Below are 144179 nucleotides of genomic sequence, written 5' to 3'. Positions count from 1 at the left end.
ACATCATTGGTAAGCTTGTGGATGAAGGAGATGGGGTCATGTCTATCAGAGGTACATTTTCAATTGACTGCAAGCATGATAAACCATCGACATGGTGTATAATGACATCTAGAGAGTGCATTTATTGTTTAATAACGTAGTTTGAGCATTGGCAATAGCTGTGCATGCGCATGTTGGAATTTGTTTGTTATTTTGGTGCCAATCTGGATTGTGTAATGACATGGATCAAGGAAATATACATTCCACAATCGTGTAAAAAGCAGAGAGTCCTTGTTGCGATCTGTACCTGACGAGACAATATTGAGATTGTATACTTCTTAGAGATAGACAAGTTCAGAAGTTCAAGAGTACAGAAAAAACAGGAAGAATGGAGATGATTAAGAATCAACACCAATGGGTAATGATCACAAGATGACATAAGATTGCCAGAGGAACTGGGATTTCATTGCAAATTTGCTAAAAATCATCGATGATGAGAAATCCAAATCAATGAGGCCAGTGATCTCAAATGCTTAACGTTGACCTGGTTGTCAGATTATTTTTTTTTTTTACTTTGTTGGCGCCAGTGTTTGGCCTCCAAGCTTACTGTACATCAGCCCTATGTATGCATATGTGTGAGGCCCAGTTGAACAACTTGCCAACAGATCCGCCTGAAACAAAAAAACACATCTGATGTCCAGGATCTGGAAGGAATTCTGGAATCTGCCTAAGTTGACTGTCATCAAAACCTGCTCCCGTTTCCAAGGTCGAACTGAGACTGATATTCCGGCCAAAGGAGATCATATTGAAATGTAATAATAAAAAAAGATTCAGCTTTCATTTGGCATTGGTCTTATTAAAATCAGATGATTAGTTTAAGAGAAAATCCATTTAAAATATGGTTGTAAATCGTTTAGGTTGCTAAATAAAGTATAAAGATATATTAAATTAGTCTGTGTAGCTAGTATATAAATATTGACAGGTGTATACTGGTGTGTACATAGATTGAAGCCACCTATACAGCAACCCCTTTAGCTCAACTCACGGATTTAATAATACTCTGCATGTACAAATATAGGAAGGAAAGGTGTGGTGAGGATGCTATTTGCAAATATCGCATTGACTATATTTAATAATATGTTGTATACAGATATCATCTCACGAATAAGTTCAGCTATAGAAATAATTATGGGCGTCTAGGAACGTATAATAATAAATAAGGCTATGAAAACTAAAAATAGATCTCTTACGGTAGCTCCGTTAGGACATGTATATATATTATAACAAAATGGCAATATGTACAGAGTGGTCTAAAGAAATTGGAAAAATCTTTAAAGGCTTATAACGAACAAACTAGCTAGATAAGGTAGAATCATTACTGTTTTATTATAACCACCCTGAAGAAGTCCATTACCAAGACAATCACAAAGCTGGATCTGCATGAGATAACCTGGGCCTACCAAAGCTTCCAGCGCCGTGTGGCCGAGATTATCAGGAAGGTGGTGCATTGTTCGGAAGACGGACACTGCACCACCTCAAACCCACAGTCAGCCAGCACTGGGACACCATGAAGAGCGGGGACCAGAACTTCCGCTGTATCCTGGAATCCATCATTGTGGCTCAGGGTGGCTACATTAATGATTAAGAGAGCACGGACACGCATCTATTTATAGGATATAGTTTGTATTAATAAATTATACATTGTTGAAGTTTAAAATTTAAAGTGTTCAGATTTTAATGGACCACTCGGTAGTATTTATTCATCTTAATCTTCCAAATAAATAAAAGGATGATCATTATTATCTAACTCTCTTTTTAATTGTGTTTCCTCTTTCTCACGACTCAGTCAGTAATTGTACAACAAAATTATTTACAATGTACTTCCATAGAATATGTTGAATGAACAAAGAATGATTATTAATCTGAGCTATAAACCAGCTACCAAACGAAAATCATGTAATTAATATTTTTTCAGATATTCGGATTTGTCCATTAAAATCTGAACACTTTGCAGAGTCTTTGGGAGGGCTTGGTTTTTGGATTTTTTCTGAAAAAAAAATCCAGAAATTTCAAAAATCCATTGTTTTTCGCAAAAAAATTAAATGTTTTAGAAAAAAAAAATTAAAAATCAACAGCTCTTCTGTGAACAATTCATTTTTATAGAAAAAAAATGAATAATTAATTTTCAAAAATCCATATACTTACTTGGAAAATTAATTTTTTTCCTAAAAAAATTTAAAAATTACATTTCTAATATTAAGTACAATTTAATTGTCAAAGAATTTCCCTTTCTATCTATTGCTTAGTATCGTCACTCTATGTATTGAACTAAGTAAACGATTGGTGCCTACTTGAATCTTTAGTTCAATATTTTTCATAATAATGCCTTGTTTTTCAAGGACCAATAACATGGACAGGATAACATTATAAATTATTAGCTCGTTGGTCATCTTCATTTTATGTATGTTTTTTTTTTTTTTTTTGCTTTGATTTCGTTGAATAACCTTTACGCTTAATGATGCACATCCGTAACGTAGCAAAATTAAAGTCTATAAGTACGAGGGTACATAAATCATTAGCAGAGGAATGAAGTATATAGGTGAGGCTCTTGAATAATAATTAATTCTAATTAGAGACCTAGATTTTCATAAATAGACTAGCTAGTACTTACTACAAATCATTTTCTTTGAAATTATCCAAATTAGAGATATGCCTCGAGCTGAATTTTGCTACTTCAGAATTTTCGAGTTTCCATAAAAAAAAAAACACTCAAGGAATACGGATCTATTCACATTAGTCCCCCTCACACTTTTTTCTCGCTAACAAACTCGTCAGTCCAAACATCTTATATTCAAAAGAATTATTGAAAAACTCTCTTTTTTTCTTTTCTTTTTTTTGATAATTACCTACACCAACAAAGTTGAACGTAGATTATGTTATGATTTGCCTCTGCTTATTTGTTAGTCATCAATATTACGACATTACGGTTAATTCTATTCATCTAAATTGAATTTAAAACCCTTCTATCTGATTAAGTCTTTATTAAATGTACGTATTAGGTTTGTATGGGTTTTTCCTTCGTTGAGAGATAATGACAACGAATGATCCAAATTCTAAAGACTTGGCCTCAACACCATGTATGATATACGTGCCAGTATGGATCTTATTACGCTCCACATAATTTAAAACAAAAACTTCTAATAAACAAGACTCTCTGATATTATTGACTTTTCAAAAATATTTCATATTTTAGATCGTCTAGTCCAGGATTGTCTAACCTTTTAATATAATGGGCAATTTGCAATTGAAATATCGTAATGGGCCACAGATCTCAAACGTGATATAGGTTAGCACCTTGAAATTTATTAACTAATGAAAAAACACATCTTTGTTCCTTAAAATTCAAAATATCCACATTTAACCTCAATTGTAGCCTCTACACGAAGTCAATAGGCCTTGACCTCAATGACTCCCCCAATCCCATAGTCAAGTGAGTTCAGATCTGGTGAGGAAGAAGGCCACAATGTCCAGGGCCAGAAATTAGCTAAACTATCCCTGCACCCCCATGTTTGAGTCTCCTTTGACTCTGCCACACATAATTACCCTCTGGATAGTTGGCCTCAAGTCAGGGCTTTACAGTGTTCTTCATTACGTTCAAGTACAACTTGGGTACTAATGTTGAGGCCCTGATATAAGAAGAACGGGTGCATTATCTTTCCCTCCAAGGCCACGAGGCCCATCATCATGACAGAGGCAGGATGCTTGGTGGCATTAACAACTTGGGGACATCATCAACGCTGCCATTATCCTAAAATACCTTCCTTATTCTCAAAACAGCGGAACAGAAGGGGTCAAGACTGCTCTTTCCAATAATGTATGCTTCATTGCTTTAAGCTAATTTGTTTGGATGATGCATTTGTTCTCAAAAAAATATGTCAGATTGTTTTAAAAACTAGATGTCAAATACTTCTTTTGAGATGATACATTCTAGGGGCATTGGGGGAACTTTTGATTATTTTTTTTTTCAATTTAATCCCTTTTTCATTTCATAACTATTCCACCACCAAAAAAAATCGCCATTAGTTGGTCAAAAAAGGAGGATAGAGAACTAGAGAATGGTCCATGGTTTAGTGTATTCCATAACCTAACTAATTAGAAGAAATACGTATTATAAAGTACTTTATTTTATCCTTATTAAAATGAAGTACTTTCGTCTATGTATAATATATTCAGGGCCGTACGTCAGTATTGCGCTTTGTCCGCTTCAGCGGACCAAAAAAAAAAAAAAAAAACCTTACTCAACCGTCCACCAATCATATAGGTATGTAAATATAGATGAATTAAGTCATAATTAATTATTAAAATCTATTATATATATGTAACTTATGATCAACTCATAATAGTACTGAGTCATTATAATAAAATTACATATTTGTAGCACGTCCACCCAAAAGGAAGCTAGATAATTTTTCTCAAAATTGAACATGGAATACATTTTCCAACAAATTATAGTTCATTTAAATGAAAAAATGATTCTGATTAATCCTTTAGGGGCACCACAAATTGTACTTCAAGTAGCCAAAATTCACCGGCACATTTATAGAATTAGTAAATTTGTTTTTGGCATTGAACTGTTGAAGACACTCCTCAGACACACATCTAGCTTGTCAGATGAACTTCAAGGCAGAAAGGTTGACCTAACAAAGGCCCGGAAACACGTCAACCTAGTGATTAGGACTCTTGAAGATCTTAAGAATGACAAAATCTTTGAATCAATCTGGAAACTTGCTGAGTTGAAGTCGTCTGAGATGAAATCAGTACTTGACCAGGAGAACTCAATTGATTTGGAATTCAAGGAGGCGAAGATTCCAAGGAGAATAAAGTGGAAAGGAACAACTGAATCCTACTTCCATGAAACACATTTCGATGTTGCAATCAATAAGATTGTATTAGAGCTTGAGAGCAGATTTGCCACCGACGATACAAACATCACAATGGATCTCATTGCAATCGTCAATGACAGTGAAGTGGAGACCTGTGTCATTGAGCGTGTCGCCAATCACTACAGACTTGAACTCGAGCAACTCCAGTCAGACCATGCAATCTTCCAGCAATTCAAGGTTAATATTATAATGTTTCATTTTGCATTATATGTTTAAAATTTATGAAGACATGGTTTCGTCACAAATTGCTGCGGAGTTAATAAGCTCGGGAGTGTTCCGCCTGATGCCGGAATATTATAAGGTGATCGTTATCCCGGCCTCAATGCCCATCAGCAGCTGTGAGGCGGAGCGGTCATTCTCCTGTCTCAGAAGGCTCAAGAACCACATGAGGACCACTATGGACCAGGAGAGGCTCTCCTCCCTCACCTTCTTGAACATGGACAGGGTGATGGTGGACATGGTGCTCCATGAAGACATGGACAGTTTCATTGACACCTTTGCGTCAAGGAAAGAGAGGAAAACTTCTTCTTCTAATCATGATAAAGAACACATGCATTTTTTTCTTCCTTTTTTTCAAACACATCACCACGTATACATGCGAGTTAAGAACATCAAGACTTGTGAACATAATTTATTTTCTGTCGATGTAACCGTTTCATGGTATATTATAATCTCGTTCATTATCTTCATCCGTTATTATTTTAAAAATATTTAAGGAGGTTTAAATTGTTTGACTTAATTGTATAGTTCAAAAATTGTCTCTCATTCTTGCACCGTGCATTTTATACTCCATTATACTCCTTCCTTTATGAATAGGTCGGTATTGACTTTCCGTCTAGAGTTTTTCCTTTTCATTTCATTTTTCCCAATGTTTGCCTGAAGAAAATAATGGTCTGACAGTCCATTGGACGATATTCTTGCAAGATTGAATCTATGCTGTAGCATTTGCCCTGTTTAAATATCCCACGTTCACCACTGAAAATCAACCGTTCACCCTTGTAAAGCGGACCGAAAAATCTTCCTGACATACGGCACTGAATATATTCATCACTCATGTCCAGTTAAACAATGAGCCAAAACAATTATAAGATCGGAATATAAAAATATAATTTATATCCTAATATGTAAATTATAATACATGATATATTATCTAAGCCATGAATAATTTGTACCACACACAAAAAAAAAAAAACAATTAAATATTTACATAGTTCCCAACATATTGCCACCAACAGCCCATTTTCTAAATGTTTGAAACGCAAAGAACTTCCACACACAAAATAATTAAATTAATTGATCTGGGAGCCCTGCAAGTTGTTTGATTTGGAAGGAGGATCCTCGTGTGAACATTGTTTTCATAACCAATAATTATGTACGGAGTGGTCCATTAAAATCTGAACACTTTCAATTTTAAACTTCAACGAAAAATAAAAGTCTGATAACTCCATACATCATCCACAATGGACAATAAATACACTATAAGGTACGCAAGCTATATGTGCCGCCAAAATAATTTTTTCCTTACGCAATGCTTTTCTCTCCAACAAGTAATCAGATTAAAAAATAAAACAAGATTCGGAAAGCTTCATTAATCAATGAAATCACCTCTATCCTCAATTAAAGTCTCAATATCTCTACCAAATCCTAGAATTCCTTCTCCATTCGACTAATAAGTTCGCCTTTGGTGTTGCATGGGGTTCGGTTTATTTGTTCCTTCGATCGCACCCCACACGCAAATATCCATCAGATTCAGATCCGGGGAGTTGGAGGACAAAGTTCGGCAAGATAAAGTTGGCAAAGTTGTATTGGAGTCATTTTAGACTTTTTTCCTATGTGTGGGAGGGAGTGAGTCCTGTTGCCATATATAAGGCCTCCTATTGACAACCGTATCGAACCAGGGGAACGTATCACGGATTCCGAAAGTTCGAGAAATTGTTATGTTGCCGCTCCGGACAATGGATTTAAGGGAGGACTCTGTGCATTCTTCAAATATTTGGGACAACGAATTTGTCAATTGTTTCTATTTTTTTCGAACTGGTGCAGGCTTGAACAAGTTATCAACCTAAGTGCCCGTCCTATCTTACATTCCATGATTAACTGGGCGATTGTCCTTATTTTATCGTGGTTCGAGCTAGCAGCTGAAGCATCCTCATAATGTAATGACTCAATGAATTATTAATTAAAAAATACTTAATGCCATGAACGGGGAACATAATTACATACAGGGGGGGGTCCAGATAAGTTGGGGAAACTATTTAAAGGCTTATAACGAATCAACAAGTTAGATGAGGTAAATCTATATTGTTTTTATTCTTGAAAAGCTACATTTAATGACATTCAATCATTCATAATGAGATCCACCTTTCTTTATAACCTCGCCCACACAGCGCGGGAAGTTTTGGTAGAACAGGGCGACCTTGTGTGGGTACAGCTTTGCCATGTAACTAGTTTTGCCCTTTTAATCTCAATTCCCTGGTTGAACGAGTAGCCCAAGGAAGAAATTGTACCTTTTGGCCTTCAAATAGTGCAGACCTGAGCCCATGCGATTTTTATCTAAGGGAGATGTTCGAATATGAGGCCTGCGTCAAGTTTCACTCGTGCCTGGAGACCCTAAAAAAGTCCATTATCCGTATAACGGCCAAGCTGGACGAGCATGAGATAGCCTGGGCCTCACAATGTTTCCGGTGCCGTGTGGTTGAGATTATTCAGAAAGGCAGATCTTATTATGAATAATTGAATGTTAAATAATGTAGCTTTCAAATAATAAAAAAATTATGGTTCTGTCCTCTAGATAGTTCGTTATAAGCCTCCTTTAAATAGTTTCCCAATTTATTAGCATGAATAGTTCTAAAATAGATTAGTTACTTTTTGGGGCAAAGTGGTCATTCAGCAATATGTCCATTTAGCAAAAATGTTTCCGGCAAAGTGTTCAAATATGGAAAACTAGAATCGTTTTGGAAAGCAAAATTTTCTTGACTGGACGTGCCATTTGTATCTTTTTTGTGCACAATCATCACTCATATCCAGAAATATTATGTGCCAAAACAATTTACAAGTACCTTGTATCTACAATCTACATTCATGAGAAGTGATGGCATGGATATTAATTTACACAATATTCTATACGTATGTATATAGAACAGTTCCAAATCATTTGAGATCTCTTAAAGATAGATAAGAAGTTATAAATACTAATCCTTTATTCGGATCTGCAATCTTACATCAAGTTGACGTGTCTATTAAAGCCTCGAAAAAGAATGTGATGTGATGTATTGTACTTTGAACATGCCCATTTTGAGTGTGTGTGTGTGTAGATTGAATGATGTAATCTTGTCAAATTAGAGAAACGTAATCTCTCATCTCCAATACTAGAGCAACAATCCTTAATCCATGCTCCGATGATTTTTTATCTATGTATATTAGAATGTCACTTACACCGAGTGGTCCATTAAAAACTGAGCACTTTGAATTTTAAACTTCAACAAGATATAATTTAAAATTAACAATAGAATTTCATCAAAATGAATACTATAAATAGATGTGTGTCTGAGTTCTCTTAATCATTAATGTAGCTTTTTTAACGGCATTAATAGACCACTGGGTATACGTTCATTAAATATCACCATTTTGAATAGTCCACTCGACATCCACCCAAAAGGTGTAGTCAAGGGTGTGGGCATCAGAGATGTAGGGGCCCAAAAGTGGCAAAAAAGGGTTCAAAAGACTCTTTTAATAGACTCTTGCAACGGAAGAGATGGGTTTCCTTCATTGCTGCTGTCAAAAGTGACGTCTCCCCCCTCACAAGGCTCTTTATATCCACTTTCTTATAGCTCCTTAGACATTCTGGTGTGAACCCTCGAGATCTCTTGCATAAACCCTAATGGACTTGAGGGAATTAGCCAGAGATGTTTCTTTATGTCCTCCGTGTGCAGTTTGGCCTTTTTGACAGAGCTATTCTTCCTCTCCAACGTTTCAGACTTGTCGACGGAGTAGACGGTGGTCTTGGAGAAGTACAACTGCATGGAGAATGGAAATTTGTCAATCACGTTCAAGGTTCATTTTCTGGACTTGTACGTAAGCTAGAGAGCTCAGTTTTGTTTTGGGTTGTAGCTATTTGCTTATAGTTTAATATATCGAAATATGAGTGAATTTATATCACTCAACCTTCATTCATTATTCATTTAGAAAGTGTTTAGATTTCAATAGACCACCCGGCAGGATATTTATTTCAGAAAAATGGCCATAGGCTCCACTCTACCTAGTGCCCTACATTTTTAGTAAATATTTTTTTTTGTTTTTAAGACCATCTTCCCCCCCAACTCACACACAAACATTTTTAAGAACCAGCCTAACGCATCAAAACACGGATGGTTCCCCTTATAATGAATAGATACGTATTAAAGATAAAAAGAGTTGAAACGATTGATTATATTATTATAATCCATCAATCTTATGCTCGTCTCTATTAAAAAATTTACCATATCCGTTAAATATGGCTTATTTCATCCATAAAATATATAATAATGGGGGTCACAACGTGGGATGGGATTGAAGGAGGGGGGGGGCTATAGTCCTATTTAAGCAAGTCGTTACCTTGATTGTATTATGAATACCATAAATCATCTGGTGGTTAGGCAAATAAGTCAATCAAACAAACTCATATTAATCTCTTAAGAAATCCAAAACTATCATTGCCATATCAAAATGAATTACATACGAGGTTTGATCAAATAATAAGGTGACTTTTCAAATTTAGCGGGCAGGCTATATTTGGTATAATAGATTCTTTTATGTTAGTAAAGTCAAAAGAGAACATATATTCAACGTTCAAATCTAAATAATAGGTTTAGTTTGTTTGTGAGAGGCAAAATGGTAATAAGTATTTTGTCTGTTACGTGATTTTTTGCTATTGAAACACGTGGATCAAAGAATTAACATGACATTTTGTATAAAAACATTAAATTAAGTGCTCCAAAACACTTGAAAGGTTGACTGTGGCATACTATGCTTATAGGTGGTACAAAATCTTCCAAGATGGCCACGAAGATGCAATTGACGAACCTCGCTCTGGACGCCCAATCACGTCAACAACAAATGAAAATGTTGAAGCAGTTAAGAAATTTGTTTTTGAAAACTCTCGAATCACTATTGAGAAGTTGCTTGAGATATTGACATATCGGTCGTCTCTTGCCATGAAATGTTTTCGAATGTTTTGGGCACGAGACAAGAGTCAGAGAAGTTTGTTCCGAAACTGCTTTATTTTGACCAAAAGATTTGTCGCAGAGCATTGCTAATGAGCTGTTGACGGACGTCAATGATGATCCGGATTTGCTCAAAAGGCTTATAACTTGTGAAGAATCTGGGGTATATGGCTATGATATCAAAAGCAAATCCCAATCGCCAAAATGGAAGAACAAAATGTCCTATATAAAAAAATCGCCGAACAGGCAAAATATTTCTACACATTTTGCCTCTCAGAAACAAACTAAACATATTATATGGCTTTCAATAATAAAGACTTATTTTTCTTTCGAATATACTCACATAAAGTAAATAAAAAATCTAGCTTCTTATATATACTTTGCCCGTTTGAATAGTAACCTTACTTTTTGAGCACACGTCGTATATGGGTCGTTTTATGCGAAATAATCACTAGGAAAAGGATTTGACATATTATGATTTGGAAAATTCAAAAGGAACATTGATTTCAACCAAATTGAACAATAACGACGTATGAACCTCATTTATTTATATATTAAGGCGAAATAGCCTTACGGCAAAATGCTCTAAGACGAAATAGTTTAAGGCAAAATGTTTTCAAGCAAAATAATTTGAGGCAAAATTAACGGGGACTGGTTTCTTTTTTATAGGTTGTTCTAACTTGTACGGGGCTTAATGAAAATATGGAGGCCACAATGGAGGATTCGATTGCGGTTTACTTAAACTTGCCCTAGCGACCCCGATTGCATCATATACAAAATTTATCTCCAAAAAGAGAGCCTAATAAAGGAAGGTTTCTACAAGAGGGGTTTACCTCAATATATATAAATATCATTAAATAATCATGTGAAGCCGTTGCATTTTACGACTGAAAAACACATTTTATATCTTTATTTCCTAACAGTTTAGAAAAATGAGGAACTTTCATGAGCGATGGCTTACAAATCCTAAGTCTACTTATAAAGTTTGGTCTTTGATGACAGGCTAAGTGGCCTGTAGTTTAATGGACCGATCCCAAGGACTGATACGATCAGTCCTAAGACTGAACTGGACCGAATAAATAAGGACACTATTAAAATATATAGCTAATAAATATTATTCTTTCCTTGTCCTTAACAATGTATCATTCATTATCAATGTACCTAGTTTCACACATTACGCTAAATATTATTTATGACAAATTTCTAAACATATTTGTTTGTTTCATCCCCCAAGGGAGTACCTTTAAGTATGAGTAACATTATTGCAACACAATTTCCTTGCATTTTTTAAATTCAATCTAAACTTTTAAGAAATGGATCGAGAGTATTGGTAAGGAGGGAGGGAGGAATAATTATCTATGGGCCTCTTAAAATATGGTTGAATACTCTCGCCCCTCAGATTGGCTCGCAGGTAGTGTGGGATTTTTTTTTTTTTTTTAAACCACCAACTCATACCAATTCAGATCCCTCTAATAATAAAAAATAGTTCCAAGCCCCTGAATACCCCTAGATCCTTAAAAACCACTGCCAATTCATCCAGTATTCAAACATCTTCTAAGAGGCACTCAGCTATTTATTCTCACACTTGAAGGCACTCCCTTGGGGGATGGACCAAACAAATATATTTGTTCTAAATAATATTAAGTGAATTTATAACGTGTTATATTATTCATCATGAAGTTTGAACAAAATACGAACAATTTTCTCCTAGGAAAATGTTCTAACCGGCAATTTTCTCCAGAGGAGTTTTTTCTGCGTACAACTTAATATTTAATCCGAGTTATATAAAAAAAGGTAATCGGAGGGTTTTTGTTGGAGCAAATTGGAAAAGTATAACTAAACCTTGTTTAAATTTTACTCTTGAAAAATCTTAATTAATAAAATGTGTACCATTAGATAAGAACAACGCTGACTATTAAAACTATATGACTGAGAAACGCTCTAGATATCAATTGAATAACATATTTAAAGTGGGTAAGTAGGTGCAAATAAATTATTACATCAAATACATCATGCTCTCTTTTCAAATTGACCATGAAACAACTTTCAAATAATTTATGATATTTTGTATGGAGTGAAAGAAATGTGTAAAGTACATTTATATTAATTGACAAATTGATATAGATATGACATGTTATTTTAGTCCCCTATATACGATGATGTGTACATGACGACATGTCGAACAAAAATCAAGAAAAGAAGGATAAATGCCACATCATAATGAATACACAATAATTCGTAGACATATATCAGTCTATTATACTGGTTGGTAGGAAACAAAACAAACCTGAGCTCTCTAGCTATGAGGCTTGAACGTGATACAAGAATTTATATTTGTTCAGCCCAAGCAGTTGGGCGTCTCCAGGACCACCGTCTTCTCCTCGAACAAGTCCAAAATGTGAGAAAGGAAGAGAAGCTCAGTCAAAAAGGCCAAACTAGATTCGGAGGAATTTGAGAAAACAGATTAGGCCAATCCCCTGAAGTCCATGAGGTCCCATGCAAGAGATCTCGGATCTTCACACCACCTGATTGTCCAGAAACCTGTCAAAAAATAGGATGGAAAGAGCCTTGTGAGGGTGGAGATACCACTTTTGACACTAGCAATGAAAGAATCTCCATCTTCTCAGTTTCAAGAAATCTTTAGAATGAGTCTTTTGACACTTTTGCCCCCCCCCCCTAAATCCCTGATCCAACCCCTGAACACATACAATAACAACTTTTTTCTTTTATAATTATTGAAAAGGAATTTTTTTGTGGGTAAGTAAATATTTGATGAGAGGTAAATAATCGAAGACACTTAATTGTGTTATATGTTATGTGGGAAACAAGGATTTTTGTATCAGATTCTGCACCGGAATCGGTATTGATGAATATTTTGGAATCGTTCCATCTCTAGTACCTACATACACTATTTTTCAATGAACGGATTTTCATTCAAAAATGAAGTGGAGCAAAGGAATAAGGATTGAAGATGGATGACAACAAAGGGATTATTTTTTTAATTTTCTTCTTTATTGCATTTTATTTCAATCATATAGAGAATGGTTTTATGTATTTATTTTTTTTGTTCTTAATTTTTTAAATGTTTATTTCATTTTGATCAAGTTTTTCTCAAAATGATTAGATGGAGTGAGCCCATTTTATTGGGGTCCAATGGAGACACTACGTCCTCTAACCTTAGCCTTGGCAAGGGCTTGTTCAGAGATATCAGCACGGCTCTCGGCATCACCCAAGACAGCTTGAGTTTTGCGGAACTTTGCCAAATTCAAAGCAGCGATTTCCTCAGCTTCTTCGATCTGCTTCTTGTAGGACTTGATTCTTCCTTGGAGTTGATCAATCAAAGATTGCATACGTTCGTGGTTCTTGCGATCCTCATCACCGGCAAAGGTGAGCTCCTTGATTCTTCTCTCAGATTTTCTCAAGTTCTTTTGAGAGTCAGCCAAACGGCGATTCTCAGCATCCATTTCGGATTCTAATTCACGGATACGAGTCTCCATCTTATTCATGGCCTTCTTTCCTCCCTTAAGGGCATTGGATTCGGCTTCATCAAGACGGGTTTGCATGTCCTTGGCTTGGGCTTCCAAAAGCTTACGGGATTTTTCAAGGGATTGAGCATGGTCTTGTTCGGATCTAAGTTCATCTGCAAGGCGAGCAGCATCAATCATGGACTTGCTGGCCTTCTCGTCACAAAGTCTAGCTTCGACTGCCATCTCATCAAGATCAGCCTAAAGAAAGAAAGTTAATAATTTAAAAACCGAATTGAGAGTAAGGTTTGAACTACTTACTTGCAAAGTTTGCATTTCAGATTCAAGCTTGCGCTTGGCAGCAGCAATAGCTTGATTTTGGACAGTAGCATCACTTAATGATTCGTTAACATCAGAGAGCTCTTGTTCATTGATTCTTCTATTGCGGTCAGCTTGTTCCAAGAGAGTACGGGCCTCTTCCAAAGCGTTCTGCATGGCATGAGACTTGCGCTCAGAAACGACCAAAGCGTCACGGGCATTCTCCTTAGCTCTTTGTTCATCTTCTAACTTGGATTGGTTTTCACGAATTTGTTGTTGGTACTTCTTAATGGACTTTTGGGTTTCGAGGTTGTTGGCATTGGAGTGCTCAAGAGACATTTCCAATTCCCCAACATCAGACTCAAGCTTCTTCTTCATTCTCAAAGCTTCAGCCTTGCCCTTGCTTTCTTGTTCCAAAGCAGCTTGCATACCTTCAACGGCCTTGCCTTGGTTTTTCTTGATTCCTTGGAATTCTTCTTCCTTCTCAGCGATGCGGCGCTCAATTTCTTGTCTAACTTGAGTCAATTCAAGTTGAGCTCTCAAAACCTTGTTTTCTTCTTGTTCAAGGGCACCTTCAGCTTCTTCCAAAGCAGCTTGGAGCTCAATCTTTTCGGCTTCAAGGCGTTTTCTGATTTTGTCAATCTCGTGGATGGATCTGCCACCTTCACTGATTTGGTCCATGATGTCCTTGATTTCGTTGCTCAAAGTCTTGTTCTCACGTCTGACTTCATCCAATTGAGAGACGGATTCTTCGTAGGCGGATTTCACTCTGAAGAGTTCGGAGGAAGCATTTCTGCATTCCTTTTGAGATACGTCAAGATCCATGCTCAATCCATCAACCTTGCCCTTCCATTCTTGGACAATCTTGTCGAATTGTCTTGCCTTCTTTTCCATTTGGTTGTTGAGGATTTGAGCTTGGTCCAAGCTGATGCTCATTTCTTCAATCTCAAGGTGGAGTTTGCCCTTGCTCTTTTCGACTTGACTCAATTTGCAGTTGAGGTTCTCAATGGTGCTCTCAGCTTCAGTCAAGCGGGCTTGCAACTTCATCTTTGACATTTCCAATTCTTCGGCCTTAGCAACAGCTTCGGATTCGTATTTGGTGCGCCATAGGTTGGCCTCACCCTCACACTTATTGATTTGTCTGTTCAAGTCATCACGAGCAGAAATCTCTTCTTCAAGGTTTTCCCTTAATCCATCCACTTCATGTTCAAGGTTCTTGAACTTTCCAAGAAGCAAGCATCTCTCTCGGGCTTCATCGTCAGCGTTGTGCTTGGCATCTTCCAAAGCAGATTGGAGAGAGAACTTCATCTTTTGTAACATGTTAACGTTGTTGTTGATGTCTCCTGCGATTCTCAACAAGTCACCGTTCTCAGCGGCAAGCTTCCTCTTGTGAGATTCAAAGTCACCCAGTGTCATGTTAGCTTCTTCAACCTTCTTGTTGACATCATTGAGTTGGCAGATCAAGTTCTTGTTAGATTTTTCGGATGAAGCCTTGGCACGGCAGATCTCATCAGTAGCAGCACGGGCATCTGCGATTTCGTGTTGGATCTTGGTCTTGTCTTTTTCGATCTTAGATTTCATCTTGTTCAATTGATCGATTTGTTCCGTCATTTCTTGAATGGCATCTTGGTGTTTTTTCTTCAAGTTGCTAAGGATAGATTCCTGTTGAATGTTGGCCTCTTCAATGTCACGTCTCAATTTGTTGACTTCGTTTTCTCTCTTCTTGTTCAACTCCATTTGAGCAGAGGTAGCACCTCCAGCCTCATCAAGACGCTCACCGAGTTCTTCCAATTCTCTGGCCAAGTCAGATCTTTGTCTTTCAGCCTTGGCTCTGGCCTGTCTTTCAGCTTCAAGTTCCTCTTCGAGCTCTTCGACACGTCCTTGGTTTTCCTTGATTGACTTTTGCAACTTGGAGACAATTGATTGTTCATCCTCGAGTTTATGGTTCAAGGAGCTGGCATCCTTCTCCTTGCGGAGAATGCAGTTCTCAAGTTCCTTTTTGGAATGTTCAAGATCAGAAACAGATTCCTGGCAAATCTTAAGTTCACCCTCAACCTTCCTCCTTGATTTTTCGATTTCAGCACGAGTTCTCTTTTCACGGTCGACAGAAGACTCCAATTCATCAAGAGTGCTCTCCAATTTGGCCTTGATGGAGTTCAAGTGAGACACCTTCTCATCAGCTTGGACCAAATCTTCGGATGCCTTAGATTGGTTGTCAGCAATGTGCTTCTTTTCCTTATTGAGCTTGTTGATCACTTCATCTTGTTCGGCAACTTCTTCATTCAAGGTATGAAGGATGTGGTCACGGTTGGTTTTTTCTTGTTCTACCTTTTGGATGGCAAGTTCCAAGTCTTCAATGTCCTTCTTGACAAGACCAACTTGGCCTTCGAGCTTCTTTCTATCAGCAGTCATTTCAATGCGGTCTTGTTCGGCCTTAGCCAAGTTTTGTTGGGCAACAACCAAGTCAGAATCAGCAGAAACCTTGAGTTTAAGGGCTTTGGTTTGTCTATCCTGGTATTGAGACAAGTTTCCTTGCTCAGATTCAAGTTGTTTGGTGAGTTGTTTTTTCTCTTCGTCAATTTGAATATTGGCAGCCTCCAAATCTTTGGTGACATTAAGGGCTTCTTCATAAGCACCGAAAGCATCATTAGCCTTAGTTTCAAGTAACCGTAATTCTTCTTCAATGTTAACTTGTCCAATGAGAGGACGAGTTTTCTGAATCATAATAAACCATCCCCAGTTTCTGAGGACCTGGTATTTTCTGAAGTTTCTTTGGATGACCTTAAGAAGTTCTCTTTGATCGAATTTCTTCTTGTATTCCTTACGCTTGACGCTACCAAAGATTTCTCCTTGCATCCATCTCACAAGCTTAAGTACGATTTCGTCTCTAGCTTCCTCAAGGGCAGCAAGAGCACCAGCTCTGAAGAAGACTTTCGTGTGACCCAATCTGTACTTTTCACAGTCAAAGCTGATTTTGTTCATAAGAGCGGTAACACCAGTTTTGTTGTCGCTAGCTGTGGCAATTTCAGACGCTCCAAGGATTTGGTATCTCGATTTATATTCAGGGTAGAGCATTCTGTTGGGGAAACCTCTCATACAAATACGAATACCTTCCAATACACCGTTACATGTAAGTTGGTGCATAATAAGTGGAGGTTCAACCTCAATGGGCTTCTTGTGGGTGTTGGGGACAATACAACGGATGAAGTGAGGTTCAGTGCTATGAAGAGTGTGCATGAGCTCACTCAATTGAACAAGGTAGACAGATGAGACAGTTTTGCCACCGCCACCCTTCTTCTTCTTCTTGCCCTTATCATCTGGAGGATTGGATTGTCCAGGATTGTCTCTCCACAAAAAGACGAGCAATTCATTGGATGCTCTCTTCAATACATCAACAACAGTGTCGTTGACGGGATCCTTGTTCTTCTCGAGCCATCCAGTGACGTTGTAGGATACAATACCAGCGTAATGAATGATGGCAAAGTGAGCATTCTTGTCAGTTTTAGATTGGGGCTTGGCAAATGGAGTAGACTTGCCCAAATGCTGAGCCTTCAATTTTTCTTCAAAGGACTTGTCAGTGGCCTTGGGGAAGAGAGATTCTTCTTCAAGAATAGCCCAGATACCCATGGGCTTCTCAAACATAATGATGGCAGCAGCCAAGTCCATACCAAAGTCAACCATAGCCCAGTCAATACCTTCAGTTACATATTCTTCTTGTTCAACAACAAACATGTGATGGTTGAAAAATTGTTGAAGTTTTTCATTGACAAAGTTGATAGAGATTTGTTCAAAGCCGTTGTACTCAAAGATTTCGAAACCAGCAATGTCCAATACAGCAACAAAGTTGGATTTTTTCATGGAGCGATCAATTAGCGTGTCGTTACACTTGAGGATTAGCCACTTGAAGAGACGATCAAAGATAGCTCTGGCAATACCACCGACACCGTTGGTGGCCTGATTACAAGTTTGACCCTTGGTTACCCATTCAGTACCGACCTTAATCTTGGGTTTACAGAAGGACTTCATCAACTCATCAGCATTCACACCCATAAGTTCACCGATCTTGTTGGGGTAGGTCATATCATCAGGCTCAGCTTGGTCATCACGACCCTTTTGTTTGAAGTGAACTTCACCCATGTTCATGACAGCAGAAGTGAGTTGGAAACATTCCCAGGTCTCTTGTTCACCAAAACCAATGATGTCAAATGCAGAGAAGGTATATTCCAATTCTTCATTGTCATCGATGGAAGCGACTGTAACTTTACCTTGGGAGACGTAGCTGTAATCATAAATGTCGTCACCCAAGCAACACTTGCTCTTCATATCAGGAACAAAAGGTTGCAAAAGTTGGTAAAAGATGTGGTATGATCTCTCAACTTCTTGTTGTTGGGTAATACGAGACTTTTCCAAAAGGTAGGACTCGATGTCACAACCAGCCAATTTACCAGAGCTAGTGAAGTGGATTCTGATGAATTTACCGAAACGGGAGGAATTGTCGTTTCTTGAAGTCTTGGCATTACCGTAAGACTCTAGGATGGGGTTAGTGGCAACGATTTGGTCCTCAAGGGAAACCTTCTTAGTTGAGGTTTTCTTTCCAGAAGAGGCAACCATTGCCAAGTAGGAAATTACTTTCTTGGTATTCTCAGTTTTTCCTGCTCCAGACTCACCAGTAATCAACATAGATTGATTCTTGAGATTTTGCAACATGTTACGGTAGGCAGTCTCAGTAATGGCCCAAAGATGGGGAGGAACTTCATTCCTCCTCTTACCCAAGTACATTTTGACGACTCTTGCAGTGTAGATGGGGTACCTTTTGTAGGGGTTGACAACAATACAGAACAAACCAGAGTAGGTATAAATAAGTTTGGCTTGAAAACGGGTCTTCAAGTTGTGGAAAACAGAGGCGTCATTGAGATAAGTCAAGTTAGCCATGTCTTCACACTTTTCGAACTTGGGAGGGTTGACTTGTCCAACCTCTTCAGATTTGAAAGTTTTTTTCTATGGGTAATAAAGTGGAACATTAGGATCTCTATAAAAACTACAACACCACATAACTTGGTACAGATATTATGTCCAACAATAGCCACTGTGTCGCATTATTTGTAACAAAAAAGTGCATGGTGTCCTTTTACTATGTAGAAGGGTTTTTAGTCATATAAAAATTATCACTGAGATAATGTAAACTTGTAAGCTAAATATTTTGCTTATCATAAAAAAAGAGGAAAATCCTATTCAACCATGTTTGACACTTGTGTATTAAAATAGAACACTTAGACTACCAATGAATCTAAGCAGTCAGAAAGAAAAAAGTGGGTTTTTAGTATATATTGAGTTGTTGTAGAGCCAAAAATAAGCTTTAAAGGGGTGAAAAATGATTTTGAGTATGTGTTTTATGATATTTTAAATATTTTGGGCTTGTTTTTCATTTTAGCATGATTTCTCAAAAAAATATTTGCAGTTTCTTTCATAACATTATAGAATTTTATTAAAAACTTTCCTGGATTTTTGTTCATTTGCAAAGTTTTTTTTCTTTTTTTTTTCATTTTAATATTGCATTCCTAAAAAATATTTGCATTTTTTGTGATATAACCATTTATTTAGGTAAAAACTTTTTCTGTTTTTTAAAATGTTTTTTTCTTCTTTATTTTAATGGTCTATTTCTAAAAAGTATTTTTAATTGATTGAAGAAAACATGTTTCTGGATTTTTTTAAACATTTGCAACTTTTGTGATAAAACAATTAATTAAAAAAACAAAAAATATTTTAATATTTTTTCCAATTTCAAAATTACATTTCTGAAAAATTGCAATTTGCGGGAATTGTTTTCATGTCATTATACTAATAATATTGCTGATAAAAGTGTATTTTAATAATTGTTGCTCAACCAAAAATGTCCTTGCAATTATGACATGAAATCTGTGTTTGAGTCCAGCAAACAAAAATGGAACCTCATTTTTCAAAAAGAATGAAAGCACACAGAGAGCAAAATAGAATCTGCACCAAGCACATAATGAATTTCCTCTTTAAATGGCTACGTGCTTAATTACCTCATGACCAAGGGCAACAGTGGTCTTGTCGCCACTACTACTCTCAAGTAAACCCGCAATGTATCCACCCTTGCCATCAGGGACCCAGACAGACTTCTTTGGATCGTAGGGCTTGAGCATGTCCTCTCTCTTCATCTCCATGGAGACGACTAGAAAGGGAGCTGGATCTGGATCCGGCTCACCGGGCTTTCCTAGTTTTACATGACCGGGCATATTGACTTAGAATGCTGAGTTATCGTACATGAAAAAGATATGAATCATTAATAACGTAGATAATTAGATGAACAAAGAAAATTTTACGGAAAAAACAGTTTTTTAACGGATTTAATAAAAATATAACTTTTCAAAATAAGTAATAATTTAATTTAATTTGTCTATGTATTTTAATTTTTCCAAAAGTAAAGTAATAATGGATTAAATAAATCTAATTCTTTGCTCTAGTGTAAGAAATGATTTTGAGTAGAAATATTGATTTACCTTTTTCGTTTGGACACTGAAGTCAACAAAAAGAAGACTGATGCCTGTAATGAAAGGCCAGGGGTTTATATATGTTCAATAAAAAATCAAAGCAGACTATAGGCAAGCTTTTTTTTTTTTTTTAAATCATTTTTTTACTCCACAAAATGGGAAAGAAAGGTCAGTAAGCAGAACTATTATTAGGAATTGACCCGATCGAGAAAGCAACACAAAAAAACAAAGTAAATAAAATTATTGTTTTACAAAATATATCTTTTTTATGTATATGATTAAGAATATACATATTTTAAAATGAAACAATTTTTTTTTTTTAAATATTACACATTATTGATGAATATTTGAACCAATTGAATTTGTCCAAAAGAAATAATATACATGCATTCAATATTTATTTACATATTCCAAGTATAGAGTTTCCATGTTTAAAGCATAATACCGTTGTTTATTGTGAAGGTAGAAAGCAGACCCCCCTATTATTTTTGGATAATTTCTCTCTTATGGGTCAGATTAAGTAATATTATTATATAAATCATTTGAGTTCTTGGTCGCAATGTGCTCTTGTCTTTTAAAAAAATACAAGAGAAGGGTTGCTCAGCGTTGCCTAGGACACTAAGAAATTAAAATTGGTTAGGAACTCTTCTTATAAAACAAAAAATAAGACCGTAAAATTTTACAAATTATTCTCATGTTGGTTTTATGAGTATACGCTCATATATAGGCACTCTTTTTTTACGTAATGAGGAATGCTTTATTATGGGTTAGACGCCAAACTGGCAGTCTCGCAACCGCTTCCCTGAACATCAAAGACACCCTGTAATATCCCAAAATACATTCCGGCTCTCAGGTTGTATAGAAGAAGTTCTAGGCCAAAGTAAAGTTGAAACTATACCTCCGACGTGTTTCTAGGAACCAAGGTACACTTCTAATATTCTATAGTGAACCCCATTGTGTAGATGAACTGCTGGGCACGGGTCAAACTAAATTTTTCCACTGCCCCTTCCCTGAGGATCAAAAAACCCTTCTAATATCCCAAAATAAACCCTGGCTCACAGGTTGTACATGGTGAATTATGGTCTAAAATACAGTTTAAACTCTGCCTTCACCATGCTTCTAGGCAATAAGGGCCCCTTATGAAAAGCTGTAATACACCCCCAGCTCACGAGTTGTGCAGGTGGTTTGCAGGGCCCAAAGCAAGTTAAATTTATCTGCGGCCCCTTCCTTGAGGATCAAAGAACTCTTCTAATATCCCAAAATAAACCCCGGCTCACAGGTTGTGCATTGTGAAGGATGGCCTAAAATACAGTTTAAACTCTATTGTCGTGTTGCTCCTAGGTACCAAGGACCCCTTCTAATAAGCTATAATACATCTCAGCTCACAGGTTGTGTAGGTGAATTGCAGGGTCCAAAGCAAGTTAAATTTTTCTGGTGCTCCTTCCCTGATGCTCAAAGAACCCCTCAAATATTTAAAATACTCTTTCAAAAAAATATAATATACGAAGGTCGTTTGAAAAGTCCATGCAAAAGTCTGAGAGATGTAACTATTGGCGCGTATCAAGGTTTTGTTTAGTTAGTAGCACCTTTTGGAAGAACATACACCAACTTTGAGCCAGATCGGTCAATTTTTTTTCTGTTTTGCATTCGTTTGAATCGAGGAAGTGGAGTGATTTTCAAAAAATGGACAAAAAAGGATTTTTGTGTGTGGATTAAACATTACTTTATGAAAGACACAACGCCTCAGGAGACTAAAAAGAAGCTTGATAAACATTATAAGGACTCTCTACATTCAATTAGAACAGTTTATAAGTGGTTTCATAATTTACGGTTTGGGCAAATAGGCACAAGTGACTCTGAAGGTTCTGGACCCCTTCTGAAATTACTACTCCAGAAATTATTGATAAAATCCATGATATAGTGATGGATGAAAGATGCATGAGATTGTTATTACTGTGAGCATCTCGACTTGGAGCCCTATTTTTATTAATTTACCGACCATAACTATTGAGGTGTAAGCTGGTGCACCGACCATAACTATTGAGGTGTAAGCTGGTGCATTGCCGTGATGGACTTTGAAGAGCTATCGTGGTCGTTTTTCTTGCAGCTCGGTTTTCAAACAGTCCAATAATGATGAATAATATGCCCCTGTTATAGTTTTACACTTTTTCATATAGTCAATAAGGATTATTCCTTGCGAATCCAAAAAAAAGGCCCCATAACCTTTCCGGCTTATTCATTAATTCAAACGAATACCAAACAGACATAAATAAACCGATTTGGCTGAAAGTTAGACTGTATTTTTCCAAGAGATACTACTAACTAATCATAATCTCAGTACGCCCCAGTAATGCCATCTCTCAGACATTGCACGGAATTTTCAAAGGACCCCTGTATATATTTTTTTTTTGTTAGTTTTAGATATTTATTTAATAAAATTATATAAAAGACTGCATTTGGGGTTTTGATCCATAATTTGAATTTAAAGTTCTTGAGGTGAATATATATATTAATCGTTTAACATATATATGTTAGATAAAAAGTGCTTTATATATACGTTCTGAGTATATATTTAAAATTAAAAACGTTTAAAATTCCTTTAAATATTATCATTCATATCTATTAACGAGGAGGCGACAATCGAAATATGTTATAACATATTTTTAAATGCATTTAGTTAATAAGTTTATTGAATGATTTATGTCATATGTATATTTATGACACTTTCAAAGTGAAACCGCGTCAATCTATGCAGAGACGATGATTTTAATATACCTATTAAAAAATTGTATGTTCATGAATTTTTTAATGATTTAAACATGTGGACTATCAAGACAAAAGCAAGATGGAATGATTTTTCTCAAAAGGGAGTCCATGTACATACATGGATCTTCCCTTTCCCAAAGTGGCTGATAAGCAGACGAGGGTACTCCTCCCTGATCCCTGGGGGTTGTTTCTAAAAAAATAAGCATTTTTACATCTTTCTTTTTTTAAATCAGCACACGGGAGAAATTATTCTAATGAACTAAATGTAGATAGGTTCGCGTCCCAGTCGTTCCTAGAGAAGGAAATATACTTAATTTGGTATGTATATGGACTTCAAAGAAGATTCCTATACCAGATGAATAATACTATACTTAATCAGTGAAAATCCATCGGACTAATTAAAGGAATATTTATAATTAAATATAAATACAAAATATGATATTTTGTATTTAAATATATTTGAATACATCAATACAGGGTTAATTTTATCTAGTTCAACACATCTTAATATTTTTAATTCAGAAAAACATTTGTGTAAAATCACGGGAAGGACAAAAAATCATCTTATCTCTGAACAGAGCAAGCTAAAACAGTTTGAAAAAGCAAAGAAGATTCTAAATTTTATCAAAGACAACAAAAATAGGGGCAATGTTTTGCTCTTTTCTGGTGAAATTTTTTTGCACCGTTGATGGCACTGTGAATAAGCAAAACAGTCGCTGAATCACAACCGAACATCCATACAATGTCTCAGTTTCAGTGAAACATGTCTTCAGAGCAAAAAAATTCACACACCAGCACAGGAGAAGTCAGCCCTCCCATTTTTGTGGAGAGGAAGGTGTGGCTCAATGCAGATGCTTACATTGAACTTCTGGACTAGAAATCTGGGGCCAAAGAAAAGTTCTGGGACAGTTTCATTTTCCTGAGAGAGAGACAACTTTCCAGACCTTTAGGGGGTAAAACATATGGGTGACGTCAGACACGGATCCTATGGACTGCTCTAGGCGCGTCTGGAGGAGAGAGTGTGTGCTTCTCATCAACGGAGTGTCCCGTCTCTAGAGGCTTCCATTAAGAAGAAGTTAACCTAGCTTGTGTCTGACTACATGGTCAAGGTCTGCAAAGGATTTAGGCCTTGTATTGAGACCATTATTAGAGCTCAAAGCTCATATCTTTAATAAAGGGAGTGCCAAGGACTATTTCCAGATGATTTAGTTAAATTAATGTCCTCACAAAATATCTGGTTTATATTTTATACTTGAAAAAATGAAAATAATAAAATATTTACCACAAGATAAGATCGACCCTGAATATGTCTAAAAATTATATATAAAAATTAGTCAAAAAGACATCATGAATAAAGGCGTGGAGTAATTATTAGGGTGTTGTGAGTTCATAAGTATAAAAGCAAAGTGTACAGAAATGCCTACAAACATAATATTATGGTGAAAAAATATTAAAAGAAAAGAAAAGTATTAACTACTGGACAAAAGCCAGATATTTGATTCTAACCCCGAATTCCTTTGACCCTTAGTCACTGGATAAAGCATTATTCTAATATGGAGTTATAATAATGGGTAAGAAGGAGGGGGGAATATGAGAAGGGAAAGGCTGAAAGTCTTACAACACACTTTTATACAAAATTATGTATGGGTGATCATAATTATAAATTTTAAAACACGACAAAAAGATATAACAATACATATTGACAAAATATGAAAGGAAATATCAAAACTCAATCAATCACATTATTGTAAATTGAGACTCAACTCTTTAAAGTTTTAAAAGGAGATGATGGCCCATGACATCTCTTTAAAATAAATAACACATTAAGAGTAACATATAAAACAAATTAAATGATAAATTACTTTTAAAACTTGCGACAGACCCCCCAAACAATCTAATAAACTATATAAGTTGTTAAGTTACAATTTGTCCTGTTTTGCATTAGTTATGTTGCAAACTATGTAATGGGTTTTAAGTTTTTAAATCGTTTAGCTACAGTTTGTTTCAATTAGCTGCATGGATAACCTTAGACTCAATTACACTCTGTGTAATAGACGACTCATAATTAAATAGGCATATTCTGATCCGTCAATATAAAAATCCTATCTATAACAAAAAATATCGAAAATAAGAAAAAAATTATTTATAACTTTACATACACTAATTTTTAGAAAAATTCATCCACAGGATGTACAGGGTTGTTCAGTTAAATCCGCACTATCTGTAACTCCATTCTAAGCAATAAGAAAAGCGTTTAACTAGATTATTTCAATTTGAAAGTGAGAGGTAGAGCCTTAGCTTTAAGTTAATTGCAGAACTTTTAATTCAAAACAAGTATTTACGACAGAGGAGACCCGAGGGAAAACCCTCATAGAATTGGTACGTCTACAACCTCTGAAAGGAGGAGGGAACATATAAGAGAAAAGCCCACAAGTCCCAGAATGAAGAAAAACGCGGTCTAGGTTCTTATATCCAATGGAAAATGGCCTGAAACGGTATATCAAGCCATCTCTTCGTACATCAATTAGCATTCTTGCCAAAATAGTTCCAAGTAAGCCGTATTACAGCATTCATGTCCATAGTCCATAAACCCTGACCTGAGAATGAAGTAATATCACCTCTACAAAAAACATATCCTTACGTACAAAATGAAGCCCCCCGGTCTGCCTACAGAGAAAATTGCAGAACGATTTGAAGTCCCATGGTAACCAAATCATCTTTTATTGGGATGAGAAACAATAGACTGATGACAGATACCACAACCTCTAGAACAAGAGATGGTTAGCCACAGAGGGAACTAATGTCCCTCATGTCTTTAAATCCAAGTTTCCGGGCAGTATCATTACCCTTGAGGTCATTGGGAGCAACAGAAGTGTCAAACCTCCCATATTCTTTGAACCAAAAGATAGGGGGATTGGCGACAGGCACTGTGAACTCCTGTCTGACCCAGTGATACCTTGGATGACATACATCTATTTATATTATTAATTTTGTTAAAATTCTATTGTCAATTAATAAATTATATCTTTTTGAAGTATCGGTACTAGGTATAAAAAAATTAATTTTGTCATTTCTCCTTCTATATTAATATATTTTTTTTTAATTCAAGATTACCTTTGCGTTAACTCTATACATACATTAACGGATTAAAGAATCGTAGAATGAGTATTCATTCAACGAACATTTGCTTTGAAAATTTAGCTTCTACCTTTTGCTGTGTCAACATGAAAACAATTTTGAACAAAAAAAAAAGGAAGACCCTCTTGGTGTTTGTTTTTATAACTTCCTATGCACATAAAAAATCTGACCCCTGTGAATTTTAAAATTCAACAAGATTTAATTTATTAATTGACAATAGAATTTCAAAAAAAAATAATACTATAAATAGATGCGTCTCCAAACTCTCCTAATCATTAATCTAACCGCTCTTAGCGGCAACGAAGGCTTCCAGGCGGTTACAGAAGGTCTTGCACACACTACAGATGTAGTCCTCTGTCATGGCGTTCTAGTGCTGGCTTACTGTGGCTTTGAGGGCCTCGGTGTTTGGATGAAGGACACTGAAAGCCTTCTCCTTGACATACATTCAAAAAGTATAGTCCGGGGTGTAGGGGTCCAAAAGGTTCACAAAAGAGTTCAAAAGACTCATTCAAAAGATTCTTGCACAGGAGGAGATGGGTTTCTTTCATTATTGATCTCAAAAGTGGCCTCTCCACACTCAAAATATTCTTTCCACCCCCTTTTTCGATAGCTTTTTGGACAGTTTGGTGTGATCTCTTGCATAGGCCTCATAGACAGAGGGGATTGGCTTTAGCTGTTTTCTTTAGCTCCTCCGGATCTAGTTTGGCCTTTTGGCAGAGTCATTTTCTACTCCCACTTTTCGAATTCAGATATTCAGATTTCAATGGACCACCCGGTACAATCTATGAAAAAGTTCGGTTATATCAAACACACGGCAAGTTATTTTCTTGATTGTTCTTTAAAAATGCAAATGAGTTTTGGAAAAAATAAATTTTACATAATATCAAACATTTAAGGTTTTAAAGTGGCAAAATTGGTTTTTTTTACAAGGGGGTGACAATACCTCCACAACTTTCCAAAGGCTTGTGTTTTACTCATTGATTTTATCAATGAGTAAAACACGTGTCTACATTTGGACAAGGGCGACTTTGGAAAAGTTGATCTATGGTAAGAAAAAAACCTATGGAAGTATCCCATTCCTCTATAACGTCATCTAAAGTTAGCACATCTTGTTCAAAGTTTGAAAGGAGACGCAAGTTATATATTTACTCAATAAATATTAAATACCGCATTAAACGTGATTTTGCATTTATTGTTTATGATAGACATTATTCTAACATATACCGGGTGGTCCATTTAAAGGATGCGTCAATAGTTGACTCACAGCACTATTAAACCTATTGTAACAAAAATCGTGACAACCACCCAATAAATAAATATATTAGAAAGATAAGATATGTTTAACCAGGAGAAGGATTCAATCAATCAATGATTGTGACTCAATGAACAATAAATCAATTGATTGGATCGAAATTGTTGGAACTTCTATCCCCCTGGTCAACTCCTCGTACATACTCCTGCATCTCTAGGCTGCCCCTGTCCATATAACCATCAAGATTTATTTGTCATTGGAGTTGTCAATGAGATAATTACATAGTGTTGTAGCATGAATCATTAGCAAATATATTTATTATTTATTCGGCAATGTGTTCTAGAAACCTAATATTCTCTTTTGAATTACATAAAAATCAATTTCTCAAAATCTTGAGACTTTTTCCGTCATTTGTGTTCGTTAAAGCACCAGACAAAATTGATCTTTTATGGATACCTTCATTCTTTTGTACTTAAGATACATATAAAAGGGTTGAAATAAAGAAATACAAACGTTTTGACCATATACACGCATATATGTGCATATATAGGGTAGTCCAGTTAAATTGGGGAAATCTTGAAAGGCTTATAACGAAAGAGCTAGACCAGGTAGAAACATGATTTTTATATTATTTGAATGCTACATTTAATTATATTTATAATACGATCCGATTATCCTGATAACCTCCACCATACGTCGCCGGAAGCTTTGGAAGGGCTGCGCCACCTCGTGCCAATCCAGCCTGTCCATTATACTGGCCCTGGTTTTGCAGTTTTAATTTACATTCCCTGGATAGAAAACAATTACAACTATGATCGAACAAAACAGTGCTCAAGCTCACAAGGCCAAAAAAGTGCAGGAGGTCTTGGCCACAAAATGTCCTCACTATCGGAGCTAGGATTTTTGGCCTACAAACAGCTCGGATCTGAACCCATGCGATTTATATCCCTGAAGAAGGTCTAGTATGAGGCCTGTGCCAAGTATCATTCGTCTGCGGAGGCCATGAAAAGTCATTACCAATACAATGGTAAGGCTGCACAAAGTAGCCCAGGCCTCCGATAGCTTCCGGCACCTTGTGGCCAAAGTTATCAAGAAAGGAGGATCTCATTATAAAATTTGAATGACATGAAATGTAACTATTAAAAAATAAAAATAAAGTGGTTCTACTATATTTTTTCGTTCGTTATAATCCTTTCAAGACTTTGAATCTAATTTATATGAACCACCCTGTAAATGACTTGATTAATTTGTTTTTTGCACTAAGCGACAAGGTTTGCATGTATGTAGGGACTTACATATGTACAGGTATTTATGTACCTCATTTAATGTCTTCGTGAATCCCTTATATGTATTAAATACAAAAAGCAAAACCTTATTATGAAGGTACTTTTTTTTTAATATGTGTGTCCGGATATCGTTTATGCAAACTAATAAAGTCCCGTGATTCACCCTTATGATGAGAACTTTTATTAGATAGGCTAAATATATTCAAACAACTACTGAAGGCGTAGGGAATGTGAATATTTTGCAAGAGGCAATTTATTTTTCCCCAATATTAGGGCATTTTTATGAGTGTTTTTTTTAATTAGATATTTTTCTATCTAAGATCGAATATTGATAGATTTACCTAAATTAGAGTATCACCACCGGCGCCAAGATGTACTTGCAAGTATTCAACAGTGACGTCATCGGGGGCCCTGAATATTTTTTTAATTTTTTTTTTTTGGAGGGGGTAGTGACGAACTTTTTTGACAATTTCGACAGAATGTTTTTGTTTTTATAAATTCCAAATTTGACAAAAGACTCTATTCTCTGAGACTAAAGTAAAAGTAGATGAATCATTAAGTAGGATCTCAAAAATAATCCAAGACTTTGGGAAAATATCAGGTCTAAAAATAAATCTTAAAAAAACTCGGACACTGACAAATTTAGAATATGAATACTTTAAGAAAAGAATGCAAATGTACCTCAGATTAAGATTCTTGGTTCATTTATACACTATGAAAATGGCAATTTCTAAATACTAAAACAAAATCGAAGATACAATTTTAAAAAAGAAGCTTCAAGATACTCGTATATCGGATGGTCCATTGAAATATGAACACTCACTAATTCTATAATTAATTAAGGTTGATTGATTTGAAATTAATTCATATTTCGATATATTAAAACATACACAATTAGTTACAAAACAAGACATACTTGAGCTCTCTAGCTTACGTACAAGCCGAGAAAATTACACTCGAACATGATTTACGAATTTCCATTCCTAGGCTCAAATCAGTTGATCGTCTCTAGGACACTGTCTACTCAGTCAGCAAGTCCAAACGTTGGCCAGGAGAAAGGGCACTGTCAAAAAGGCCAAACTGGGCCAGAAGGAGTTAAAATAAGCAGCCCAGGTCAATCCCTTCAAGTCCAAGAGGGCCCATGCAAGAGGTCTCGGGATTTTGACGCCAGACTTTCCAGAGGGCTATAATTAAATCGAGTAGAATAAGCCATATGAGGATATAGTGGCCGCTTTTGACACAATCAATGAAAGAACCCCATCTCCTCCTTTGCAAGACTTTTTTGAGTACTTTTTTACTCTCTTTGACACTTTTGGGCCGCTATAGTATGATGCCAACCCCTTCGACTACACCTCTTGGGTGCAATGCAAGCACCTTGAGACCCTCAAAGCCACTATAAGCCAGCAATGGGAGACTATGACAAATGATTAGAGCCGCAGTGGGTGCAAAGCCTTACGACGCTGCCTTTAAAGACATCATTACCTCTAATGGCAGTTAAATTAATGATTAAGAGAGCTCAGACACACATCTATGTATCCTATCAATTTTGTTGAAATTCTATAATTAATAAATTATATTTTGGTGAAGTTTAAAATTCAAAGTGTTCAATTTTGTAGGAATCATTGTAGGACATTAACAAATCATTTTCAATTTCTGTTAATAAAATATTCTGTTTGATCCTTTGTATGAATCCAAATTGCAATAGAAGTTTGCAAAAATTCCCTACCATAATTAAAGAAAAGAAATATGATTATCCAATTTCAAAGGGACCATTTCCTGCCCAAATAAAGTGTCATACATCATGTGAATGTCTTAAACTTTATACATTATTTAGTATTTCCTCTCATCCCAAAAAGAAATCTAAATATACACCCCACAACTGAGGAAATATATTCATGAAATATCCTTTAATATACCGGGCAGTCAGAAAGTCTAGGAACATAATGAACGTTGAACAATTAATCCCACCTTATTGGCCATTGATGTAGCTGGATTGTGTTATTAAAAGTTGGTACAACTTCGTGAGCTTTGAGCTCTAATAATGGTCTCAATACAAGGCCTAAATCAAGATGCAAGATGATTCATCTTGCATTATTTAGACTTTCATAGTTGTTATTAGTGCTTGGTTTCAGTCTGAGACTCTGATGGTTTTTAGGCGACCAAACTAAGTCGGTCCATTAAAGAAGTTCGGTTTGGATCTTTCTTATTTAAAATTTGGTCTAGATGGATTCTAAAAATAAAACTGTTGATGACGTAACCTGTGTTTCAAAATTGTGAATGTCGACCACCAATAGCATAATACAAAATTAAATGTATTGCATAAAGAATATTGGAATAATTCAAAAATAGAATAGAGGAGAAAATTGGTTCATAAATAAATAGGGATGAAAAAACCAGTCCACGATTTGAAAACGATTAAAACTACGTCACCGGTCTGGGATAGCCTTCTGGATCGAAATATTGGTCCAAATTGGTCTATAAAAATCCCTTGAGGCTGAACCGAACCAAAAATTCGGTCTTGGCCGATTCTCAATACTAATATCTACAGCATAATAATAATCTCTATGTACATCCCCATTCATAAGATTTACGCCCTCCTTGATTCAAGAAGAAAAGAAAATAAATCAGTTGTGAAAATTCTACACAAAAAAATTAATTACAACTAGCAGCTTTAAATGAAATTATAGAGATATTTTTTTTTTTTTTTTTAATTGAAACTTGTTTATTACTCAATAGAGAAGATTATTTGTGAATTTGAGCACTTTCGGCCGCAATCACACGCTCCACGCGACCCTGGAATGCTTTGCTCACGTTGACAAAGTAGTGCTTCGACATTGAAGCCACCCTTTCTCAACCGTTTGCTGTAAGGACTCAATACAGCCGTGACGTTGTCTACAGGCCTTGCCTTCAATTTGCACCCACATGATCTAATCAAAGAGATTCAGGTCGGTGCTCTGCAGTGGCTAGATGTCCTTCGGCCAAATCTTCATTTTTTTTTTGCTATCCAATCCTGCAAGATTTTTGCCTTATGTGCAGGAGCCCTGTCCTGTTGAAAGCAATAATTGGGTTTCTTTGATTGCTTTATGAACTTGCAAATCACTTTTGTTTTCAAATCATCAAGTGATCCTTGTTAGTAAATCTGTATCCAACGGGGAACCAAATTAGCATCATTTTGCGACCTTCAGATGCCATTTATCATTAATGAGGCTAGATGTTTGTTGGTGGAAATTCACGAAGGTTGCAGTTGACATATCCAAAAGATACAACCCAATCATTTCGCCTATTGTACTCGGGACAGTGGAGTAAATGTCTTATCGTCCGAAAAGAACAAAATTCGGTTTCCATGATACCTCAGGTCATTTGTAAAGCTTTTTGCATCGAGGAAATCGTTATTATTATTGTTTTTGAGTTAACACGGGTCGTTCAATATATCAGAGAGATTTGCCCATACCTTTTTACGGAATTGGACACCGTGTAACGGCTCACCGACCGCTTCTTCACCAAGTCCGTCATCTTCAGATTTTTCAAATAAGCTTTTTTTATGTTTCCAACTTTAATTTGATCGGTCCTCCACTTCTTTGATACTCCCTGATACTCCAGACTGTGGTTTTACAGACATAAAGGTCGTTACAATATCAGAATTGCTAAATCCTGCGCGTACTAAACGAGCCACTTCTTGGCTTTTTTTGCTGCATTTTCGTTTCAATTAATCATAGAAAATTGGTAAGTACTGTGTTCAAAAATTAAATAATCAGCTGTTCTTTTTTGTCACTGCAACTTTTGCATAAAATTAACAAAAGCCTCTCAAAATGCAATTAAATTAACGTTCCAAAACTTTTTGACGGCCCGGTACATCAATGAATAAAAAAAATAAAGTTTTTTCTTGCTATATATTCAAAAAAAAATAATTTGTGTTGACGAACCACATATACAGTCAGTCCCACAAAGATTATTCGTTACTTCACTCCACCCTTGAAGATATACAAAAAAGTATAAAGTGGAAACTCTGGGGTGGAACAAGTTACTTAGAGACAAGGTATAACATTCGGCAATTTATATACCTCGCCAGACAGACTAAACGTAAAAAAAATAAATAAATTTAGGCATCTTGGTATAGATGGTTTTATGTGTTCCAAACACAATTGAAATGAGAAAAAATAAAATGCCTCCAGAGAGGATCGAACTCTCGACCCCTGGTTTACAAGACCAGTGCTCTGCCACTGAGCTATAGAGGCTTCACATATACCACATAAAAGTTAAAATTATTTCCCCAATGTACTAATAGACCATATCGTTTGGCTGGCATTCCTACTAACACACAATTCAAACCTGAAATGAATATGAAACTATGTATGGAACATAGACAAAGTGGTTACGTTTTTATAATATTTAATATCAGTAACCGCCGAGAGAGAAGAAGAGTACAAAGAATAGCAAAAAAAAAGTAAAAAAGAAATATGAGTTTTAATTGAAATTCCTTTATTCTAATATTTATCAGAAATAAGTTATGTGTTATAACCCTATATATTAATAGATCCCTATTAGAATCAAAACTGAAGCTGCAAAATATATATAAATATATTTTCATTTTTATAAGGTTGAGTGAGGGTTTTATTTTGTTCCGTGATTTATACATATAAATAATAAGTGTATAACTGCGCTTTCAATAAAATATGACTGTATTAATACAGTAGGTAAACTTATTTATAATGTAGGTATATTACAAAATGCCGATTTACAGAGAGGGAAAATCTTACAAGAGGCGTGCGCGGAAGTTTACAAGTGTTTTGGGGAACTCCGTTGAAATACTGGATGTTTATTACTTAAATTGGGGAATCAATTTGACGTCATTTACATTTAATGTAGATAAATTCTTAATCTTTTAACCAGTTTAAATTTTTGTTTCCATACGATACTTTGTTTATTCGCTTCATTTGCTGGAAAATAAGTCATTTGCAAATAGTCTTCAAAATTGCAAATAAAGTATAATAAATCAAATAAAAGTTATAATGGACTTTCACACATTCATTTATTTTGTATCTTGTATAGTTTTACAAAAATTTGTTAATGCGATTGACATGAATTTTAGCCCGACACTAGGAGCTTCAATCTTTATAACTGCGCAATATGAAAGTACTAAATTATTTACCTCTCCTCTTTTTTATATTAACTATCATTAATTATCTGGAGAATTTATCTCGAATTTCATGTTATACAATTCAATTGGATGTATTTAATAATTTCATGTTTTTTACTAGACTGTACTCTGTAATTTATGAAAATTTCATTCAATTATCTTTATGTTTAAAAAAGTTGTGAAATTTCGATGATAAATTGGTCATAACATCCTGAATATTGTAGCTAAAGACATGATTTTGGTATCAAAATGTATTCTTTGCCGTTATCTATTAGGACAAACAGTTTTAAAAGGGAAAAAAATAGTATTTGAAATTTTTTGCAACATACCTAGTTAACGTCTACTAATTCCATTCATATTATTTAGTAACAAAATATGAAGGACCTACGGTTATTACGTATCTGGCTAATATAAGTAACTAAGTGAACACGTTATTCATTATTTAAAAAGAGTGACATTACATGGTCAAGGGTGTTCTGAAAAGTTTCCTACCTCAACGTGAAGATTCCAGTACTCATAAATTAAAGTTAGTCACATCGATTTAGCATCATTTACTCTGTAAATTTTCAGCCATTTTGGATCCGCAGTTGTTACATAACAATCTTTTGAGTGAATATATGTGAGTGTTTTTGTGAAAATGGACAATATCGAGGTTTAAAGCTGTCATAAAATATTTCTTTTAGAATGTGTAACCTTTAAACAGATTCAAACAATACATAGCAGAACTATAAAGGGTCGTTGTGCGTAAATTTGACGCGTCTAAGTCAATTCAGCTTTGAGTAATTGAACCAAAAACAAAAAGTGTGACGTGAACAATTATTATGCAGCGAAAAACCCCTAGTACTATTTGGACAGGTTACAGAGAGGGGAGTATCGCTGGTAGAAGTGTGTAGAACAGGGATGTCCAACCTGTCAACATAATGGGCCGCATTGACACTTGAAATATTGTAGTGAGCCACAGAACCTATTAAATTAAATTGAATGAAAAAAGGCTACATAAAACAAAACAATTAAATACATATACATATCAACTTTAGACCAAATCTAACTTTTCAAGACCAATCTGACAACCCTGTTAGATTCTTTGAAAATAGGAGATGGCGTAAAATAATTTTTAGTGTGTGTATGTATTTGTTGCGTTCCACGTTTTTTGAAGATATTACTACACTACAATTTTGTTAAAAAATACTACTTGAAGCGAGAAGGAGTAGTGGGCCACGGATTGGACATCCCTAGTGTTGAGGAAGGGCGTCCGTTGTAATATATTAGGGGGGGGCTGTCTTGGTTTTTGAAAAATTGGACATTATAGGGGTTACAGCCATTCCAACCCAACCCTTGCGGGCGCCCTATAGAGTTAGAAGGAGACTGTTAAAAATAAATCAAAAATGGGTTGTATCTCGGTCGGAAAGTTTTCAGATCACCCTTGTATTTGTAAAAAGAAGAGAGTAATATGTAGTAATCCACGTGCAAATACTGCGTGGATAATTAATATGTGATATGACTTATGACTCATAAGTTATGAGAATCTTTATGCCTAGTCCTTATTGTTGTTTTTTTTTTTTTTTTTCTTCAAACATCATCACAAGTATGGGGATCATGGTGAAGTTATTTCTAAATATTTTGAAATGTATATATAATTTATTCGGATTATATATACATCAGTAACATCAAACCTTGATAAACAAATGGAATGTGCGTGTTCTTTAATGCAAGGTCATAGAACAAAAGCAACAATGATAAAAAATAAAGGCATTAATTACTATTTTTCGAGAAAATATATATAACTGGGATTACGAATTTCTCTTCCTAATCCAAAACTAGGGTGATCACTAACCAATGGTGTTGAATTGGACTAAAACAAAACTGAAAAGACTGCTGACCTATCACTCCGGCCTTGATAAAATGTGTCAGTCCTTGAACCGGTCTTTATTGGTCTACAACATTGAATATTTGAAATTTGATTTAATTTTTCCAAAATTTAAAAACTATGGACTTAAGAAAATTTTCTCCGAAAAATATAATATTTATAATTTTTTTTTGAAAAATTTTTTAGCTGAAATTTTAAAAAAATTATCTTTTTGTGAACAACTCAAGATTTTTGAGTTTTTTTTTCCAAAAAATTTAATTTTTTGCGAATAGCTCTACATTTTTTTTAAATTTAATTTTCTATGAGCAATTTAATATTTGAATTATATTTTCAAAAAATTTTATATCTGAAATTTAATTTTAGAAACTTTTTTCCAAAAAAAAAATCGTATATTATGAAATTCTCTTGATTTTTTGAAATTTTTTAGAAACACTATGGATTTTTGAATTTTTTTTTTTCTAAAAATAAAATTTTTACCGAATAGTTCTAAATTTTTTTTTAATTTAATTTTCTATGAAAAATTTAATATTTGAATTATTTTTTCAAAAAATTTTATCCAAAATTTAATTTTAGAAATTTTTTTCTATAAAAAAATCATATACTATGAAATTCTCTTGATTTTTGAAATTTTTCAGAAACACTATGGATTTTTGATTTATTTTTTTCAAAAAATATAATTTTTTGTAAATAGCTGTGAATTTTTGAAATTTTTTTCCAAAAAAACACCTCCCCCCCCCCTAAATATATACAATCCTGCGGACACTCCTGAATAGGCTATATGACTCAGAGAAATGAGGACTAATATGTTTACTCATCATGTGATAAGTTGGTAGAATAATGGTACTACTCAATACTACTTAGATAAGGATAAAAACCCTCTGATAATTTTGGACAACAAGTAACTAGTACTTATAAAGATACATAAAAAACAAAAATAAACAGAGTCATAAATAAGCTGTAAAGGATTACTTAAAAAATTCCATGCTTCCCTTATGGACTAAATGTAAAAATGTCTGACATTTAGAGCAGCGACCTTCCATTACCATATACATAAAAAAATATCCCATTATTCTTAACGTCATGTCAAGGAGATCAATTAAAAGTCACTTTGTACAACTGATAGGCATAGACGTAGGATAACAAAGCTTTAAAAACAAAGTACCTCATGATCAATATTTGTAGAAGGTAGTGGCCGTGGTTAAAGGACTCTAGGGAAAAGTGGACACTCAAGTCAAGGAAGACTTCTCAATTCTGATTGGTTTAAAATTAGAAGCTGCTACATGTTCCTCCAGTCACGCAGACAGTTTGAACAGGCTGTCTCCCACCCCTTAGTGAAAAGAGGAGAATAAGAGCGACTACGTCACAACAATAACACGATCTTATAGGTTGGTGTTAGGAACATAGTCTTCCTAGTTTTAACCTCTCTTTCCCAAGAGTCCTTTAGACGCTGTGACATTTTTTCTTGTCCGCTAGGAGTGTTAAATTTATGTTCATGACTTTTAATGTACAAATACGTAATGCATGAAAATAGAGCTTAATATGCAGCTTAAAAAGCAGAAATAAGGCAAAAATGCAAATAAAGCAAGGAATAAAGGGTTTATTTTGGTGCCTCATTCCACTGAATAATCATCTGTCCCCTCAGGTGGTCCTCTGTTGTTAGCCTGTTCCTCTTATTGGTGAGAAGGTCCTTGAAAATGCTAAAGGATCTTTCACAGTCCACGGATGTCATGGGGGTGCAGTAGAAGCTCACCCTGATGTTGGAATTCTCCTTCACGCCAGACACATTCTCACTAGAGAGCAAAGACCAATATTTCTCAGATTCTCAAATACTGGGTTCTTCTTGAGAATCTCTTTGAGCTTGTGAGCAAACCTGGGGATGGTGAGGCTCTCACAGACCTCCTTAATGATGGACAAGAGGCAATCTTTTCTCGAGCAGAGTCATGTTCTCCTTTAGGATCTTGAAGTTTGACTTTATTAAGTGCAAAGTCTTGGGCATGACAGGCAAATGGATTGTAAAAGCATCAATAGGTTTAGTGGAAGATGGAAAGGATAAATGGAGCTGGGGGATCTAAGAGATAGATCCCTCTGATTTGGAAGGGGAAACTTAGAGAGTGTGTAATCAGGACTGTTACTAGTGTTATATCGGTTACATTTAGTTATAAGCCATAATATTATATACTTTGTTCAATACTGTCTCGTCTAAATAAACGGGAAATTTGCATATAGACAAAGCAATGTTATTTTTAATTGTTTGATTTTATGCACTTTTGAAAGGTGTCCTGACTGAAAACAAATCTTGTCAACATGACAAGGCGTTGAGTCTTGAATCCACATGAACCTTGTCTCAGGATTTGCTTTGATGGAGCTCTTGAACCCACCCAGGAAGTGGCCAATCCACTTTTTGGCTTTGTGTGAGCCACATGAGGACTTCAGTCGCTTGCAGACGTCATACAGGTGTGCGTGTCTAAAACTGAACACTCCTTTAAACTTAACGCCATGCACATATTCGTGATTTTATTGAGTTGAAACCAATTTATACTTCGAGGCAAGGGCCTTTACTAGTTATAAACAAAACTCCAGCAAAATCTAAATAGCAACAGTGAAACAACAGCCGCTAATATGGAGAGACGTCGAGTCTCAATTTTGGAACTTTCCGCGCGGGGAAAAACTCCAACTGAAATTGCCAAGGTTCTGAACTGCGTGGTAGCCAAAGGGACTCCTGAGGCGACCACAAGATCTAAGTCAATGTCTCGAAGGTCGGACGAAATGGTTGCTCCCATGAAAAAGTCTGTCGATGAAAAGAGAGGCAAGGTCACCGTCAGCAGCCTCTCCAGGGAGTTCAACGTCAGCAGAAGGACCAGTGACCGGCTAGTAAGAAATATCTTGGCCTTAAGGTCTACAAGAGAACCCCTCGTCAAGCCCTCAAGCCTGTAGACAAGGAAAAACGCCTAAAATTTAAAGGAGTGTTCAGTTTTAGACGTGCACACCTGTATACGGTGCTCTTGGGATATTTTGTTACTTTTATGATTGTCTTAGCACCGATGCCGGTCTCAAACAATTCTGCAATGACTTTACGTTTGTCCTCTTGGTCCTTCATGGGGAAACTGAACAGATTTAGAGCTTAGGAATGTAAACACACTACATTGAAATAAATACAAAAATATAAACATGTCTGCATACTTCTGCCCACCCCTGTATATTCAAATATCAGTGTTTACCATTAGTATTGCAGATGTTGAGTCTTTTTTATTCATAAAACCATATGATAAAGATTTATCAAGATGTATTGGAAGTTTTGTCCATTTTATGTAGTCAGAATATCAACTATGAGCTCCCAAAATGGTGTCACCTTCAATTATAATGGAATTTATTATGTTCGGGAAGATGCTCTATATACAAAAATAGATAATCATCCATTTTGAAAGGTGACTATGGACATCAACAGTGCACTTATTTCGAGTGCATATAAGTATATAAATAATGTTTAAAAAACTGGGTAGGTCTGGGTAATTTATTGTAACATTTGTTCCGTCGTCTTCTTCAAATACCTACATAAACTCGTAGTCACATTTTTTTTTCTTATTACATACATTTGAATCAAATAATCTATAACACTTCTTGTTCTTTTATTAACATTGAGTTATGATGCATTTTGGATGTGATATATTAATGAGTATACTATCTCATGTAACAAGATCCCACATAGTATTTAGTATGTAACTACAGTTCAAAAACTGTTTTTTCGAGCTCAAGGAGACTAGATACAGGGTTAAGTTATAAATCAAAAAGTGACTGACGTCTCAAAAAACACAATACGAATAATAATCTTTTCTAAATAAATTCCATATCAAAAAAGTTATGGGCAAAATAAGAAATTGGTGAAAATGGGACTTTCGATTCGTTTTTTGTTTTGTTTTTAGATACAAAAAAATGGATTTCCAATGGGGGTACTGGATTAAATTATTGTTGATATGGAAAATGCACTTAAGGGTCAAGTTAATAATAAAACTGGGGAATAGAAGGATATAATTTTAATAGACAGTAAAGTTTAAGACCTTTTATATCTGTGTCTCATTTTGACATCCAATAGTTATCTATTGTCCTCAATATGAATGAAAAAGGTATTTTATTGTTTTAAAACTCGGTTGTTAAGGCTATCAAAATGAACGACATCCAAGTTCTGACTGACGTCACGTGAAAACACTCTTTAGAAGATTTGCCTCATTATGAAAAAAAGGTTGAGGACACAACTGATGAATGTAATTCTAATGAGTGAGGAAAAATAATTACTTTGATGATCTATTATTTAAAATGAGATATTTCACACCCATAAACTCCAAATGTCAATATATACCAATTTATGAAGTACTATGAAAGGATTATCCGACGTTGCTCGGATCAAGGAGGGAGCGGTAAATAATATTGACAATGGTCAATATTATTTCTTCTAAATGTGGCATGGGCGAGCATTATAATATATGCATTATAACAATTTTGTAATTTAAATAGTGCTTGAAACTACAAATAAAATAGCAACATATATGCAGGGAAAAAATTGTCTTGATAAGAAGTCCATCTTTTATTTTTGTCAAAAAATTGTCAAATTGAAATTCAGGAAGAAAATTCCATAAAACTGTTTAGCACTAATTAGCAATAAACTATAAGAAAACATTTATTGGCATCGTAAAGAAAAAAAAATCCTACCAATATTTTTTTTGTATTTGCAAAAAAAAAAAAAAGGTTATATAAAGAAAATTACCCATGATGATCTTGGTTCCTTTTTACAAATATTGCAAAAATTATGTAATAAAATGTTCGGGAAATTGAAAATAATAGTTTATTATATTAGTAAGTTTCTAAACTTTTAATTACAAAATTTATTTTTTAGTGACATTTCTTTTTAAAAATTGACAATTGCCGATTGATAAAATAGGAGAAAAAAAAGAAAAATTATTTAGAATATGACAAATAGTTGAGTGAATTATCAATTTTTATGACTCATTTTTATAAATAAAAAAAATCACACAGCTGTTCTCAAAAAATTTCAAAAATCGATATCTATTCTCAAAAAATTAATTTTTGTTTTGGAAAGAAAAATCAAAACCACAGCTGTTCACAAAAAAAAATTACAAAAATTTCGGATATATATTTCATTTATTTAATTTTTGAAAAAAAAATATCAAATATTAAATTTTTTGGAGAAAAATTTATAGGTCCATAGCTATTCACAGAAAATTAGATTAAAATTCTAATAATATTTTTTTTTTTTTTTTAAATAATTCAAATGCTACATTTTCTATTAAAAAAACAAAAGAGTTCTTAATTGGAGGGTGGCTACAGCCCCTCCATCCAACCCCCTGTGGATGCAGACTTGTAAAATATTCTTTCAAAATCTCAAGTACCCACTGGAGTGCCTCCAAGTACCCCAAGAGATAAGTATATCCCCATTTGAGAACTAATGCTTTAAATTCTCATTTTTTAGGTGTTCCTTATCGTATAATTTCTGAGCTCAACAAGGACTTACAATTACAACTCTGTAACAAATCCTCAAGTTTACTCTCAGTCTTTTATGACACACGCGTGTGTTAAATCAAGTTCTGAATCTACTCAGGATTAAATAATAATAATTTTTGTTCAGAATTAATCTATTCATTCTTCATTAGACCAATTCCAAAAAAAACAGGAGAGCTAAAAAATAAACGCAATTTACATCATAAGGGATGGCAGATTGCCTCAGCTGACTCCTCATTTCGGCGACGTGTCGAGGCCGTAAACAAAACCTCCAGGTTTTTCTCCGTCCTTTATGAGCACACAAAAGGATTGTTCAATCAGGTTACGAATATAATTGATTGTAGTAGGATGTAGTAAGTTCACTACTCAGGAGTTAAATAATCATGACAACAATTGAGGAATAAAAAAAATCATTCTTCAGATTACCAATTCCAAATGAGCAGGACAGCTAAAAAATACACATAATTTACATAACTACCTATAATTAATGTTGAGTCCGTCATTATTTAGGACTGAAGACTACAGTCCCGTCTAGTTCGGTCTCGTAAATTTCAGTCCTGAACAGGATTATACCCGTTCACTCTTTCTCCGTTCAGTCGTTCATTTTGTAAAAACTTTCCGTTCGCCGGTCATTTTTGAATTTTTATTTATTCATTTAATATTTATCTTGTATAAAAGTCCCACCTAAAAAAAATACTCATTAATATATAATTAATATAATATATTTTTTGTTTCGTAATACATAAAAATGAGCCTCAAGGGTGTAGATTACTAAAAGCAAAACAGGCAATTCCAGGGGTCCTAAAATGATGATCTCAATTTTTATAAAATGGTGTCCAATTTCTTCAAATTATTTTTGTTTTTTTTTAATATCCTAAAAATAGAGGCAGTACTTTTATTAAAGGCAACCTCCAATTTATTTTTCTGAGTTACCTTATTCAATGAAAGGTTGATCAGTGAGATAGACAATATAGGGGAAATGCTAAGTGGGCTGTTCATTCAGGGGTACCAAAACGGGTGCGAAGAAAAAAAAAGGTGACCCCGAACCTAACCCCACTTTTGGGACGAGCTTAATTTTTACAAAAACTATCTTTGAGCCAAGTTGCGCCCATAAAACTAGGGTCTGGTCAGTTATTAATTGTCAGGCCCAGTTGGATTTCATTTTTTTATTTTCCTGGCATTTTTTTTGGAAAGGCCTCTGACTTATTTTTCCAAAAGTTTGTACATTCCTTCTTTAAGCTCATCTCTGATATACCCACAGTGGTCTCCAGGCTGGTGAATTCTGTTTTTATTATTATTAGAGACATTTATGCAAGACTTTGGGGTGGAGGGGGATGCTTGCCGTGTGAGATGATAAAATTAGTTCGAATCACTTGTCTATATTTTGTCAATCCATTGCTTCGTTTAATTGCACAATTTGCTGGAAATCAATCATCTCAATATAGCCTTCAAAATTACAAATGGGGTGTACTGGATCAATTACAAGATATAATGGACTTAAAAACATTGACTTATCTAAAATATTGTAGAGTTTCTATTTAATTTATTGCTGAGGCGTACATCAAATTTGACCCGACAGCAACACCTTTAATATTTATTACTACAGAATATGAAAGTACTTTGTTTTAATTTTTAACATCTCTTTTAATTCAATAATTATCATTTATTGTCTGGAGAGCGTGAGAAGATATTCGTATACTCGAATTTCATACACCAAAATCTGTGATCTAATAAAGTAGGATATTCCAATAAAACAACACAACGTTCTTAAACATCAAGAGAATTGAATTAATTTTTCAGGAATTACAGAGTTCAGTCTTGTGTAAAAGTCGATATTTTAAAGCCCTATAATTGATTTGTATAATATGAAACTCGAGTATATGAATATCTTCCCACTCTCTCCAGACAATTAATGATAGATATTGAAAAAAAAGGAGATATTAAAAATTATTGAAAAGTATTTTCATATTGCGCAGTAATAAAGATTGAAGGTGCTAATGTCGGGTTAGAATTTATGTACTTTGGATGAACCGATTAAATAAAAACTTTACAAGATACTAAATAAATAGTTGCATTAACGTCCATTATACCTTTTATTTGATGCATTACAACTTATTTGGGATTTTGAAGGCTATCTTGAGATGACTTATTTTCTAGTGAATGTTGCAATTAATCAAAACAACGGATTGAGAAAAAAAAAGACTTAATAAACTATATTTTAGCTCAAACGTAATAATTATAATTAAACCTATAATCCAGAAAAAAATATGTAGTAATCATCGGAAAAAATATTCAAAAAGCTACCTCTTATGAACAATAAGAAAATGAACGCCGTTCATATTTTTTCCGTTCGTCCTTCAAAAAATGAACGGAAAGAGTGAACGCCGTTCTTTTTTCCATACAGTGTCCAAGCCTTTTAAGAATAAGTTCTAATACCTTCTAAAACCGACAGTCTTAAGGACCGGTCTCGAGAACTGATAGGACCGGCTCTAATAATGGACTGGACCGAATAAATAAGAACTGGCACAACCCTATTAAAATACATAGTTATTCAATCTTATTCTTTTTTAGTCCCTAACAACGTATCATTAATTATCGATCGATCTCTTTTCTTCTAATAAACTATAAAATGAAGCATAAAAACTGGGAGCAGCACTGATAAGAAAAAAGTTTGAATATATTATATATATAGGGTAGACTGGAATAGAGATAGGACGGATCTTGGATCCGGATCCGAAGTACCTGGGTACAGTACCGGAGGCGTACTCAAAATTATATTTTTAGAGGGCTTGGTTTTTGGATTTTTTTGAGAAAAAAAATCCAAAAATTTTAATTTTTTGTAAAGAACAGTAGATTTCTGAAATTTTTTGGAGAAAAATTTATAAAATTCACAGCTGTTCCAAAAAATTTTTTGAAAAAAATTTCAAATATTAATTTTTTTTTCACAAAAATTCTACTGATTTTTACAAAAAATAAAATTTTTGGAAAAAATATTTTATTTTTGCGAAAAAATTTTCAAATATTAAATTTTTTGAATAAAAATTTATAGCTATTTACTGAAAATTAAATTTTTTGGAACAAAAATAAATCAAATTTCAAATATTAAATTTTGTAATAAAAGAAAAAAATCTTTTTTTGGATCGGGGTGCTACAGCTCCTCCAACCCCACCCTTGAGTATGCCTCTGAGTACCGGGTCGTTCTGGTAAATCCACACCACCATTAACTGCATCCTGATAAATAAGAAAAGTCAATAGAGGTTTCAAATTTTATTTACAAGTCCTAATAATATAAAAGAAAAAATTCATTTAATTTATCCGCCATCTTCACCAATCATTCATTCCATACGATGGCTAATGGATTTGCAAGCCTTGAATACGTCTGCAGGGGAGACTTTGAGTACTTGATGATGGAGGCCTTGAAGGAGTCCATAGTCTTGTGTGAATATCCTAATCACTAGTTTATTCAATATTCTAATTAGTTGAAGATTATTCAACTAATTTTTAAATGCCAACATGTACAGATTGCTCATTCAAGTTAAAAATTGTATACAATCTATTATGAAAGGTTTGGCTAATTTTTTTTTGTTTGTTTGTTTTTTTCTTCCTTTTAACTATCAAGTTATAGAAGCCCTACTTTCTATGTCAAATGGTGCCGTTTTCCTTGACAAATTGTTTAATAAAATAAGATATTCATTATATTATGAAACTCATTTATACTTTTTTAATATTTTTTTATATGACGCATAACAATAAAGTTTTACTTCATACGGAAACCTTTGAACGCAAAATGGGGGGTGGGGGGCATCTTTCCAAAATGGATTTATCTACGTTCATTTCTATTGTCAAGACGTAACTTTTCCGAGGGTTAAACCTTTGCTATCTCAATTTTTGTTTAGCACAATATCCTTTAAGGTACATTTTTAAACATTTTGTGTTCTTTTCGTGTCTAATAATTATTTAATAGCAAAAAATAATAATTATGTATTTTTTATGATCGCACTTATCTCTAAGTAGAATGTATGTATGTACTTACTTCGATATTCATTGTATGAAAAAGGCTCAAGTGCATTTGCATACAAACGATACATATGCTAAATATCTATGCAAATGGTTCATACAAGGTATAATATGTAATTAGATAGACTCCTGTGTGTGTCGCACTTGGGTTAACAAATTGAATTAATTAATTAGTTCATAAATATACAACATATGAAGAGAAACAAACAAATGAACACTTGCTAATCAAATAAATTTATAGTTAACTAGTTAAACAGAGGAAAAAAAACAAAAAAAAATAAGATACCGAGTAATTAACTAAATAATTATGGAATTTCCACAAAATGAATACTATAAATAGATGTGTATCTGAGCTCTCTTAATCATTAATGTAGCCGCCCTTAGTGACAATGATGTATTCCAGGCAGAAGGCCTGGCAACCGCTGCGGGTGTAGTCATGTGTCATGGCGTCCCAGTGCTGGCTAACAGTGGCTTAGATGACTTGTTTGGATGACAGACACTGCAAGCCTTATCCTCAACATACACCCAAAAGGTGTAGTATAGGGGCTTGGCATCAGGGGTGTACAAGGGTCAAATGTATCAAAAAAGAGTTCAAAAGACTAATTCAAAAGGGTCTTGCAACGGAGGAGATGGATTTCTATTATTGCTGGTGTCAAAAGTTGTATTTCTACAAACACAAGACTCACTCACTTATTTATAGCTCTCTGGACAGTCTGGTGTTAAACCCAGAGATCTCAATGATGGGCTCTCATAGACTTGAGAGAATATGCCTGGGTTGTTTTCTTTACCTCCTCCAGATCCAGTTTCGCCTTTTTTTACAAAGCCCTTCTTCCTTTCCAACGTTTGAGACTGGAGACGCCCAACTGCTTAGAGTGTGCCAATGGAAATTTGTTGATCACGTTCAAGAGCCATTGTCTCGACGTTTACGTAAGCTAGATAGCTCAGGTTTTTTTTTTTTTTTTTTTTTTTGGTACCTAATTGTTTATGCTTTAATAAATCGAAATATCAATTAATTTCAATCACTCAAACTTCATTAACTATTGATTTAATAAATGTTCAGATTTCAATGGACCACGCGGTAAAGTAAATTTATTTATACTAACAGATGGTGGCCGCGTTACAGAGCTGAATAGAGGGGAATAGAAACAAAGAATGAAGGGAGAAGAAGAGAGACAGATATAGAAAAAGAGAGGCAGAGACAAGAGGGGACATATTGAAAGAGAGAATGAAAATTTTGCGAATTTTTTTCCTCATTTTCCGTCAAAAACAGCCTCTTGATGAACATCTCGTAACAATGTGCTGGGTAATTTTATATGTAGGTCTACTTGCTAAATTTCAGAGCAATATGTTGTACCGTTCATGAAAGAAGCAAAAACAAAACAGACTTTAAAATATATATTTGTCGTAGTACCCGGCAAAGCTCGGAAAAAGTAGGAGTTGGCTAAAAACACAAATTTTTCTTTAATAATATAGAAGTTAAATCAATCCCCTTAAAAATATTTAACAGTTGTCAACAAGAAAAATAGAAAAGACTAACTGCCAAATGTTTTTTTTCAATTTTTTAATTTCCCTTCAGATAGTCGAGGTTCAGAGTGGATAAAAAACCAATGGTGACTACCTTTTGTTGCTAAGACGTGTTTCATCTTATATATATATATATAAATAAATAAAGCTCTATGATGTATATGATAAATATATTATAATTTAAGAAATAAGAATGTAGTAAAAAGTACTACTTGAAGTGAGAATGAGGTGTGAGCACTCATAAAGGACAGACAGACAGACATGAACTCTATTTTTTATAGGTTTATACAGATAATGACAACATAATTTCAAAATTATTTAAAAGTTTATTCAGGGAGGATGTATGCACTTGTAATCACGGACCCGGCAGGAATAGACACTAAGAGAGACATACATAAGAGTAAATTTTCTCCCTCTCCGATTATTTAAAAAATTACACCCAAAGTTTGAGGCTATTGACTGCCTTTAAATGGGTAGTTGCCTTGTTTCATATTTTGTTGATAAAGGAGGAGGAACCTGAGATGTTGATCCTGATAAATTATTTTTATATATACCCGCAAATCTATATATAGATATTCATATAACCTAAAAATTATAATTAGACACCATAAACTAACATTGTACGTTATGAATTTACAATCTTTGAGCTGCGCCCTTTTTTTCTTCAAAGCATGTTACTTGCACTTATTATTATATTTCTATAAAACTAACTTCATTTAAACACATTCCCGGAATGATAATTATTTCATCATATATATACCTATTTGTTGCAATTAATCTATATTTGCAGGCATAAATCTTTCAGTTCTGAGTATTATGCAATGTACAATGTGCATCTATTAAGAGTAGTACATGTTTATTCGTAGCTAAGGCTTGGAAATAACTTTTTTTCTATCTTAGGGCAACGGAAATTCCGATTAAGATGTGTTACACCTAATTATTTGCAAATTGATGAATCGTGTTTCCAATGTTGTTTGTTTGCCTCTTCCTCTCCTCATAAATACGCATACCAATATATTAGAGACCAGGGGCGTTGTTAGCTTTCATTATTTGGGGATTTAGCCCTTAAAATTATGAACTCCATTAAATAGTTACTTATTAACTGTCGTTAAAAAATGAGTGGTCACAAGTTTACACTAAAAAATAAAGGAATAGATTCACAGCACATACTTTTGAATAGAAAATTGTCAAATTGAGAGTTCAACAACTACTATCAGCTGCAATGGATGCCTCCACACGTTACCGAAATGAGGAGCAAGCTAAAGCAATATCCTCCATAACCAGGACCTCCCATGCCTAGTGATCTAAATTGAGTGTATTTTATAGCTGGTCCATTTCTATGGAATTGGTAATCTAAAGAATGAATTTTCTTTTCCTTAGCTGTTGTTATTATTATTTAACTCCTGGGGTGTGAACTTCCTTATCTACGGTATTCAATTATAAATTGATTGAATAAGCGTGGATGCTCATAAAAGACAAAGTGTAACCTTGAGGATTTGTTGCGGATTTATTATTGTAAGTCCTTGTTGGAGTAGAATCGCGGATCGACATCAGAGTAATTCTTACGAATGTCCTTGTTCCTTTCCTTATTCCCCTCCTCTCATGTCACAGCTGATTGTAGCTGATCAAATGAAACGTCATGACAGCTAAGCTGATCTTCTCCAAAACATTCTTGAAATTGTCAGGGTTACCATGTTGATTTTCAGCTTCTTCTTTAAGAGGCCCAAAATACATGTGATTTTCATCACTACCCATGTCTCCCCGAATTTAATTTATAAGAAGATCTACCCAGGCTAAAGCATTAAACCCGAAAATGTAATGTTCTAATTCAGCCTATTAAATTTATGGCTGTTTCGACGTTATTAATACTTAAATAAATAATCCACAGAATAAAAAAGAAGGAAGATTCAAACTATATAGCAATATTTAATTGATTTCTATGATTTATCTTCAAAATGTTGCATCTCTGTTTTAAAGAAACCCCTTTTTTTAGGTATTGCAGTTTGAGAACCACTGATCTATATGCATAGAAAAGTTGGGACTTAAAACTTGGAGTAGCGTTTAATTACAATTTTGTCACCTTTATTTTTAAATACGAGGTTTCATCACTCAATCAAACGACAGCTGAAACAAAAATAAACAAGTTATGTTTTTATCCCATGTGTCTAAGAGTTAAAATGTAGGAGTATTGACGCTGGTAAGAAATGTGAGGCCCTTTTTTGTGTATTATTGTTGAAATGACATTTATAAAGATGCATGCAATGAGGGATTTCGTGTCAACACTCAGCCATGTTCATGAAATATCTTGACCTTTTGGAGTGATTATCCTACTCAGTAGATACTTATTTTTTTACTTTAAGGGCATGACTGAGTTAAAAGGCAGGATCTACTTATGTGTACTTTATAGATGGTGTTGTTTTGATTAATGCCTTCAAGGTGCAGACATCCAAAAGGGTTGTTGTAGGATATCTATTTAAAATTCCAGCTGTATCGCGGAGTGCCTGTACATGTTATCAAGTTACGTTACCAGTACACGTATGTAATAAGTTTGCATTTTGCACAATTACCTCTATAATGTCATAGATTAATTATTCAATTAGAATGTCAAAGATTCTTTGGGAATACTTAAATATAACTAATTAGAAGAGTAGGTGTAAGTACCTATTTGAATACATATCAATTCTATCACCCTATGAAAATTGTAGTGTACTGCGAACACTACCAACAAATGGAAGTTACGGACCGGAGCAAAGCCAATAAGAAGACCTTTAGATTGGGGGTACAATCATACATTAAATATATATATATATATATATATTCTGTAAGGGATTAATACTAAAAGGATGTACATAGACATAACTACTGAAATGTATAAACACGTAAACTCTACTTAATAAAAAGGCACATTACTATCTATTTAAAACAAATCCCTACGTCATGAGATAAAAGTAAATAAAAGACAATACATAACAAAAATCGTGTGTATATTTGGCATGTTAAATAAAAGAAACTGAAAATCAACATGGCCGCCATGAAAATGTGAAGAGTGTTTTAGAAGAGAGGACCTTAGCTATCAGTACTAATAATTAGAGATGGATTTTGTATAAGAGCGTGAGGAGAAGGCTGAAGGGAGACAAATGATACATCTGAATTAAGATTCTTGTTAATATCAGCTGCCTCTTTTATTAATTTTGGAGGGAGAAAATGAATTACTGTTATAAAGAGGAGAATTTTCTCAATTTAAAATGGGATTAGTACAGTGAAAATAACATAATTATATTTAAATTCATATGATTTATTTTATTATGGATTGTAAATCAATTTAGACCAAAGATAGGTGAGGATTCTTCTTTCAGAGGAAGATGTTAATACACCCACGACTTATTAAATAATGAACAAAAAAGAAGAAAGAGCAATTGCATCAACCGTTTTTCCTTTTCTAATTGCTATACTTAGTGTTTTTCTTCACTAACTTCACTTTTCATGTATTATACATGATTGTTCATAATATCTGCGTAACCTACATACATAGAGCTACTAACTATCCCTAGTTAGAAAGGATTTATCTATAAATTAGAAAGTATTTGTCCAATAGGGATCATCAAACTTTTTGACAAGTTATTCCAACTCATGAATGGCTTCCAGGCAGCGGCGGAAGACCTGGCACCCTCTACGGATGTAGTCCTCAGTCATGGCGTCCAAGTGCTAGTTGGGAGTGGTTTTGAGGACGTCAGTGTTTGGAGGACGGACGCTGTAGGCCTTGCCCTCGACATGCACCCAAAACGGTGTAGACAAGGGGGTCGGCATCAAAAGGGTCAAAAAGAGTTCGAAAGGCTAATTCAAAAAAGTCTTGCAACGGAAGAGTTGGGTTTCTGTCATTGCTGGTGTCAAAAGTATCCTCTCTACCCTCGAAAGGCTATTTCCACCCACTATTTTTATCCTGTTGTGAAACCCCGAGATCTCTTGCATGGGCCTCCATGGACTTGAAGGGATTTGACTGGGCTATTTTCTTTATCTCCTCCGAGTCCATTTTGGCCTTTTTGACAGAGCCCTTCTTCCTCTCTAACGTTTTCAACTTACTCATGGCATAGACAGTGGTCCTGGAGACGTTCAACTGCTTAGAGTGTGGGCATGGAAATTCGTCCATCACGTTCATGTGTCATTTTATCGACTTGTACGTAAGCGAGAGAGCTAAGGGTTGCTTTGTTTTGTATCTAATTGTTTATTCTTTAATAAATCGAAATATGAATTAATTTCAATCCCTCTACTTTGATTAATTATTCAATTAGTAAGTATTCAGATTTCAATGGATCAGCCTTATACTTTTTGAACACTCACACTTGTATTTGGCCAATATTAACATCCCATAATGAGTACTAATTACAACTTGTTTCAAATATGAAATAAAGTTTCTGAGTCACACAAAATTATATATCAGGATATAATTGCATCATCATTAAATTCAATTGTAAGTGTAGAGATAATTTAATCAAGATTACATGGTAATTAAATGAAGAGTCTTCTTTAGCGACATTCCTTTAAGAAATGGATGCCTATTGACTGTTGAGTAATGGAATGTTCAAAATGGAGGGGGATTTATGTTGAAAAATTAAGACATGTTTGACGTTGTTACACCTACGTTCTTGCATAAAGGATTTGAGCATTTTTGGGGTTATGTCTAGCTTCATTGTTTACATATGAATGGTTTGTACATTCATAATGATCAAACGAAACCGAGCCGGTCAATACTTTTTCTAGAAGTGATCTAAAGTACATCATTAAAGCAGTACAATTAAAATTGTATCTTTTTGATGTGGTTGCTTTAGGAGACTCCTCTCTTTCACAACAGATCGACACAAATTATAGACGACTTTTATGGTAGAAAAAGTCGTGATTTGTACTATTATAATTATTTATTTCTAATAGGTATTCTTAATGATAATAATACTAATAAATTTTGTTGGTAAAAATGCATCTCAGATCTATAATTTTGTGGAGAGATATACTTTAAATTATATCAAGTCATGAATTCAAATAAAAAAAACCATTTTATGGGAGGATGGTCTGAAAAGTTTCCGACCTAGGAGAGATACAAAACACTCCTTTTGTTTTTGGCTCAATTACTCATAGAAATTGTGACTTGACGCGTCAAAATTTTAACACAACAAGCTTTTATATTTCTGCCATATGGTACACCTGAATTGTTAACACCAGCAGCCTATTTTATTATTTTGGAGGGAGAAAATGAATTAATGCTGTAAAGAGGTGAACATTCTACAATTATAATAGCAAAATATAGTTAAAGAGCATCCTTGTGGCAGATTTCTGGACCTACACAAACAATGAAACTAACTGGACCTTTGTTCATAAATTATTATATTCGAGTTTCATTGAAGTTTTTTTTATTTTTTTATTTTTTTTTCAATTGGTAATCTGAAGAATAAATTTTCTTTTCCTTAGCAGTTGTCATTATTATTTAATTCCTGAGTAGTGAACATCCTTTCCTATATAGATTCAATTATATTCAAAACCTGATTGAAAATTCGTTTGTGCTCATAATACGAATGGAGCGTAAACCTGAGGATTAGTAGCAGAATTATAATTGTAAGTCTTTCTTGGACTCTAAGTAGAATTGTATTCGACATCGACAGTGGAATAATTCTTGCCAATGTCCTCGTTTATTTCCTTATCCCCCTCCTCTCTTGCCACACCTGATCTCCTGCAAAACATTCTTCAAATTGTTAGGGTTACCAATGACTACTAGAAGAAATTGCAACTTGTACAATTTGCTTATACAAGCTGTAACTTGTACAGACATCGCAACATGTACACAACATATACACTGGCAAGAAAAAGTTTGGGAAAAATACTTTTTCGTCATTTTCATCAATGTTTATGACTTTATCGATATTGTTACTTTAACCCGATGAAACTGATTATGTAAAAAATAGATTTATAAAATATTTTTTTAATTATTTGTCTCTAAAAGTCCAGCTGATTTGGCTAGGCTTAATTTCATATGCAATATTTTTCTCTGTATGAGATATTGCTAGTTAATTCCTTCAGAATGGTTATCATTCTATCCTGATGACGCAAGCCATTCCTTCTGCACAGAGAATAATTGGAAGGAAGTTTGTTTTTAACAGGACAACGACCCAAAACATACATCCTTGAAAAACAAAGAAGCCTCTCACATGTTATCTATTATGGATTGGCCAGCTCAATCTCCTGATATGAACCGAATAGAGCTATTGTGGGGACACCTAGACAGAAAAGTTCGTGAAAAGTGCCACACAAGTAAGAATCTGTTGTGGAACATTTTGAAGAATGCTTGGAATGATATCAAACCTGCCTATCTTGAAAAACTTACAGCAAGAATGCTCAAAGTCTGTAAAGCAGTTAAAGTGGAAAAGGGAGGATTTTTGGATGAAGCTCAAATTTAAACAAAAATACTTAATTTTTTTTACAAATAAATGTTTATACCCATATTTCAGCTTAATTTTTCTTCATTTTATTAGCCTAATTACTCTGTTGCCTTATGATCAAGTCATAGGTAGTTAAAAAAAAGTGAAATTCCCTTTTTTTCTTGCCAGTGTATATGTACACATATTGACTATTGTAGGTCCCCGGTAATTTTGCCTTAAACTATTTTACCTCGGGATATTTTGCCTTAGGAAATTTCGCCAAAAAACCATTTTGCTCGAAGAATATTTTGCCATCATATATAAGTAACTGAGGCTTATACGTCGTTATTGGCTATTTTTGGTTGAAATTAATGTCTCCTTTGAATGATCAAAATCAAAATATGTAATATTTATTACAATAAAATGCATTTAATGCGTGTTTCCTCTTGAAATAATGATGAAATTATGCTCTTGCCTCTTTGTATTCTTGTTTCTCAATCCAGGAGTCTTTTCTAGTATGAATATTTCATCATGTCTAATGTTAATTACTAACGGAGAAGTGATTAGCAATGGTTTTATTCGAGTTTTTCTCGTATTTTTTTATTTTTTATTATTATACTAATTTTATTATCTACTTTGTCTACATAGTGAAATTTTGTTGGTGTAGTTATTGAAATTTTGTGACATGATTCTATCATATTTTCAGCAGAAAACAATCATTTAATGCCTTTTAAAGTAAGGACATGACATATTTTGATTAAAAAATTCCAAGAAAACATCAATTTTAATCAAAAATAACAAAATTGACCTATAAATCTCATTTATATATATATTAAGGGGAAATATCTTTGAGACAAAATAGGTTAAGGAAAAAGTACTTTGAGCTCTATTGTATACCATACGATCTGAATGTATTTTGACAACTTTTTTTGGTGCATTAAAAACTGGATTATACACAAAATTGATAACATAATATTTCTTCTACGAATAAGAACTCACAAATTACTTTTATGTGTATGTAAATTGAAAATATAGATAGATATATGTATTTAGATCATTCTAATAAATTTTATAATCAAAGGCATTGTCAGACATGTATATCTGTTTACTCATCACGTTACACATTTAACATACAAATAGATTAAGAGTTATGACTTTGTTTATTACGAACAAATGACTTTTTTTCTTCTTTGGCAGTGACAATTATGGATTCGACCATCCCTTCATTAGGGTGCATGCTTGTTATATCAACCTTCAATCAGTTTAATCACCCATAAAAATGATTTCCTATAAGTTAAATGCATTAATATACATCGATAATGAAAACCCTATAAATTACTTTATTCTTAGAGAAGCAAAAAGTCTCTAAGGAATTAAGACCTTTCATTGATGGATCCTTTCGCGAAATCACTTTGACCATTTTTCCATTGACAATGTTCCAAAAGAAAAAATCTGTTGAGGAACGACCCCATAGAACCATGCACTCATTTTTCATCAAGAGTCCTCCTTTTTCTATCCTACAATTCACAGATGATAATGGAGTATGGAATAAGGAGGATGTAAGACCCTTCGTACTTGGATGGAAAGAATGTAAGCGTGTCAAGAGTAATGAAGGAAGATAATAGAATAAGTAGAGTGTTCCAGAAGATGTGTTCCGTACAAATGTAATGGACTCAATAGATCTGCAAATGAAGAATAAAATAAGTATCTGTACAACAAAAACAACAAAGAACAATGTAGAGGCTTGATTAAGATTTATGTCAGTCTTTATGCTTATTAGACTTATAAGTATAAATATTCCAGGGTGATTTAGAAAAAAAAAGGGAATCGCATAAATTATAATATATATAAGTTATAACCAAAACCTTACGAGACAAATAGGTATGCAATAATTTAAAAGTTGCGATTTTATCACAACCTACCTTGGTTCAATTAGAAGCAGGAGTGACTTATGAGACCAATTTGGAGTTGTACTAAAATGAGGACTGCATTTATAATGAGCCAAATGGATGCAGCTCTCACTCGCTTCATTTTTTAGAACAAAGGGGATCAAGCCTTCCAAGGATCCATCCTCCTGAAGAATATATATAAAGTGTGAACTCTCTCCTCTCTCGAACCTCTGATATTGTGAAATGGCTCTATCCCCCCTTAGACATATTATTTCATTATCCTCGAGTCGAAGAATTGTTTTCAAATCCTTCAACTCATTTACAAAAAGTGTTTTGGGTCTTTTGGCACTCGAATCTTCAAAGGACTTGGAATTGATGATAGGACTTAGTGGGGCTCGCTTTCTTTTTGTTGATAATAAACTTGGCGATTCAGTTTCCTCTGAATCCTGAGATGAGGGTTCAAAATAGTCTTGGGGTAATTTGAACTCTATTATTGGCGATTGTCTCAATTTGGGAGCTGTGAATATGGGACTCTTGGATTTATTTGAATCAGTTTTTGTAGTTTGGATGGATACGGGGATTGTTTGGATATCTGACTTGGATTTGATTTTAGCAGAGAAGCGAAAGAATTCATGAGGCAAGGAAAAGTCACAACATTCAACTTTTTTTAGTTTAGGACAAACAAATACAAACTTCTTTGTCTTGACACCTTCTGTCGCGGACTTGGAATTTGAAGAAACAACTAATGAGGAGGGTGGCTTAATGTCTTTAGTATCACTCCTCACTAACTTCTTGCTTTTATCCTCTAATTTCTTTTCGATGGCGGCAATTTGTCGAAGAGTTTCTTCAAGACTTTGCCTTGCTGGTGTCATACTAATGTATAATATCTGTAATCAAATAAGGAATAGCATTCAATAAATAAATTAATAGTAATTAAGGCATTCCTAATCATAATATGAATTGAATGTTTTATATATATATATTTCAAGGAAATGTAAAAGAATATCACGAAACGATAAATGAGGTTTAATTAACAAGAATAATATTTAACTTATTTATTCAATAGCAGATTACAAGATGACTCAAACATACACGAACGTGAGAAAATAAATGTGATTTTTAAATGCAGTTATTAAGAAAACGAACAGGGTATAACAAACAAGAATTTAATATTCATAATGATGTTAATTATATGAAACCAGTTCGTTCAATTTGATCTATGGCAAGTGCTAAATTAGTATCAAATAAGTCTGCACGAATGGGCATTTCAAGGGAGTAAAAAAAGGGTTTTTGAGGGCATAGTCGGCATATAGTTCGTAGATTTTATCAAGGAGACTCTCAATCCCAGATGATCCGGATATTTTAGGCTCAGCTACAATAATAAACTTCACTCCAGTGAGCGTTTGATTACAATAGAGTTTAAAGGTATCTGTTTCTAACTCTTTGATGCCAGAAGAGCCAAGCTCAGGACTTAGTTGAACAGCGAGAGCGAAAAAGGGATAAAACATGGAAGCTAAAACGATTTTTTCATTCGTGCTGAGTCTGAAATGAACATGAATAAATATAGAAAGTATTTGTTAAAGCCAAAACTAATTGAATCCTCTCTGAATGATTAATTATAAGTGTATAAAGTACCTTGGACGGCCAAATTTCAAATTTAAAGGAAAGTTCTCTTCTTTTTGAATAAACTCTTTAATTTGCTCCTCGGACATCCCTTCGATAGAGATTCCATTCATGCTGATGAGCACATGACCTGTGGCAATTCCATCTCTAGCCCCAAATTCTACAATCATTTTACGATTTTCGGATATGAGGCGAATATCTAAGGGATAGCCAAAGGTTTTTTCTAGTTCCAAATTATGAACTGTTCCAGAGGATGAGGTATGATCGTAGTCATAAATGAGTCCACCCGACTTTGAAACAATAAAAACGTTGTAAATCCGCGTAGCCATTTTATTCCGAGTAATTAATAATTATATAATATTGTCTCAAGGTTTATAACTTAAGGAGTTCCGAGTTAATATTTTGATGGATTTTTTTTTAATAGCGAAATATGTCCTTCCAATGACTCTATGTTTATTTTATTGCATTCATTTATACAACAGACTGATTATTTTTTTACTATTGCAACCTCGTACTATTGCTTGAGTAGACTTTAACTAAATCTACTGTATTAATGTCATATTTTATTAAAAGCGTATGACATGATTGAATAAACAAATTTTAATTTATCAAATATTTGAAGGAGCAAAAAAGCAGAGACTATCTCCATTAGTTTTAAGATGAGTTTAAGACGGTAAACAAATAAACAATATTTAATAAGGATGTTATTTTATTTATTTCAAAATAAGTTACTTCTCCATATAGTTGACGATTCTTTTCATTTTGAAATCTGTAAAGATTATAGTAAAAAAATATTAGCCAAAATTGAAGCAAGCAGTAATTCTCGGAACTGTACTTTAGTATAACTTAAACACCCTAAAATATCGATGGACCCGCATCTTTCTTTGAGATACGGAGAGAGAAAATCTGTTCTTTCAAATTAGTAGTCTTTGTGTCTAAAATGCTTGCGATATAATCGTAAATTTTTCACTCCCTTCCTAATCTTTCCTTTAAGTATAATAATAGATATTTTTACTATTGAAACATTTTTCAAAGTGAACATAAATATAAATGAAAGAGAAATAAGTAAACAGTAATCGCAAGAAATCATATAATTAAATAATATCTTGGTATAGTATGGATTCAACTATGAAGGAGACTTTCATTTTTAATACGAGTAGGTGGCCTTTGACAACAAATATTGTCTTCCTTTGGATTGTCGGAGTAACCTACTCTACACTTTGAAGGAGAACATTGCATTGTTATCAATTAATTATGAATACAGAATTCCGATCCAATACTAATTAAATACACAATTTTAACTCCTTTAAAAGCCAATTCTTCTTTTCTACTATTATTAGCTACGCGATACTTATACTATTCACCTCAATAGTAGCCAGCAAATATAGTAGGAAGTCCCCATTTAATTTGTTTCAACAGCTTAAAACCATTTGATACCAGCAAATTTCGAATCAGAGATCACGAAGATTCGAACATAATATCGAAATAGGGAATAAGTACTCTAGAGACCATAGTGGATAGTGGATTTTATGACGTAGTTGGACTGCCTTAACTAATATATTTTGTTAAATTTGGGAGTAGTAAAAGAAATTCTTTAATCTTGAAATATTACTAATTATCACGACTCTTGGGCTCGTCGGAGTGACTTTGAGGTTAAGGGAATCTTTTGTATCTTGTTCCTGACAGTGATGCCGATACAAGTTCATCATTTTGAGGGAGACGGTGTTGGGTATCAAGTGCTACGCTTCGAGAATCATTGCCTTTGGATTTGGATCGGGAGTAGTAGTGATCTTGGGCCCGAGTTGAATTCTCTCTCCGTGTGCTTGGACGGTAGCAACTCATCCCCTCTTCTGGGTATCCCGGAGGAATTTGATCCCTCACAAACCTGGTCTACTAAACTGAGTAAAAGGCTCGGAAAGCCCGTGTTTCTCTCCTATAACCTCCCATCCGAAACTTCGGATCCTTTAGCTCAATCCCAAATCCTCAAAAGGCTCTTTGAGGAGCTCAAAGCATTCCCTCACCTATTTTAATCATTCTGAGCTAGCTCCTTCATTCTTAATCTTTGAAATGAGGAGACGAACTGTTGGAGTCGGGGCCATCCAACGGAAAAAGTTGGATGCAGAGCGCTTCAAAGACAAAGGCTCTCAACTCGCAGAAAATGAATTCGCAGAAATGAATAAACAAATGGAGACCTTTCGTAACAAGCTGGAGGAATTTGCTCAGAAACATACATCAGATATCAAAAAGGATCCGGCTTTTAGAAAGCATTTTCAAGTACATTGTCATGCCGTATGCCTCTTTTGCAAAATTAAACTATTATTTATCTCTTTTAGGACATGTGTGCCTCCATTGGCGTGGATCCACTTGCCTCAGGAAAGGGTTTTTGGTCCGAGATGTTGGGTGTCGGAGACTTTTATTACGAATTGGGTGTTCAAATCATCGAAGTATGCATGGCGTCCTCTCATAAAACTGGAGGACTCATAGAGTTGGAAGTCCTACGGAAAAAGGTAGCTCTCTCACGAGGAAAAAAGAGTCAGGAAATTTCTTCAGATGATATACTACGTGCCATTAAAAAGCTCAAAATATTGGGAAATGGGTTTACAGTGATTCCTTTGCAATCTGGCCGGTCCTTGATTCAATCCGTCCCTGGTAGTGTGTTCTTCATTTATTTTATGAATTATTATTAATATATGCTCAATCACTCATAGGAGAAATGTCCATGGATCAAACTGCAATTTTGCAGTGTGCTGAAACAAATGGGGCGTGGATCTCTTCTTCTATCGTAGAAGCTGAGCTAGGATGGAGTTCATCTCGCTCTCAACACGTATTAGATCAACTAATTAAGGAAGGGATTGGATGGATTGACGAGCAAAACGAGAATGAGCCTGCCTATTGGATCCCTAGTATTTTTACTAGTCTCTCTTCACTTTGACATAGTAACTCAACTCTTTCAAATTATGACTATGAATCCATTATAATATTATATATCAATAAACTAAGTTGTCAAATATATATTTATTAATTATTAGGATCCTTAATAACATTTTGGTTCCTAATAGAGGATTGAAAACAATGATTTGTTCGTATAGTTATAACTTTGACCCTGAGTAAATGAATAAGGAGAACATGTGTTAATTTTATTCTTTGAGTGGTAGGTGCAATTTCTGTTCATCTTATTTCTAAAGCTATGTGCCTAGGTGTAAGCCATTTCAATCTCAAAGGGGGAATGAAATTAAGGGAGGCGCCAAGAGGAATGCAAGGCAGTTAGGCAGGAGAAGCTGGCAGTAGGGAGTTAAAGAGAAAGAGACAGCTAGTGGAAACGTCATCCGCTGATCAAGCTGAAAATTTAACTTAAATTTTTGTTGGTTTTCTTGATAAGTTTCCTAGTTCAATTATCCTTGATGCTTCGCCATGTCTTGGGACAATTATAATGGTCAGGATTACTACGGATCCCATGATCCAAATGAGCAGTATGCGGGGTATGAAGATCCTCAACAACAAGGATATGATCCCAATTATTACGGGGCTCCAGGTGCTGGTTACTACAATCCCAATGATTACTATGCGACGCAACAGCAGCAGCAACAACAAGTGAGACTCGGAAGAGGTTCCAAAGTAGTCCTTTAGCTAATAATATGTTTACTTGTAGCATACTTCGAACGCTCCATTAGGTCCCGGTCAAGTGGGAGAATTTTTGCAATCCAACCCAATGATATCTGGGATGGCCATGGCTTATGGTCAGGAGTTTGTGGGCAAAGGCAGTGCTGAAATACAAAAGAATTGGGATAAGTACATTAATTTGGAGGTTTTACGCTATTACTTCGCAGTGGATACGGCCTATGTAGCCTCCAAGCTTCGTATTATTCTTTTTCCATTTACCAAATCTAACTGGGCCAAGTCCTTTTCCGAAGAGGGAGGCCCTGTTATGCCTAAATGTGATGTTAACGCCACCGATCTATATATACCATTAATGTCCTATGTTACCTATATCCTTGTATCTGGATACATCAGTGGTCTCATGAATGCTTTTACTCCAGATGGACTCGCTACAACGGCGTATTCAGCCCTTCTCTGGCTTCTTCTCGAAATGGGGATTTTTTATTTCTCCTCTTTTATCTTCAACATTCCTTCGGACTTGTCTAAATGGGATGTTTTAGCATATAGCTCTTACAAATATGTTGGAGTCGTACTTCTCTGTCTAATAGGACTTATTGGCTCCAGACTCATTTATTATCTATCACTGATCTACACATCCATTGCAGTCATGGTCTTTTTAGCTCGGAGTTTGAAACGACGGATAAATCCTGAGCGTGGGGGGGTTGGAGGATCTAATACAGCCGGCAAAATGTATATCCTTCTCTTTATAACCGGAGTGCAACCCTTCTTCCTCTGGTGGTTCACGTTCTCGTATGTTATGGTTTAAATAATACATCACTAATTCTCCTTTTTTATAAACTACAAAATCAATTTTTTTTAATCAAGTACATACATTTTTCGGGTTGTTATTTAAAAAAAAAAAAAAAAACCTTTTCGTGATGACTTCATAACTAAAGTTATTCGTGGCTAAGTCTCTAGACCATTCAAGAAATTTGATAGTTGATTAATTAATTATTTTTATATGTTTATCAATCTACTTATAATATTCTTCGACTTATTTTGAAAATTATACATTAGATTCCGTCGAGAAAATATATTATTTAATTATGAAACGTCATCTGCAATATTGTTGTTTAATTAAATCTCAATTTCTTCTTCATTGTTTATTTATTGTTATAGTAAGTATTTTTCTAATTTGGTAAAAAATTTCGCGAAATAAACAATTAAGTCAATTAACAATTCATCAGAATATTTTTTTTTTTTTTTATAATTATAAAAGTTCTTATCTATGTAGCTATGTTTGAGGGGGGAGGATAGTTTGAGTGTTATTTCCTGGATTATATGGGATTTCATTTGAAAGGTAGGTTGGTTGAGAACCCCCTGCTGCTGGATCTGATCCCTGGTGGACGTGTGGGTTATGAATAACACTAAAACGATGCCGAACTCCTCCTTGCTTAAAAGAGCCTTTTTTAGATTGACTTTGTAGTCCGGCAGTAATATTGGATGTTTGTCCTCCTAGACTACCCTTGCGCTCATCAATAAGTTGCTCATTTAAAACTTCTCCATTTATATCTACGTTTGATACCTGTATATTTGGATTTATTCCTTTTTGTAATGGGCTACTTAGGTTTTCGGCTCTCAAACTTTTTTCTTCTACAACATTTTCCTTTCGTAGTGGTTGGTTGTAGCTTAGTCTAGCGGATTTGAGCTCCTTGGTCTCATCCACGGGGTTGTTAATATTATGAATTTGTTGAGAACCTTCGTTCTTCTCCGGTAGAATTTGTGGATTAACTGGATACAAAGAAGGGATTCCTCTTTGTGTGAGATCTCCTGATGGAACTGCTCCTTGTTTCAAGACCCCCGTCCCCTCGATATTACTTAAAGTCTGAGGAAGTTGACCAATTGGACCATAATATTTTTGTCTTCTTCCTCCAACAACTGGCAATGAATTATTATTGTTAACTTTTTGCATCTGTCCTAAATTCGTATCCTCTCTATAATATTTATCACTCGGCAAATCAGATACCTGTTCTAACAATTTAGCATCATTACCATACAGATTTCGATCATGATACTTTTTTTTAACTTTATCATACACTCGAAGATTATTTGAATTACGAGGCTGAGCAAGTGGGGAAGCCCCGCGTAATCTTTTGCGACCTTTTAAACCATGACTCTTTTTCAGAAATTTCTGATCAAGTACTTTCTGAAAGAGGCGTTCATTAACCAATTCATGCTTTTGTTTAATATCTTCGCGATAGGATCCATGGTATGACTCTTCATCATTACTTTTAGAGAGTTTGTCTTCCATATGGTGGGATCGTCGTTGTAACTTTTTGTCATCATCCAAATGTGTACTCTGTCGTAGTTGATTTTCATTTATTGGTTCAGAATCTTTATAGACCATTTTAGGGGGGATGGGAATTTTTATTTTCCAAATCATCTTGAATTCTGTGATGATGGTTATCTTTGTGCGAAATTTCTTTATACCTATGCCGCTTATTATTCCCCAGTTGATCGTTCATGTATCTGTCTTTTTCATGGTAAGATCTGAGCGACTTCCCTTCCTTTCCGGATATAGATACATTTTGATTTTCAGGTTTTAACCCTCCATAGTAATGTTTATTGTTCATAGAATTGGACCTTTCCTTTTCCAAACTATTTTCCTCTGAATAAAGGCGATATTTGCCGTCATATTCTTTTTCGTCATAGTAACTTTTATCATGATCTTCTGAAATGGGGTGTATTTTTTTACTACTATGTCCATAATCATCCTCCACATAGTCAGAATCTTGACGATATCGTTCGTCCGAGAAATCATCACTTAGACTGTTCTTTCTGTCACTGTCCAAAACTGGCTCTCGTTTATTGTGCCTATGAGAAGAGTGATGATACATTCCGCCTCCACCATCGTCTGGATCATATCCCCTTTTGTTGTATTTATCTCTGTCATGGAAAGATATTCTATTTTGACTACGGTCACCATGCTTATTTTCAGATAAATCACCATTTTGAGGGTATCTTTCGTTTTCCTCCAAATCTGGTTCATGTTTATAATTTTTATCATAAGAATGATGTCTGCCATGTTCATCTTCTTGCTTGCGTTCTCTTTTGTAATGTTTATCTTTCCTTGAGTTAAATTTTTGTTCTAATCCCTTATTGTGAAAATTATAATCATCTGCATAGTCTGAATCATACTGATAGTCTTCATTGTCTGAATTATTGTCTCTTTGACTGTAATTTTCTTCATTTTCTAAATTTGACTCCCGTCCATAATTATCATTTTTATCATATCTATCAGAATGGTCATTTATTGAGCCAGGTCTTTCATGGTAACGTCTTTTACTTAATTTGGATTGATATAATTGTATCTTATGCTTTGAAATTTTAGGAGTACGACTCTTAACTTTAGAAGCTTCTTCTCTAAATTTATTTTCATATTTGTGATCAAATTGGGATTGATCATCAATGATATCCAATTTATCCTTAAAATTTCCATGTTCTTCTAATTGCTCATTATATTCTTTGTTAAGACTTGCATCCTCATTCTGGACAGAACTATGTTTAATGTAGTCTTTTTCCTCTTCTTCAGATTCTTGTTTATACTCGTCCTCTTCAGACATTTGTATGAATTTTTCTTTTTCATCTTCCGTAGATTCTGATCCAGAGTTCTCGTACTCTAAATCTTCATACCCTTCTCTAAATGTACCGTTACCTTCCTCTTTAGATTCTAATCTATAGTTATTTTTATATTCAGACTCTGGTTCGAAGCCCCTTTTATTCGTCTCTACATTTGATTCTTGTATAAAACTATCTTTAGCAATGGGGTCAGATCCTCTATCTAAATTTATATTCTTATGTGTATCAAATTGTATATTAGGATCAGTTCTTAACTCAGTTTGTTCATTATCCTTGTTAAAAGGCATACTTGAGGGCTTTATGTGGCTAGCTTCATAATTAGATGTGAGGGATGAAGAAGGAATGTATGAATTATAATTTATCTTTTGTTGGCTAGCTCCATCATCATAGGATATACTTTTGTAATATTCGCCTTTTGCATCTCCCAAACGCAATGTTCGTCCATTCATTCTTTTACTTATTTTTTCACTGTATGCAGAATCATTCTGTGGCTTCTGTGTTGAAGCTATTGTTGGTAAAGTTACGAATATTTCTTCTGTTAAACTTTTGTCACTTAGTCGCTGCTCCTGATTTACTTCCCCATCGTCAATATAATTACTATCCCCATATTGGTTGACTGATTCGAGATGAGATGAGTCATCAGTTACAACATTCTCATCATGTTCATTGTCTTTCATTATTTCCTGTGTTGTTTTTCTGTTTTTTTTTCTGATTTTTATGTAATTTATTATTCTTAGGTCTTTTTGACCGATAGTGATGGTGATGATGCCCCCTATGGTGTCTCCGGAATTTTTTGGAGGGCTTCCTTTTTTTATTAGGATTTTTAGATTTCATACTAAAGGATTGATCACGTCTTCTTCCCTCAATATTCCTCCTATTACTTTTGGGAGTCTTCATTGAATTACTCTGGTTCTCTTGGATGTAGGAATCGTAATCATCCTCCATTTTTTTTGAAACTGTGTCACCCTTCCTAATTCTCGGAGGTCTTCTTCTTCTAATGGGAAGTTCCTCTACTTTAAAAAAATATATTAATAAAGTATTATTTAACAACAAGGGTTTTCCGCTAACCTTCATTACTTTTGTTTGGAATATTCAGTTGAGGTTCAGTCGTATCTTGTTCATTATTCTCTTGACTGTTAACATATAATTCTTCTTTAACATGAGGATTGTCATGTGTAAATGGACCATCCGACTCTGTTTTGTTTGGGGATTTTTCTTTTAAAAAATAGGATAATATATAGACATTATGTCATTAATGAAAAATATTATTTCTTACTTAAATCATCATCTCTAAATCCTTCATCCTTCTCCTTGTAACTTTCATCTCTACTAATAAAATAAAATGAAATATCATTTAATTTGAATTTTGAAGGCTATTGCACCTCTTCTCTGGAGCATTGTGGATGTCCTCTATATCATGATACCCATAGTAATTTTGTTCCAAATCCTCTACTGAGGAAGATTCAAATTTTCTCCTCTCTTTACCATATACAAAATATGAAACAGTGGCCAAGAAAATGAAGAGAACCTTATAGCACGTCATTAATAAAATAAATCAATCAATGTGAAATTGTAACTGAATATATTCATATAATAAATAATTATCAATTTATAAACAAGACAATCCAAGAATAAACAATATTAGTCAATCACTAATATAAAAAGGCTTGTTTATTTAGGAACAGGAATCGTCACTTTCCGTGTTCGATATTGATTTCTCTTGAATGGATTTCGAGTTTTTCTAAATTTAACTGGTAAATAAGGGGGCTCATAATAGTCTAGCTTTCTAAATTCTGGATCCCAATGCTCACGGCCACGGAAGTCATACTTTGCCATACGGAACCACTGTCTGTCACGTAATCCAAGCATAGACATGCTACTAGGATTATCGATCAAATGTATTTTTTCCCAAGGCTCGATTGTTGGGCGTTTCAAGTTGTCCATACTTGGATTGTTCATCGTCAAATACCTCTTCCAGAAATACTCTCTATCATAAGCTGATTTAATTTGATGAATATACTTATATTGTGGATGAAGGTAAGGAGTGTGTTCCTTCGATACATCTCCTTTTTCTAAATAAATGGATATCAAATCCTGAAGTAAGTCCTCATTAATATGAGAAAGAGATCCCTCAGAGTCTAGAGTGTATAGTTCTCTATAGGGGCTAAACCATAACTTATTCCTTAGGTCACGCCCTTCTTCATCATCTTGAGTTTGGTGAAGCTCTGTACGATTGAGTTGATAAACACTCAGTGCCATGGACTGACCATCAAATACGGCTGTCCGAGTAGAAATGGGATAAGTGGGGTTGTTGAAGGGAGTAAAACCAAAGTATGTGGATGAGGAAAGTGTAGCAGCAAATGAATGGAAAATGGATTTGATGAGAGCTTCTTCATTTGGAGTCATGTGCTCAGCTATATCCTCAGAGAAGGAAGACTCACTCGTGGATTTCTTAAACCGATTTAAGGAAGATAGGTAAGATATGTTGAGACAAGGATTTTTGCTCCCCGTCCAAACACAGGGAATATTACGACCATGGACATGCTTATATGGGTATCCCAGAGACTTGGGATCATGAAAAAACTCTTCAGCCTCTTTGTAACTTTGAAATTCTCTACGGCATTGTTCCATATCTAAGAAACTTGGAAGGAAATAAGGATTCCGTTTAGTTATAAGAGGACACCCAATATAGGCCATGGGTCTATCGTAGCTCTCATAAATAATGTCATGATGATCTTCTATGGTCCCTTTAAGAATATTTCTCTTTATTCGTGACTTTACGTCACCTCTTCGTTTGCGAACCATTAGTGCATCTGGATCAAATCCTCCCTTAAACCAGAATGCTTCTAGCCTGGCATTCAAATCTGTTGCTGAGGTATTGTTTGTGATAATAGAGAGGATCCTATCCAGACCAGATAGGAAGTTGAGTTTGCTCAGCTCCCCTTGATTATATTTGATGAAGTCCTTCCTTTCCTCTACATCATCACCTCGAACAGAGTAAGGGGGCACTGTGGAGTTTCTGTAAGAATTAATATAGGTTTTGAGGATATCCAAGGATTCAGTCGTAATTCTCTTGGAGTCTTCTGAGTGAGACACAGGGAGATTTTCTCCATCAACTACATCTGATGCCGTCGCACACTTGGCAAACTTTAAAGAGCCATAGCGAACGAAATCCTCTTGGATGTTTACACTGAACCACCCATAGTACTTGGGTAGATTCAAGTAATAGGCCTTTTCCTCAACGGTATCCAAAGACCGCATTTTACAAATGACTTTGTCCTTTTCTGTCTTGTACATGCTATCCGGATACTTTGGAAGAGGAGGATACTCTGGCTTCTTGGAGTAGACAGACTCCTCCGGTGGGGGTGCCACTCCATGGAAACATCGAGAGGCAATATAGTTCCTCACACGGAGCATTGCGAAGGAGATCACTCGTTTATTTAAATGTTTACGTTTACAGATATTCACGGTGCTTATTCAACGATCAGCTGACAAAATCCAAAATTATATGTGGCTCGTCAACCCAAAAACAAGCTAGAATTATTTTTATAAAAATTGAGCCTGGATTGCATATGTATTTTTCGAGATATATAATAGTTATCTTCAATTTCTATGGATATAATTATTTTGATTAATCATTTATAGGCACTGCAAATTGCGCTTAAAGTAGCAAAAATTCTTCTACTTTTAATGAAATAATTAGATTTGAACTGGCAAATGAAGGTGGGAAAATAAGAAATTTACTAGTATGGAAAATATGATATTTTCCAGTTATAGGCCCTAATGAAGATGGTATCATTGAGATCCCACTCTAATTGTTTGCAATAAAAGTTTCATGGTATTTTTTTAATAAAAATTAAATTAAAGTACTTGTGAGTATTTTTATACATCCATTAATGAAGTCGGTTCACTTTCAGCAGTTTAAGGATCCTTCGAAAAGGGCCAAACTTTGAGGAACTCCCAAACAAACACTCGTACTTGCATAAGTGTAAAATTTCACAGATAGCTTTCTTTTGTTAGGATAAAGACCCTGACCAAAAAATGGTCAAAATCGGTGATGATCATATCGTGAGGTTTGAGGGTGTCTTAAATAAAATTAATATATTTTGAAAATTATACATTTACATTGATTATTTTCTATGAAATGTCTCACTGCACACCATTTGCAAATCACTGAACTATGGAATGGTCGCGTATGAAATAGGTTTTCTAAGTTGAAAAGTGTACAATTTTCTATATAGCTATTCATTTATTATTTTTATTGCTAAATATTTCATTAAAATCTGATTTTTATTTAAAACAAAGTATTGAATGTAGTGTAAAATCAACCAAATTCAACAAGGGGGAGTTTGTTAATATGTTAAGTATCAATTTTTTGGACCTAGAAGTGATTGGTCTCATAATACGGATTAATAGTAAGGCCAATAAATAAAGTTTCGAAGTTTTTAAATAATTAATGTAATTAAAATGTTTTTGCTTCCTCCACTTCCCATCTGATTCAAGTACCTCTGAACTAAAGTTCATACGCTATGTACTGTTATAAAGGCTTTATACTCTAGACATAACCAACCATTTTCAAGAAAGGCCACCAAAAATAATAATTTTCTATTTTCGACTTTTTATTAATATTATACTAAAGGGTTTCATGATGGTATTGAGGTTATAACTTATAAGACAAATCAACAGAGGATACCATTTTTAGGGAGGAAATATTAGAGCCCTAGTCATTATACCAGGGTTAGCTGATCTATATTAAATATTTATTAATAGTAAAAATAAATGAAAACAAAATTTATATTATGAATTTTACGAACTTTTTATAGATTAATAGCTTATTAAGAATTATTCTAAAACAAAAAGCAGGGGATCCCAAATCAGTAAAAAAGTTGAAGCTACAAGAAAGTTACTCCTTTTGTTTTATCAGAAAATACCCTTTTATCAATTAATACCATTTCAGCAATATAATATTATCCCATGAACTTAAAACTCTGAAGTTTTTCTCATTATGACCAATGCCCCCAAATGCAGAGGCGCAAGAACGCAAATAGAGTCAAACCTGTATTAAGCGGTTAGGCAAAAAGGAAACTGAAACAGTGATCACTTAGCTTCGGCGACAACTTAAGCAAGATTCCCCATTTTATAATAGTGCATTATGGGTAAAATACATAAAATGTACTGAATTTGTTCCCGTACAGACGTAGCTGTTTCCACAGTTCGCATAATAACATAATAAAGAGTTATCGGTGCCATACACCATCGCATTAATTAAACGTAGGCTCTAACCTATAGTTACCCTTCTCGAGTATCTCAACTCTTCCCAGAAATATGAATACTAAGCCTATAGTTAACCGAAATATGTACATAGATTATTGAGCTGTATATATATATATATTAACCAAAAACTGCTACCAAGCAGTTCGGTCCGAAGTTGAATCTACCCAAAAAAATTAAACAAAGCTATTCAAAAATAGTTACAAATAAAATTACGGAGGTTTTCTTCAAGAGTGCATATATGTTAGTACTTTTATCACTAAAAAAACCAACAAATAATGTCCTATCATAAAATCCACACCCCCATTGTTTAAGAAGGCTTTGAATCTAACTTAATTTAATGAATAATTCGGACAACTAAACTAAAATTCCATAGTACCATTAGACACGTGCTCGACAACTCATGAATTTTTATCAGAACTTCAAACAATAAAACCACCAACAAAATTAAGTACAGCAGAGCCAACTTAATAAGCAAAAATGAGCACGACACTTGTTGCAAAGGAAATAGAAGGATATCCATGCTGTTTTTAACGTTTTTATTAACGTTCTGAGGTTTTAACAAAACATACGAGACGCTTATATATTTATTTGTGGGTTGAGTTACGGGTTTCTCTTATGGAAGCTGAGCGCTTACGACGAAGTTCCTTCGCTTCCTTTGCCTCCTTTTGACGTTGAGCCAAAATTTTAGCATATTCAGCAGCAGCCTGACGATTTTTCTCAGTACGACGGCGCTTAAGGGCGACTCTGTGACGCTTCCTTTGCAAGACAGTAGGGGTCACTAGGCGTTGAATCTTGGGAGACTTGTATTTAAGTTTCTTTCCATCCTTAACTGGAAGAGGACGCTTGATCACAAACTGGCAGACGTTGTCTCCCTTGGTCAAGTTGAAGAGCTTGCGGATCTTGGATGCTCTTTTGGGTCCAAGACGTCTTGGGACAATGTTTTCGGTCAGACCGGGGATCTCCTTTTCTCCCTTCTTGACAATTGCAAGGGACAAAACAGACAAGTTGCTGTCCACGATGCAACCACGGACGGATTTGCGCTTACGCTCTCCAGTCCTATAAACATAACAATCAATGACCGCCAATCATCAGTACAGTAAGGAATATTTACCGTCTCTGTCTGTAGCAGGAATGACCCTTCTTCAAAAGAAGACGGACGCGACCCTGGGTCATAACACCCTGCTTCATGGGGAAACCTTGCTTATCGTTTCCACCAGTGATGCGAAAGACATAGTCCTTCCATTCTTCTCCAAGAGAGTTGGCCTCAACTTCTTGGCCCATACGCTTCTCGTAAAAAGGTCGGACCTACAATCATACATAAATAAGGACTTCCATTCACCCCCTCCCCTCGGACTAACTCACCTTATGTTCATCGTTTATTTCGAAGAGCTTTTGGCAACCCGTTCGGGGATAAGACACGTTCAGCTTCATCCTTAGCTATAATTAAAGATATATAAAACAAATTCACATAAGGTAAATATATAGTATATAAAGAAAAAACGTCTCACCGCCAAGGGGTTCACGTGCAGAAAGGAAGTTTAGTTGAGCTTCCGCCTCTGTCATCAATATTACCAACTGCTTTTTATAGCTAACTTTGGCCTTTTCACATATTTCATGCATAATATAGCATTATCATTCATTCTAATATGAAGACTTAATTGTCCTTGCTTTCTATTAATGACTTAAAAATGTCATTTTCATTATACCTAATCAATCAATTTATTTATGCATTATAAACATTAAGAGTGGATTTACTATATTAGTATCTAACGGAAGATATGGTACTTCTGCTACTGGCGACATCACGCTGTGTATATGTTAGCAGGATACAACTAGCCATTTTGAACATTCACTAAGTATTTGCGAATGTATTGCTGCGCTTTTGATAAAATATGACATTAATACAGTATATTCAGTTAATATCTACTATATATGATGAAGAAAAGCAAATCCCCACTTGATAAAAGGGGATGAACAATCAATGTTATATTTGGAAAAGATTAGACAACAAGGAAACCCTAGGGCAAACGCAGCAGATTTATTAATTCATTCCCTCTCCTTCTGTTTCTGGTGACGTCGTTGGGCGCATTTGTTTCTGTAAGTTTGTTGCATAAAAATACTGAATGGAGTCATTTAAATTTATTTTGTTCATTGATTCTTTAATTATTACCAATAAATTTAGGCTTTTCAATTATTATGAATAGTTTATTCCTTTTTTGTGGGTCCCAATGACGTCCTACTCTACGCTAGAAAACTTTCAGTGATGAGAACTGAAAATCCTTCCTGACTAACGATGGATATTAGATGAAGCGAGGAAATAGCTAAATGCTAGAGTTAGCTGTATGAATTATAATGGATGTAGCTGACGCGTTTATACAAGATGCTCATGACGTCATCCAGCGTAATATAATTGTGATAAAATAATATTGATGATGATTTAATAACATTAATAATTTGAGCACAGGTACGTATTTTAATAGTAGAGCTTGGATGGAATCGCTCGCATTACAATCCTTATGAAGTCAAAGTGAGAGCAGAGCTCTCTCAGCTCTCCCGCTATTCTTACGTAGTTCTTTCATAATTCATAAGTGGCTTAGTTTGTCAATTGGGTGTCAACTGTAAGGGGATCGTTGTCTGTTGAAAATGAGTCGGAAGAGCACCTTGATTCTCTTTGATGTGGATGGAACTTTGACGCAAAGTCGTTTAACGATCACCAAAGAGACACAATCCTTTTATGATGAGGTTTTGAAGCCGGAGTTTACTGTAGGGATCGTGGGAGGATCGGATTTGTCTAAAATAGCCGAGCAAATCGCTCAAGGGGACGAATCAAAACTCATTACCTCATGGGACTATGTTTTTGCTGAAAATGGACTCGTTGGCTACAAAAATGGGGAATGTGTGACGAAAGAGTCCATTTCCAATGCCCTTGGAGAGGACAAATGTCAAGGTCTTGTAGTTGATCCACTTGAAAAGCCTTTCCTTCATTTGTACTCCTTTTTTTTCTTTCAGACATAATCAACTTTGCCCTGGATTATCTCTCTAAAATTCGCCTTCCCGTCAAAAGAGGAAATTTCGTAGAGTTCCGAAATGGACTCATCAACATATCTCCCCCTGGTCGCTCCGTCTCCCATGAACACCGCCTTCAATTCTTTGAGCTAGACAAAAAAGAAGGGATTCGCCAGGGTCTAGCAAATGCTCTCATGAGTCGATTCAAGGGAATTCAAGTCTCTCTTGGAGGGCAAATCTCTATTGACGTCTTCCCAGAGAATTGGGATAAACGATTTTGTTTAAAAAGAGTCTGTGATATGGATGGTTTTAAAGACATTTATTTTTTCGGTGATAAGACATCTCCTGGTGGAAACGATTATGAAATCTTTGAGGACCCAAGGACCAAGGGATTTACAGTCATTTCTCCAGAGGACACGATTCAGCAGTTGAAAAAAACATTCAATTTATAAAAATTAATTAAGAACAAGTGTTTGTGGAATATGCCACTTGTTTGACCTGCTTTTCTTTTTTAATTAAATATTTTATCAAGTCGTTATTGTTTATGAATAAAATTTGTGATTGATTCCTTGTTCGCATATATGTTTGTTTGTCTTTTATGCTTAATTCAATATTTTGTTTATCGTTTTAGCATGTCAAATAATTTGAATGGACTCAATCCCCCTTCTAACGGGCCCGTAAATGGAGTTACAAGCAATACACAGTTTACCACTCAAGGACCTCCCATCTCAGACTTCCTCATGCAATTGGAGGACTATACACCTACCATCCCAGATGCTGTAACTCAACACTATTTATCATCAGCAGGATTTGAGACGGATGATCCCAGGATCGTACGACTTATCTCCCTTGCAGCACAAAAGTTCATATCGGATGTAGCCAACGATGCTCTTCAACATTGCAAAATGAGAGGGGGAGGTGGAAAGGAAAAACATCCCAAAAAGGGTGGGGATAGAAGATATACTATGACGTGTGAAGATCTTGGTCTTGCTTTAGGGGATCAAGGAATCGTTATTCGCAAGCCTCCATATTATGCCTAAGGACGCCTGTTCTGGGTATTGGCAATAATTAAATATTCTCTTTGGATCATGATGATTTCATCAGTGATTGCGTACACGAGTAAGAAAGTATTTCAAGAAAAAGAAAAAAATCTCACAAAATTGTTAATTAAAGATTAATTTTGAAAATAAGGGCTTTGTATTTTAGACGACTTGATAAAGAACCTTTTTATATTTAGTACAGTAGAGCCCTATCTCTCTCTCTCTCTCTTTCTTCCAATATCATTATAAAGTACATTATTTAAATTAATATATACATCATTAGAGTGATAATCATGTATTCAACCAATGGCTAATTTTTTTTTTTTTTTTTTTTACTAGACCAAATATAATTTTTAAAGGTTAGTTGGATCATCAAACTTCAATAAATAACTATACATTATACATTTATCGTATGTATACTCTGATTTATAATAATATCAATAATAAACTGTCAACAATTAAAGAAAAATACATCTTTATGCTCTTTGAAGAAGAGCCTTCTGCAGAAACTTCCCAGCACTCATACCTGGATATTGAAGCATGTGAGTTCCATTATATACGACGTGGATTTTCACCATTTCATTGTAGCTGAGGTCTGGTAGGAGTTTGGGCGTGAGGAGGAAATACTGAGCAGAGCGGTCTTCTCTACTTGAGGTATTAATAAGGATATCAAAAACCTTCCTTTCATTGGTAGCGTCCATCCCTTGATTTATTTCATCCACGCATCGAAATGGGACTATGGTCAATTCTTGAAGCGACATCATATATAAAGCAGTTGCAACACTTCTCTCCCCACCAGATTGTAAGTGAGGAGTTAGTTTAGCAAGTCGAACGTTTTCTCTATATTTAACATATATTTCTATACCGTAATCATCGTTAAAGTTATTCCTTTCATCGGGAACTTTGAGTTGTATTTGTCCTGCATAGCCCATGTAGTCAAAGTTGGATCTAAATTTTGAATCCAAGTTATCAACCAGAGTAGTAAGTCTTCCTATCCATTCTGATTTTAGAGACTCAATATCCTCTCGTCTATTGTTTGTTTCGGTTTCTTTAGTTGAAATATTGTCCTCTAAATACGTAACAGTCTCCTTTAACCGTAAATATTCTTCCACTACAGACCGATCTATGTTTCCTATGCAAGCAGACTCTGTTTCCAGTCCGTCTATATCCTCTTCTATTTTGTCAACATCATTCGGCACATCATGTTCTTCCCAAAGCCCTTTTAGCTCTTCACTTATTCGACGATTCCCAGTAAGTTTTTCCAATTCCAGAAGATATTCATTAGCTTCATTCATGCATTTTTTCGCCTCAGCCTTTTTTGCATCAATTTCAGTCCTCAAACACTCGATGCTGTTTTCAAGTTCTTGAAGCTTTATTTGTTCAGATTTTAGTTGGTCCGATAAGGGCTGTGACTTCATTTTTTCCAAGTCCAGAGCAATTTTTGCATTCCCATGCTTTTGAATCCCATGAAAGAGACTTTTATTCAATTCAATTAATCGTCGAATGATATTAGTCTTTTGAGAACGGGATTCCCTTTGAACTCTTTCTTCCTCTGAGCTCTCCTCACTATTATCCATTAGTGCAGCGAGATTTTTTTCCTTCATTCTTAGTTTATTCCGATGTTGTTTGATGTAACTAATTTTTTGATTAAGCTTCGAGACCCTCTCCGTAGTTTCCTCTTTCATCTTTCTTTTCTCTTTTAAACTTTGATGATCTTGTCGAGTAGAATCAAGTATTCTTAGCTTATCATCCTCTAATTGTCTTCTAGCATCTTCCAACACCTTGATCCTTGAGCTATCAACACTCATTTGAATCCAATTGCGAGGGTGAGCAGTGAAACTCGTTGAGGAGCATTCGGACGTATATGCAGAGACAATTGTATTATACCGTTCTCTTTCCACAAAAAATGCACTTATTTTGAGTTCATGAACTATTTTGTTAATTATGGAAGGTTTAACGGATCCAAAGACAGCCGTGTTGTGAAATTGATACTGTTTTAACAGATATGCTGAAATTAAAATGAATTAAGCATAGAAATGGGTCATATATCTTAAAACCTTGATATAAAATACCTTTAACTGGAAGGGGTGCATCAAATAAATCCGAAAGATACCCTTTGAAATTATACTCTGGAGGAAAGGACTCGGGTGGAATTCGAGGTTGAAAGCTATTCATATTTACGTTAGGACTCATGTGAATCACATTCACTTTTAAGTTTTTTTCTTTTCGTAAAAATCGAAGGATCTCACTTACATCCTCTGTTTCCTCCGCACCAAAAGCTACCAAGTCTCGAATATTTATGGAATTCTCAAAGTAAAATGCATGAGAGGGGTCATATACGTTGATGGTCAATATGATAGGATCATAAAATTTTCCTCTAAGGCTCATGGACTTTAACCAACGAAGACCTGAGACAGCCTCTTTCCCATCAGCAAAACTAGATTGTAACTTCGTAATCTTGAGAGACCCTACGTCATTGAGTCTTTTGATTTCCTCTTGTTTTAGACTAATTTCTCTATCAAGACGGTCTCGTTCCCTATCAACGCTTTTTATATTGATCTCAAGATTGGACTCCTCTTGTGCTATACTTATCAATTCCTGATTTGCTTCGTGAAATTCACGTTTGAATTCTTCTTCTTGCTCATCATTGGCCATGCTCTTTAAATTGTTTATTTCTTTTTGAATGCTCTCAATTTTAGATTCCCTCTCAGATACACGAGAAAGAAATTCTTCAAGTACTAGATCACAATTGCTATATTCAACTTGAAGATTTTCTATTTTATTAGAGTAATTTTTCGATTCATTTACATGACTTCGGATATTTTCCAGCTTCTTTCGAATTTCGTTATCGACAGTTTCTATGGATGATTTTATTTTATTGATTGAGTTTCTCACTGGCTTGATTTCAGTGTTCTCTTGTTTCTTAATCGAGGCCTCAATCGTCTTTTTTTTCTTCATCCATCTCACGAACTTCTTCCTTTTTTTGTGCATACAGAAGCCAAACCCTTTTTTTCTTGTACAACCCGATTTTTTCATCCACTTTTTGCTTCTCATGGTAATTTTTCACGTCTCCATCCATTCGTTCCATCTGAGATTTACTTTGAGCTAAAAGCTCTTGCTTGGACCTATATTGATCCTCAAACTCTTCATACTCTTTTTGTAATAGCTTCAATCTGTCATGAGGGAAATTTAAAAAGAAATGACAAATGTAGACTATTCAAAATCAATGAACCTACCTTTCATGTTTCTGCTTTAGAGCATCCTCTCCCACTGCTTCAATGGTGGAGTCCAACAGGGTTTTTGCATCCATTTTGGAAAACCCCCTGGACTCTATCTTGAGGTAGAAATTGACACAGATTCTCCACTTGTATGCGGAGCTCCTTTGTCAGTGCCTCAATATTCTTTTGTAGAACAGATGCGCCGTTTAATAACCAATGGGTACGTGAGTCTCTGGTCGACCATTTTCTCGTAATTGTCCAATTAGAACCCGAGTCGTTAAAGAGTTCTATTTTTAATTCTGATGATTCAGCCCCTTCTCTTATAAACTCCCGTGGATCTTTGGCCCGATCCAGGAATTTGGCTTTACCTCCAACACCTAAAAAAAAGTAAGACCGTTTTAGATACGAGAATGGAAACTTGAATATTAATAATAACTAATACCTAAGCAGATAGCATTCACAATGGTTGATTTACCACTTCCATTTGGTCCGAGAATCACATTTAGACAAGGCCCTGGCTCGAATGTCGCCTCACCATACTGCATAAAATCCTTCATATAAACCTTAACAATTGAGCCATGGCTCCATGTCTCTGTTGCCATGATTATTGATGGATTATGGCCTTTTTCTTTTCTATGTTTACTAAAATTCAACGAGGAAGATGCATTTCGGTCATTAAGTACTTCATTGATTGTCCGTGAACGGCGGATTCATTCACCGTGTTTTGATCTGATTTTAGATTTTGAATAGAATAGTTATAGTCAAGAGAATAGCTGGGAAAAAACCCCGCTAAAGTGACGTCATATTGTAACAATATGACGTCACCATGTCTCTTGTTCTACTATTATCTTACGTACAACAATTGTCCACAAATTGTGGATCCCAATGTATGAATCTCTAAAGTGTCGATAACAACCCACGGGCCATGATTCTGTAGCTACTCCCCTTCTGAAAGTTTTTCCAGCTCTTACTATATTTTTATACCTTTGAAATCTTTTCCCGATTATGAATTGTCGATCCTTATCCTCAGGGGGTCGTTTATAGGGCGGGGGCATTAGACCCGTGTCCCATTGTAAAAAAAATAGGGGACCACAGAGGCTAGGATCTGTTTAGTGTATTAATAAATACTTTATGCAAAAAAGGGGATAAGAAAAAAAAAGTTTCTTTTTAAAAATTAACTAATAAAAAGAAAAAAAATAATTGATAAGGGCCTCGCATATTTATCTTTGTCTTCAGGGGCATTCATATGTTTTTATTTTGTAGGGGGCTTCATTTTTTTAGAAGAGATAAATGACATGTTAAAGAAATACAATTTTTTTTTACAAAATAACCTTTTTTTAGGGGGGTAACGATAAATTTTTCTCCAATTGGAGAGGGTTTAAGCCCCTCCTGCTCACCCCCTGATTCTATGCCCATCTCATAGTAAAACTTGCGTTTCTATCTTAGAGAGTTACTACATACATTAATTGATGAAAGTGTTGCTTGTTCTAGAATTTAATGGGAGCAAAAAAAAAAAAAAAACCCCAGGAAATAAAGACACACTAGAATGTATTAATTAATTATCTATCGATACTTTGGTTCAAAAATATATTGAATATATAATATGCATGTAAAAAAAACAATAATAAATAAAGTGACACTAATATCCAGAGTGAGAATTAATAACAGACAGGGTTTTACTTAAATAAGGATTAACATTATAATTTGATAAATGTCCTAGACTGAAAACGATTTGCAGGATCTCTCTGAGACTCTCTTGTGCGAGCACTGCAATGTCTGATAGTCTTTCAAGTGCAGAGTTGACAATTCCCGGATCTGAGGACTCTAGGCATTTTATGTATCCGTCTATGAGCTCAACACTTCTAGAGGGTTTATGCTTAAGTAATGATACAAAAAGAGAGTGACTTTGTGCTCGAAGGGATTTAATTGGGTGCTTCATGTAAAAGAGGATTTCACGGAGGAAATGCGTATATAAAATCTCAGGTTTAGATGAAGTATAGCTAGTCAGTTCGCTGAGAGCACTTGAAATACTATCCGAGCTCGCTAAGATTCTAATGGAATCATCTTCATCTTCTAGATTATTGGAGAGGGATGAGAATTTGGAGGATAGTCTCTTTACTTCAGGCGGAACCGTTGATAGACTTGCTTTGTAGCGATGAACAACCTTAGGATTCAAAGAAGTAGAAGTGGAACATGAATCCTCCGTCCATTCAATCCCTGACACCAGAAACTTTAAACTCGCCAAGTTGGGCATTTTGTCAGCTAACTCAGGCAATTTCTTACCAAACTTTTTGACAAACGGCACAGCGATTTTAGGATGATTCAAACAATAGTCCCTCATAAACGAGAGGAATCGATCAATTAATCCAAACATGGACTCCCTCCGATTAAAATAAGCTTCTATCATTTCAAAGTAACAACCCAGTCCGTCATGTAATGATTCTCTGTGTTCTTCTTCATATACATGAGGTCTCAAAAGTTCAAGCAAACCCAGGCTCATGGAGTAAAGAGTCATATGGTTTCGGGATTTAAAAACGCCAAACTCGAAGTTGGTCCTTCCTTTAAGAGCAGAAGTAAGAAGACTCAAGTTACGAAGCATGAGAAGGGGATGAGAAGAGGAAATCTTTCTCAATGCAAGATCAAAAACTTGCATCTGTGATGCCCAACTTCGACCATGTTGAGTACACGCAAGAGTGGTGAGAAGAGCGTGGGAAACACTGTCCATGGGACTCGTGTATTTCTCACACAAGATCTTTGAAGGAAAAACATCATCACTTGCATATTTAAGAGTAAAAATAGAATTTGGAATTTTTATGTAAATTTGAAGAATCAGCTCCTTCACAGCCTCAAAGCTACCTTCGTTTTTGGAGCTATCTTCCATCATTTCATTACTACTATTACCATGCCCATCAAATACTCTAATTAAACGGTATTTGTTGTGTATTCTTGAATTGAGATAATGGACTACGGTTCGCACCTGGTCCCCATATAGAAGAATCTTTAACATCACATCCATTCTGTTATGTATTAAATTTATATCAGACTTTGCCTCCAATAAAACATACTGAATGACTACTATTAATTGGGCTTCACTGAGATTAAGGATATTTTCTGGGACTTCATGCTTTGGTACATGCTTGTCTCTTCCCTTTCGAAGTCTTGGATTTGCATGAATAGATTCTATAAAATCTAATACAGCAGATGGGTCCAGCTCCTTTCGAAATTGTTCTAAAACCGAGTTCATAGTAGTTTGTATCTCCTTCCAGCTTGAATGATGAACTAGAGTAGAAGCCAAGTATGGCCGACTAGGTACAGAATATTCTTTAGAAAATAAGAGTAGGCGATGCAGATCAGGGGATGATTTGATCAGTTCTGGACTTAATATGGAGAGCCAATCAATTAATAATCCAATCTTGGAATCCATATCAGGGACCTCTTTTACATCTTTGGAATATTGACTCTTCCCTAAAACCAACCTTGCCATTGCTTCCACTAATTCTGGAACTTTTTCCTTGTCACCAAGAGCCACACTCATCAACTTGCTCACACTATCTTCAAAGTGTATACGGGAACTACAACGAAGGATTTCATAGGGTTCATCGTCATCCTCCATCTCGTCTTGCTCTTCTTTTACTTCAAGATCATTTCGTGATGTAAAGTCCTCAAGGATTTTCATTAAGGGTAAGCGAAGAATCCTTTTTTTACCATCATTCCCTTGCTTTAATAACATTTGAGCAATTTTTAAAAGAGTGTTCTTAGCCGTAGTTGAGCGGGAATGAATTTGACTTGACGTAAGTAAACGAAATAAACTACATGAAAATGGGATTTTCTTATTCAAGGAGAGAATGAAGGGATCTCTCAGGGAATCTGATTTGATAATGGTATGAAGAGCCTTTACTGTTGCATCCATCAGAGGCATTGACTCACTCATTGATAATTTTTTTTGAAGAGTTCGAAATGTGTCCTGTTTTTCTTTATTTGATAGTCGATTAGCACTACTTCCAACTTCAAATAAATTCATTAAAGTATTTTTAACTTGGTTCGGAGGAATCAAAACTGTAGTTCGAGGAGAAACATTTGGAACGCTCTCATTTCCACCAATGATTTCTTCTTTTTTCATTTTAATTTCCTCTTGATAATTCAAATCCAATGCTCTAGCAAATTTATCACCTCCAAGAGCCCCTCTTTGATGCTGGACTGCTACTAATTGTCCCATGTACGTTTTATCCATAACAGACTCATTGACTGCATCTACATCCGTTACAACAGCCTCATCTAGAGCTTTAAGAAGCTTAGTCATGGATTTAACAGGAATACCAAAGGACTGAATAAATAAGACTAATTGTCCCGGATTCAAATCTTTCAGAGCTGAATCAACAAGGCAATCAATGTTCGACCGTATCATTTTGAGTTTTAACCAATCAGGAATCAAAACAGCTTCTTCGGACAGATGCACGTTAAAAGCACGAGGCAATTCCGGATTGTGCCAAATCCTTATCATTTGCTCAAATTCTGGGATATCCGAAGGCCCATAGGTCAACAGAATAATCTGAGCATGGATCACAAAAAATGAAAGAGTTGCACTCACTCCATTAGGCCAGTAGACCGTAAATAACTCTTGCTGATTGTCACTCCACTGAGGACCATGGTTTTGATCATTTGTATTCGACACTATACGTAGCATGTATCCAGTAAATAAGCGAAGAAGAGCGTGGAAAGTATCAGATGAATTTTTTGATTTACAAGCGGATCCGGGGAGTAAGGAAGGGAAAAGTGTTGACCTTTCTACAATAAATGTGGCCATATCAAGACTAAGATCCGCGAGGGCATCCAAGGAATCTGTGGGCGCATATCTCGCAAGAAATTGAATATACAGTGAGACTGTATCTGGGTCATTTTCAACTTGACATGCATTTCTTAGTTGTTGAGTAATGTGAGGATAAAACTTCCTGAAAGTAGGGAGTTCCGGTAGTCGCTTTAATAGCCAATCATCTCCACTTTCATGGAAAAAAGGGGTTTCATCTTCCTCCTCCATAATTACATCCTCATCTCCTTCTTTGGATTTAATGTGAACAATAGGAGTCAAAACTAAGCGTAGACCAGTTAGAGCTTGAATTCTTGCAGAAGTTTGAGGTGAACTCAATCTCCTTAGAAAGTAATCTAGGGTTTCAAGGCAGGTACCAAGGTCAGAGTTGGGGTTCTGAAGGAGATTTTGTAAATGAAGTAGCAATCGCTTTTGTTTTCGTCGTTTGGTCGTAGCGGCTTCAGTCTCTTGAATTTTACAGCTTTCAGCCTCAATAAATGAAGATGACGAATTTAGAAGAAATTCGCAAAGGCATTGAACAGGCAGCACATTGAATGACCCTTCAGAAGATTCAACCAAGTCAGCTAGCCATGGCATGGCTTGATTAGATCCTTGTCTTTGAAGTATATCCAACAAAAAATCTGGTTTTCGACTACGACACAATAAATGTCCAATTTTGTGAAGTGAATTCAGCTTTTTTAACTGATCCAAGACTTGCTCTGGAGGTTTCCTCAATTCTCCATGAGGATCCATGGTTATTAGCTGAGGTAAAAGTAAGGAATTTGATTCGGATATCACATTTGGTTTAGCCAAATGATTTTCCAATTCCAATATGGAATGTCTTTCGAGCTGATGTATCTGAAAAATAGTTTAAATATATCCGTTGAAGTCAAGGATAAACACCAATTACTAAAATAACGGGAGTACCTGAAATTCTTTACTCCTTAGTTCTTCTGCAATCTCACCGATTGCAATTGTTGGAGGAGGGAAGGTGAATTGATTTGTTATGGTCATTTCCATAAAAGCTATCAGAGTTGGATAACTTTCCAAGGCCAATTTTCCAAATTCTCCGGGATTATGAGCAGCCAGAAGAACTAGAATCATCCATGCTTTCCAGTACGCCGTGGATATTGCTAATATGGGTGGCTTATAATCAGGAGGTAGAGTTATTGAGTCGGGGTAGTTGTAAGTCGCCAACTGGAATAAGCATCGTATTATTTCCTCAGGTTTGTCGATATAGATAATAGGAAAATCTTCAGATTTTATGGGCTGAAGACCTGCTGCACGTTTGATGAGTTCTTCAGCTAAATGTATGGTGTCAAGGCCATTGAGGGGAAGATTCTTAGACATCCCAATATAAAATAAAAGAATAAGGGAATCTTGTGTGATCGGAATTTCTCCGGCAGCTTTAAAAAATAAGTTTCTATCGTTTTCAGCAGGCCAACCATCAATTCGAATATATTCATCGACTGACACCAGGTTCAACATGAACAAGATTTTATGCAGGCATTGTTGATATGAAGCCTGACCCGCTTGACCTTCTGGTTTGAAAATCTTTGGAACTCTTTCATGGAGCCATATTAGAGCTTCATTTTGAATTTTGGCAACCTACAAATAAAATGAATACAAAAGAAAAATACATTTTTCAAGTAGCTCGACAACTTACCTGAGTTAAATACACCCTATAAGGAGTATAGTCTTTTTTCTCTCCTCTCAAATATGAAGTAATCGACTCACGGACATGTGAAGAAATTCCTAAAAACATAGCGACGGTGACCAAGTCAGTCATGGATTTGAACATCCTATCTTTAAACTCAAAATCCTTAATGAGTGCTTCCTTTGGACACTCATTCATTAAATAATGACAAAAGTAATGAAGATTAATATCGTTTTTAAGAACTCGAACGATTTCCCTGAGCAAGAATCTTAAAGCTCGTAAGTAGCATTCTTTTTGGAGTAATAGTTCGATGAAAACGGTTGCAAGTGAGGCAGCAGCTCGATCTCCATCGACTGAAAACATAACTGACAGCATGCTCATATTATTGATATTCCGACAATTCGAGAGCTCATTGAATAAAGTATGTTTGACAAGAGTGGGTAAATTCTCATGATGAGCTCCACAAAGTTCTCTCACAGAGGCAAGAAAGAGATTCACATTCTGTTTACTCTTAAACCGCAGCTTATTAAAATGTCCTATCACTTCAACGTCTTTTGCAGAATGCGTATTACAATTGATGGCCACACTCAGTAGTAGTTCTTGAGCAGGTCGGGATATTTTTTGATGGATGTTCATCATCCAAACTTCAATTTTGGGCATGACAGCCAATCGAACCTCAATCAAACCGCAGGCATTGGTGAGGAATTTAAGAAAATTTTTGGTCACATTTTCACCTTGAGACCGACGATTCAGTTGCTCCCGCACGATCTCCATCACAATTTGTTCAATGAGCTCTTGGTTGCGTTCGTATCTTTTGCTCACTTCAGCACCGTAGTCTTCTAGGGTATTAAATTGTTCTATACTCTGAAGAGAGTCTTCATCTGTCCTAGTGGGTGTAGCTGATCCGGAGCCGGAGGCACTTCCACCAATGGGAGGGGATGGACAATTATTATCACGGGGTTTGGTATTGAAAGCAGTGAGAACGTTATCCACAAAGCTTTTACAGTCGGGATGATCCACCCAAACACGCTCTCCGAGCGCATCTTCGATGTAAACCCGAACAAAAATATCTGGCCAATGTCGCTCTGAGGCATATGCAGCCATGAGCACATTGGCAGCAAGGACAGGGACAAGAGGGTTCCCTTTGGACTTGTAGTTCTCTTTGGCGTCTCTTTTCAAGAGTGAAGAAAAGGCCCGAGTCACGGAGTCTGAGTGGAAATGAGGGGAGCCGGACTTGGCCAAATATAAAAGACTCAAGTAAAGGACTTGGTCCGGTTTTGCACGCTGATTTCGAAGAAGTTTCACGGCTCCACCCAGGTAATTAATGGACTTGTCAGAGTTAGAAACGAGTTCCACAAATTTATCGAGGGAATTTTCATCCAAATCCAGAGCTAGGGACTCCCATTCTTCAACGCGAGGTACCGAACTGGGAATTTTGGCCTTTTTGGACACCACACTTGGGGCAGAAGAGCCGCCCACACCTGGAAATTCAATAATATTCATATGGAACACATTTACAAATATAAATCCCCCCTCTTTTACTTACCCACGGGAGTTCCTTCACGTTTTGTGCCGGCTCCTCCCCCTACAGAGGGGCCGGATCCTGTAACTCCAGAGCCAGACTTGGAGCCTAGAGCGATAAAATCATTTGGAAAGGCAATGCCTTTCCCTTTCCCGCGCTGAGACATCTCCTCACACCGATCTAATTAAAATAAAACTCAATTATTCCTTCTCATCTACTCATGATTTCATATTTTTCATCAGTCGATCATAAGAAAATAAATAAATAAATATGTCGGCAACTCCAAATAATAAATAAGCAGCAAATTGAAAACAACTTGGCGACCAGGAGCCAATCAAAAATATTCCTTTGACTGCCTCACCCTGGGAATAAATATTTTAATGCAAAAAAAAAGAGGAAAAAATCGTTTTGACTTGTTTTACTATAATATAGATACTATTGCACTCTCCAAAAAAAAGAGAGAGAATTTAAACTCAGGGCTTTTATATTGAACTCACTTTAATATTTTAGGCAGATTTCGTGTACAATCCGCCCTCACGATACTACATACATTGAAACACTAAAGTTTGAAAAATAGCGTACATCCTATGACAAATCATTTAACGAGAGCGTTGATTTAGAGCGGGCGCTCTTAAATACATACCCTCAGTCGTCACATTTTCCTTTTGAAAAAAATAAAATATATATATACATATATGTATTTTGGGCTTTTAGCTAGCTGCTGCGGGATTCCCACTGCTGCAGAAGGCTCATGCAAAGATAATATTATATCAAAATGGCTCACCCAACCTCGGATCAATGTCAATGTCTACTTTAGTTTATATCATATTAAAAATATATAATTATAATATCAATGGTAAATTGATCCAGAGTATTTTCCCCCCTGTTATTAATTAGTGAACAAAAAACCTGGCTATTATTGTCATACCAGCTTTTCAAGCCAAAATATCTACTAATCACTGATATTAAATCGTAGTTGGATATGAGAATCTCGTGGTAGGTCCTAATAGAGAAAATAAGGAATAATTAGATATTATATCTCATACCATGAATATATTTACAGCTCACGTAAAATATATGTATATATTCAATATTTAAGCAAACAAATTAACATTCAAAGTAGGGGAGACCAGGGGAATTCTAAAATGGTCATTTTTTCGAACATCAAAGTAGCTTTAGCCACAAAATTTGGGCTACAATTTATAGTAATTTAAAAATCAATCATTTCTGTTAACCTATAGTCGAGATATTGAATAAAATCATATTTTGTGGGATTATATTAATTTTTAGGAGAAAAATGCAAGATTTTGGTAATAATTTGTTGCTTATTTTTGCTGTTCACAATATATCATTTGAATAATTGACCCATGGCCATTTGAGATATTCCACCACTTAATACAAATGTTGCAAATTTCTTTGTATTATTAATTCTTCTTTATTATTTAATATATTCATTTATATGCATCACAGCAATCATGTTTGCCGCCGTTTGGTCAATGACCTGAAGAGGTTTTTGCTCCAATTATAGATTTGTTTCTCGAGCTATGGATCCGATCTATAATATAAATCTTATTATTAGACATATCATTTTTGAGCTATCGCTCAAAAATTGTTCATTTTGCCGTTTTTTGTATTGAAATGGCTCATTTTTCTAGACGGGGTTTAAATAAATATAGAAAGTTTGTGTTCTAAATAGATTACAGTATAGCTTTTGATGATTATTAAGGATATTTTTCGAGGGAAAATCTACCTGCCAATACACTCCTTCATTAGGCTTTCATTTGAAATGAAATATTTATATAATGAAATCAGAGTTATAATTACATTATTGGATATGTGAGGGAGCTAGACTCCGACAACAGCCAATTAGAGCAAGGATAAATTTGGAGGTAAATTGACTTTTGAATAATTTCCATGGACTCTTGCAACAAATGAGAAATACATTTGCTTCAAATTGATCTTCCATTTATGCAAAAGGTTAGACGTAATATCAGTGATAATGAGATTCCTTCATTTAGCAAGACTCCTGAAGATCTTGCCAACTTCACAATTCATTCAACTAATAATATGACGTCTTTTAGTATGTTTAAAACCACAAATAATGATCGAAGGCAAAAATTAACGGAAGAAAATATTTCTAAAATCCTGATCTGTCGATATAATATAGCAAAATTTATGAATCAATTAAGATAAACATAAAACAATACTAATTAATTAAAATTATTCTTATAAAACTTTATTTTTCTTTAAGAACAAATTGCTCAATTTTTGGGTGCTCATTGTTCAAAAATGTAGCGCTCTATTTTTGCTCATTTTGACCATCAAAATCGCTCAAAAATCCTGAGTATACTTATTATACTGCCTGATATGCTGTATAAATACATTTAAACGTTGTGATAAATTTTAGCGAGTCTAAGTCGAGCCAGCTTCGAAGAATTGACATAAAAGTAAAAAGAGTAGTGTACCGGCCTTCCCTACTGTCAAAAAGTACGCTACATTGTCTCCATATATAAAACAACGCGCAACCTTTCACCAATTTAAAGTAATATAACTTTAGATGTATTTTGTATTCAGGCCAATCTAAAGTACAGCTTTAGTCCACTACTCTCCCCTGATAATTTGACAATATTTTCAAGCACGTAAAAGTCCAAATGAAGCGTGATTTTTAGGAATTGTATAGCCTTTATGGAATGTAATTAAACTTTTTATAAAGAAGGTAGGAAGGTTTAGTTTTGTAAATTATATAATTTATTTAATTTCAACCATTATCAAGTTAGGTATAGTTTCTTTAGTTTGAAATTTATACTCCTTAGAAGTAAGGTTTAATTCTTGATGAGTGTCTTGGATTGGCTTCCTGGTCGGAATAAGAATTGAAATCTAGCCCTTATCTATATTAATAAAGTAAAGCTTGTCTTTCTGTCTGTCTGAATCTACTGTCACTTGCAAAAGTTTAAGACCACCTGGGATATTTTCTTATTTTTGGCAGAAAAAGAATGTATTTCAAAAATAAAACAAAATATGACCGGTTTAGTCAAACAACGTGAAATATTGCTGAGACTTACTTACACCCTTTTCGGATCAAATTAGACTGATTTTTTTTTTTTTTTTTTTGCAGGAACTAGTGAGATATCTTTAAACAGTCAACTTCACCAGGGCGTAACCTCTCGTTGACGTTTTCTTTGGGCACCCTGTTCTCTTTTTGATCTTATAAATCTTAAATTTTGCAAAATGACTGATGAAAGTATGAACAACTGTCTTGCTACAGCACATCTTTACGGCAATTTCGCGCTCGGAATATCCTTCTTCGTGTAACGTCACTATTTAAGCCATTTGAATATATGAAAAGGTAGATTTTTTGCCCATTTTTGACGAATAATAAATACAACTAATATGTAAGCACAACCTTCTCCTGAAAGCGTCATTAGGCAAAAGTCTGATTAACACATTTGCAAGTCCGAGTGGAACATGACATGTAACATACTTGTATGATACACGTTCAATTATGATTGAATTAGGGGAAATATCAGAGGTGGTCTTAAACTTTTGCAAATGAGCAGGGGCGCCAACATGATTATATGTTGTATATTTCTTTTGTGGGGGGAGCTTAGTTTTGGGATTTTGTTTGATAAAAAGCATAATTCCTTGGTGTTTTTTTTTTTTTTGAGGGGGGTACAATCCTTGTACGTAAATGTCAAGATTTGAATTAAATATATTGGCGTATTTAAATGATTTTTTTTTTATTATTAGTGAGCTCACTAAGGACTAAAGTACTCATCGTTCATCCGAATATATATATATTTTTTCTCAAATTCTTATAATTATTCTTTCATTCTTGAGTTAGGAGAGAACATATATGAATTGATACAAGTATTGAGTAGTTAAATGTGAGTGTCCTCATCAAAAATGAAGAGTAACACTGAGGATTTCTTGGGGAGCTATGTTCTATATTATTAAAGAAAAAATTGTCTTTTAGCCAACAGCTAATTACACAGGACAATGATGTGTACTACCGCTAATTTTTTAATAGGTTGAAGTTCAAATTTGTAGAAGAGAAAACGGTTTTTTTAAAATTATTTTTTTTATTACGACAATTCTGATTTATTTTGTCAAATTGTTCAAAAAATTTATTTTTTCAAATACATCATCCGCCAAATCTATATAATTGTACAGTTATAAGTTAATAAAAAATTGATTTTTCTCCAGTTATTTAAAAATGCGTAAATTATATTGAGAAATCCATGATCGAGGATGTCGCCAACTTCTGTGAACATGTAGTTTGAGTTGGTTTGAGTGTATTATATATATTCTGTTAAATTTGGTATTTATATACGACGTGTGTAAAAAGTAAGCTGACTTTTCAAATTTCGTGGGCAACGTATATATTGTATGGTTTATTTTTTATGTTATTACACTCGCTATGAAAATATGTTTACTGTTTTAGATATATAATATGTTTAGTTTGTTTGTGAGAGGCATAACGGTTAGAATTATTTTGCGTTTTCAGGGAGGCAAATCTCGACCAGACATCTTGAGGAACCTGAAGAGCTTATCAAGAGAACCATTGAGAGGTACGAGGAGACTCAATCTATCAAGGGCAGACCCAGACCAGGCAAACCAAGTTCGAATAGGACGACCAGAGTCGTCATGGCAAAGATTGCAAGAAATCTCAGGAGGAACCTCACCAATGTGGCCAAGGATTTCAACATGGGTACAACAGCAAGCAACAATTGAAGAGGCAACAGCACCTGTCTAGCAAGATCAAGGCTAAAAGACTTGAGGTAAGTCATGTCACTCTTTAGAAACTGAGGACTGGCATGGCTCCCAATATTGTGATGAGAAGATTTTCATTTTGCAACAGGATTTTAACCCCCAAAATGATCGTATTCTGGCCAAAAAAGTTGACCTGGGTGACCATGGAGTCAACAGAGTGCAGAAGCCACAGTCTGTGATGGATTGGGTGGCCCTGACTGAGACAGGTAAGTCCTCCTTGGTGTTTGTGTCAGCTGGGGTGAAGATAAACACCAAGCAATACATCTGTACCATCCTGGAGGTCTCGCTCCCTGAACCCAACCCACTCATCAAGAAAGATTCAGCGGTTGTGTGAGGGCAATTTGAGTAGCTTCAAAGACAACACAGTCTAGTCCCAACCTTAACGTCATGGATTACTCCATATGGTATATTCATGGGAGCAGAGGCTGTGTTTCCCCCAGCAAGAATTTGGACGACCTGAAGGCCAAATTGGTGTCTCCCTGGGACTCCATCCCTGTGGACATGGTGCGTGCAGCGTATACAAGTCCTTTCCAGGGAGGCTTCGGGCTGTGGTTTAGGCTAAGGGTGATCATTTCGAATGAAAGTTATGTACCATGCTTTTGAAACTTGTGTAGTTCTTTGTCAATAATTATATGCAAATTATGTAATTAGTTATATTATTAGTACTTTAATAAACATTTAACAGAAATTTCTGCGGATCCTGTATTCAAACATTTTATCAAAACTGTCAAAGATCTATCAAAAAGCCTCAACAAACCCACCCAAAGAAAAATTCTAGGTACGACCCTCTTTGTATCTATGTATAGAATTTTTATTATATATATATTTATTCAATAAATAATAAATAATATTAGATGAAAAATGATTTATAAATACCTCTAAAAACATTAACATAAATAAGATTTTCAACAGCATTTTAAAAACGTATCAACAAGGAGGAATTATGATATGTTACAATATCTAAAAAAATGAACTTTGGAAATATAATTTAAGAAGAAATCATTTATTTATGATAATATTGTCCTCCGACTTTTAAAATAATTAATTATTGATGTACTTTAGTGTTCAGCAAATAGTTTTAATGAGTACTTTGGGTTGGGTTCAGCATTTTATATATTTTATTAACATCATTCGTTTATCAATTTAAAGTACTTTTTGGTTAGTAATTAGGTAGGACCTATGATGGATGACTGAGGAGAACATAAATCATACAACATCATTTCTCTCTCAAAAAAATAATATACAAGTCCAAAAACGAATTAAATGAAAAGAATGGAAACAAGTCATAATTCCTCAATTAACAGAAAAACTTGACTGTTTGAGCCGGATTTCTATACAAAAATAGTTATAGCAATTAATAATCAGTAATTACATGGAACATTGGCTCAAATTCTTCTAATATAAAAGGGGCGAATATTAATGACATACTTTTGCAAAAAGGAAAATACAAAAAGGATGATGGGAACTCAATTAAAAGAGAATAAAATAAATTAATATAATATAATAAATAAATAGATTCCTGGCAAATATAATTGGATTGGAAGGAAATCACAAGGCCTATTTCTTCGTTTTATCATCCTTATCATCCTTTTTTTTCTTATCCTTGTCCTTATCTTTGTCCTTTTTCTTTTTTTCCTCTTCATCTTCATCGTCTGGCTCGGGATCCTAGGAAAAATATAATGGAAATTCCCATTAGTTTCGAATTAATAAAAAAACTATAAATATCATTTAGAAAGACGTCAAAAGTTCCGCAATGTACTCACACAACCTTTCACTTTTAGTATTGTACTTAACAAAAGTGTTGATTGAGTCCTTATTTATTCGGCCCAGTCCAGTCTTAAGACCCGCCCTTTTATTCATTAGAACCGGTTCTTACGAACGTCGGTTTTTCGAACTGTCAGTTCTAGGACTGATTACCTAGTCAGTCCCCCTCCCCCCACCTTCAGTCTTCTTTTTTACCGATCCGATCTTTTTCACCTTTCATGGTCCTATCATGGTATATCTCGGTCTTTCAGTCCTACGATCCTAGCTATCTTTTTATTTTCTTCACTCCTATCTAGGATTGAATAACATAAGAACTAAGAAAATAATGATTGGTAGCTAGAACGTATAATAATACGTTCTAGTCACACGAGTCCTATTTTACTTTCAGGCAAGGTTAATAGAAATACAAGGTTATACCATAACGCGTCCAGACTGATGTTTGATTTCCACCACGCTTTTCTTAGTGACGTCATAGTGTATGAGAGGTTCTGCGTTTTCTCAAAATCTGTTTTTCTTGACCAGCAGTCGGTACGATAAATTAAATTGAAAATTCCAGGTATATTGACGTCATAGACTATAAGTGGTTTCGTGTTTTGTCAAAATCTGCCTATCTTGCTCAGCAGTCCGTACGATACATCATATTGAAAATACTAGCAAGCCCGATTACATGATGGTCTAACTTAGTATTTCTATTAACCATGCTTTCAGGTATCTAAGTATGACGTAGTTAGAAGTAACTTTGTAATTTCAGCTGTTTTATTTTCCATAAAAGACTTATAATGACCCGTCCTAGGACTGACAAATTTTATTCACGTCCTTACCTTTATTGTATCACGCAAACTTTCCTACAATCATGTATAGTCCTGAAATCATTTGGTAGTTAGCCAAATAAATCAATCACGCCAACTGCTATTTATCTCGTAAGTTCTCTCAGACTATGATTGTCATATCATTTCTCCACAATCATAAAAATGAATTACATATTATATATTTTATAAGTTTAAAATCCTATATAATATTTTATTCGAAACTGTATACCTATAATGTTATTTAATAATATAATAAGAAAAGCGTATCCATACATTTTTATTTGTATAAAATAGCCACAATTTATTCATATAAATAATAAGATGGCCAATATCTATACGAGGAGGAAATTGTATTCCTGTTCTTTTGGAAACGGAGCATAACTATAAAATAACTTATTATTTGGTGGATTTATGAAGAAAAAAAAATTAATTATGAAATAGCCATGACGGATCAAGGGAGAAGAGGGAATCAACAGTTGACAACAAAATGCATGGGGGATTTTTGTGTAGCGAGGCCGTGTATTACGACACGACTGCAGTCTTTTTAGTTATTTTTTTAGACCGATCTAACACTAACTAGTTCCTGTTAAAAAAGAAGAAATAAAGTTGTGTGACGTTATCACGGACCGAACTTTATCAGTTATAGGATTGATATGCATGACTGAACTGGACCAGACCGAGATATAACTGGACGGGACTAGAGTTTTCACTCCTAAATAAAAACTGACACGGCACTTCTTAACTAATTATTCAATATAGATGAATAATGACCTGAAGAACATGCCAATGAATGACAGGCCGTCTTGGATTGTCCACCATTTCAGCCCAATGTTTTTTCTCCAATTTCTTTCGATTATAACCAAGTACGACTTTTCCAATTGGATCAGAGCCTCCGATTCGATCATAATCTAGTACTGTTAGCTCCAAGTTGACTTTACGAAGCATGCCTGTATTTATATAAATATTTGGTGAGTTAACATAAAAGCAATCTTTAATTAAAATCAAGTAAAGTCCAATTTATTTTTTAACATCTACAAATCATAGCCAAATGTTTCATAGATCTCATAAAATCAACATATTAAATCTATTTTTTCAAACTCTTATTATTACTCTTAAATTATTGAGGAGAGAACACATATGAATTGAGTAGTTACGTCATGAAAAACAGAGAGTAAGACTGATGATTTCTTGGGGGAGACATCTTCTACCGGGTGGTCCATTGAAATCTGAACGCTTACTAATTTAATAATTAATCCATAAATAATTGCATACAAAACAAAACAAACATGAAATCTCTAGCTTACATACACTTGAACGGGATCGACAAATTTCCATTGCCACAATCCAAGCAGTTGTGCATCTCCAGGACCACCGTCTAAGCTGTCAGCAAGTCCAAAACGTTGGAGAGGAAGAGGAACTCTATCAAAAAGGCCAAACTGGATCTGGAGGAGTTAAAGAAAACAGCCAAGCTCAATCCCCTCAAGTCCACGAGGGCCCATACAAGAGATCTCGAGGTTTAACACTAGACTGTCCAGAATGCTATCAAAAAAGAGGGTGGAAATATCCTCGTGAGGGTGGAGAGTCTACTTTTGACACCACCAATGAAAGAAACCCATCTCCTTCGTTGCAAGACTCTTTTGAATGAGTTCTTTTTTTGACACTTTTGGGCCCCCTATAGGTAGACCTTCCGTCGCCGCCTGGAAGCCATCATTGCCGCTAAAGGTGGTTACATTAATGATGCTCAGATACGCATCTATGTATATTATTAATTTTGTTGAAATTCTATTGTTAATTAATAAATTATATCTTGTTGAAGTTTACAATTCAAAGTGTTCAGATTTTAATGGACCATCCGGTATTTATAAACATCCACTGACTGTACTCTCGTTTTGTTTCATTATCATCTTGTGTGTTTTTTAAAGTAATAACAAATCATTATATATTGAAGTATAATATGATCTTAATCATATGATTTGGTCCTGAGAGAAAGGAACGTGGGGAAAGTTTGATGTATATTGTAAACATTGCAAAAGTTTTTTATATTGGAGTAGAAACTTTTTGTTATATTTCTGCACAATAATAATAAAAACCTTTTTTTTTTAGATAAAACACTTTGTTCTTAAAAGCTTTGAGGGTAATACATAATATTAAAACGTATTACATTTATGCAATACAAGCATACAAAGAAAATACACATTATCTAGGTCATTTGATTTGAAGATATTATTTAGCAGGGGCGTCCGCAGGATTTCCTTTGGAAAGAAAATTCAAAAATTAAATTTTTTCTCAAAAATACACAGCTCAGCTTACAAAAAATTAAATATTTAAAAAAAAAATCAGAAATTAAATTTTAAATATTACATTTTCGGAAAAATATTTCAAAAATTCATATGTATTTTTCGAAAAATTAGATTTTTTAAGAAAAAAATTCAAATATTAAATGTTTTGCACAAAACAAAAATTCAAGTACTAAACTCTTTCGAAATAAAAAAATTCAAAAATCCAGTGCAATTCACAAAAAATTATTTTTTTGAGAAAAAAAAAATCAAAATTTAAATTTTTTGGAAAAAAAATTCAAAAATCTATAGCTATTTACAAAAAATCAATTTTTTGATAAAAAATTCAACTTTTAAATATTTTGTAAAAAAAATCAAATATTCAACTTTTTCGAAAAAAAATTCAAAAATCCCCTGCAATTCACAAAACATTTAATTTTTTGGAAAGAAATTTAAATATCTTAATTTTTTGGAAAGAAATTTAAATATCTTAATTTTTTGGAAAGAAATTTCAAAAATCTATATTTACTCAAGAACTTTTTTTTTATGAAAAAAATTCAAATATTAAACTTTTTCGAAAAAAATTCAAAAATCCACTTCAATTTAAAAAAAATTAATTGTTTTGGGGAAAATAATAAAAATTCAAATTTTTTTGAAAAGAAAAATCATAAAATCTATAGGTTTTTACAAAAAATTAAATTTTTTGAAAAAAAAATTAAAGTATTTAATGTTTTGTAAAAAAAATTAAATTTTTTCGAAAAAAAAAATTTCAACATTTTAATTTTTTGTAAAAAAATTTCAAAAATCTATAGCTACTCCCAAAAAATTTCAAAAATCTATGTCTATTTACAAAATATTAAATTTTTTGTAGAAAAATTTTAAAAATGAAATTGTAAATATTAAATTTTTTTGAAAAAAATATCAAAAATCTATATTTATTCCAGAACTTTTTTTTTTTTAAAAAAATTCAAATATTCAACTTTTTTGATTTTTTTTCAAAATCCACTTCTATTCACACAAAAAATTTATTATTACGTTTTTTGCTCTGCTGCACAATTTGCACGATTGCCTTTTTTAAACAAAATAAAAATCTGTCAAAAAATTAATAATAATTCTTAATTTGAAGGGGGCTACAAACCCTCCAGCCCACACTAAAGGACTTTTCTCTTTCTATACTTACTCTGTTCCACCATGAAGACAAAGGATTCGTTGTAATAAGGATTTAAATTTGCATTTTTGACCGTTGTTTTCTTCTTTTTCCCTATCCTTTTCCCCTTGGAGTCCAGGAGTTTAATTTTGACATATGGATCTAAAAGGAAGGAGAATCAGATATTAGAGCAAGCATATTTTGAAAGGGATTAAATGTTTTTTGGAGCAATATTTGCTAAAAAATATTAAGAGAGAAAATCAAGCAAAATATGTATATTTCTAAATAAAAATCAGGTAGAACTTTTTACACACATCAAGAACATTTAAAAGTACTCTTTGTATAGAATCATTCAATAAAGTCTATCATATATATTCTAAAGCAACCTTTCAAATAAAGTGAGCCATTTTAAAACAAGCAATCAGCAATCGACCCCCATTTTTAAAATGTCATTCATATAATTTCATTTCATTGCTTAACAAAATGACCTACCAAAACTACTGGTGCCGTGTGGCCAAAGTTATTAAGAAAAGCGGATTTCATCATAGTTAATTTAATGTTGTTAAATGTAGTTTTCAAATAAAATAAAAAAAAAGGTCTTCCCCATTTATTTCGTTCGTTATAAGACATAAAAGATTTTTCCAATATATCTGGACGAGCCTGTACACCACGTCTTCATGATGCTTGAGGTCATAAAGAAGACTCCTATAACGCTGCATACGGAATTGTTGATGCTTTTTAGTCATTAATGGTCTCTTCTCAAGCCTCTTTAACTTCCACACAGTAGCCTTGACCACTATTGACACGGTATTCTTACAAAAATCAAGCCACTCAGTAAAAAAATAAAAAAAATAATAACGCAAATTCTCACAAATTTGGCTAAGGGAATTGTTACATTTAGTGTCATGGTGTAGGAATTCAAAGAACTATTTTAATATGCTTTTCTATATTTAATAAAAAAATCATGTTCGTCTCAAAATCAATTAACGACCCCATTTGGGGTCGAGGATCACAGGTTGGGAACCCCTTTTCAAGCCCTATAAATGAATTTAAATAAGATTAACCCCAAAAAATCACCTTTTCTAACATGGGGTCAAATGGGACAAGAGAAATATATATGACAATATATATTATTTTAAAAGGACTTCTACAGAAAAGGGAAAGTTTCAGCAAATAACATACTCTTGTATGAAAATAAAGCTAAGAGCCTTTAGATGAAGAAGAGGCACAACTTATCCTTTTAAAATTTTCAGAGGTGGGGTCAAATGGGGTATTATAATATTAGTCTTCTTATCTATAATCATTTGATGATGTCATTGCTGTTATTTATGTAGCCTAATAGTGTTGCGAACCGATCTCAGACCGTTATAATTTTAAACAATTCGGTCTAAAATCGCTCTGGAGCGGTTTTGTATTAAAAAATTTCGTTTATGAAATTCGATCTTGATCAAATGTTTTTTTAAATCCTACTTTTTGGAAAATGAAATATTCAGTCTATTTATTTCCACGGTTTCAAACCGTGGTCTGGAACGATATAACTAGTGATGTCCAAATAATGTTAATAAGGTTTATTTTCATTTTTAGCATTTATTTAATTTTTTGCATTTTAAACTTTTATTTGCATTTTACTAGAAAAAGTGTATTTGTGGACTTGTTCCATATTAACAGCCCAGATTAAAAAACTATCTAAGTTTTTCCCTCCAAAACTCAAGAACTCTGTTTCACAATCACCGTTTATCCTATCCATCTTGTCTCCAAAGCTAATGAGGTTTAAATAATTCATTTTCCTCAATAAATATTAAGTGCACCTATTTTTCTTTTCATTATTGATATATAACTCTACAGGAAAACAATATCGTGTTTGATTAAATATGAAGTATTTTTTATGCATTATTTGGACAATACTAGATATTATGGTAAAAAAACTTTAATAAAACCACTTTAGACCAAATTAAAAACGGTTATGGACTGAGTTTTAACAATACACAACACTATTTATGTAAAAAATAAATAAAAAAACATGCTTGAAATAATTAATTTAAGCAAAATAATTTCCGCTTAAAGGAATACAATTTTTTCTTACTGAAATATTGTAATTTATTCGTTAAATAAATACATATAATATTTGATTAAAGAAACTTTAATTAATTAATAGGACCGCCCCCCCGTATATGAATGTATTCTACAAATTAAAATTATAAGCTTGTCACGAATTAATAACATGATATATAAATAATGGAAATTTGAGAATGATTACAATAGTCGTCACATTTTTCTCCTTGGATTGAAATAATGTTTTTCGTGTTGTTTTTATGCCAATAAACATAACAGTAACCCTTATAAACCAAATTGTCTGCTTTATTGTTGCTACAGAGAGTGTCTCATCAAACTGGAAATTATTACACACAAAAAAATATTTTTTGAAAATTGCTTTAAGAGTAAAATAATCTGAAACGCAGTTTACGTGTAAAATAACTTGCATAAACAAATTGTGCAAATTAAGAGTAAAAGATAATTTTTACAGCAAATGCGCTCATATTCCCTTCTCCGATAAGCAGAGTTGATATGTTTGTAATGAAAAAAAAAAGGAAATACAGTTTTTGCGTGTACTCAGGAGCGTCCGCAGAAGATAAGCTGGAAGGGCTGTAGATCCCCCAAATTAAAGAATTTTTGCTATTTACTAAAAATAAATATTTGAACTATAATTTTTAAAATATTTTTCAAGAACTTTAATTTCATGTAAAAAGGTGTAGAATTTTGAGTGGCAAATAATTTTGAATTTTTTTCCCAAAAATTTTTGTGAAAAATTAGTGGATTTTTGAAAAAAAAATCGAGAAAATTTAATATTTTAAATTAATAATCCTGCATACGCCCTGGTACTCTTTCTTCTCTTCTGGCCATCGGGTTAGTTTTAACTTCTTCCTCTGAAGTAAGCATTATTGCTAGGTTTTATATATATTTATAACAAAAAACTAATAAGTTTCCCATTGTATACATCAGCATTCTTAAACGGCTTGGATTACGGCGATTTCTACCTCATTAGAACGCAAAACTTTTTGAATCCGAATAAAATAAATATGACACTCGCTTAAAAACTTTTTAAACATTAATTTTTGTAAAGTGCTTCTCTTTTATTTTGAAGTTGAATGTCTTCACTTTGTGACAAACTATGCATGATTTTTACTATAGTGCTCAGAAATGAGTCATTTATTAGACTTCCAAAAAAAGTGCCTCTTTTCCACCTTGAAACATTTCCTCCAAAAAAAAACAGAAAAAAGGCCTAAAATCAGTTGTTAGTTAGGCAATTTTTCCATTTCTGGAATGATTATGATTATGCAGAGCTTAATACGAACAAATTTGAATGCAACCAATCAATATTAAGATCATTGATTAGAGGAATATAAGAAGAAATATCGATAGCTGACAAATAAATACTGTATATTTTTGCGGCTGTGGGCTGGTAGGTAGTGCGTTTGGAATAACCACTCGATGAAAATGTTGATGTAGATTAAATATACAATATTAGGTTAAGTAAAAAGTTCTTAACGTTTTTGCTAAATGTCTTTAAGCTAAATCTCACGATTAATACATTGTTGATATACTTATATATAAAAGCAAATTAAAGGTTAAGTGAACACGTAAAAAAGTTCATTTATAGTATTTTGTTTGGGAACCCAATTGTTGTTACAGCGTTTCAAAATGGAAGTAAAAGAGAGAAAATTCAACAAGTTCTTCAGTATCAAAATGTTGGAAATATGTGAGCCTTGAACGGAAGAATAGCCAGAAACCCGTTTGGAACCATCTAAATCGAGTAATTCTAATTAGGAGTATGTTAACTTTATTTTCCAAGTTCAGAGCGAAAAAACGCTCAGGACTCTTAACTTCACGTTTTATCTGCGATCACTAATCCAGATAAACAGAGATTCTACATTCGATATTGATAATATTGAATTTTTAAAAATTGATTTAAGGAATACTGTAAGCATTTTAAGCTCCAAAGAATCCCTTGTACCTTCAAATCCCGGTCCACAAAACATTCTGCTCTACCTACAAGTATTTTACTACAAGTACCTATTTGTATTTTTTAAATTTATACCTATCATGGCAAAAGAACAAAACAAAAAAAACACACACTAAAGGATAAAGATGTTGTAAAAAAATATTTTTTTAAAAGCACTCTGCTGAAGCGTCTGCAGGGGAGGGTTGGAAAGGTTGTTTGAGCAATTTTTGATTCTTACTAGAAAATTTAATAAAAATATTATTTGAAATTAAAAAAAAAAATTAATTGTCTGTGATTAGCTAAGGATTTCTGAAATTTTTTCCAAAAAGTTTAATATTTTGTGAACAGCTATGGATTTTTAATTTTTTTACAAAAAATTTAATTTATTTATTGTAAACAGCACTTGATTTTTGAATTTTACAAAAAATATTTTTTTTTTTGGTAGCTATGGATTTTTGAACTTTTTGAGAATAGCTTTGGATTTTTGAATTTTTTGAGAATAGCTATGGATTTTTGAACTTTTTGAGACCAGCTATGGATTATGGAGGTTTTTTTTTCCAAAAAAATTTAATATTAAAAAAAATTTTCCCAAAAATTTTATATTAATTTTTTTTTTCCAAAAAAATTAATTTTTCAATTATTTATTCAGAAAAAATTAAATTTTTGAAATTGTAATTGCAAAGCCCCCCTTTCCCCTCTCAAAATAAAATCCTGCGGACGCCTCTGCAAATCAAACATTTAGGATAATTAAGATAATTGTCATGTTTTGAAATAAAAACAATCAAAGGCACACGATCCCAATCCAAGGGCAAAAAAAAGTCAGAGCTCTGTTGATTAATATTTTATTTTGATATTTACCTGAGGCGCCCGTAATGTCCATTTTCTTCAATCTTTTACATTCTAGAATCCCGACCGTAAGTTTTCCTGAGGTTGGAACGTAGCGAAGAGAGAAGCAAATGTCTCCCAGGTACTGATCATCTTCTTTATTCGATTGAACATCCTTCCACTCATTGATCGTTTGTGCAAGATCAATCTGACACAGAGGGAGTTTGACCTTGAAGAGGTTGAAAAGGACAGAAAGAGACACACAAAAAGGCACAAAGACAGAGAGAAAAGGGAGAAAAAAAAAGAAAAAAAAGAAAAATTATTATTTGATTTTGGTAGCAGAATATGATTTGAAATTTGAATTATGTAGAAAAATATGTGTTCCTATATTCAGGGGCGTCTGCAGGGCGGGTCTGTACCCAACTCCAAATTATGGATTTTTGATTCTTACTAAAAATGTAATATTTGAATTTTTTTTTCAAAAAAATGTAATTGTGAATTTTTGAAATTTTTTTGAGACTAGTTATGAATTTTGAAATTTTTTTCGGAAAAATTCACTATTTCAAATTTTTTTTCAAAAATTTTATTCTACTTTTTGAAAATAGCGAAGGACTTTTATAAATTTTTTTCGGAATGGCCATAAATTTTTGAAATTTTTCTCTGAAAATTTTTTTAGAAGCAATTTAATATTTAAAATTTAATTAAATTTTTCAAATTTTTTTCAAAAAAAATTTAATTGTCTGTGAATAACTATGCATTTTTGAATTTTTTTCTGAATAACTTTGAATTTTTGAAATTTTTCTCAGACAGATTTAATATTTGAAATATTTAAAAAAAGATTATAGTGAAATTTAATTTTTGAATTTTTTCCAAAAATTTCATTTTTTGATAATAGTAATGGATTTTTGAATTTTTTTTTTCAAAACAAGAAAAAATTGATTTTTTGTCAAAAACTTTGGCCCCCTCCCACAAAAAAAATATAATCTTACAAACGCCCCTGAAATTATATTCATAGAATATGTGGATGAATTATGGATATTTGAGTCACTATCATTAATTTGTCCCAGTAATCATTGTAATAACAACATGTTTGGAAGTAGGATTAATGCATATATATTTATCATAATAATTTTAAGTGAGGAATAATCGTTATTTATAGTAGTAAAGACCCTTTAATACTCTGGGGATTAGTTATTTAGAAACAGTGTAGATGAAAAAAGCGATAAATCAAGTAGGGAAACGAAGACCACGTGATACATAATCCTCCAAAATAATGGTTAAGCCACCACCGAATTGTGAGGAAAGAAAATATATTAAGAACTAGGAAGAACTGAATGAATGTAGAAAAAAAATTCAACGTAATATACTATAAAAGTATACCTGTGTTGATCTGAATTTCAGCTGTTTAATGTACTACTAAAGAAGGTTGCCAATTCATCAGAAGTGCCCGCATTGTCCTTTTAGTTATATCGATTTAGATAATCGAGATTATCATAAAGTGAAGAATATTTCATTTAATATTTTATCAAAAATAAGAAATTAATGTTTTTTTTTATTGTAAGAATCACAAATTAAATCTTCTTCAAACACGAAAAGCATGCTATGAAGAAAATTTTATAATAAGGCTACAATTTTTATCAATATCTTATATTTAACCAAATATTTTTAGCATTTTAATCAGGGATGTAGCGATTCCAAAATTTTAACCGAAATTGATTCCTTATTAATTTTATGTATAAAAGAATTACATCAAAAATTATTTAACTTTTTTGACAATAAAAGAGATGAACATATCAATTATATTAATGATTAAAGTTAGTTGTAAATAATTTGGAATTAAAATGATTTAAAAAGTTAGTTTCCCTCTCTGCTCAGGAGTTAATTTATTCCTGGTTGGCTCATATATATTGCCCGCACGTCTATAGTTCCATCCATTTTCAATGGATGGAACTATGATAAACTAAAATTTTGTTATGCAGGTCTATTTTTATTGCAGTTGTAAAATGTTAGAATCAAAGAAGTAATCATTTTATTCAGGTCTCCTACAGGTATCTTATCTTACACCTATGATCTTCACTTCCGTTTATTGGTTGACCATTTTTAATCATGAAAGTATTTTTTCTTTTCATTAATAATGTGTATAGGTAATTAAATATGCACAGGTATCGGTTGAATATATATTATTGAGCCGATTTTGATAAGTGATACTTCAAAAAAGGCCGATTCTTGCTGATTCCGATCCATAAAATTTTGACTTTCATCAAAATCCCCCCCCCCTGAATATAATCTTGTGGAAGCCCCTTTCTTAAGACTGATCCTATAAGTCCTTAGGTCCTTGAAAAGCTTATTATTATCCACATATTTTTTCAGTTTTATCCCTTGCCTCCACATAATAATGATGTTTTCCAGATTTACTTGCTTTGATAAATTAGTCATGAACTTTATTGTTAAGCAAACAGTCTAACTTGACTTAATCTTCACTAATCTAATTACCTACTTAGTTAATGTAAATAGCTTTTACAATCACAAAAAGCTGTGGTTGTTCGTTCACATAATGATAATAGTCCTCTACTGCACATCATATAAGTTGAGTTGATAATTGGTCGAATTAATATAGTAGAACACTCTTAAAAGTCCCTATTAATCCCAAGATATTAACAAGGAGGATATCGAAGAATATTAGATAATACAAGTGCAATTTATTACATGCTTGGTTGTTCCCTCATTACCATATTTCTAACTATACTTTATTTCCTTACTTAGATGAAATCCTATAAAGTCACCTCTTGAGAAACATTTTAAACATATTACCTTGGAGGGTACATTAATAATACAGCCTTGTTACAGTTTCCATGTCTGATTTATGCGCTTGAGGCTTTCTCAAGAGACATAGGATGGGGTAACTGTGATAATATGTCTCCTTGGTTTATATCAGATACCTTAATAAATACTTATGTATTCATTTGAAATATATCAAGGGTAGTTTATGTAAATCCGGACCATCTTTAACTGCATCCTGAACAATAAGGAAATCATTTCACTCGGTCTACGACGTCTTCAACCACTGGAAGGAGGAGGGGGGCATATAAGAGAAAATTCCACAAGTCCCGGAGTGATAAAAAACGCACTGACAGATTCCTTGTAGTCCTGAAACGGTCCATGAAGGCATCTTCTGGTACTACGATTAACGTTCTTGCCAAAAAAGCGCCAATTAAGCCTTGCAACAGTCTCCAAGGCCATAAAAACTGACTTGAGGATGAAGTATAACCGTATCTACAAAAGGAATATCCTTACAGTCAAAATGAAGGCCACCCGGGTTGCCCACGGAAGAAAACTGCGGAATGATTTGAAGTCCCATGCTAACGGAACCATATTTCATTCGGATGAGAAACAATGGACTGTCGACAGGTTCCACAACATCAAGAACGACAGATGATTGGCTACAGGGAGAGCTAATGCCCCCACGTCTTTAAAAACAAGTTTCCGGCCAACATCTTGACCCTTGGGGTCATTAGGAGTGGGTGAGTGCCAACAGATATTGTGAACTCCTGTCTGACCAAGTGATACCTTGGATGAAAGCTGAGGTCAGTAGTGTGGAGTTCCTGCTTCAACATGTCTTGGCCCCCTCTCACAAGGCCAGCAAGATCCAAAACATGTTGAAAGAAGAGAAGGTGCTATTTTGGGACCCCCAGATCTGGCCCTCTAACTCCCCTGATATGAATCACATGGATTAGTTCTTTTAGGAAGGAATTAGAGAGGAATTTATTTGCCAATTCGTACAACAGCATCGACTCCTCCTTGAAGGCCTCCATTATCCAGTACGGGGACTAAGACCCCCCCACACACATGGACTTGGTCAAGGCTTACAAATCCTTTAGGCCTCGTATCAAACGAATGATTGGTGAAGATGGCTGACACATTGAATTAATTTTTCTTTTGTATTATTAGAACTTGTGAATAAAATTTCAAGCCTCTACTTGCTTCCCTCATTGATCAGGATGCAGTTAAAAGTGTTTTGGAATTTACTTGAACGACCCTGTAGAGTGATGATACTGACTAAAAGCAGGACAGTTGACGAAAGAAAAACAATTTTATTGTATTAGTATAGTCGTTGTAAAAATTAATGGTTCTAAGAATCTCCTGAATCGAACCATATATTCACACTAATTCAATCTATTTTTAAAATGTTATGCGGGCATAACATTTTAACATGTTTGGTAAATCTAGAAAGGTAGAGGGTTCCAGGGACCAAAGTTCGGAGAGTACTCTCGAACCTTATTCAATTTAAGAATTAATAATTTTTTTATACGAACAACAGCTTCTACAAGAAGTTGAACTCCTGATTCTTCTTATAAAGTATTGAAATAGAGTGAAAAATACAAAAAAAATTACTTTTTCTCCAGCCATTAATAATTGAGAAAGTGAAAGGCTGGAATAAGGAATGAATGATGATTTATCCAGCTCTCCCAGGTGGAAAAACTTACTCTACGATAGTTAATTTGATAAAAAAACTTTTTTCTTTTAATATGATAAATGTTGTATTTGTAGAAGAGAGAGATTAATTGTAGCACCTGACTCCACATAGACTCTTTCATACAGATGAAGTCAATTAAGTTTTGGCATTTGATTTTGAACCACAAAAAATACACTACCCCCTTAAGTGACTGAGTTAAGTGATTACTGATTGTGTTTCTGGTTCGAACTCATTAGTCATTAAATAAGTGGGATTATTATTTACATTAAATAAAGAAAGGGGACTCTTCCACACAGGGAAGGAATCCAATGGCCAGTTTTACAAAGGCGAGCTTTTCTGACACCGCTTCCTTGACCTCTTATTATGTCTTTCATCTTTATTGATTTAAAGCTATTAAATTATTTAAGAACCTAAGAAGAGTTTTAATATCTACCACTGTGTTCTTTCCATTTTTGATTAAACTTCGATGATGATTAGACATCTCTATTACAGGCCTTACTATCCAAGATATTCCAAGAGGGCCTTTGGCGAAGAATATTTTAGGGGCGTCCGAAAGGGATGGTCTGGAACCCCCTCCTCAAATTAAGGAATTTTTGTTTATCCGTCATTTAGGAAAATTATGCAGTAGAGAAAAAAATTTAATATTTGAAAAGGATTTTTGAAATTTCCAAAATTAAATTTTGTGTGAAAAACGGTGAGTTTCTGAAGTTTTTTTTCAAAAAAATTTAATATTAGAAATTTTACTTTTGAAATGTTTTCCAAAAAATTTAATTTCTTAAATTTTGTTCCTATAACAATTAATTTTTTATAAATAGTTGTGATTTTCTGAATTTTCTTTGCAAAAAATGTAATATTTAAAATTTTACTTTTGAAATGTTTTCCGAAAAATTTTTATTCTTCAAATTTTTTTCGAAAACAAGATTTTTTTTTTTGTAAATAGCAGTAATTTTCTGAAAAAAATTTCAAAAAATTAATATTTGAAGTTTTTACTTTTGTAATGTTATTCAAAAAATTTAATTTTTCAAATTCTTTATAAAGCAATTAATTTTTTGTAAATAACTGTGACTTGCTGAATTTTTTTCAAAAAATTTATTATTTAAAATTTTACTTTTGAAATGTTATTCAAAAAATAAAATTTTTCAAATTCTTTATAAAGAAATTAATTTTTTGTAAATAGCTGTGACTTGCTGAAATTTTTTTCAAAAAATTTATTATTTAAAATTTTACTTTTGAAATATTATTCAAAAAATTTAATTTTTCAAATTTTTTTAAAAACCAATTAATTTTTTTGTAAATAGTTGTGATTTTCTGAATTTTTTTTCCAAAAAATTAATATTTGAAACTTTTACTCTTGTAATGTTTTTCAAAAAATTGAATTTTATAATTTTTTTGTCAAAAAATTGAATTTTCTGTGAGTAGCTAAGGATTTTTTAATTTCTTTTAAATTTTATATTTGAAATTTAATTTTCAACTATTTTCTCCATGGCCATTTATTTTTGAAATTATTTTTTTAGGTGATCAATGTTCAAATATCGTCATGTTAGAACAGGTGGAACCTTCTAGCTCTTAAATGATCTTTATGAGATGAATATAGGTTATTAATATACTTGTAATTGACAGGAGTGCACCGTTGGGTTTCCTGACAAGTTGCTTAATGCCATCCAGTTCTCTGGAAGTTTCTCAAACTTTTAAAGGATGAAGAAAACTTGATGCGCATAGAGATCATTCAACAACTTGCAGGTCATCTTCCACCTCTTTAAAGAAGATGAAATCGGTATTGTAATTAACATATTGTAACTATTTTAAATAGTTATGAGAATCGTCAAAAGTTAATAGAAAGTAGATATGTAAAAAAATTGACTTACTTTAACTTTTTGTCTTTTTACTTGAAATTGATTTATTAATATAGGTGGGAATTCAGCGGAGGAGGATTCACCGCGGAAAAAACTTTCCAGGAATCAGCAAAATCATACTTCTATTTTTTGAAAGTCTAAGTTAACTACATTCGAGGGTCTTTTGAAATTATTTTAATATCATGTTTCAATATTTTTTCACATAATTCAACCATGGATATATTGGATTTCTTGAAACCTAATGGAAATACCCCCTTACCATCTTTCTATCCTCTTGTAGAGAATACTCATATAATATAAGGAAAAATTGAAATAAAACTTTGTTTTAATTTTTAACTGACGTTTTGAAGTTTTATTTTTTATTTTTAGAAAAATGAAAAAAACTTTTGAAATGTCTTCATTTCTTAGTTTTTTATATATTTACTACTTTTATCTTATTAATTACTTTTATTAAGTGCGGCTTTTAACAAGCCTATGCATTTTCTCCTACAGTTTTTGAGGAATAAAATCATCTAAGAAACATGGAGGGAAAAAGACCAAGCATTTTTTAGAAGACTAGTTATTCAGAAAGAATGTCCCAATAGATGTTAAATCAAATTTTAAAAAAAGAAGGAAGAGGTTTCGTGATTTTTTGAAATTAGTAGGAGCTAATTTGAAAAATGTTTTGGTGGAGAGAATAAATAATCCTCATGACATTTCATTAGATCAACTACAATCAGCTGTGACAAGGGAGGAAGGAGAAAAGGATATAAACAAGGACATTTACGTTAATTACTCCGATGTCGATCCTCAATTCTACTCCAACACATATAACTCCGGAACAAATCTTCAGGCTTACGCTCCGATCTATAACTGTAAGGTTCTTGTTGGACTCGGAGTAGAATTGGGGATTTATATTGAAGTAATTCTTGCCAAGGAACTAATTTATTTTCTTTCTTCCCCTCCTCCCTTATCACAGCTGAATGTAGCTGATCTAATGAAACGGCACGACAGCTAAACTGCTCTTCTACAAAACATTACTCAAATTTTCAGGGTTACCATGTAGATTTTAGGTTTTTTTAAAACATGCCCATTATACATAGGAGTTAATTTTCATCACTGGTCATGATGGTTGATGGATTATTAGGCGCGTCCACAGGGAGTGGGATAGAGGTGCTGTAACCCCCCTTTAAATGAATTTTTGCTTTTTTCTTGCATTTTTTTTAGTCAGGATATCAATTTTTATGCAAAAATAGTGGTAATTTTTTTTTTTTATTTCTTAATAAAAAAGGTCATTTGGGCAATTTATGCAGTAGATGCGAAAATTTAAATATAAATTTTCTTCCCAAAAAATTGAATTATTTGTGAATAGCTATAGATTTTTGAAACTTTTTCAAAAAAGTATAATATTTTATTTGAAAATTTTTTTGAGAATACCTGTGAATTTTTATTATTATTATTATTTTTTAAATTACTGCCTGCAAATAGCTATGAATATTGAATTTTTTGAAAAAAATTCAAAATCTAATTTATGAAATTTTTTTTAGAATTACTGAAATTTTTCTAAAAAAAAAAATTCCGATTTTTGGAATATGTATGGGTTTATAAAAAAATTTTTACTAGCAAAATTAAATTTTTTGTGAATAGCATATATTTTTAAAAATTTTTTCTAAAAAATATAAAATTTTATTTGAAATTTTTTTACAGAATAAGTGCAGAATTTTTGAATTTTTATTACTTAGTTTTTTTTCAAAAAAATTTAATTCCTGTGAATAGCTATGAATTTTGAATTTTTTGGAAAAAAAATTTAATTTTGTGAAAAAATTTAATTCCTATGAATAGCTAAAAATTTTGTGAAAAAATTTAATTTTTGAGAATAACTAAGGATTATTGAAATTTTTCCCCAAAACAAATAATTTTTTGGTAATATGCATGATTTTTGTATTCCAAAAAAAAATCCATAATAATCCTGCATGTGAAAATTCATGTTTGTTGCGAAAGAGTGGAACATGAGAGCTCTTTATTCATCCATCCATCCCTCCAGAGCACGTTAATCTTTATCAAAGGAGATGATAAAAAGACCTACTTTGCCCCCTTTTACACATCATATCATTTAAACTTTAAAACATAACTTTTTCAAGTATTTACCCATGACGTGGATGTATAAATATTTATAAAGATAAATGTAATATTATGTACAAAAATAAAATATAAAGACAAATGAAATGAAAATAAAAGGTGAGAGATATAAAATATATCTTTTCATCTCTTAAGAAAAGTATTTTTTTATTTTTTTTTTCGAGTACAAAGACAAAAAAAAAAAATAGAAACCTGAGAAAAAAGAAAGATAAAAACAGGAAAAAAAGATTTAAAAATATAGTTATTGCTATGATAATTATATTAGTTTAACAATTTCTGATCTTGTCACAATTTTTTTTTTTGTTAAATAAATAAGAAAAACCTTAAAATGTGTGTAAAGTTTAAATATGAATTGTTGTGTACATGTTGCAACCAGAAAATGAAGAATTTGCAGTAATTGAATATTCTTTAGATGTTTAATATACTAGTATTACTAGTCTAATATTTCACTTATTTAATTGAAAATTATAATTTACTCAGACACACAGAGTAGAGACCCTCTAAAAATATATTTAAAAAACTACATCTCCAAGGATTTTTGATATATTTTGTATTTTTTTTAAGTGATCCCATTTTTTATGAGAGTGTACTAGCAAATAGTCATTATATTTTTTCCAATTTCAATGCAAATTTCATGACGTCATGCCTCATAAAAGGAAGATCGAGGTAATTGAAGGAAGATACTTCCAAGAGATGTTGGAATTAAGATTCCAAATTCCACGAGGGCGACTGGAGAAGAATTCATCTGAGGGAAACTACCAAACCTCATAAAGGAGTAGAGTGGACTCCGTCCTTGGGAATGAGATACCAGGATCGAAACCATAAATTCACGATGATTGGATAATTTAATATTTCAAAATGGGATCAAAAATCCTTGGAGATAGATATTTTTCTTTTAAATTATACATACATGGAATATTTTTCTATGTATTATGAATAAGTTATAAGGGTCTAAAGAAGAGGGTCGTTTTGTATCATTTTTCTGTCTAATAAAATGAAAATATATAAATTTCAGAGCAAAATACAGAATCTATAAAAACACTTTTAAATATGTTTTATTAATCATACTTTTAATTTGGGGATTGTTTTAAGGGTAAAAAATGACTCTGAAGGACAATAGTCCCAAATTACAAAGTATAATCCCAGATATTTCAGAATTCAGATGTCTGAGAGAAAAACTGAAATTAGTTTTGTATTCTGCGCTTAAAGATGAATTCCTTTTTGGCTTGAATTCATTTGTATAAAAAGAGTCATCTGTAATTCCCCTCTGTAATTAATGTATGGTTGCTTTTATAAAACCCCAACATGTACACAACATTTTATATAGGTACATACATATGGGCATGGTATATAAGTTTACCCGTATGTTATATTTTCTCTTTCTATCTCAAAATTGAAGACAACGGTATTTGAAATTCAATAATTGCAACCTTATCTCGACTTTTTTGAGTTATAACAGTTATGAGATATATGTAGAAGTGATCTCCTCAGGGCTTATACTTCAGTCCATGGATCGATTGAGATCCCTCCTCCTCACTGGTACTCAACAAAAGATGAACTTACAAATTTGTCCATAAAAGTAAACCTTCCATCTACTTTAATGATCCTCCCAAGGTTAACAGAAATACAAAGTTATACCATAGAGCTTTTCCAACTGATGTTTGACTTCCACCGCGCTTTTTAATAGTGACGTCAAAGAGTATAACTATTACTACTATTGTAACAGTACTGCTGTTATACTCTATGATGTCAAAATATTCTGTATTACCCAGTAGTCGTACCGACTACTGGGTAATACATTATCAACTACATAACTACATTATCAAATTGAAAATGATGGCAAGCCTGATTGCATGATGGCATAATCTTGTATATCTAATAACCTTAGATCCTTCAAAGTGCAAATTATCCGAATTTGCAGTACTTTTAGGTCCTTATTTATTGGGTCCAGTCTAGTCTTACGACCTGACCTATCAATTTTACTTATAAATATCGAGGATTTATTAACTCCTATGAGATGTAACACAAATGGGAGGAAAAGTTTGCTTCTCTTCTCTATTACAAGGTTGCGATGATTAAAATACAACTTACCATTTATTCAGTCTCCAATTTCAAGATAGAAAGAAAAATAAAGTATGATGTCTGGCTAAACTTATAAGCTATACCCTATAAATATATTATGTTTTTGCAAAAAAGTGAGAAATAAGATTAAATGAGATGTTAAGAAATAGTTTAAAAAAAGAGTTTCCTTCCATAAATTGAGAGTAATTTCCACCTTCTCTTTGATATGTAGGTTTGTAGAGCGTTTTCACGTGACGTCAACATATGTGAACAACTATTTAGAGTACTTCAGTTGTAAAGAGTCCAAAGTGAGCTGTGGCTTGAGGATCATTCCAAGCCTAATCAATCACTCAAATACATCACCATCTTCGATATATTTCAAATTCGGCAAATATTTTAATATTATTCAAAAACTCATAGATCTAAAATTTTAGCCTTTATTGCCCTAATTTAGAGGTTTCATCAGTACATATTACAGATGAAAATGTGTGATGAGGTAGAGCAAATTTCTGAATATATGACCTAAATATTATATTCGAGTTTTTGAGAAATATATGATTTGTTTTTAGTATATGGTAATTAGATGGAATCGAATGCATCTCTAAAAACTTATTGTACCTGCTTATGATATATTACAAATTAACATCTAACAATTTGAGTAAAATTAAAAATGAGCATGTAAGTTTTTTTTTAGGTCAAAATATTGACTTCGTGACCTCATGGGTAAAAACTCATTTTGTTGACTTATACACTAAAATATAACAAATGGATTAAAATTTATTTATTTAATAGTTTTTAAAGGAAACATTCGAAATAAAGCAATTTCAAAATAAAGTAGCTGGCGTCGAGGATAAAACTTTAGAAGCCTCTAATTCCGGAACTGGAGGTCATAAAAGGATGAAATTTTTGAGTTTTTAACTAATATTAAATTATTTGCAGAATTTGAGAAAAATCAAAGATGTTGCTGTTAAAAATGTCTTTTTTAAAAAATTATTTAACTTGGAATGATGATCCCTGTCGTATTAATTATCACAGAAACACAATTTATATATTGAATTTACATACAAAAGGAATCATAAAGCTTCTTAAATCAAAAGAAGCTTTAAACTTTTTAAATTAAATATAATTGAAATCCGTTCTTTTCATACACTCAGTATATGTTTAATTAAGTATAACAATACATACGACAACAGCAACAATGCTGACGTCATATCAAAACGCTCTATAAAAAGAAAAGAAAAAGGAAGAACATTATGTCCTTCATTAATGTCCTAGTAGTTACTGGTATTGTTGATAAATTTGGATGGAACGCCAGAGGTCTCCGAAACCATTATTAAGTAATAATATAAGAAAAAAATATATACAAATTGTCAAGGATGAGGTTTGATGTCTTATATATGTGTTTAATTTCCCCGGGTTTTTGAACCTTTGACCGGATGAATAAATAATATATGTTAGAAGTAGAATAAATAATATATGTATGTATATAAGTAAAAATGTGAGCTTTTTTCATGTCACTATGGAAAAAAAGCCTTGGGTGAAAGGAATTAAATATGAATAAATGGAGAAATATGTTCATATATTATGAAATAATGATTAATTATTATTATTAAACCATGCTGCCTTTCACCTGTTCTTAGGGGGATCCCAAGGATCTGTAAATAGTGAGAGAGAGAGAAAAAAAAAGACGTTATGTTTCTATGAGGAATATGAATAGTTCCTTTCCCGAACAAGGACTCCCCAAAAAGATCAAACGTGATAATTTTATTATTCAAGTGGATACAAGAAAGCCCATGTTCTTCAACTTACCTAGAGGAGAAAAAATGGAAAATATCAATACATGTAATAAATACTAGAGTAGATTTGCCCGGCTTTGCCCGGGACATTAAGAAATTAAAATTAATGAAAAATTCTTCTGCTTAATATTAAACAAAAGAAAAGACTGTAATGTTTTAAGAATTATTCTCGCTGCATGTTGGCAGGGGCATCCGCAAAGGGATGGGCTGGCGTGGCGTTACCCCCTCCCAAATTAAGGATTTTTGGGTTTTTACTAGGCAATTAAATATTTCATATTTAATTTAATTTTTAAATTTTTTTCCCAAAAAATTTAATTTTCTGTGAAAATCTATGGATTTTTGAAATTTGTCTGGTAACAGTTCAATATTTTTTTTTTTTTTTTGAAAATTGAATTTTTTTCGAACAGTTCTGCATTTTTGGGATTTTTTCCCAAACTTTTTAATTTCTTGAGAATAGTTATGAAATTTTTTTCAAAAAAATTAATTTGCTGTGAATAGCTATGAATTTTTGAATTTTTTTTTTTTTTTTTTTTTTGATTATATTTCGAACAAATTTCCAAAACCGAATATATATATATAATCCTGCAGACACTCCTACATTAGTTTGGGGTAAATAAATTTTACTGCAAGTTCTTTTGGGCTAACGCTAAAAAAATTTCCCGACCTCTGCTCTAATCAGTGATTGAATAATATTGATTGGTTGAATACAAATTTCTTCTTATTAAGCTGTGAACAGTTATCACATATTATTGAATAAAAGTTGGATAATTAAAAAAACAAAAAACAACCACACAACTGATTTTGGGAATTTTTTTTTTTGTCTCTTTTAGAAAAATAGGTTGCGAAATACAATAAAGGTAACGACGTGTCCAATGTTATACTAACAGTAATTATTATAATAACTAATAATTAAGTTGTAATAAGAATAAAATTGGGTTATTCATTGTTTCTGCAACAGTAATTAGTAAAAATATAACCTTAATCTATGTAAATCCTATTTTTAAGGTGAGAACATTTGGTAAAATGCTAATAAAGTTTGAAATTAGTATCCGTTTAACTTTCTTTTCGAATCTGTATCCACAAGTTCGGGTAGCCAAAATTTACTTGAATATTTACGTTTAAAGATCTGAACCGTCACAAATCCCAGGAAATGTGGACCCGTTCTATCTTTAGTATATCTTTGATCAAAAAACTGAAAAACTTAACAAGAGCAATAATAATATTTTTATTTAATTTTCTTCCATATGACTCAAGTAACCTCCATTTGTTTGTTGCTAAGCAAACTTTTTTGTAAAATGTGTTATTGAGCCTCTAACGACGACATCATAAACCGAAGCTCGCAATCATTTCGCTTCATTTGGAAGGGAAGAGCCGTAGGGTCATTATCAAGGCGCTGCATGACCTTAATGTGTACAAGAGGCTGACACGGGCGAAGGTCCTTCTGAAATTCCTCAATTCTTGTACGCAGGTTTCAATCATTTGGACAGACAAGAAAATCGTCACCGTAGATCTGGCTTTCATCAGCCACAGTGACCGTGTGCTACGTGGGAGCATAGAACATATCCCCTTGAACGAATACAGCGTGTTTAGGGGCCAAAATCCGCCTCGGCAATATTCTGGGCGGATGTCAACTCCTGCGAGATGAAGAGGCCCTTCATTTTCCTTTCCGAAGGTGTGAAGGTTAATCAATGTGTCTATATGGACATGTTTTCTATGTCCATGAACAGCACTGGGAAGGGTTTTACTGCTTTCAGCAGGAAGAATCACCTTCATATACTGCAAAGTCTATGCAAGAGTTGTGCCAAACCATTTTCGAGCACTTTTGGAGCCCACTTCTTCACCAGATCTCAACGTAATGGACTTCTCTATATAGTCCATTCTGTGGATGGAGGTTAGTTTGACTTCCTACTCCATGGTCGACGACTTGAAGGCCGCCATAGTGTACGCATGGCATAACTTCTCGGAGGAGACCATCCATACAGATTTTAAAGCAGTTCCAAAGCGTCTGAGAGCTGTAGTTGACGCAAATAGTGGCGATGCGAAATGAACTGGCACTCATTTGGTTAGGAAATTTCACGTTGATCGCAATGGTGTAAGAATATGTTTGAAAAATAATAATTGTCTACTTTCTTGTCTTGTCTGTTGAAGTTTTCCTAAGACTCATGGGTAACCCTATAAATATATGTATACAAAAGTATATAGGTACAAACTCAAGTCTTCCCCTCAATTCGCTTCTTCTTCCTCATCCCTTTTGCCTCTTAATACTCCGATTACATTACAATAATGATTTTATGTGAATACATTCATTATAGCTCATATACTTACCCACACAAATAGTCAAATAATAATAATTATTATAATTGGATTATTATCTTAATGGGGGAAAAGAAAGCATCCTTCATTGAGTACATGCAAGAGACTTAACACAGATTAAAAACTCTGTAACTCACAACTTATTGTTAGTCATTGATCATAAGTAAGGAAGGGATTTTTGGAGAGTATAAGGAGAAGGGGGAATATGCTTATTTTAATATTCTTCATCACCTTGTATTATGAATAAGTTATAAGGGTCTAAAGAAGAGTGTCGTTTTTCAGCATAAAAGGGCAAATATATGAAGTTCAGAACAAGATACAGAATTAATAAGTACACTTTTTAACGTTAAAAAACACTTTTACATAAGTCTTATTAATCCTACTTTTAATTTGGGGATTGTTTTAAGGGTAAAAAATGACTCTGAACGATAATAGTACCAAATTACTGTAACCCCAGATATTTCAGAATTCAGATATCTGAGATAAAAATCAAGATATATTTTAGATTCTCTGCTCAAAAGTAATTTCTGTTTTTTTTGCTGGAATTCATTCCTACTAAATAAGTGTTCCCCTCTGTTATCAAAGTCTGCAACTATAATAATATTTGTAATATGTAGGTATATGTTTGGCAATAACATAAAAACAAGCTGGGATACTTTTCCTCAATATTGCAACAGTATGATAAACATATCTGTTTATATGAGTACTTTAATTTATATCTATTTAAAAAAGTGATGAAGTCCTTGGGAGCCACAGTTTTTAAGGTTAACCGAACCTGATAATAATCGGTTATTTGGTATGAGGGATCATAATAGATGCTGAAACGACATGATTTTAAATAAGAGTGCTTAAGTATTCCCATTGCAACAAGAATAACGACAATAAGAAAGGGATTAGCTGCGTAAGAACATGCCTTACCAACTGAAATTGATTATATTGATCATATCAAAAATTTGATGTAAAGTTCAAATACCGGAGGAACAATTATTCATATAAAATTGAAAGAAATATCTATAATATTAATAATTTATTGGGGGGTGCTTTTCAGTGGTTTAATAGTGTATTTGACTCTTTACAAAATCCTCATGGTTTTTCATTCTACTAAAAAACTTATAATACTGCGTTATTCTCTGTTTTATAAAAAAAAATCCCAGTTTTTTTAATATTATCGCCACACATATATAAATATTCTTTGTCAAATCAATGTGTTCAATAAATAAATTAATTAGAAAGGATACAAGAGAAAGAAAGAGCAGAAAGAAAGGGGGAGGGGGGGGGGAAGGAGTTGATCCTTTATTAAGAAAAGTGTGTAGAAACATATTTCCCTTAATTGGGATCATTTTTCTACAATAGTCTTACGTACATATATTGTATAATGAGTAAAAAGAAAGCGTACAATGAAAAGCAATTGGATAATTGATATCCAATAACGACTATTAAAAGCAGCTACGTACTTGTTATTGTATAATAGTACAGGTAATGTGTTATTAATAAGATGAATGTTCATTATTGGTCATCATTAATTAATAAAAAAAGCCAGCTAGGAAGTACATAGTATTGGACTGCATTTACTTCGTCATTGTATTAATCCCTTACCCACTAGAAACTACCATAAAAGTATAAAGCATATTGATTTTGATGTCAGACAAGCTACAAAAAAAAAAAAAAATCTTTTTTAAACCTGTTGTATCTATCAGACATTTTGATGCCAAAATCATGTCTCTAGCCTCAATATTAAAAAAGTTATGACCAATTTTTCATCCAAATTTCTTTCTTTTTCTTATTTTAATAAAGTTTATCCAAAATCTTTGATCTAAAATGAAATTTCTATAAAACAACACAACTTTCTTGAAATTCAAGATAACTACATGAAATTTTCAGGAATGACAGAGAGCAGTATTATGCTCAGATGTTATTTTTAAATATGTGAAATTGAAAGAAAGAATCATAAGTACTTTCATATTCCGTACTAATAAAGACTGAAGCCACTAATGTCGGATTGATATTTTTGTACTTTGCATTAACAAATTAACTGTAAACTTCACAAAATACTTGATAAGCAAAAATATAAATGACCATTATACCATTTATTTGATCCATTAATCCCCATTTGTAATTTTGAAGGCTACTTTGTAGTTACTTATTTTCCAGACATATTAAGAACAGTTTGAAACTGTTCTTAATATGTACTATGAGTAGTACACGGCCTTGGCCGTAGTAAATAACTTTCGTAATATAGAGGATAACTCCCTGATAAATCGTCAGTGTTACACTTGGCCAAGGAGTCAAACAAGATCAAATTACATATTATAGTTTTTAACTCTGTCAGTACTGGTTGATAGTGACTTTGAGGGACTCAGTATTTGAATGACGGGCACTACAGGGCTTCCTTGTATTTGTACCTTGTGCATTCAAAAGTGTAGTCAAGGGGGGTTGGTATCAGGGCAAAAAGAAGAATTAGACAAAGTACTTTCATATTGCGTACTAATAAAGACTGAAGGTACTATTGTCGGATTATAATATTTGGTAAGTTTTAATTTAATTTTTTTCGAAAATTTTTGGTCTCGGTCTTAGAATAACGGATACTACAGGCCTTCCCTCTACATGTACCCAAAAGTGTGGTGGTATCAGGGCTTAAGGGGGGGGGGAGGGAGTTGTCAAAAAGAGTTCAAAAACTCCTCCTCGTCTTACAAAGGAGGAGATGAGTTTCTTTCGTTGCTGGTGTGAAAGTAGGCTCTCCACCCTCAAAAAGGTTATTTCCGTCCACTTTATTGATAGTTTGACGTACAGTCTTGTGGAAAATCACAAGTGTCCTTATGTACTTGAAGGGATTGGCCTGGACTGTTTTGTTTAACCCTTACGTGTCCAGTTTAGCCTTTTTGACCAATCCCTTTTCCCTCTCCGACATAACGGATTTATTGACAGCATGGACAGTGGTCGTCCTAGAGACGCACCGCTTACTGCTGAGTCTACGAATGAAAATTCGTTGCTCCCGTTCAATTGTGATTTTCTCGACTTGTACATAAGTTAAAGAGTTCTGGTTTGTTTTGTTTTGTAACTAACTGTTTATACTTTAAAATATCGAAATATGAATTTATTTCAAGATCTTAACCTTCATTAATTATTGAATTAGTAAGTGTTCAGACTTAATTGGGCCACCCGATAAATAAACAACCATCTTCGTCACAACTATTGTCTCCGTATCCGATAGTTACTCTCCGTTTTACCTAAGGACACTCGTACTAATTTACTCAATACATAGATGGTCTCTCGTCAAAAATAACAGAATAATAACAACAGCTTGTGCAAAATGACGTAATGACTGATGAGCAAGGAATTACTTTAGTCTCTGGAGCACTACCTGGATAAGGTTTAGCTACATACCCTCAATACTACATACAAAACGCCTGCAAGATTTCATGAATACGACAACCTCCTTATTTCTTAGATCCAAAATATGTATATAATATCCATTAGGAAGCACAATACACAGTCCACTTTGTATATACGTTTAATGCTACATGCGAGATTTTATTAATATAACTTCATTGTTATTTCATAGATGAAAAAAATATGAATATGATATACATCAGGAAGGACTATATACAGTCCATACTGTATATGAACTCAATATTACAGGCTAAATGCCCGCAAGATGTCATTAATATGACCACAAAGTTATTTTGTAGATGAAAAATACGTATATGAAACACCATATAAACAGTGCCCTGGATACACAATGGATGCTGAATGTGGGATTTTATTAATGTATCGCAATAAAATAATGTCGCCTTAAAAAATTATAAATGTTCATCATATTGGCAAAAAAACATTCAAATGTATGCAAAAAAGGTTATTCATTCGTATAATCTATTATTACCATAATATAATTTGTCAACCAATCTAATAAAATACATACCAGTCCTACTATACTACTCCAAAACATTTTTGGAAATTGTCAGATTGGCCACATTCATTTTCAGATTTTTTTTAACATCCCGGCTGATCATATTTCTTACAACTCTTCTGATAGTTGATGAAGCACAATTTTTCGAACGATAGAGCAGTTCTCAATTAAATTAATCTCTGTACTATGTTCGTTCATAATATCTTGTTACATCAAAAAACGTGGGTTTCAATTTTCAAAGTAAAAATCAACAACCAATAATTTATTAATTAATAATATAATTTTAACAAAATTAGTACTATAAATAGATGTGTGTTTGAGCTCTCTTAATCATTAATCTAGCCATCCTTAGTACAATGATGGCTTCGTGGCGGTGGAAGGCCTGGTACCCACTGCAGATGTAGTCTTGTTTCATGGCGTCCTAATGCTGGCTGACAGTGACCTTGAGAGCCTCAGTGTTTTCGGATGACAGACGCTGCAGGCTTTCCCCTCGATATGCAACCAAAAGGTGTAGTGGAAGTGGTTTGGTATCAGGGCTATAGGTGGTCAAATATGTCAAAAAATAGATCAAAATAACTCAAAAGAGTCTTTTAATGGAGAAGATAGTTTGTTTCATTGTTGATGTCAAAAGTGGTCTATCCACCCTCACAAGGCTCTCTCCAACCACTTTTTTGAACGCATAGTCTTGTGTAAAATCCATTGATCTCTTGCGTGGGCCCGCATGGACTTTACGGGATGGGCCTAGGCTATTTTCTTTAACTCATCTGGGACCAGTTTGGCTATTTTGACAAAGTATGTCTTCTTCTCCAACGTTTCGGACTTGTTGACGGCGTAGGCGCTGGTCCTGGAGAAGCCCAGTGTCAAGAAGTGCACGCATGGAAATTCGTTGATCACGTTCAAGTGTCATTTTCTCGAGTTGTACCTTAGCTAAAGAGCTCAGGTTTGTTTTATTTTGTAACTAATTGCTTATACTTTAATATATCAAAATATGAATTAATTTCAATCAGTCAACCTTAATCAATTATTGAATTAGTATATGTTCAGATTTCAATGTACTATCTATTCAATATTCGTACCTAATATCTCGTTACATCAAAAAGGTGGGTTCTTGATGATAGTGAGTTTTCAATTTTCAAAGTATAAATACGTGCTTACATTTAAACTTGAATGAATCAATGATTAACTGTCAGGGATGTTAATCAATACATTGATTTATCATACCCCCCTTCTCTACTAACATTCATAAATACCTTTCATTAATTATATATTTAATAGAACTAATAATACTCTCATATATGCAGTACGTAGTTTGAAAAATAAATCGAAAATCATTCCACGGAAATGAGACACATTAATATAACATTAGTATAATCATGTTTGCAAAATAATCTAATTAAGATCATTTGGTCTTAGATTTGTGAGTTAGCTGTACAAAGCAATGAGTAGCATTGCTGAAACGAGGTCGAGATACAATCTCCAATACTCCCCGCAATTAGTAGTCCACGGGGTTAAGATCCGTCAAGTTAGGAGGTCACATGTTAATTCATTTTAATCACTTTTTGCTTGCAAGTGCTCCTGACCCGTCTAACTTCTTTAAATTCTTGGCTACATCGTAAACAGTTGATTTGGGAAGTTTTATAAATTCAATATTTTCTTTTGGCGTGGGCCCGACAGAGAGGCACATAATAATGGGCGCACGTTGTTCGTATTTGGAATGTATCCCAAGGATTTTGAATATTTTCTTTTACATTTTTTCTCAGTTAAATCGAACGAGCAAATTTTCATAAACACAGACCTCAGGGTTGCCAAGATATTGCAGTCTAAACTTGTTCATGATTTAAAATCCCTACCCTGTTTATACTAGTGTTGAGACTCGGTCCAGCACCGATTTTTTCTCGGTTCGGCCTTTAGTGATTTTTTCTGGACCGATAGTTCGGTCCGGACCGCAGTCTCATATATTATGCGAGATCATTTATTTTCTAGATCAACTCTCATTTATATAAAAAAAAAAATAAAGATCAATAGTACACGATAAGTTTTAGAAAAGATACTATTTGCATATAAGAGACGACAGGATCAAAATTAATCCGTGCTATCTCTGTTTAAACTTCGTATAACGTCATTGTACTTGAAAAAACATATGATGTCATGTTTAAAACCCGAGCACCAAGGGGATTTACCTCCATACTTATGATACCTTCTTTCTGGTTAAATTAAAGTATCTATTTAAATAGTAATGGTGAAACATAATTTATAATTATGAATGATAATTACAATGATTATTGAATTAAATCCTTCACATAGTATTAATATTACATGACTAGCGTAAATATTTGGATTTGGAAGGTCATTTTCCATCTCCTTCAGTATACAAGGTAACCCAGATACATAGGGAAAATCTTTAAAGGCTTATAACGAACGAACTAGTTAGATGAGGTAGAACCAGATTAGTTTTATACTTTAAAAGCTATATTTAATGACATTCAATTATTCATAATGAGATCCAACTCTCTTGATAGCCTCGGCCACAAGCTGGTTCTCGTGCAGAACCAGCTTTGCTATTCTACTAGTTCTGTTTTGCGCTTTTAATTTACATTCCCTGGATGGATAAAGTAGGGCATGGAAGAAATTACAACTTAACATGACTGTGCACCGTTTTATAAGGCCAAAAAAGTGTAGGATGCTGTGGCCACAAAATTTTCCTCTCTTATGGAAACAAAAAACAAACATCCCAAACCTGAACACATTTGATATCTATCTCTGGAGGAGAATCGAGTATGAGGCCTGTGCCAATTATCATTCGTCTGTGGAGGCACTGAAGAAGTCCATTACCCTTACAAAGGAAAATGTGGATCCGCACAAGGTCGTCCGGGCCTGGCAAAGCTTCCAGTACCGTGTGTCTAAGCTTATAAAGAAAAGTGGACCTGTTTATGAATAATTAAGTGTAGCTTTCATATAATAAACCATTTATACGGCTGCCACATCTAATTTGCTCGTTAAAAGCCTTTAAATATTTTCCCAATTTATCTGGACCACCTTGTACATAAATAAATTGTAGATATATTTCAATTGAAAATGGTGTTATTAAACCTAGGCATATCATGTGCAAAGGTCTCTATTAATCAATCAAGGAGGAAGGATGACAAGTGGTTCAATTTGGCCCAAAATTTAATTTCGAATATATATGCATAGCCCAGCAGGATTTTTAATTAAAATAATTCATATAAACAACCTAATACTATGCGTTTTGGACCACCAACGGAGGTTTTGTAATTTACACCGAGTGTCCATTCGAGTTATTTTCTAATATTAGAATTTGATTTCAAATTTAGTTATGTTTTAACAAAGAGATTTGGATTTATTTTTCCAAGAAAATAATTTTCAAGACATTTTCTCTGGTAAAAAAATACCCGTTCACGTAGCTTAACCCTATTTGGATATAAGGCCAAGAGATGGAGTTGGTTGTCCCGTAGTAAAAGGTGGAAGAGTAAGTTGTTTAGGATGTACGCGGTGACCTGTCACCCAGGCACTATATTAATAAAGCAAAGGTTGTTTGTGTGTCTGTAAAGGACTTGTTTGTAACAAGGAGGGTCTGTACTTCAATCTTAATATTCGATAAATATTGTAATAAAATAATTTATGATAATACATGCTCGAAAATTGAGAAGAAATAAATGAAACAGTAACTAAACGTGAACAAAAGTGTTCTAAGCATATGCGATACGTGAGGATATTGGTATTTTAGGCGAATAAGTTTTATAAAGGGAACTACGAAAGCTTGCCTTTGGAAAATTCGCCTAGGAAAAAGAGGAAGGAGAAATTAATAGCAAAATGGTATTTTTCAAATATTATTTAAAGGATATTGAAGAATCGGCATTGGGATTTTTTTTAATCGTCCCCCATCACAATATATGATTGCAAATAGCCTTCTAATTTTACAAGAAGTTTGCCAAAAGAGTTATTTAATAGAGGAAAGCTGGACCACTCACGTAATATATTATGTAAATAAGAATATTTATGTACATAAATATAAAAGGCTATTATTAGACATAATTTCCCTACCTAAATAAATGGCCTATTAATAATAGTTATTCTTAGAAAGGGATATATTGTATAACGGAAGGAAGTGAAGAAAGATGATGCAGAAAGGAAGAAGGAACAACTAGGGCTGCTCGTTCAATATATACTTCAAAGTATTCATACGTACAAATATATGTATGTAGATTGAAGATGCCCTAAAAAAGTACAATAGAAAGAAATAAAGTTTTTAAAATGTGTATACAATCATATATGAATGTAAATAGGTCATCATCACTCAACCTTTTCTTCTTCAAAAAGAGAGAAGGAAAAAAAGGACACAAGAATTGAATTTTATTTAACTGGTAGACGTTAAAAAGACTCTCAAATAGAGTTGCAAATAGTCATATACTTTGGGTTGTTGTATAAAAAAGCCTTTTTGAATATCTTGGCTGTACATAAGCCCGACAACTTCACCGTTTTTGGGAGTGAATAATTGGCTGTACGTGCCTCCGGAAAATACCACACTTTAGGTTCATAATGACGTCATGCATTAAAATAATCACCTCAATATTGTTTATTGCTCCTAGCCAGTCCCACTCTAAGTATACATAACAAAGGAGATTTGCCTCTTTTTGTATATAGGTCAATTTCTTACTTGAGTCCTATAATTTTATAAATATTGTAATAAAATAATTGATGATAAAAAATTTGTTTGAAAACTGAGAAGTAACAAATTGATCACAAGCCTAACGTGGACAAATGTGTTCTAAACACGTGCGATCCGTTTAGATATTATTATTTTACGGGAAATTTGCCGTGGGATTACTCGCCCTGGGAAAAGCTCGTCGGGCACTCTTACTTTATATTATCAATTGCAATTCTTAGAAGTTTATAGGAAAGTTTTATTTTTTAACTATTACTTCAAAAATTAAGGAATGAAGGATTTTTTTTTAAACCGTCCCAAGGCTGGTTTCTACTAATTCTCATTACAAGTTGGAAGCATTTGAGTTGTCTTTAAACATGTTCCTTTTTCATTATTTTGAATCAAGAATGGTTGTTACCCTGTTTGGATTTACAATTATATGATATTGTTAGCTTGGTTCTTGGGCCTTTAAGCTTGAAAGTCAAGATTCCCGCCAAGCTGAAAGCTTGCGCTTAAAAATTAAATGTTTGGTCTCGGCAAACCCCAGCTTGTTTACATTACTACTCTAAAAGCAGTTTTATTTTTCTCTGGTATTCATTGGATAGGACTCTGCGAGGCTATCAAACAATGTATTTTCTAAAAATAAATAAAATATGATTTAGGCCCCTTACCTAACATATTGATAATGTCAATACAAGTTTATTTGATAAATGTGTTCGCTATGATAATTTAGAAAACTTTCCATCCGAGCTCATAGAGCTTCTGGCGTGTCATCAAAGATGTGTGCAGTCTGTTATTGTCTTGATGATGTATTGTTGTTTCCTATTCACCAATGCTGGCACCTTCTGTTCGATCCCCAAGAAGGTAGAGTGGTTCACAGTGGAGAACATAATTGGGTATGTGGGGGGGATCGTTCAAACCACTGCTGTGCAACACGAACCAAAAGATTATCAGCCCCTTATACAGTGCAAATTTACTTGGTCGCTTTCGACAGATTTTCCCCTTTCAAGTAGTAAACACGTAAAATATGGCGAATTTCTTCGAGACGTCCTTCCTTGACGCAGAGTAATTCACGACTGAACTTTCCAAGCACAGTACTCTTCAAAAAAAAATTGTGTTATACAGTCACACATATACATCACTCTATCGTATGATCCGATGTGACCAATAATAAGCAAGATATACTTAGTTAAAAAAAGAGCGGGGAAATACGAAATTACTTTTTTTCCAACGTAATGTATCACAATGGGATCAATAATAACTCGCTTAACCGTATGGATCGATGACGTCATGGTTGTCAAGACATAGACTATTTATAAGTGCATTTATCATTTAATACTCTATAACAAGATTACATTCGAGTTCAATCAATTAGTATTTAGAGTAGACATAGATACATTTTTGTGGAGGTTGTTAGTTGGATAATCACTACCGTATGAAACATACTTAGGTATTTATACATAAATTGTCCCTCAGGTGAGGGAAACGGGAAAATAAAATGATTGACTATCAATTTTGCTCATTACATGAGTGACAATTTTGACATACAAAAATATAAATGATCATAATATTTGGTTTTTACTTTTAGACGTTTTTTCATTTTTATTTATGTTGGTTGATCTTTTTGCTGTGATTGTTACTTATATAATAAATAGTTATAATAATATAACAGAGAGAAAAATGACCAAGGTGGTGTGATAATTGAGAATTGACATCGCTGTCATTCCTGCCAACAGGGGTTCAGATAAACTGGGAAAATCTTTAAAGGCTTATAACGGACGAACTAGATGTGGTAGAAACTTCTTTTTTTATTATTTGATAGCTAGCTACATTTAATACATAATGAGAACCCCTTTCTTGATAATCTACACAGCGGAAGCTTTGGCAGGGTCGGGCGACCTCGTACAGATCCAGCTTAGCAATTGTACTGGTTATGGTTTTGCATTTTTAAGTTACATTCCCCGAATGGATCAAGTACCCCAAGGAAGAAATTAGACCCTCCAACAAGACAGCGCACCGGTCCACATGGCCAAAAAATATCTTTGCCACAAAATGTCCTCAATTTTGGAGACCAGATTTTGGGCCTGTAGACAGCTCGGACCTGAACCCATACTATTTTCATCTCTGGAAGAGGGTTGACCATTAGGCCTGTACCAAGTATCATTCGTCTATGGAGGCACTGAAGGACTCCATTACGAGTTCAATGTCAAAGCTGGATCCGCACGAGGTCGCCCGACCCTCACAAATCATCTGGTACCGTGAGTACGAGGTTATCAAGAGAGACGGATCTCAATATGAATAATTGAATTTCATTAAATGTAGCTTTCAAATAAAAACAAAAGATGGTTCTCACCCATCTCGTTCCTTCGATATAAGCCTTTGAAGATTTCCCCATGTTATTTGTTCCACCTTGTAGATCTTTGCTAGATACGGAGTAGGATTTGTGTTTATTTCCTATCTCTCATAGCTGATTGCAGCTGATTGCAGCTGATCTAATGACACCTCATGACAGTACAGCTGCATTCCTCTTCTGGGTTGATTTTTAGTTTTTTTGCCGGTAAATATTATTTTCATCTATGCTCATGAATAATGCAAAGTCCTTGTTGGACTCTGATCAGAATTGAGGATCGATATCGTAGTAATCCCTTGCTAAATATGCAGTGATATTTCTGTTTATTTGTTTTCTCTAATTGCTTCTAGCAACTGATCTAATAAAACGTCATGACAGCTGTACTTTTATCCTCCCAGTCATTCTTTAAATTGTCAGGTTGAACATGTTCAGTCTTGGTTCTTATTTTTTAATATTCTGCCGTTTCATATTATTTAAATCTATGAGTAGGACAGCCTTCACATGAGTTATATGGCTACCATAGGGGGAAAAGCTAATTTTTTGACCGTCTACTGAGGTATAACAGATTCAATAATATAATGAACGAAATACAACGAAGGTGGCGTGAGTGTATAATGATATTATTCTTATTGATTAATAATAGATAATATTATTTCATCTTAGTATAATACAATGCTAGGGGAATTTTCCACTCTTATTTAACTAAATAATATAAAAATACTCGTTCCCCTGGAAATTATTCTGATGACTCAAGTTGGGATATTACGATATGTAAAGGAATAGATAAGCAAAAGACTCTGATTTTTGCTGGATATAAATAAATATATAAAAAACGTAAATAAATCAGCTGTCTTCTCTAGTAGTATATTACATTTATATATGTAAGCCCTAATTGTTTCTATATAAATCCCTTCCAGGGTTTGACTATGTAGTCAGACTTGAACTTGATCCACACCCATCTTGATGGAAGCATCTAGAGACTGGACGGTCTTTTGAAGAGTAGCACACAATCTCTCCTTCCAGATACGTCAAGATAGAGTAGTCTAAGGGGTTCGTGTCTGGAGAGGAGTGCAATCACATGTTGAGGTCCCAAAAGTCCAGAAAGTTGCCTCTTAGGATTGTTTGGGTCTCAGCGGAACAAATGACGCACCGTCTTGACTGAAAACACATTTCACCGGCCTTTTCTCTGGCCCAAGGGAGCACTTTCTTATCCAAAAGTTCTATGTAATCATCTGTATTGACCGCCCCCTAATTATATATTTTTTTTCACGAATGAATAGAAAAAGGTTCAAGCTTCCTTTCTGAATCCTGGGACAAAATGTGGAATCCAATTCGGAGGCCATTTTAAGTTATTAAATGAAGCTGTATATTGCGACTTTTTCTTGATTTTTTGCATTGCAAATTTAGTTAATAAACTTTTTTCTCCAAGTCCTCACTTTTAAGTGAGCCAACTCTCCATTTTCCACCACAGCATTGGTCTGTGACTAATTCGATTTTAACCCATGGAGTTTTTATTACGTAAATATAACATTTGATTTTTTGTGCAATTGTATAGCCCTTAACATACAATATCATCACAGCACAAACCACACTAAATAAAATAACCATCAGAATATATACACGTATGAATAGTGATGAAAATCCGGTTTATTTTTAGCTGGCCCGTTTTATCCCCCTAATGCTTTATTTTTCAACTTTTCCTCAAAAATGCATCTACATTTAGAATCAAAATAGTTCGGTTCACTTAAAATAATTACGGACAAAGGCTGTTCTCAGATTTTCATACCGAAACCCAACACTACATTGTATTTATACAGTCCTTACCTAGAAAACAAATTTACTCTTCCTCCGAACATTCAAGTAATAATAGGTTGGGGAAAAGTAACTTCGTATTTTTTGCTTAATTTCAATGTTTTATAAAAAGTGTTACAATCATTCAATTTAAGGCAAGTATGCCCCTTTCTATTCCATAACTTCATGCAAACGAGAATCCAATTTCAGGATGCCCTTTCCGTAGAATCCGTTGTCCATAGTGGCAAAAAACTAGGACAACACATTCTCACAGACCTTTATTAAGGCGAAATTTGTACCCTCAAGCGTGTTGGCTATAGACAGGAACAGGTAGTAGTCAGTTGGTGCTAGGTCCGGACTGTAGGTTGGATGCACAAGAACTTACAATCCGAGCTCACAGAGCTTCTGGTACGTCATCAAATATGTGTGCGGTCTGTCACTGTCTTAATGAAACTCGATTACTTTCCTATTCCAGTTTCTTCTGCCAATGGTTCAAAACAGTTTTTTTAACCGAAAGAGTATCAAATCCGTATACATCGCAAATTTTCTATGTTGCCTTCACTGTGTTACTCCCTTTCGGATACAAAAACTGTCAAATATGGCAAATTTCTTCCTATGAGACTTCCACACTTGACGCACGATCATTCACGACTGAACGGGTCAAGCGCAATACTGTCCAAAAAGCGTTTGCAGTATAAACTAACAACTTTAAAACACTTTATCGCATAAATGCGATGTGACCAATAATGAACAAAATATACTTTGTTTAAAAAAGGGCGGGAAATAGAGAATTACTTTTTCCCTAAGCAATAATATAATCATAATAAATATTTGTCAAAATGACATACAAAAAAATCTTTGTTTATCTTTTTAGTAGGAAGAGAAAAGAAAAAGCGTTGTTCGTGACAAGTTTTTATTTTAGATTTGTTATTTTTATTTATTTAATCATAAGAAAGTGTTTTTTTTTCTTCTTCTCTCACTCTTTTTCCTATCCATTTTCTCATTCATTTGTTCTTTTGACCAACATCATACGTCTGTTTGCGTGACTAAAAGGTATTCCATGAGTCGATGCTGTATTAGATCCGCATTTCCCAACTGGGCCTCTCAGATTTGACAAATGACTTCTTTTTTTTATAAAAGTCAAACACAAATAAATAATTGACTAATAATCAAGATTGATTATTGCTATTCAAAGGAAATGAATACAATGAGGAAGCTAATGATTAAAGCAACTCTAGAGAATAATATTCGTAGCATCTCTATTAATAACGAGGAACTAATCTATCATGAATTAGTTACACAAGGGAACACTCATTTTGTACAAATGAATTAAAGGCAAAAAAGTAATTCATCTTTGAGCAGAGAGTCCAAAACTGATCTCAGTTTTTCTTTCAGTCATCTGAATTCTGAAATATCCAGGATTATACTCTGTAATTTGGGACTATTATCCTTCAGAGTCATTTTTTACCCTTAAAACAATCCCCAAATTAAAAATAAGATTAATAGAATATATTTAAAAGTGTTTTTATAGATTCTGTATTTAGTTCTGATATTTATATATTTCCATTTTTAGGCTGAAAAATGATACAAAACGACACTCTTCTTTAGACCCTTATAACTTATTCATAATACATAGAAAAATATTCCATGTATGTATAATTTAAAAGAAAAATATCTATCTCCAAGGATTTTTGATCCCATTTTGAAATATTAAAATTATCTAATCATCGTGAATTTATGGTTTCGATCCTGGTATCTCATTCCCAAGGACGGAGTCCACTCTCCTCCCTTATGAGGTTTGGTAGTTTTCCTCAGATGAATTCCTCTCCTCGTGGAATTTGAAATCTTAATTCCAAGATCTCTTGGAATTATCTTCCTTCGATTACCTTGATCTTTCTTTTACAGAACATGACGTCATAAAATTGGTATTTAAATTGGAAAAAATCTGATGCTAATGTTGACTATTTGCTAGTACACCCACCATAAAAAATGGGATCACTTACAAAAAAAAATGGAAAAAAGCATGTATGCAGAGGGGGTTGATGATATTTTACTCAAATATTAAGATGACGATGGAAATATCATCACAATTTTCGATAGTCCGGATTTGGCTTTTGTTGTGGTGATATCTCCAGTTTCGAAGACCACACTACTAATCAGTGGAGCCTCAGAAGAAAGCTCATAGACTCTTGGGTGTACTGGAAATGTAGACTCTTGAACGTTGTCAAATTAAGGATCGTGTGAATAAATTGTGATTTTTGTTTGGAATTTAAAAATCCAAAAATTGCAATTTTTTGGAAAATTATTTGAAAAATTAATTTTTTCTGAAAAAAAAATTAAAAAGCCTATAACAGCTATAAACAAAAAATTAAATTATAAAGAAAAAAATTACAAAAACCCATACCTATTCTCAAAAAATTACACTTTCTGAAAAAAAATTCTTAAACTAAATTTCAAATACCAAATTTTTTGAAGAAAAATTTCAAAAATTCCTATTTTTTTACAAAAAATTAAACTTTTGGAATTTTTTTTTAAACCCAGAGCCGTTCAGTAATAACTGATTTTTTTTTTTGGAAAAAATTTATAAAATCATATTTCAAATGTTATATTTATCGGAGAAATTTTTTAAAAATCCATATCTATTCACAGTAAATAAAATTCTTTGAACAAAATTTGAAAAATTAAATCAAATTTGAAATATTAAATTTTCTAGTAAGAATAAAAAATTGTTAATTTTTTTTTTTTTTTTGGGGACAGCCCCTCCAGCCTTCTCCCTGCGGACGCCCTTGTAACATATTATATGAAAGGGATTTCTTTCAATGGGAAAGAAAGTGGCTCTTACTCCTTTTTTTTTATTATTCCACAATTTTATATTTCTATTTTTTTCATGTCAAAATAAATATAAATCAATCACAAGTAAAAGAAAAAATATGTGGTGATAAGGAAAGGAGAGAAAGAAAAACACGCGGTAAAAATGTATTTTCTATGAGTATATCCCTTGAATTCATTTATCATATTAAAGATTGTCAATTCTTAAACAGCCAAAAGCACATATAAATAACATAAGGAATATTGAAATCACGTTACTATCGGCTTTGATCCTTTAGATTGAGTAAATCCATGGTCGTTAGTGTGGTGAACACTAACTGTCACTTTATATTGTAGAGCTGTGGAATGGCTACCCTATAATAGTATCAGTTGACATTTTAGATTAAGGTAGTCAAAGGGAGAAGAAACACATTTTATTATTTGACTTTTGCTCTTTTATCAATGAGACTGATGGAAGAGGGGAATAAACAGAGAATCACCAATCTTGTCTATTGCTTTTGAGCGATCTTCGACCATCACTAAAATTGTGGGAGTCCACCCAAGGACTGAAGGCCGGAATGTGGTCAGAAAAAGTGTTGGAAACTTCCAAGGGGTCCTCGTACGAACATAAAGAGGATGCCACATTGGTTGGTTACCTACTGGAACCAACCAATGTGGGAACTTAGGTCATGGTGACGCCCTAGCTGAAGCACCAAGCCACTCAGTTAGCAAGACACAAAATTAACTCTCTGGTAGGGCAAAATGTGGCCCCCACCCTTCCCCTATCTCAACCTTCTTGACTACCAGGTGGCCCATTAGATCTGGAGGAGTTAAAGAAAACAGCCCAGGCCAATTCCCATGAGGGTTCACGCAAAAGAGCTTGGAATTTCACACCAGACTGTCCAGAGAACTATCAAAAAGTTGGTGGATAGAGCCAAGTGAGTTTGGAGATGCCACTTTTAACAGCAGTAATGAAAGAACCCCATCACCTCTCTTGCAAGACTCTTTTGCATGAATCTTTTGAGTTCTCTTGAACTCTTTTTTGATACTTTTGGTGCCCTACACTCCAGATACTAATTCCTTTGAGGACACCTTTTGTGTGCATGTCCAGGAGAAGGTATTGATAGATGACTATATCTGCAGCGTACCGCCGCAGTCTAAAAGCCATCATTGGCGCTAAAGGCGATTACATTGATGATTAAGAGAGCTCAGGCACACATCAATTTACAGTATTAATGTTGGTGAAATACTATTGTTAATTAATAAATTGTATTTTGTTGAAGTTTAAAAATCAAAGTGTTCAGATTTTAATGGTATATGTACATATATTTAAAGAGTATAAAAAAGGTAATTAAACCATATAATTCTAAATATATACCAATCATCAAAAGAGGCTCATAGGAGCCTTTTTTGATCATACATAATACCATGTTGCCAGGGTTTTAATATATTAACACACATATTGAATCTTTTTTCTTATACTACTTTTATGAATATATATTGCTTCAATAATATATACATATATAGATTAGGGAGGTTTGTTTTCAACTTTTTTCGAATTTCCATTAAACTTTGTTCGAAAAAGTTATGATATTGTAGGAAAAAACACCAATTCAAAATTTCATTGCTGTAAAATGTCATTTTTAGGTAGCCCATCTCGTTCAAAGTTTGAAAGGAGTTCTTTATTTACTCAATTAAGATAAAAATAACGCATATATCATTATTTCTCATTTATAACTTATGATAGACATTATTATAATTAAAGTGAGATGTGCCACTTGAAGATGACCTTGTGTGGGGGTCGTACATTTATGTCGTCTGGGAAAAAGTACAACTTTGAACCCCCTTCCCTTCCCCTGTATGTGTTTGTCCAACAAACTTTATATCCCCATTATATTGCACATTGCAAAAAATTTAGCACCGAGTTTAGAGTACAATTGCTTATAACGTAAAAAAACACAATTTTTTTTATCCTCTGGCTTATGCAAATTTCATGGCTCATGGATTCCCACTTCGATAACTGCGTTATATTGCAAGGGCGTCCACAGAAGGTGGATTGGAGGGGCTGTAGTCACCCTCTGTTATGCATCTTTGCCATAACCTCCAAATTATTTATTTAGAAGAAAAAAAAATTAATACAAATTTTTTTAAGGGTAATTAGTTGTTTTTTTTTGAAATTTTCAAAAATTAAAAAAAGAACATCTCTGTATTGATGTAAGTTACCTCAAGACGATAATTCATATACTTCATATTAAAAGGGTTTTTGTTGATCAGTGAAACAGTGTCGTGATCATTTCTTGATTTAGAGGACTCCTTAATATCCCATATTTCTACCGTCACCCTATTCTAAAAAAAAATTAAATCTGTACCCCCCAAATGGAGAAAATGAATGTTTGACCTGCAAGACAATAACTAATCATAGGAAAATTTGATATATTTCTACTCTGAACTTGTCTAAAATATGTGCGCATTAAACGCGCATCATCAAATTTTCTACAGTTTTTTATCTTTTTTGCTCCCATATGACAGTTTTAAAAAATAATTCATGTATACTTTTTATAGGTTGGAAAAATGCCTATCAAAAATTATAATATAACTATTAATAACTTAAAATGTCTTGTCAATATTCATTTTTACTCTGAGTTTATTTTTATTTTTTCATAATTTGATCGAGATGTCCTATATAAATATGATCAGGTAAGACAATTTATTAATGACGAAAATCAAAATGGTAGAATGTTTTAGAGGAGAGAATGAATAATGCTCTTGACGTTTCATTAGATCAGCCACAATCAGCTGTGACAAGAAAGGAAGGAGAAAAGGATATAAACAAGGACATTTGCTAGAATTACTTCGATGTCGATCCCCAACTCTACTCAGAGTCTAACAAGGACTTACAATTATAACTCCACAACAAATCCTGGGTTACGCTCCGTCTTTTATGAGTACATATGAATTTTCAATTAGGTTTTGTATGTGCATATGCCCCAAGGACGCCCTTGATCTATTTGCCGGAGGATTGCAGTCTGTCAGCAGTCATTCACATCGAAGTTTTCAAATCCAATCTGCTCCCCTGGGCCATGACAAATTTCTCTGACGGCAACGCTGTCTTTCAGCTAGATGGGGCCCCATACTCAGACCTTCCTAGCTAACTACATCGCTTTCTGGGATACGAGCATGTGGCCACTATACAGTCTGGATGTCAAACCCCACGATTTTTCTTTCTCTCCACACATGGAGAGGAGGGCCTGTAGCATACGTCACGAAAACGTTGACGCCATCGATCCGAACTTCGATTGCAATACTTGCAACTATTTTTGCGAGAGGATTGTGGCCATCTGTGTACCCAATGGTGGCCGAATAGAATAAATTATAATTATTGTATATAGGAAGTTCACTACCCACGAATTAAATAATAATGACAACTGCTAAGGAAAAGAAAAATTCCTTCTTTAGATTAGCACTTCATAAAAAAACGGGGCAACTAAAAAAATACATCAGATTTTCATATTGTTTGACAACTTTTATGCACTTGCCAAAATCGAAATTCGAAAAAAGTTGAAAAACGAACCGTCCTACAATATATATAGGTATATCTATTGGATTTATGTGGTGTATATCAACCACCAACGCCAAAATTATGGCTTCTTCACTCCCTTTCCCCTCTCTTTTTTATCCAACTAAGTATGTATGTATACAAGTATGAAGACACTATGTCACAATAACAACATACGAACTACTTTGACAAACATAACAACAAAAAAAACCTGATTGAGAGAACATACTAGAAGGAAATAGCTTAGGAGTATAAAGGCATTGGGATAATGGAAGTAGGTAATTCAATAATTCAAAAGTTTGAGATATGGTTTGTTGGTTGGTTAAAAGTAGGGGCCTTATTTACTCCTGAAAGGGGGAAAAAATAGGGGTAAACCTTTTTCCCTCAAAAAATAACTTTTGTCATTAATTTTCGAAATTTTAACCTAGAAAAGTATTTATTTTGTAAACAGCTGTAGATTTTATTCATTTTTTTGTGAATAGCTACGGATTTTTGATATTTTGTTCAATTAAATTTAATATTTGAAAAAAAAATAAAAATAATAATAATATTTTTTAAAATAATTTTTCAACAATTTTAGTTTATTTAAACAGCTGTGGATATTATTAAATTTTTTCCAAAAAATTTCATATTTGAAATTGAATTTTTGAAAAAAAATTACCAGAACATTTCAATTTAAAATGATTTTTTGTAAGCAACGTTGGACTTTTGAATTTTTTTATCAAAATATTCAATTCTTTGTGAATAACTAGGGAATTTGGAATTTTTTTTCAAAAAAATTAATTTTCTCAAATTAATTTTTTGAAAGTGTGTGAGAAATACTTCCTTAATCCACCTTGTTAAGGTCTCCATAATTTACTATTTGAAATTTATTTCAAAAATTTTTATATTTCGAATTTAATTTTAGTATTTTTTCCCCAAAAAAATCAGTTTTTAAAAGAGCTCTGTATTTTTAATTTTTTTTTTCCATAAAAAAATGATTTTTTGTTATTAGCTGTAGGGCTTTCATTTTTTTCCCCAAAAAATTGTAAATTTTGAATTTCTTTTTTCAAAAAAATTCTAAAAAAATCCCCCAAAAAAAAAAAAAAAATAATCTTGCAGACGTCCCTGTAAAGTGTTAGGTAGGGTACGCAGCAGGTGGACTGAAGGGGCTATAGCTCCCCTAAATCAATGAATTTTTGTGTTTATCACTCCATAATTATCAGTTAGGGAAAAATTGTAAGTTTCATACCCATGAGAGTAATAAATATTTAAACGAGTATTCAAGCGAGTAGCGAGTAGTCAAACGAGTAATTTTTCTATAAACTCGAAATAATGGAGCAACAAAATTCTGCTCTTGGCACATCACTAAGTTCAATGGAAAGAATTTGACATTTTTCACTAATTATCCATCTTTTCTCTTCCCTAATTGATCAAAAACAATTTGTACAAATTGAGACATTTCATTGGAAGTTTGAGTACAAATGTATTACTTTGATTATATTCAAAATGTCATTGCAGCAAGATTTAGGCATCAACTCTTTTTTTTTGTGCAGGTGACGCTCCAATAGAGGTGTCCATGCTGACGGAAATGGTTTGTAAGAACATCTACAAACTGTTAAGAAGAGGCTAGACCACAACAAGACCATATGTAGGAAGGAGGGCTCCGGAAAAAATTCCCTCTTTAATGCAATGTCCTCTAGGACGCCCTGGAGCTGTTTCCCGGAGGATTACAGGCTCAAAGTAGCCATACACATCGACGTTTTTAAATCTAATCTGCTCCCCAGGGTCCTGGAAAATTTCTCCAACGGCAACACCGTCTTTCATCAAGATGGGGACCCGTTCACACAGCGAAAATTACTCAGACCTACTTAGCTAACAACATTGCTTTCTGGGACAACAGAATGTGACCAATATACAATGTGGACGTCAATCCCCGCGACGTTTCTTTCTGTTTCACATGGAGAGGAGGGCCTGTAGCATTCGCTGCCCTGAAGTTGACTCCATGAAGGCCTACGTCGACGAAGAGTGGGCATCCATGGACCCAAACAACGTTCCCAATACTTGCAACTCTTTTTGCAAGAGACAATGGTGAGATCAATGGTGGTCGAATCGAGTAAATCTATTTAACATTGGCTATGTATCCGAAAAGGAAACATATAGATTTTTGTTAAATGTATAATTAAAGAATGGGTGGCTATTTTCTTTTTTATTTCCAAGTTTGTAAGTTTCAAGGTTCCACCCGGTATAGCAAAAATAACTTCTGTACCAGCTTGCCTTATTGGTCGAACAGTTAATTTTTCAAAACAATTGTATATTAAAGTATACAAAACAAGAAAAGACTATGGCATGAAATGATATTAATAATTTGTTTCATATAATGAATAATAAATATTAATCCATTATTAAGCCCCCTAGGATTTTTATACAGTGTGCGTAAGAAAATCGTACCGTGACAGTTTGAGCTCCATAAATCATTTATTAATTGCAATGGATGTTCAGAGGCGTCCTCAAGGCGTGGCTGGAGGGGTTGTAGACCCCCAAATTAAGGATTTTTTGCTCTTTTTAGACTTTTCAGAATGAAAAACTTTACGCGAAACAAAGGGATATTTTTTTTATTTCATAAAAATGTAATATTTGATTTTTTCCCCAAAATATATAATATTTGAAATTTTTTTCCAAAAATTTAATATTTGAACTTTTTTTTCCAAAAATGTAATATTTGATTTTTTTTCAGAAATTTAATATTTGAAATTTGTACCAAAAATAATTTTTTTCTGAACAGCTGAGAATTTTTTAAATTTTCTTACAAAAAATTAAATTTTTTAAATTTTTTTTCAAAAAAAATCAAATATTTTGAATTTCATCCTGGAGACACCTAACTGTTTGGAGTGTGGGAGTGGAAATTCGTCGATCCCGTTCAAATGTCTTCGTCTCGACTTGTACGTAAACTAGAGATTTTAGGTTTGTTTTGTTTTTAAGAAATTCTTTATACTTTAATATATAGGAATATTAATTCATTTCAATCACTCAATCTTAATTAATTATTGAATTAGTAAGTGTTCAGATATCAATGGATCACCTGGTATATATTGTTCTTAATTAGGTGAATCTTACTATCAAAAAACGGTCTAGGATTTCCTTACGCACACTATAAACACTCTCCTCTTTTTTTGTTTTTTACATACTAATTTTTAAAATTGAGGTAGGGTTTTTTGCTTTCACTCAATCGATATCTCTTTTTTTATTGGAATAAAGAATTGGAAAAGTGATCCAAACTAAATAACCAAATAATAAATTGCCCTCCTGAATTATCCATCCTGCTGTACCTTTTAAAAATTTTAAAATATTCATTCGGATAGGGAAAAAACGAGTAAGAGCTTTCTAAATAAAAATACAGGGTTCATTATAATAATTAATTAATTACTCAAAACACGTACATTACAGATATGTCAATACAACAAAATCTAGGGAGAAAAATGGATTGTATCTAGATTCTATTTGAAAGAATATTATTATTCTATGTATGTAATAGAAATTAACCGTTATACCATAGCGCGTATACAGCTGATGTTTTACTTCCCACCACACTTTTTAATGTGAAAGAGTATGATTGGTTAAATGTTATATCAAAATTTATCTGTCTTCCCCAGCAGTCAGTACGATACATCAAATTGAAAATTCGAGCAAGTCCGATTACATAATGGTCTAACCTAATATTTTCTATTAACCTTCCAATAAATGACTCATATTTGAGTGATGTATCTCAATTTGTTCAAAAGTTATGGTCGTGACATAGACCTTTGACCTCTTAAAATTTAATAGCCTCTTACTCTAAGCATTTATGAGCCTCCTAGAAAGTTTAACTACAATGAATCTCTAAGTTTTACGTACTCCTTTTTATAAGGTGACAAAGAAACCAAGGCGGGAAAACATACTTCATTTGTGTTGGTAAAAATATAACCAAAACAAGATATTTTGCAATTATTATCCCGTGGATCTATAAGACAGATATGCCCTACATACTTAATTTTTGCTTATCTTTGTAGGTGCTTATAAAAAGAGCCATAAGGTACGCGCTTATCTCCTTTTTTATCGTCATAATACTCATAAAGTTAATCTTTATGAGTATTATGATATGGAGAAAGGGGGTGGGGGGATTTTGTTTGTCACCGTGAAGCACAAATATAGTAAGATAATGATAATTCATACCTTAATATAATATATTGGCATACTGAATAAATCACTACTATACAAAGATATCAACAGAGAATATGTATTCTCAAAGTAGAATTAAATTATATCTCTCTATTTCTTTTTGTGGGACTGTTGCGAGCAGAGATATGGACATAAATCAAATGATAATAGTGTGTACCGAACGTACATATGATTGTCTTTTTTTTACAAGAAGAGAAAGCCTCAAGAGGAGGAAGGGAAGTCAAAGTTTTAGAAGGGACTGGGAGAAATCATATACCTATGTACGCACAATCATACAAGGTTTCATGCCTATTTGTACATAATGTATATGCGTGATCATTTCTATATGTCTTTTTTCTTTCTATCCTATGATTATAATATGTATGAGAGTAGTAAATATAGCATACCAATGCTTATAACAATGGAATAATAATTATATATATGAAATGTAATCGTTTCAATAGGAGACGAACAATAATTTAGAAGAAACTTTCTTTTTCTTCATAAAGTGAAAGCCCTTCTTTTTTAATATATATATATAAGATGTTTTCAATAAGTAAGGTGAATTTGTATTTTTAGGGGGAAAAATATTTATTCATTCATGAATATTTATGCTGTCCCCTTCAAAGTAATCCCCCCCAGATAGAATAGACTTTTGTCAACGCTCTTTCCAATCCTTGAAGACCTTTTCAGTATAGCCTTGAGCTCGTTCAGATATACAGTCTTCCTCTCAACAACTCTCCGTACTTTCATAGGTCTCTTCAGTTTTGAGAACAAGAAAAAGTTACATGGGGCCAAATTCAGTAAATATGGTGGCTATATCATGATTGTGGTGTTGTTTTTGGGCAAAACATGATACGATTCTTTTGTTAAAATTAAGGTGTTGCGGAACAATCATCCCTGCCACTCGTCTCATCACGAGCTAAACGATATCTCAATACCTCAGTAACTTTCAAAAACAATTTTATTCACTACTTCAAAGTTTTCAATGTGCTTGGGTGTCCAGAGCGGGGCTCACCATTGGAATATTCCTGGCCTTCTTGGAAGAGTTTGCATCATTTCAATTTTTTTTAATACTCAGAACAGTTTCACCGTATGCCATTATCGACATTTAAAGTGTTTTGAAGCACTTAATTTCATTTTTACACTTAATTTGATGTAAATTCTTTGATCCATGCTTTTCAATGGCAAAAAATCCCCGAACACGCAAAATAATTCATTCCGTAGTGCTTCTCACAAACCAACTAAACATATCATATAGCTGAAACAGTAAACATATATATGTTCGGAGCGAATGTACACGCATACAAAAATCGAGCATACCAAATGTAATTTGCCCGCGAAATTTGAAAAGTCACCTTACTTTTTGAACCCACCTCATATACGCATGTGTATAGAGTTCCATCCTTAACTAGTGAGAATAATAATAAAACTGCCGACTTACCTCACCGATCTGATCATGTTTTGAGAAACGATCATAGTCAAATATGTTAAACATGAGGGTCTTATCAAAAGTCTCTGCATATGGGAGATTCTTAAATTCAAAGGTTTGGTTGAAGAAGGGATTCAGGGTCTTGCGGTGAACTTTCGTCTCATACTTTTTGAACCCTTTGGTCTCCGGAATGAGATAGATTTTTACATAGGGGTCAGAAACGCCTCCCATATCCATAGCAGGTAAATCGGAGGCTTGAACAACTTTGACGATGAGGGTCTGTGTATTGAAATCATATTTGATTTCATACTGGAGACGACCCAGAAACTCACCCTCCCCATCTTTCTTCCCTTCCTCATCCTCCCCTTTGATCTCTTCTTCGTCATTATCCACGAGAGCGTCCTCGTCATCCTTCCCGCTACCATCCGTCCCCTTTCCACTGCCGTCACGCCGCTTTTTGCGGAAGAAACGATACACGCACCAGCCCACAATCCCCAAGATCCCTACAAGTAGGACCGAAAGAAGAACGAGGACTTGCCAGGTGGACATCCCCGTTGACTCCTCGAATTTGTGCTCCAGGTTCATGAGGGGATTTGCTGGAGGAGGGCTGGGAGTGGAGACTACTTCACGAGGGGTGCGGGGTGCCATCGTGAAGAAGAAGTAGCAAAGTCTCTGTACTGCCTAAGTAATTCTTCTTCTCCTCTCTTCTATTCCTTTTTACAATAGGTACAAGTTCTGGATATTCACAATGGGTATAGGAATCACGACGATGATACTTTTAGTCTTTGGGCCTTTTTGTGTTCGTTCATTTAGTTTTTTTTTATTTTATACTTGATCATGATGAGATGAAAAAGTAAACTAATCGACGCGGGACTTTCCTTCAACGGGACCAAAAAAAAAAGTAAAGAGAAGAGAGGGGGGGGGCTACCCTCCTTTTTCTTTTCTTTCAAATAAAGTTCTCCGTCGGAGCAAAAAGAAACGAAAAATGGATTCCTTTCTCCTTTTGTGTTTCCCCTTTTTCTTTTTCCATTATTTTATACTCCGAAGTGTTTTTAAATATCCAAGTACACGCTTTTTGAAATAAAATACAATATCTTATTGTATTTATCTTTTCTTTTATTCTTTTTTGACAAAAAATTTTCAAACAATTTACGTTTTTATATATGTGGAATGTTGAACACATATTATATTATTAATTCTCCCGTATAATTAAATTAATTTTCCGCTCTCCTTCTTCCTTCATCTTTTGTATATTGAATACTAATAACGTACTCAAATATGAAGGCAAAAACTATATATTACCTTCTTTCTATCCTTCTTATTGATAATACTCATATAATATATGTACATACAATATACTCAAAAATGGAAATGAAACTTAGTTCTTTAGCTGACTTTGAAGTCTTTTTTTTTTTCCCAAAAAAAAAAAAAAAAAAAAACTTTTGAAATGTCTTCATTTTCTTAGTTTTCTACTTCAATTTTATTCGTTTTACTTTTATTAAGTGTACTTTTGAAGAAGCAAGCATTTTCTCCTCGGTTTTTGAGGAACAGAAGAATCTAAGGAACACAAAGAGAGAGAGAGAGAGAAATACCAAAAAGTTTGTAGATCTAAAATTATTCAGAATAAAAGTCCTAATGGATGTTAGGTGTTGCTTAATACTTTAAAAGAAAGTGGAAGTTTCGTGATTTTTTAAAGTTAATAAAGTTACTTTAATAAAAACGTGAAGAAAATCCAGTTTAGAATGGACATGTTAAAAAAAAAAAAACAAAAATCAAAATGGTAGAATGTTTTGGAGGAGAGAATGAATAATGCTCGTGACGTTTCATTAAATCAGCTACAATCAGCTGTGACAAGAGAGGAAGGAGAAAAGGATATGAACAAGGACATTTGCTTGAATGACTTCGATGTCGATCCCCAACTCTACTCAGAGTCTAACAAGGACTTACAATTATAACTCCACAACAAATCTTGGGTTACGCTCCGTCTTTTATGAGTACATATGAATTTTCAATTAGGTTTTGTATGTGCATATGCCCCAAGGACGCCCTTGATCTATTTACCGGAGGATTACAGGCTGTCAGCAGCCATTCACATCGAAGTTTTCAAATTCAATCTGCTCCGCTGGGTCATGAAAAATTTCTCCGACGGCAATGCTGTCTTTCAGCGAGATGGACCCCGTTCAACCGGCGAAAATTCCGCAACAAATCTTCGGGGTCTTTTATGAGCACTCACAAACTTTTAATCAGGTTTTGAATATAATTGAATCTACTACTATGGAATTAAATTACAATAAAAACTGTCAAGGAAAATAAAATTTATTCTTCAGATTACCAATTCCAAAAAAAAAAGGGCCAGCTAAAAGAATTCAGAGGATTTACATCACTGTTTATAATACCTTATTGTACTTTTATGGCATTGGAAAACTTTCCTCCAAAAAGACACAGAGGGAGGAAAATGTCCAACATACCTAAGCTAGTTAGCCAGTCCCTCTTCTCCCCAACTAAGGAATTATTATTTAACAAGCGGTAGTATCCGCCATTGCTCGAATTATTACGAATAGATACACTTTGCTTTAATAACAGCAACAACATTTTGGCAGGCAGGCTGAAATCCACATTTTTGATCGTTATTTAAGCCATATTACACGAATTAAAACTTTCAACCTTTACAGGTTTGGCCTGTAAAGTCTTTTTTTTAATCAATTTTTTAGGGCATAATCACGATTCAGTGCCATGTTTCCACATGAAAGAAGTATATAGATGAAAATCAAAGAAAATAACAAATTAATACAAACATTTTTGAGCACTAGATGAATGAATTATTTATTACTTTATCTTGATTACAGTTAATAAAAAATTTATATAACCACCAAATAATCGAGTCAAATATAAGACCTTACTTAGAAACTAATATCTTTTTTATTTTTACTTTAAGTTCTTTCAATCCTAGCTCAAGATAAAGAATATAGCTTATATTTCATTTTTTTTTTAAATTCCTTTTACAAAAGGTCGATTTTGATTGATTTTTGATCCATTTAGTTTTTAATATTTGTTAAGAAATTTAAATATAATAAGCTGGTGAGTTCGCATGAAAATGGTTAACAATAATATTCCGAGAGAAAAATAAATTGCTTATGAGTTTATAGCTATTAATTCATCAATTATTTTAAGTATAAAGCATCTTTAATCTTGTTTTAATTCTATATATTTAAATTATTAATTATTTTAGTGCAAATTATAATAAACGATTGACTTTTTTTCACAAACAGTTTCAATTTTGTATGAGCACAGAAAGGATAATTATAAGAATATTCAAGGATACCAATTTCACAAGGTATCAAGGAACTTGTTTTAAGTTCATATATACGGATCCCAAAGCTAATGTTGCCATAAACTATTATAGTGGAGCATGGTGCAAGGTAAACGTTCCATGTTTTTTCTTACTGACCTAATTTAGAAAAGGAGTATGACAGATATTTGGCGTTACTTCCAGGTGAAGTCGCTCGAGGACAAAATATCCAGCTCAAGTTGTGTTTTTGGGGCTATTGCTTCGGGCTAAAAAAGGATGGCCGTTGTGGTCCAACTTGGACAGACAATATATCATTTAAAAGCTACCTGTCTAAGAAATACAGCGGCACCTACAGCTTCTAGATATTTTATCTATTTTTTTTCCATGGGACACTATCCATTAGGTTGGGGGAAAACTAATTTTGAGTTTACCACAGCCATTTTTAAACTAAGTATATGTATATGGTTCATTATTGGTCACATTGGATCATACGATAAAGTGTTGTAAAGGTGTAAGTTTATACTGAAAACGCTTTTTGGGGAAAACGTGTCATTTCTGAAGCGGATTGTGACTTGAGATGACAAATGGGGACCTTACGTCCATGTCAAGTAATCGTGGTCGAAAGCCAAGGAAGCTACTCAGGGCGTCACCAAGCATGGCTTGACTGCCGGGAAGGTGTTGCTGTGTGTTTGATGGGATTGGCTGGGAATCATCTACTATGAGCTGCTCCCCTATGGCCAAACGCTCAATTCTTCCCTCTATTGTAAACAACTTGACTGTTTGAACCTGGTGATCGAACAGAAGCGGGATTAGGAGCACTGCGTTTAGCTCTTCTTATGAAGCATTGAAATAAAGAGAAATTTACTTTTTACCCCAATCTATTATGTGACACCGTGTTGTAAAACATAGATCTGACAATTAATACGGCAGGCTCATTGTTAGAGATGCAATTTTTATAAAGAAAAAATACAGTCTTTATTATCTTTGCATTCTACAGAAGTGTAAAAGTCGTTACCTATATTGTATCATGTAACCTTTCTTCCAAAAAGAAATCGGGATAAAGGGGCAGTTGGCAGTAGCTTTGGAATTCCTCTTCCCAATTCTAAAATTACAAAAAGTAGTTCTTGTGAATTGGGCGTGATCTTTGTTTACTTATATTGGCTTGTAAACAAAGTGAGAGGGAGTGGTGCCATCTTACGGACAAATATTACAACTCCCTTAATGATAATATTATCTGAAACAATATAAAATACAGTTTGTGTGTGTGCCCTTTAGGAGTACCCAAACCGTTTGGCCTAGGAGGCTGAAACTTTGCAATGGTGCCTGCTTTGAACCTGGTGAGGCTAAGAAGGGGATGCAAATTTTCGAAAGCGTTATATTATGGGGCTTAATCTATATCCAAAAAACAAA

The 144179-nt window shown here is 33.8% G+C and overlaps 12 protein-coding genes, 1 long non-coding RNA gene and 1 other non-coding gene across 15 annotated transcripts; 6 read left to right on the top strand and 8 right to left on the bottom strand.

Moving 5' to 3' along the window:
- Positions 1-13116: 13116 nt before the first annotated feature.
- On the bottom strand, positions 13117-20561 carry LOC121122534 (uncharacterized). The gene is made up of 4 exons (XM_040717552.2): positions 20430-20561; positions 19953-20179; positions 13909-18903; positions 13117-13848 (listed from the first exon to the last, which is right to left on the bottom strand). The coding sequence occupies exons 2-4, from the start codon at positions 20163-20165 to the stop codon at positions 13264-13266; spliced, it is 5793 nt and encodes a 1930-aa protein (XP_040573486.1). The 5' UTR covers positions 20166-20179; positions 20430-20561; the 3' UTR covers positions 13117-13263.
- A 12464-nt stretch (positions 20562-33025) lies between these two features.
- On the bottom strand, positions 33026-33097 carry TRNAT-UGU (transfer RNA threonine (anticodon UGU)). Its single transcript has one exon. It is a non-coding gene; the product is annotated as a tRNA-Thr (tRNA).
- A 23081-nt stretch (positions 33098-56178) lies between these two features.
- On the bottom strand, positions 56179-57259 carry Trs23 (trafficking protein particle complex subunit 4-like protein Trs23). Its single transcript, XM_040718080.2, is given in 3 exon segments — positions 56179-56492; positions 56495-56753; positions 56847-57259. Coding segments are annotated over 3 exon segments (669 nt in total). The 5' UTR covers positions 57164-57259; the 3' UTR covers positions 56179-56399.
- Positions 57260-58363: 1104 nt separating this feature from the next.
- lsn (vacuolar-sorting protein SNF8) lies at positions 58364-59844 on the top strand. The gene is made up of 3 exons (XM_040718390.2): positions 58364-59108; positions 59168-59483; positions 59543-59844. The coding sequence occupies exons 1-3, from the start codon at positions 58902-58904 to the stop codon at positions 59764-59766; spliced, it is 747 nt and encodes a 248-aa protein (XP_040574324.1). The 5' UTR covers positions 58364-58901; the 3' UTR covers positions 59767-59844.
- On the top strand, positions 58523-58864 carry LOC139906165 (proteasome assembly chaperone 4-like). Its single transcript, XM_071890520.1, has one exon. It carries the CDS (start codon positions 58523-58525, stop codon positions 58862-58864), a length of 342 nt encoding a protein of 113 aa, XP_071746621.1.
- A 114-nt stretch (positions 59845-59958) lies between the features above and the next one.
- On the top strand, positions 59959-61670 carry Yif1 (Yip1d-interacting factor 1). The gene is made up of 2 exons (XM_040718388.2): positions 59959-60425; positions 60484-61670. Exons 1-2 carry the CDS (start codon positions 60246-60248, stop codon positions 61255-61257), a joined length of 954 nt encoding a protein of 317 aa, XP_040574322.1. The 5' UTR covers positions 59959-60245; the 3' UTR covers positions 61258-61670.
- Positions 61671-65635: 3965 nt separating this feature from the next.
- On the bottom strand, positions 65636-68071 carry mRpS30 (mitochondrial ribosomal protein S30). Its single transcript, XM_040718386.2, has 2 exons — positions 67941-68071; positions 65636-67604 (listed from the first exon to the last, which is right to left on the bottom strand). Exon 2 carries the CDS (start codon positions 67485-67487, stop codon positions 65742-65744), a length of 1746 nt encoding a protein of 581 aa, XP_040574320.1. The 5' UTR covers positions 67488-67604; positions 67941-68071; the 3' UTR covers positions 65636-65741.
- Positions 68072-69865: 1794 nt separating this feature from the next.
- RpS6 (ribosomal protein S6) lies at positions 69866-70929 on the bottom strand. The gene is made up of 4 exons (XM_040718391.2): positions 70853-70929; positions 70707-70781; positions 70456-70649; positions 69866-70400 (listed from the first exon to the last, which is right to left on the bottom strand). Exons 2-4 carry the CDS (start codon positions 70773-70775, stop codon positions 69929-69931), a joined length of 735 nt encoding a protein of 244 aa, XP_040574325.1. The 5' UTR covers positions 70776-70781; positions 70853-70929; the 3' UTR covers positions 69866-69928.
- A 516-nt stretch (positions 70930-71445) lies between these two features.
- Positions 71446-72981, top strand: LOC121123258 (phosphomannomutase 1). The gene is made up of 3 exons (XM_071890327.1): positions 71446-71745; positions 71809-72291; positions 72354-72981. Exons 2-3 carry the CDS (start codon positions 71988-71990, stop codon positions 72800-72802), a joined length of 753 nt encoding a protein of 250 aa, XP_071746428.1. The 5' UTR covers positions 71446-71745; positions 71809-71987; the 3' UTR covers positions 72803-72981.
- Position 72982: 1 nt separating this feature from the next.
- LOC121123261 (transcription initiation factor TFIID subunit 10) lies at positions 72983-73390 on the top strand. Its single transcript, XM_040718392.2, has one exon. The coding sequence runs from the start codon at positions 72983-72985 to the stop codon at positions 73388-73390; it is 408 nt and encodes a 135-aa protein (XP_040574326.1).
- Positions 73391-73790: 400 nt separating this feature from the next.
- On the bottom strand, positions 73791-77354 carry SMC5 (structural maintenance of chromosomes 5). The gene is given in 6 exon segments (XM_071890519.1): positions 73791-75398; positions 75463-76367; positions 76414-76563; positions 76627-76712; positions 76714-76985; positions 77051-77354. Coding segments are annotated over 6 exon segments (3105 nt in total). The 5' UTR covers positions 77211-77354; the 3' UTR covers positions 73791-73866.
- Positions 77355-78157: 803 nt separating this feature from the next.
- Positions 78158-85230, bottom strand: IntS1 (integrator complex subunit 1). The gene is made up of 5 exons (XM_040718382.2): positions 85089-85230; positions 84616-84771; positions 83079-84550; positions 82340-83020; positions 78158-82270 (listed from the first exon to the last, which is right to left on the bottom strand). Exons 2-5 carry the CDS (start codon positions 84755-84757, stop codon positions 78248-78250), a joined length of 6318 nt encoding a protein of 2105 aa, XP_040574316.1. The 5' UTR covers positions 84758-84771; positions 85089-85230; the 3' UTR covers positions 78158-78247.
- A 4936-nt stretch (positions 85231-90166) lies between these two features.
- Positions 90167-140365, bottom strand: LOC121122990 (synaptotagmin 1). The gene is made up of 5 exons (XM_040718072.2): positions 139493-140365; positions 100216-100411; positions 95391-95519; positions 92706-92881; positions 90167-91026 (listed from the first exon to the last, which is right to left on the bottom strand). Exons 1-5 carry the CDS (start codon positions 140126-140128, stop codon positions 90919-90921), a joined length of 1245 nt encoding a protein of 414 aa, XP_040574006.1. The 5' UTR covers positions 140129-140365; the 3' UTR covers positions 90167-90918.
- Positions 101661-106845, top strand: LOC121122991 (uncharacterized). Of its 2 annotated transcripts, XR_011781540.1 has the most exons (3): positions 101661-106205; positions 106277-106503; positions 106566-106845. It is a non-coding gene; the product is annotated as an uncharacterized lncRNA (long non-coding RNA). The 2 variants fall into 2 exon arrangements; XR_005865879.2 differs by having other exon boundaries at positions 101661-106503.
- Positions 140366-144179: the final 3814 nt, after the last annotated feature.

Source organism: Lepeophtheirus salmonis, chromosome 8, assembly GCF_016086655.4.
Source record: "Lepeophtheirus salmonis chromosome 8, UVic_Lsal_1.4, whole genome shotgun sequence".
Classification (NCBI taxonomy): Eukaryota; Metazoa; Arthropoda; class Copepoda; order Siphonostomatoida; family Caligidae; genus Lepeophtheirus; species Lepeophtheirus salmonis.
Note: the sequence above shows the minus strand (reverse complement) of the source record. Positions and strands in the feature narration are given on the sequence as shown.

Excerpts from the sequence above, each read along its gene's own strand:
- LOC121122534 (XM_040717552.2), bottom strand. The coding sequence starts at position 20,165 with ATGCCCGGTCATGTAAAACTAGGAAAGCCCGGTGAGCCGGATCCAGAT. Across the intron at positions 18,904-19,952 it reads CTGTTGCCCTTGGTCATGAG|AAAAAAACTTTCAAATCTGA; the intron begins GTAATTAAGCAC and ends TATTACCCATAG. Across the intron at positions 13,849-13,908 it reads CTGAAATGCAAACTTTGCAA|GCTGATCTTGATGAGATGGC; the intron begins GTAAGTAGTTCA and ends TTCTTTCTTTAG.
- LOC139906165 (XM_071890520.1), top strand. The coding sequence starts at position 58,523 with ATGCCGATACAAGTTCATCATTTTGAGGGAGACGGTGTTGGGTATCAA.
- lsn (XM_040718390.2), top strand. The coding sequence starts at position 58,902 with ATGAGGAGACGAACTGTTGGAGTCGGGGCCATCCAACGGAAAAAGTTG. Across the intron at positions 59,109-59,167 it reads CTTTTAGAAAGCATTTTCAA|GACATGTGTGCCTCCATTGG; the intron begins GTACATTGTCAT and ends TATCTCTTTTAG. Across the intron at positions 59,484-59,542 it reads CTTGATTCAATCCGTCCCTG|GAGAAATGTCCATGGATCAA; the intron begins GTAGTGTGTTCT and ends AATCACTCATAG.
- Yif1 (XM_040718388.2), top strand. The coding sequence starts at position 60,246 with ATGTCTTGGGACAATTATAATGGTCAGGATTACTACGGATCCCATGAT. Across the intron at positions 60,426-60,483 it reads AACAGCAGCAGCAACAACAA|CATACTTCGAACGCTCCATT; the intron begins GTGAGACTCGGA and ends GTTTACTTGTAG.
- mRpS30 (XM_040718386.2), bottom strand. The coding sequence starts at position 67,487 with ATGCTCCGTGTGAGGAACTATATTGCCTCTCGATGTTTCCATGGAGTG.
- RpS6 (XM_040718391.2), bottom strand. The coding sequence starts at position 70,775 with ATGAAGCTGAACGTGTCTTATCCCCGAACGGGTTGCCAAAAGCTCTTC. Across the intron at positions 70,650-70,706 it reads AAATAAACGATGAACATAAG|GTCCGACCTTTTTACGAGAA; the intron begins GTGAGTTAGTCC and ends GTATGATTGTAG. Across the intron at positions 70,401-70,455 it reads TCCTGCTACAGACAGAGACG|GACTGGAGAGCGTAAGCGCA; the intron begins GTAAATATTCCT and ends TTATGTTTATAG.
- LOC121123258 (XM_071890327.1), top strand. The coding sequence starts at position 71,988 with ATGAGTCGGAAGAGCACCTTGATTCTCTTTGATGTGGATGGAACTTTG. Across the intron at positions 72,292-72,353 it reads TGGAGAGGACAAATGTCAAG|ACATAATCAACTTTGCCCTG; the intron begins GTCTTGTAGTTG and ends TTTTTCTTTCAG.
- LOC121123261 (XM_040718392.2), top strand. The coding sequence starts at position 72,983 with ATGTCAAATAATTTGAATGGACTCAATCCCCCTTCTAACGGGCCCGTA.
- IntS1 (XM_040718382.2), bottom strand. The coding sequence starts at position 84,757 with ATGTCTCAGCGCGGGAAAGGGAAAGGCATTGCCTTTCCAAATGATTTT. Across the intron at positions 83,021-83,078 it reads ATAGGGTGTATTTAACTCAG|GTTGCCAAAATTCAAAATGA; the intron begins GTAAGTTGTCGA and ends TTTTATTTGTAG. Across the intron at positions 82,271-82,339 it reads TAAGGAGTAAAGAATTTCAG|ATACATCAGCTCGAAAGACA; the intron begins GTACTCCCGTTA and ends ACTATTTTTCAG.
- LOC121122990 (XM_040718072.2), bottom strand. The coding sequence starts at position 140,128 with ATGGCACCCCGCACCCCTCGTGAAGTAGTCTCCACTCCCAGCCCTCCT. Across the intron at positions 100,412-139,492 it reads AACATGATCAGATCGGTGAG|GTCAAACTCCCTCTGTGTCA; the intron begins GTAAGTCGGCAG and ends AACCTCTTCAAG. Across the intron at positions 95,520-100,215 it reads GGACATTACGGGCGCCTCAG|ATCCATATGTCAAAATTAAA; the intron begins GTAAATATCAAA and ends CCTTCCTTTTAG.